Below are 129,501 nucleotides of genomic sequence, written 5' to 3'. Positions count from 1 at the left end.
AACCTGTAGTTATTAAAATGGTCTAAATCAACTGATCATACTAGTTCAACCAGGACCCGAACCCCTAACCGACCCAGGTGAGCTATTGGATCGAGGATGCATGAGAACCGGTTTGGCCCGGTACAAACTGATCAATCTTGACAGAACCCAATGACCCAACTGGTTGAAAACTCAGTCCAACATATGCATCTATTAAAAAATAATAATAATAACGTTGCTGTCAATTGTGAAATTGCATCATGATACGCACCAAACAACATCCTCTATGCAAACTCGTGCCCCCAGCAAGGAAAAGCAGTTGACAAAGTAGATTTGGTTCCTTTTGAAATATGTGTTTTGGATAAAAAATCTCATCTCCACTCCTTCGTGACCCTTTACCACTCTCACTTCTCTTCATATACGACTTCTCCTTTATTTGCAACCATCGAAGCTCTTCCATCGCTGCCATGGGTCGTCATTGGAGAATGAGAACAAAATGAAGGTTTTTGTTTGAAAGAAAAATGACAAATGACTGGACAATGAAAAAAAAAAAAGCTAGGTTTCTTTTGTGTTGTTGGATGAGAATATTGGGCCTACACTCTTGTTTTTGACCCAACTAACTTTTTTTTATTGTTATATATCTTTATTGTTTTTACTTTTTATAATTAATCATCGTACACTTATGTGTGGCTGATATACATACATGTACCAAAGTTTAGTGTTGGGTGATGATTAATTACAAATGGAGAGTTTTTTTTTACAACACAAATGGAAAGTTTTTTTTCCTGTTTTATAATTAATCATCGATCATACTAGTATTACGAAACTATAAAGGATGGTACAATATTTAAAAATATAGGAAAATACTAATTATATTTATTATATAATAGATAAATATAATAATAAATATAAAAAATCTTATTATTTTTTAATATACACCAAGTCAAACCGAGTTAATTACTGACACACCGATTTGACCACTAACCCACTTGATCAAGTTGACAATCGAGCCAATATTCACAACATTGGTCCAAACCATTGTCAAGATCTTCATGCTAATTTCCCAAAATACCATGATCTCTAGGCTTTTCATCTGATTGATTGGAATGGTAAAAACATTTATCATCAAGCATGTTTACAATACCATGATACCTTGGTAACTTCATAAAAAAATGAATTTCAATCCATGTATTTTTTGCAAAGAATCATTCATGAAAAATCATAAATATGACACCACAACGTTCCAACAAAAAAATGAAAACAAAAATACTTAATGGAGTCATGATTTTATTATATGTCTAGAATTTGACACATAACAGACTTATGATTCCATTGTGTCCAAACTCAGACAATAACAAAATCATGATTCTATTGGGTATTTTGAAAATTAAAAAAATCAGAATCATGATTCCATTGTGTAAAAAAAACACATACCTAAGTTTGATGGTTTGACGAGAGAGGAAAATATAGGAAAAGTGATGGAGAAGTGAAAAAAGGAAGAGAGAAGGGTTGAGGGTGTAAAGAAAAAAGAGAAAGGTAAAGTGGTCAAATTGCTATGGCTGGTAGTGCGAATAGCAAATTTGGTGGTGATAATAACAGTGTCCTACATTGCCCCATGGAAAATTAAAACCCATGACTCAAAGAAAAAACAATTAAATAGAACAAAAATATTCTCTTTTTTAACAACAAGGACATATTTTGATAAGTTATTGTAAAGTTACCCTATTAAAAATAAATCCAGGATAAATGACACGTTTAAACCTTTTTCTTTTATATAGACCACAAGTTTATTCCACTAGAGACAATTTTGTATGTCGGGTAGGATCATTATAGGAGATAAAGTTATCCTTCAAGTATTTAACGCAACTACGTACAAACTCAAACTCGAAATACATGATTAAGATAAAACAATTTCACACATATTGATCTACAGGTTCAATGATTGTCATGTTGAATTTAGTTACCAATTAGGGTTTATTTTTTATCAATAAAAAAATTATACATGTGTGGATGTGAATATTAAGTGTACTATATTACCAAGCACGTAAATCAACTAATGAGGGAGTGTTTCAACTTAATCAAAGGTTTAGAGTTCGAACCTCAATATGCAACTACATCAAATTAGAGTGAGACATTCATCACCCATAATGATCCTATTCAACCCAAACAAAATTATTTTCCATAAAAAAAGGTGTGTGCTATTATGCTACCTAGCTTCACATTCCTAATTGTGCATTTTTATAAATAATCCTCAAACTTAATTAGATTAATTTAATAAATAAAGACCTTATTGGTTGGAGTTATTCATGGATTAGTTTGGATAAGGTTTCATTAATCTCATTATTCAAACAAATCAAGATATTATTATGTTAAATACTCAGAAAATGAACTCAAGCATGATTACTTTCAATGAATGATACTTATGGTCTTTATAAAAAAAAATCATACTACCTAGTAGCAAAATTACTATAATCATATATTTTAAATAAAAAATAATTAAAAAAAACAATAAACACAAGATAACACTAGAAAATATCTCAATTTTAATTAATATTTTATAAAAACATAAATGTAATAAATATGTTTTAGTCTATAATATATATTATTGTTAAAAAAAATATGTCAACGGCATGAAATCTTGGAAGACCCGACCTTGATGTACAATTTTTTTGAGGAGCTTAGGCTATTTTATAAGCATGCTTTTGTGCCTATAAATTGATTTTTATGAATACTATGTAGAGATTATTAATTGAAAACATATATTAAATATTCGTTAAATAATTCAAGTACTTTCATATATTAAATACTCATTAAATAGCATTATATACATATATTAGAAACTGATTAAATACGATATAACATTAAAAAAAATGCATCAATTGTAAAAACATAAAAAGTAATGAATATATTTTACCATATAATACATGTTACTGTTAAGGAGAATGTCAACCTTGGATCCTTGGAAGACCCTAATGTATAATTTTTTTTAGGAATTAAAGTTATTTTACCTATAAATTGATTTTTATTTTTCTTGAAACATCACAATAAGAATTTCTCATCCATACATAATTTCGAGATAAATTGTAAAGACTTATAGAAAAATTATGACAAAAAATGGAATAAAAACTACTAAAGTTATTCTTATAATTATGTTGGATTTTGTACAAAATAATTACAATTCTTTATATGTAGAAATAGAGTCAAATCTCACATGTCGTTTGTGATGTGGCATAGATTATTTAGCATATAATCTTGTGTACTCATTATGTTTTGTTATTTGTGTTGCAAAATATCCTAAAAAATCCACCAATGCCTACTATTGTATTACTGGTTGTGGTGTGAACAAGTCGATTAACATCAACATTGGTATTTATTCTCTTACAATATTGGTCTATTTTTAATGTTTTATATTTATTGTTTATAATTGCTTTAATTATATTTTTACATTCTTTTTTATAATTGACTTTACCTAATAGATGCTGTGGTATTGTGATCAATGTGGTGGATTATTGTTTGCAAGAGTGTGAGAACAACAATTTGTTATAAGAATGTTCAAGAATAAGGTTATTAGAAGAAATAATACTCATGCATGATTGTAATAAAAATTCGAAAAAAGATGAAAAATAACAATTTTTGGATTGAATTTGTGCATAAGTTCCCATTAATTTTAGATTGGCTTCATCTGTTCTTTTTTTATTCTCACTAAATTTGAAAAGTGCTAATTGTTTTTACTTAATGGATAGGTTACCAAATTGATTCTCAATCGAACAGGTCAAATCGACTAGTCATTTAGTTTTTAAAGTAATATTTTCTATAGATCCAAACATTTTCTTTAGACATTGAAAGTTTAAATTTGTGACCTGATAGATGTGAAATTTTATCTTAATCCACTCTATCAATTCCTTTAAATTATCAATTGATGAATTGCTTTTAATTGATATAAATATGATTCTTATAAAATTCAACATTAAGATTAAAATAAAAAAATCCTCAAGGCAAATTTGTACTTAAATAAATATTTATTTTTAAAAAATTTTATGTTGATTCTTTAAAGAGGGAGTATTAAACAAAATTTTAGTTTATTAACTTTGTGCGATAATTGATAGACTGAAAATTTTTGTTTAATAGTCACTTTTTTATAGGATCAACATAAAAAAAAATTAAACTTAGAGAAACAAAATTAATTTTAGATTTTGGGGGATTAACATCAAAGAAAAATATTTTACAGTAACAAACTATTAGCCTATCACTCACTACACAGATGTAATTTAACTTAAAGGACCAAAAATAATAATTTTTGATTTTTGGGGGATTAACATCAAAGAAAAATATTTTACAGTAACAAACTAAAATTCATTCATTTTACGGGAACTATAATAAATAATTTTAAATTTTAAAAGGAAGATAACAAAAAAAAATATTTTATAAAAGTCAAAATCAAAATATGTCCATTTTATAGGACCAAAAACATGTTTAGGCCCAATTTTAAAACTTGTTAATATTTTTTATCACTTTATAAATACTTATTAAATATAAATGATATCCTATAAAAAAATATAAATAATATCTAATAAAGTTTGAAATAGTTATTAAAAATGTACTACTAAGAAATATTCTACGCATCATTCTCAATTATTTGTGTTTCATGTACATGTGGAATAAAAAATGATTATATATAACCCAAATGGATTGGGTACAATAACAAATAAAAATGTGCTCCTCTTAAAAAAAAACCAAAAAAATGTGTTTTTTTGGATTGAATTCCAATCCTTTGTTGGTAACATTATTGACAAGGTTAGACTTAGAGATGTATATCTAGAGTGATAAGATTTCCAATCTTATCAATGTTTTTCTTAATTGCTCGACTCTTATTTTCTTTTTCCTTTCTCCTACCTTATTAAGAATTAGACATATGAAAAAAAGTATCTTATTAAAGTGAAATGATTAAATTTGGATCATATAAGATCAAAATTCAATGTGATGTAAGATTTTAAATAATTAAATGATATTAAATCTTAACTTATTATATATGATTATACGGTTTAAATTTAATATTCTCATTCTCATATGATATGTCATTGTTAATTTCTAATTGTTGGCTACACCCATTGAGAGACTTCTTAATCTATCTATTATGCATTCCATGTATAACAGCTTGACCTATATGAGGGTCAGCTGCTTCAGGTAGATTTTGGGGGTGTTTCTAAGTTGTGTTGCCTATTTTCTCCAAAACAACTTTTAAATTCAAAATATATTATAAAAAAGAGTTATTATCTTCCATAACCACTTATATTTTAGGGAATGCCTATGACCCTATAACATTATTGCTCCTTTTTTCAATTTATGTCTTATGTGTTCACACAATTTAGGTCTTTTTAAACCATTGGATCATCAAACCAAACTAACTAATCATAATTCATTAGTCCCACTAATTTTAGGTTGACTATAAACTATTTACCATCAACTATCATGTTTGGCCCAATCAACTAACTTGATCGGTTGGTCCCAAATCGGTTATAAGCTAAAATGGTTGTCTCAATTTGCTATATTGATTAGATGATATCATCTTATCCGAATCAACCAAAAAAATATGCTTAGGCTTTTAATCCCACTACCAATAATAATAACCCAAGTCATAATATCATATAAATCGTGTGAATCCATATTAGAGTTTGTTTGATTCATACGTTTGACAAACCCAAGATGTGAAGATATATTAAAGCCAAAATAAGCTAACCTTATTAGTCATCCGACCCAAAATCCACAAGACCCAAATAATTTAGCACCAAAAATGCTTTGTTTTTGCCTTACTTAGTTGTTCTAATAGATACTTTGATAATTACTTTGAACAAGCACAATAAGATCATCTCAATGCTATATTCACTTAGCCTTTAGTCTATAGATCACTTATGGTGGTTGGCCTGTGGCTACCTAAACATTAGTTTTATTTTACATTTTTCCACATGCCCGGGTAGTATTTCTTTAAATACCTTGTGTCTACTCTATGCTTATGCTTTGCTCGTTTCCTTATATGTCAGTTAGCCGATATGCCTAGGGGTGGGTAAGCGGGCCGGCCCGCCCTGCATAAGGCCCGCCCGCATAAGCCTGCATTGACAGTGGACCGGGCCAGCCTGCCCCGCATTCTTATACGGACCTAATAAATTGGTCTGCCCCCGTCATGCGGACCCCGCGGGTCAAACGGGCCGGTCCGCGGGCCTAGTTTTAAAAGAATTTCAATTTCAATAAAAATGCAATACAATCAAATTAAGTTCAACACAAATGTAAATAAAATATCAACAATTAGTCAATTACATCAATAAAATAAATAATGTCTTAACAAAAGAAAATTCAAGCAATAAATCTAAAATATGAAACTTAAACATCTCCAATAACAAATGATTCCATATTTAAAGTAACTTGAGTCTTCTCCATTTCCACATCTTCATATTCTTTTCCTAAAACTCAAAACGATAATAAATATTAGAATCAACTCAAGTTAAGTGATTAAAAGACAACAATTATTACACATTATTTTCCTTGCTCATCAAATCCTAGTAACCAATTTTTAGTACATATCAAGGCTTACACATTATCACCAAGAAGTCTAGTTCGATATTTGTTAAGTACCCGTGAGCTAATACTAAATGTCGATTTGGAAGTCATAGTTGTAATTTAGATGCTCAAAATATCACAAACAAACAATGAAAGATCTGGATTAAACGTGATTCTTAAGGTGTTGTAGTTGGTGAAATTCTTAAACCATGGATTAAGTGGGCTTACGGGCAACCCGCGGACCCCATGGGCCAAACCCGCACAGTCTGCGGGTTAAGTAGCATAAACTATTTAAAAAAATCGGTCCGATATCCGCACGGACCGCAAGCCCCGTTGACCAGTTTATAGACTTGAACCCGTTTACCCACCCCTAGATATGCCTCACTAACCATGACTTGGTTGATAATAAAAGGTTCTTCTCAAGTAGGTGACCATTTGTCGAATTTCAGATCTTTATAACCTATGTGCAAAACTGTTTTTAAAAAGCCAAACTCCCTTTCCGTAAAGCCTAGCTTGCTAGACACATGCTCAATATTGTAGTGTCTAATTGCCTTATTCTTAAAGTGTGTAATATTTTTCGAAGCCAATAAGAAATCCTCGTAAATTGATTCCAACTCAAGGATTAAGACTCTTTGATAATCGTAAGCCAATAAAAGATTTTGCTTAGCAACCTATAATGACTTAACAGTTAACATTGATTTCCAACTATAGGACTGCATCTTGTCCAAAGGTAATTATACAAAGAATAGTAGACGTGACATTACTTAAAAAGTGGTTAAAATATCAGAAATATTGAAAAACACAAGTATATTAAAAAAAGTTTCACATGTTATAAAAATTGAGACGAAAGAAAATTTATAAATATTTTTTTTCTTTAACTCAGCAAGATGCCTTTTAAATAAGAATAAAATTATAATAGAAGCATTAAAATAGATAGTACTTCAAATGAGATAATTCTAACTATGCTGTGAGGATTTGAGGTCATAATATCTTAACTTTTTAGTAAGAATAAAACAGTCACAAACCATCAAAGTATTAAAACAAATAATACTTTAAATGAGGTGATGTAATTATTTATAAGAAATTGAACTCGGAACATCTTTTAAAAGAGCAAACAATGGGTACTTGATTTTTTATTTTTTATAATATTGATACATAAAACCCAGGAGTTAGGAAATGGAAAAGAAAGGTGAATGATAGATAGGTGTGACAGAGTGCTCTCGGGTCACGTGGGCATGAAGTGCAACATTGGTGTTGCAGAATTAATTAAAGAAAACTGTACGGACGGGACCACGAGAACGGAGCGTGGGTGGAAGGAACAGGAAGAAGGAGTGAAGGAGCACCTTACACGCTGTCCATTTTGATTTTGATTTTGCTTTTCATCTAAAAAAGTTTGATGCTAAGTTAAATCAGTCACGACTTACATATATAGTGCAACACTATGCATGAGACCAATGGTGTACACACTTGACAATTCACTTATCCGTTCCCATTCAAATAAGGGATAAGAAAAAAAAAATCATCTAACGCATGATAAATCAACTGATATATAATTATTTAAGCTTAATAAAATATTTCGAATTTGAATGATAATAAAAATGAAACTTCGTTGAATTACTTGAAACAAGAACTTTGACTCTATATAATAATAATAATAATAATAATAATAGTTTCATTTTGAACAAAATTACATGAATAAAAAATATTTGTAATCTTAACAAATGTGAGATAAGGAAAAATACTATTGATTCATTTCATCAACCCTTCTATTTTTTTGCCAACAATTGTTGTTCACAAATCACAACAGTAAGAATTTGGATAGACAACTGATAAAAAGTGAGTGTGACGGTGGTAGGTGTTAATGATCAAATTCAGCTAATCGACTCCATAATTTTAGCAATTGTCCATGAGTCTGATTTAACTAAAGATTTCATGCTGGTTTGATTTAATTAGATTCTTTTCGTTTCATATATCTCATAAGTCACAAGTGACTTGGAAAATATTGTATAAATGGATTAGTTGTTGACTAGATTGATATTATCAGTTTTTTTTTCCCAAACCAAACATATACGGAAAACAGATCATATGTTCAATCATATTTTGACATTATGTAGAGGTTGGCGCACTGGTGTTGCTTGTATGGGAATTAGAAAGATGAAGATTCAAATTTTAGTATGTGTCATTAATTTTTTGGTATGATATTTAATCCATGTAATTTAAACTTAAAATTCCTATTACACTAGTTAAGAAAAAGTATATGTTATCAATGAATTTGTATTTTTTTGGTAATTAGGAATTTAGTTTTTAAAGTAAACTATAGTTGTTAATTAAAAAATTAATGATTAATTAAGTTTTTAATCCCTCAATCTTTTCATAATATAATTTTTTGTCCTTCAAGATATTTTTAGCAATTTTTTATTTTTTTTATTAATTTTTTGTCATCATTTTTAGTCCCTCTAAATATGTTTGTCCATTTTTAATCCCTCAATATTTTTAATTTGTCCATTTTTAAAAATAAATAAGGGACTACAAGTTGACAAAACATGACTAATTTTTTAACAATAAAAATAAACAAAAGATTAAAAATAAGTAAAAGAATTTATAAGGACTAAATTTGCAGACAGAAAATTAATGAATAACTAAAAGTTATATAAAAAATTTTGAGGGACTAAAAATTGAAATCTAGAGAAGTTGAGGAATAAAAAATAATTGTAAATATGTTAAAAATACATACAAGTAAATTATAAATTATAAAATAATTAAAAAAAATAATTGTGAATTTTATTGAGAAACTTAACTATCTACTTTTACTGAAATTTTTTCTTTATTTTCATTCACAAAACTTGAAACCAATAGACTGTTCAAGGACCCGTTTAAGGTGATTGCAAGTTTTTTTTTTATTTATTTTAAATGTAATTTTCTAAACAAAATGCATTTGATAAAAATTAGAGTTGAAATGATTTTTTAACACAATTTCAAAATATTTTCTAATTCATTTTTTAAATCAAGAAGACATTGTTCATGATTAATTGGTTGCTAGTTTTTTTTTTTAAAAAAGCCACTCCTTACATTCAACAACAACCTGACAACCTCTCCAAAAAACAAAAAAAAATGACCAAGAACCATCATTAACACCGATACCACCACCACCATTTGTTGGTAAATTGAGAGAGGTAAACATTCAGGAGATGTACATCAATGGATCATAAACAACTATATAAGTGAACTTGACACTACATTTTAACTCCTAAACTTTAAGGTTCGGGTTATGGGTCTTATCATCACCCATTAGGAAGACTTTTGATATAAGGGATCTCTATGTGCATGGATCCACTACCGCCATTTACTTGTCTTAGTCAGTCACCAACACCAAGTTGAATCATCGACTTTGATATCAATTGTTGGGAAATCGAGGAGGATAAACACTAGGGAGATTTACACCAATGGACATAAGCAATCATAAAAGTATACTTGACACCACACTTTAACTCAAAACCTTAATACTAAGGTTTATGAGTCTTATCCTCATTTATACGATACTCAACCTTTTCATTCTTATCAGATGTGAAATTTGATCTCACACTTGTACTCCAGCAACCACCATTGACGATACCACTGCAGCCGTCACCACCACCAATACTGTTACCACTACTATTACTATCATTGGCACTATCACTAGCACCCTTATCAACCAGCATCGCCATCACATTTTTGTTAGTGTCATCACTATCATCACTACACAAATTCCAAAATTCCTTTACTTCTCTTGTTTTTCCTTTTCCCTCATTCTCTTCTACGCTACCAAAATGATCATAAATGAACTTCCATGCCTTAAAAAATAAGTGTCTAGTTTTAAACCAAGGATACCCTAAACATGAAAAATAAAATAGTTGAAAAGAACATTGAAAATGATCTTGTATTTGATTCATGGATGTGGGTGGCAAGTGGCAACAGGATGATGTGTGGTGTCATGTGAATACCAAATGCATTTGAAGGAAGAAACAGGAAAGACCCAACCTCGACACATATGGGACTTGACGGTGGCAGCTAATGCTATGGTAAGAATAGGATGGGTCATGGTGGGTTGCTAAGTTAGTGAACACTCATATCATTCAATCACCCTCTACACTACCTTTAGGGACCAAGATTTGTGTAATTCCACTTTTCTTGCTAATCATTTATTTAACATCTATATTTTAAAAGAGTAAAATATTTTTTTTTGTATTCATAAATATGTAAATATTTAAAATTTGTTCATGTAAAATTTCTAGTAAATTTTTTGTCCTCACAAAATTGAAATTCATTATTTTTTTGACCTATATCAAAGTTTGAACATTCAAATCTACGTGTATTAACTTTGTGCATGAGTTATATACATAATTAATGTAAAAAGTCATAATTATAATTAAGTTCGGATTCACCGGAACCTATGTTTAGGTAAAAAAATTACACATTTCAATTTTGCGAGAACAAAAAATATCATGAAAATTTTACAAAGACAAATTTTGAATATTTTCATAAAGAAGAAAAAATATATATTTTAACCATTTAAAAATTATAATCACCAATTGTTTTATATAATAGAGTTATATAAAATAATTTTTAAAATTGTTGACCGTTGATTATTTTGTTTATAAGTTTTTTTTGCAATAATTAAATTTGGCCTTTAATTTTATTTTTATTAATTAGTTTGGTCTTTAATGTGAGAAATGAAATATGAGTCGTTGGAAGGTTATTCCAATTTAATTAGTAATCTGGACTTCAACTCTTTACATATAACCTTCTTAAAAACTTAGAAAGAGAATTTTATTTTCAATAATAATCAAATTCAATTCAAGCATAATTAATTTTTTCTAAATTTATTGATAAGTGTTAGTTATTAATTTTGTTAATACACGAATTTAAACCTATAACCTCTTCTTTTAATGTTCTTTCTTCAACCACTAAATTAAGCTTATAATTCTGTAGATTGATGAGTAATTAAATTCAGTTACTAAGTTGATGAGTATTTAAATTAACATTATAAAGTTTAAGTTCTACGTTGATTAGTTTTGTAATATTAAATATTAAATTGGCTGCGATGCCGATTTCATGAATTAAATTGATTGATAATTATTGATCTAAAGGACTAGTTTTTTTATAATATTAAAAAATAAATTAACCAATGCTTATAATTTTAAAAACTAATTAATTTAATATGCTGCCTAAAAAATTACTGTCTTTTATTTATTTATTTTTCTTGTATTTTGTGCATGAATGGGTCTCACACAGTGTAGTGTATGCGTCTTTCTTCTGATCATTTCATTTTGTAGGAGATGGCTCTGTCACATAATATTTACAATCATTAATGTTTAGTCTAATTCTTTTTTTTTTTTGTTGAATATGTTTAGTCTACTTCTGGTTCGAGTCGTGGTTTTTTTTTTTTTGGCATAAAGGTCGAGGCATGGTTAAAAACATAAAAAAGGAAAAATAAATAAATAAATAACATAAGTTATTGATAACTTCATTTTTTTTATTAATTTGATAACTTCATTATTATTAGATAATAGTGTATAAATTTATTATCAACACAGAGCATTTTCCTTTCATCGTATTATAATCATATTACTAGTTCGACCATCAAATTATATACTTTATCAATTAATAATTTTTTTATCTTCAATTGATATAAAATATGTAATAATGTATAAAGTTATTTTTATAAATTAAATATCTAATTTAATCTTATAAAAACATACGTAACATTAAACAAGTAACAATAATAAAAACATACTTGAGCACTTCAACAATTTTATACTATTGTCCCGATTCAATTACATATCTTTTTAAATATGATTTTTAATATAATTATTATAATAAATAAATAAATTTATCTTATATAATAGTTTATGATTAAAAATAACGTTAAATTATTTTATATTATCAAATACATGATGTTGTTTTTTAACGTATCAATAATTCTGGTCAAAGTAAAATAGAGTATTATAATTGTAAGCTCTTATTATTTTCTTATAAGGTAAAGTAAAATTTTATTTGTTTCAAAGAAAGAAAATCAATAAAGATAGAAAATTTTAAAATTTTCATAAAAAAGAAAATGAAATAGAAATTTCAATTTTTTTATTATGAAAGTTATTTTTTATTTTTAACTAAATAAAAATATATCATCATTCATATTATCCTTTCTCTCTACTATTCTTTCTGTTGAAATATTTTTCTTAGAAATATCCTAAATTACATATTTAATCATTTGTCTTATTTTTTTTATTCAGTTTGATATTTTATCTTTTGAAAAAAATTAATTTTGTCCCTTATCTTATTTTTTTCAATTCAGTCTAGTCTTTTATCTTTTTACAAATTTTATTTGATCATTTATATTATTTTTTGGTTCAATTTGATCATTACTTTTTTTTTGGTCAGTTTAGTCCTTCAATCTATTTAAGATTGACTTCGTTAATCATTTAAAAATAAATTTTTTTAGTTCATTTTTCTCTCCTTTCCCTACACATCTTTTTTAACAAAAATAATCATTCTTAAATTATTAATAACGTCAATCTTAAATGGATCGGAGGTCTAAATTGAATAAGAAAAATGATAAATAATCAAAATAAATTTTTTAAAAGATAAAGAACTAAATTAAAACAAAAAGAAAATTAGATAAAGATAAAATTGAACTTTTTAAAAGATAAATGATCATAATTGAAAAAAAAAGATAAATAATCAAATAGGTCATTTGACCATCTTTCCTTATTAAACCAAATTCCAATTGAATAAAATAGAAGAATATCTCCCCTATAAGTTTTATAATATTACTTAGTTTAATAGGAATCAACCAAACTCATAGTGTTTTCAACTCACTAAAAAATAGGTTAGAAGTACTAGATTAGGGTTAAGTTGAATTTGTTTCTAGATTCGGCTGAAAATCTTAATCCAATCTTGATGTCTAATGGATTGGGTTAGATTAACTTATGAAATTATATATATATAATCAGTGACTCATAAGTTAACTTACCAAATAAATAAATAAAATTTAAGTTAGCTTACCTTTAGGTTTTATCTATTTTGACATCTCTAAATTTGGAGTATTCTTGATCGGAAGTTAAAAAATAATTTCTTAAAGTACTACAATATTTATTTAAGGATTTGAATCCTTTTCAATAAATATTTTTATACACATATATCTAAGATTCATCTAAGAAGCTTTGACTTCATGCTTAAGGAGCACCATGACGCGGTTTATTATTTTTACCTTTATAACGTATAGTCACACACAACTTGGAGAGTGAGTCACTCTCTCCACTTTTTCAACGACACATTCTCAATATATTTCTTTTCTTATACATTTTAAATATGCATTTCACATACTTCTTTGATAAATTGTTAAGGAAAAAAAATAAAAAAATCTCTCAACAATATCAAATTACATTCTTTTTTATTTTTATATGTATATCCAATCTTGATCTTGACTGCTTATCACTTTTAGACATAACGTGAACTCACAAATTATCATAACATATACCAGTCAAGTGAACTTCGCAATTTGCATTTTAGTTCCTAAACATTCAAAGAATTTGTATCTTAAATTTATAAGTTACAGTATTTTTGTCGAGATAATAATTTCATGCACCTTTAGAACTAGGGATCCTAAGAGATTTTTGTCGAGATAATAATTTCATGCACCATTGGAACTAGGGGGATCCTAAGAAAAACATCCTCAGAGCGAGACATCATTGAGTTCTCACCGGTTTCATGGCATGGTAGCCTACGTTGAAGATTTACCAAATTCGTCACAGTAGTAATTGTTATACATCTCATTTTTTTAAAACACATCAATGTCTCTCATTTCACTTTCCTTTTACTCATTATATCACTTATTAATTTTATGTTTTTCTCTTTTTTCTTTCTCTCATTAAGTGTTAAATAACATTTAGAGTTTCTCAAAATTATTTTTAAATTCATTATGTTATGTATGAGAAATTTCTCAAACATACACCTTAAATTAAACCACTTGCAATGGGCCAACGACATTATACTTGTAGGTGGTGTACGTCAAAATCAAAACTCGCCATCCTTGTTCCCACAGAATTGAACCCCTCGCCAAACCAAACAGATAATTTTTCAACTATTACAACGCGTAATATTATATTTCTGCAATAATTGTGATGCTTGAAATTTCCCGTGAGGCATTCGATTGTGACTTGTTCTATAGACAAACAGAAGGGAAATTATTATAAATCGTAGTGGTTAAAATTATCACATGCCAGAAGAAATCGTGTGTATGTTCAGTCTATATATCTCAATCCTTAAGCAAGGGTAACGATAACAATTTTTGACTCAGTTTAAAGACTTATGGAAGAAGAATATGAAATAAACAAAGGAAATAAAATTAATAAATTTGTAAAAATTATAAACAGTTAGAAAACCGAAAGAGATAAAATACGAGAGAAATTTACACCAACACCAACCAACAGAAACTATAACTCCATTGCTCTTGCCAAAACAAGTAACCATTGATAATGGAGAATCCTCTATAATTAACGAAATATTCTGCTAGGATTTGAGGGTTCCTCAAACTTTAGAACTTGACTCTTCTCTTACAATCACATTGTAATCCTCCATTTTTCCTCATGAAGCTTGTGGCACTTGCAAATGTCTATAGTACCAGTTATAATTAATGGGGCACTCCGCACTGAGTTTCTTTCCTTTGTGTTCACATAGGATAGCAATTACTTCAACTTTGGTTTGAAAAAGGATGATAAAATTAGGAAATTTTGCCCATTGAGATTGAAGTTATTGTTAAAATAATTTTGTTTTATTATTTCTGCACGTTAATTCTTCGTTGAATTGTTTCAGTTTAATTTATCCTTAATTTTAAGAGTTTGTTACCTTATGTAGAACATGGGTTTGTTATGGATTAGTGGCCTAAAGTTTACGAACGAATCTGTTATGTATAAGCCTATAAAAAGGCTTTTATCTTTAATGAATAAAATAGATTGTAGTCTTTTTCGGGACATTTGCTGATTTACGCTCTCCTCTTGTATATTTTTCTATTCTCTGCCATTTAACAGTGGTATCAGAGCAGGTTTCGACATTGTTAGTGAGACACGTGAGGTTTAAAAACCACATATTGCATCAAATAAATCTCTTCCCCATAACCATGGCTACAAATTCCAACTTTGAGCAAGTAACCATTCCACGATTTGATGGTCACTAGCTATGACCATTGGAGCATGCTAATGGAGAAATTTCTCCGACCAAAGGAGTATTGGCCAATCATTGAATCTGGAATTCAAGAGCCAGAAAAGGCACAAGTTTGACAGAACCTCAGAAAGCAGACTTGGAGGCTAGAAGGCTGAAGGATCTAAAGGCAAAAAATTATCTCTTCGAGGCCATCGATCGCCCCATCTTAGAAACTATTCTTTGCAAAGAAACTTTCAAGGACATTTGGGATTCTATGAAGAAAAAGTATCAAGGTTCTGCTAGAGTGAAGCGTGCACAGCTTCAAGCCTTAAGAAGAGATTTTGAGACATTAGCAATGAAGGATGGTGAATCTATTTCTAGCTATTTTGCAAGAACAATGGAGATAAGAAACATGATGTGATTCCATGGCGAGAAGATGAAAGATGTCACCATTGTAGAAAAGATTTTGCGATCCTTAACACCAACGTTTGATTATGTTGTTTGTGCAATTGAAGAGTCCAAAGATATAGATGCACCCTCCCTTGATGAATTGCAAAGTTCTTTGTTAGTACATGAGCAGAAGATGAACCGAAGTTCAAATTTGACAGCAGAAGAGCAAGCTTTGAAGGCTTCTACCAACACTCATTCCACAGGTAGAGGAAGGGGTAGAGGTAGAGGCAGAGGAAGGGGTCAAGGCCGAGGCAGAAGCAACTATAGAGGAAATCAGCAACAACAACAAGAAAAAGAAAGAGGAAGATGGAGCCATCAGACAAGTTTAACATTGAATGTTTTAGATGTGATCGGTTGGGCCATTACAAATCAGAGTGTAGGACCAATTTGTCCAAGGAGCATGGGGAAAAATCTAACTTTGTTGAAACAGAAGAAGAAAAAGAAGAAGTGTGCCTCCTAACCTCTTGTCAAGAAGAAAAAGAATCAAGTAAAAGTTTGTGGTACTTAGACACAGCTTGCAACAATCATATGAGTGGGGACAAGTCAATATTCATTAACTTGGATGTGACGTATCGTGATAAAGTAAAACTTGGTGACGAATCCAGAATTTTAATTATGGGAAAAGGAGAGGTAACAATCCTAAACAAAGATAACACTAAAGAGACTATCTTCAATGTTTTCTTTGTCCCAGATTTGAAAACGAATATTCTAAGTGTTGGTCAGCTACTGGAAAATGGATATGAGTTGTTCTTCAAAGATGGAGCATGCAAAATTCAAGATTCAAAGTCGATTCTAATTGCTGAAGCCACAAAGACAGGAAATCGAATGTTTCCTCTTTATCTTCATATCACTAACCACACATGTTTTTCAGTGAAATTGAAGGATGACGCCTGGCTATGGCATTTTCAATATGGGCATTTGAATTTTGGTGGATTAAGAACACTCCAACAGAAAAACATGGTCACAGATCTTCCTAAAATTACACCTCTCTCAGAAATTTGTGAAGAATGTGTTGTAGGCAAACAACATAGTAGTCAATTTCCAAAAGGGAAATCATGGAGAGCAAAGGATGTTTTAGAGCTGGTGTATTCAGATATATATGGTCAAGTAAAACCGCCTTCCAATGGAGGTAAAAACTATTTAATTACCTTTAATGATGATTTTTCTAGGAAAACTTGGGTTTATATCCTGCAGAACAAATCAGAAGCTTCCTCTACTTTCAAAAGCTTCAAAGCTTGTGTAGAAAATGAAGCAAGAAAGATCATTCAGACTCTTCGAACTGATCATGGTGGCGAATATTGCTCAAAAGAATTTGATGTGTATTGTGAACATCATGGCATTCGAAGAGAGCTTACAACAGCATATACACTACAACAAAATGGTGTATCGGAGAGGAAAAATAGAACTATCCTTAACATGGTGAGAAGTTTGTTAACAAGAGGAAAATTACCGACAACTTTTTGGCCAGAAGCAGTTAATTGGAGCATTCATGTCTCAATAGAAGCCCAACTTTTTCTATTCAAAACATGACACCGAAAGAGGCTTGGAGTGGGAGACAACCATCTGTGGATCATTTAAAAAATTTTGGGTGCATCGCCTATGCTCATATCCCGGATGAGAAGAGGAAAAAGCTTGATGACAAAGCTGAAAAATGTGTCTTTGTAGGTGTAAATGAAACATCAAAAGTATATAAGTTATTTAATCCACTAACAAAGAAGATTGTGACCAGTAGAGATGTTATTTTTTATGAAGACAACACATGGGACTGGAATGAGTAGCAACCCAATTCAATTATTGTCGATAATGAAGATGTAAAAGAATTGCAGCTACCCGTAAACACTGTCTTAACATCTCCAAATGCATCTCAAATAGCTCCTGAGATAGAGATTTCAACAACAACAAATGTTGGAACAATAGACGCAACAATTGTAGCTCAATCTAAATGTCTTCGAAGGAGGCCAGCATGGATGTCAGATTATAAGGTAACTGGGATTGACCAAATTGAAGATCCTAGCACTCACTTTGCCTTATTTTCAGATTGTGACCCTACAACATTTGAAAGCGCTGTCAAAGAAGGAAAATGGCGAAAAGCAATGATGATGAAATTGATGCCATTGAAAGAAATGATACTTGAGAGCTGATTGATCTTCCTAAAGGACACAAAACCATTGGCGTAAAGTGGGTCTTCAAAACAAAGCTTAAAGAAAATGGTGAAGTTGACAAGTATAAGGTGCACTTGGTGGACAAGGGATACAAGCAAGAATACGAGGTCGATTGTACATAAATTTTTTCTCCAGTAGCAAGACATGACACAATCAGATTAGTTATTGCATTGGCAGCTCAAAACTCTTGGCCTATTTTTCAGCTAGATGTCAAATCTGCATTCTTGCATGGATACTTGGAGGAACAAGTATTTGTTGAACAACCTTGGCTATATCAAGATTGGACATGAACATAAAGTGTACAGATTGAAAAAGGCACTTGATGGACTTAAACAAGCCCCAAGGGCTTGGTATACTCGCATTGAGGCTTATTTTATGAAAACTGGTTTTTTAAAATGTCCTTATGAGCACACATTATTTGTTAAGTTTGAAAATGGAGGGAAAATGCTTATTTGTTAATGCATATTTACTGGAAATTGTGAAATCATGTTTCAAGAATTCAAGAAATCTATGATGGATGAGTTTGAAATGTCCAGTGTTATGCATTACTTTCTTGGCATAGAGGTGGTGAATGCAAGTGATGGGATCTTTATTTCTCAAAAGAAGTACATTGGAGAAATTTTGGATAAGTTTCAGATGAAGGATTGCAACCCTACAAACACTCCAACTGAGTTTGTCTTGAAATTAAATAAAGATCATGAAGGGAAAAAGGTGGACAACACTCTCTACAAACAAATTGTAGGCAGTTTGATGTATCTAACTGCAACAAGACTAGACATAATGTACTTTGTAAGTTTAATAAGTAAATATATGGAGAATCCTTCGTTACTTGCAAGGAACAAGAGATTTTGGGATATTCTACAGGAAAGGTGGAAAATCAATTCTATTTGGATTTATTGACAATGATTATGCAGGAGATCAAGATGATAGAAAGAGTACTTCATGGTATGTCTTTATGTTTGGCACAGGTGCTATTTCATGGTCATCTAAAAATCAATCAATTGTGACTTTGTCAAGTACAAAAGCTGAATTTGTTGCTGCAACAACCTGTGCTTGTCAAGCTATTTGGCTAAGGAGAATACTTGAGGAGCTGAAATTAAAACAACGAGAAGCTACTACAATTGTTTGTGATAACAGCTCAATAATTAAGCTTTCCAAGAACCCAGTGCTACATGGAAGAAGCAAACACATTGATGTGAGGTTTTATTTTCTAAGAGATCTCACTAATGAAGGAGTAATTGACTTGAAGTTCTGCATAAGTGATGAGCAATTGGCTAATACGTTTACAAAATCTCTCAAGGTTTCAGTTTTTCAAAACTTAAGGAGGTTAATAGGAGTATGCACTTTGGGTGATCCAATTTGAAGAAGTCTATGTACAAGTAAATTGAATGCATCAGTTTAAGGGAGGGATTGTTAGGATAATTTTGTTTTATTATTTCTGCACGTTAATTTTTCGTTGAATTATTTTAGTTTAATTTATCCTTAATTTTAGGAGTTATTACCTTATGTAGAACATGGGTTTGTTATGGATTAGTGGTTTAGAATTTAGGAATGTTATGTATAAGCCTATAAAAAGACTTTATCTTTAATGAATAAAATAAATTGCAGCCTTTTTCTGGTTTATGCTCTCCTCTTGTATATTTTTCTGTTCTCTGCCATTTAACAGTTAACATAAACCATTGACAGTTAACATAAACGGGGTGTTTTTGATAAGGGAAAATGTTTTAATTTCTAGAGAAATTTAAAAGTTAGAAAATAATAATCTCCTATTTTGGTATACAATATTAACAAAACTTCCTAGTAAACATTGACTCATGTTTCCTACAAAATTGTTCCCTCACAAGAAGGTAGAAACTCAACATTTTTGAGTTTAGAAGAGAGATTTAATGAAGTAAAAGACCACAATACCCTTATTAGCTCACATAATACACTTAAATAAAGTTTTGAAATATTTTCTTACTAAATGAAATAAATAATTAAATTAAGAATAAAAATTCTAACAAATGTTCTCAAATAACTTGGTTTAAAATATATTAAATGTTATGCTTTTAATTACTTGGTTTAAAATAATCAAATAACTAATTAATGGATTATTTAATTATGAATATCATTGTCTCAACATTCAAGAAGTATTTTAGTAGAAAACGAAAAAAGAAATCGAAGGTAGAGTGAATGAAAAATTTAGTAATGTTAAAAATTAAGGAAAAAAATATTAATAACCACACCAACATTTTTTTTATAACTTATAATTTTAGAGACAACATTTTTAGAATGAATTTTATCCAAACCTAAGAATTGAATTAATTAATTTGTTAAGAATCTCTTATTTTATGTACAAAATTGTTATAATAAATTATTTAAAACATTATATAATATATATTTTATTTATTATCTATAGATAAATCATTTAGAGGAAATAGTAATAATGAAGTTTAAATAATTTACAAAAAAATAGTAAATAATTCACGTAAGTTCGCCCCTGCGTCTAAGGATATAATAACAGTTTCATTATTTAAATTTCAAACCATTAATACTGTAATTCATATACAATTATTTTTATCTCTTATTATTTTTATGGTTTTTTATATACATTCATATTAAAATATTCTTTAAAATTATTAAAGGACATAACTTTTCCTGTCTTGTCAGAGACCGAGAGTTGTACAAAAAAAGGCATTATTGTTTTTGTAATTAGATAAAATGAATTTTCAAGTTGGGCTAAAATAATATAATCTAGTGTCACATAATATAATTTAATAAAAAATATTTAGATAAATTTAATATATTTTACATAATATAATGATGTATAATTTTGTATATGAATTTGCATAAAAAAACATAGCATCAAAAAAATATTTTTGTATATGAATTCGCCTTCAAAAAAATGTTTGTGTATAATGATTTATTTAAAATATTATTATAAATCGTCAATCAACTTAATTTATTTTTCTTCTAAAAAATCTTAATTTTTTTAAAAAAATTTCATAGCTTAAATGTATGTAAAATATAAATTTTTATATATTCGAATACCAATTTAATTACTGTCTCAATTAAATAAATTATTAATTGAACCTGTACCAAAAAAATATATATAAATTGAGCTTTAATGAAACAATATTTCAGTTGAAAAATTTAGTTACATACCACATTTGGATGGTGTCTGTCTCATTAATTTTTTTTTGGTAGATACTACATGTATTTTCTACCGCGAAGATATTTCTACTTGAGTTGTGTAGAATAATTATAGAATAATATTGTATCAATTGGTTCATACATTTTTTTGGTGGTAATTAAATTCATTTATTTTAAAATGATAAAATTAATCTTGATATAACTAATTTTGGAATTGTTGAACATAATTAGAATATATATTTAAATTAATTTTAATAATAAATTTACATTTGAATACGTTTTGTTGTCGGAAAAATATGAAAATTAATTTTTAAACTTTAAATCTAAGGAAGGGATTTTACACAGTGTATTTAGCCATATCGGACTTAGTAAAAGAACCATATATAGAGAGCTATGTTCCACCAATTACCAATCACATAGCAATATTTCTCAACCAATAAAGTCACGAGTTGTGTCACTATATATAAGCACCCAACCTCCTCCTACTGTTACTACTTACCTTCTAACTCCAAAATCCAAATAGGTTCTCTCTCCTTCTTCCTCATTTTCCTATGCTTTTATCCTTATTGTTAGATCTCACGTTATTTTATTATTTTCCTTCTTATGCATATATTTTCTAGGTATCATATTTATATTTATATATAAATATTTGATTCTTCTCATACTTGAGCACTTCAGCAATCTTTGTATATACCTTTATTTCTTTAGAGCACTTTTCCTTTCCCTTTCCCTACTATGACTCTTTAGAGGGATTGTTGTCTAGATTTGATTCACAACTGCGTTTCCTTTTCTTCTCCTTCTTATTATGGATCGAGAAAGGCTTTTCATTCGCTGGAATTGAAAAGGATGTGTTTTAAATCACACATTTGTTTCAGTTTTCATCGATCTAGAGTTTCTAAAAGCACGATTTTTTGTTGACGTTCTTTCTGGTCAAGTTTTCTTTTCATAGGGATATTGGATTTCCTTGTCTCTTTTTTTCTTTTTATTATTTATATTTTTCTTCTTTTGGTTCTTGAGGAATGATTTCATCTGGGTAGGTTCCTTTACTAAAGTGGTCTCGTGTACCAAAACCACACATAAATTTGCACATAAAATCTCTATTTTCCTTCCACCTTCTTCTGTCTACTTCTCTCTTTGATTTTTTTTTACTCTCCCTTAATCAGTCTCTATGTTTCATGATATTCCCTTTTTTCTATTTTCCAGTTTCTCCTTGGAGTTAGATTTTCCTTTTCTCTGCGTATGGCTTATATTGAGCCATAATAAGTACCTTTTTTTTTATGAGAGTGAACAGTATGCTACATATAGCTTCTATATATATGTTACTTTGTTTTAGGAGCTATAGTTGCATGGACAGATAGATTAACAGTCGTTATTTGCGGATGTAGCATCATCAAGATTCACATGCAAGCGCAGGTGGTGGGTGGGACTTGATGCAATCTAAGTGCTGTGCCAGCCAAGCCATAGGTCTTTTGGAACTGAGAATCTTGATGATGCTGCATCAGCCATAAACGACTTCACTTTAAAAAGTTAGATAAGGACTATTCTAACCTCAACAAGTGGGCAAAAAAAAAAAACATAATGAAAAAACCAAAAACTGTTGTTGGGGGATACACACATGAGCATGGCACAGCCAAAACCTTGAGACATGATCTGATCTGTGCATTTAAACCAAGAGAGGTGGTGACCTTTCCCACTTTGCTTTTTGTTGGTGTCAGGTGGGTTTGTGTTTTTTTGCCCTTTGTTTTTCAATTTATGGTGTACTAATTTTTTATTTGTACTTTAATGGATATAGGTATGGCCTTGCAGTGTTTCTGTTCTGTCTTTTTTATTTATTTATCTATCATTGTTGTTACTATTTATTATTACAATGTTACTAGTTAGCTGTAACTACATTAATTAGCTCTTCAGTGTTTTGCAGAGACAATCCTAGGTTATCAAGTAAATATAGGCTATTTTGGAGGCCGAGAGGAGCGGCCGTTTTGGCCCTTTATGTGCTGACTACTTCACAGATCTATGATGAATATTCCTTTTCAACAGAGAGATGCTGGGATCTAAATGGTGTCTTTTCAGTTTCTATATATAGATGCAGATATATGACTTTATCCAAATCTGGAGAGAAGAATGTTAGAGAGACAAGCACAGAGAGAAAGTTAAAATTAGTAATATTTGTAATTTTAGGGTACTCATGAGAAACTAGCCAGTGTTTGGTGCTGATATTGTGACGGTAACTTTTACTTTTCATGAGCATTTGCCTTGCATCGGATCTAGCTATTTCATATCTAGAATGCTATATAGCTAACTTAAATAATTTTTTTATTTGCTGATCTTCAAAAACTTCGTCAAAGCATGCAGTTTCGTGCATATAGAGTGAGTGAAAATGAGATAGGAAGGATTTTAATTTGTTGATTATCACCCTTGTGATTTTGTTTCTACCAGCCAAATAGCTAGTTTTCTTTTGGGGTCCCATTCCCCCAAGATTTGGCCTTGTTAATTACTACATATTAGGAGGAGGGCGAGCCCTGATACAGCGGTAAAGTTGTGCCTTGGTGACTTGTTGGTCATGGGTTCGAATCCGGAAATAGCCTCTTTGCATATGCAAGGGTAAGGCTGCGTACAATATCCCTCCCCCATACCTTCGCATAGCGAAGAGCCTCCGGGCAATGGGGTACGAAATTTTAATTACTACATATTAGGAAATATACACAAGAATTAAGTGTGTGTGTGTGTGTTTGTATTTAGTAGTGGATATTGTTTCCGAGTTGGTTTGCATTTCAGAAACTGTGCAGATTATTGAGAATGGAAAGTGGCCTGGGAACATGGATATACATGAACACAGACATATAATGGACATGGTGAAGGCTTTGGCTTTAGTAGGACTAGTCACCCATAGCTCGGGTTAGTGGACCAAGGACCTCTTACAAGTTGGACCCTCCAAGGCACTCTATCTATGTGGGTGAGGTATTTCATTAATTCCATCTATTACTTGCCTCTTATCCCTTGTAATAATGCTCAAAGTTAAATAGTATTTTGAAAAAAAAAACATGTATTTTCTTATAGTATATATCTTCATTATTCATTATAGTGATCATTCAGTATATTCAAGATCTTATCACTTGGAAATGTGTGTGCCCCCATCGCTGTCCAACTCTTGGTTCACATATTCTCGCTGCTCCATCATTATGAATGTTGTGCTGTGTACACTTTTCTGTGCCCGAAATTAACCTCCCCACCCCAAAAAATATGGAAACAGCTTGCCCTATTTTTCTTTGTAGAGAAGGCTGTGTGGGGCATATATGCATTAGGCCCACTGATATTCTTGTTCTCTCTCTTCATTGGTAAAGCCACATTATTTTTGTGGGCTTTTACATTGGCAATTGATAAGGGTACGTAATGTGGATCTCAAGAGCTATAAATGTCTCCTATGTTGTATGGATAGCTATTTGTATGATGCTTCTAATTAATATGGTGTACAAGTTTCAAACTAGACTTCGGTTATTTTTCATATGAGAGAGAAAGACACAGATACAAGTTTAATACACCTAAATGATGGTAGATTCTCCTGAAATCACTCATGTACCTTTTCCTCTAATAATTTACTTAAAAAATAATTTAAGAAGATGAATGTGATCAATCTGTTTTTATTATTTAATCTTGGCCTATATTTCTATGGAAAGTGACAGACAGATAATGCACTTAGTACATGCTTAATTTCGGGATTACATGGATCTTTGTTTGCAGGTGATCATTAAATTAAAACAACAGTCTCTTGACTCTCTTCTAATTCAAGGGCCGAAGTTTTCCCACTAGCTTCTGGATCTTGTACATCGATCTTTTGTAAGTATCCATTATATATATATATATATATATATATATATATATATATATATATATATATATATATATATATATATATATATATACACTTTTTCCTCACTTGTACCATTATTCAGCAGTGGTTTCATTTCATTCCTATAAGCTGCATTAAGTAGTTTATGACTTCAGTTACATAAAAGATCTATTAATATTTTTAATTTTTTTTCTATTGTTTACTTCTTATCCTATCATAAATCCTATATTATTTATATTTTTCTCTTTCTTTTAGTGTCATATAATATAATGTGTGTCCTTGAAATATTTTTAATTGTTTAACTTTATAACTGATTGAGATTGTGTGATTGTTGTAATGAAAACAACAATAATAAAAAAGAAATAACAGATTCAAGCAATTTATATTAAGCATGATGCATTCATTTTAAATTTTTCTGGCCAATGTAGCTATATTTTAAAGAATATATTTTTGCCTTTCTTTTCTTCTTTAATTATCTTAATTTCATTTTTCAAAGGATACATTAGCGCTGTTATTTCTGTCAATAAAATAATTCATCTATAAGATTGAATTTTCTTATACGGCAGGTATGTTGTTGGTTAGAAAACAAAAATAAGTTTTTACTATAAAGAAAGATATTTATTATATAGAAAATACATAATTCATTTAATATTCCTTAACCTATGTATATGGTGCATAGGATAAATAAATTCATATATGGTCATGCTATTGTCTTACCGCTACCAATGTGCATCTGTATCAATATTTACATTGTCTGATCTTATTTTGCTTGGTAGTAGTAATAGTTTAAAGCATGTTTCGATTAAAGTTTGTAAATTGAGTTTGTAAAAATGATTTAAGTCTTTTAAGTATTCAGGTAAATTTTTAATGTACAAATGTATTCTTTTTGGTAATTAAACATGTCACAAAACTGAATTTACACAATCCAAAAGTACACTCAGCACTTATAAAGATTTTTTGAACGGTTAATCAAACATGTCCTTAACCATCCACAATGTATTTTGTTTATCATTTCACTATCCTTTTTTATCTTATCTCTACCTGGATGTATTTAATGAAATTTCTTGGTCCCTACCAATTATTCATACAATATTACAATATGTAAACACAAAATCAAATAAATTGTAAGCAAGCATATACTCATATCTAGTCATTAATTTCTTGGCCATCGTGATATTAGACAAACATAAAATTATTCGGTCAAGTATGAACTTTTGTTAACTATATATACGAACTCATCATGCTTAGCCTTACAGAAATTGTTGTGATGCTTGTGTTGAACTTCATATATGATGCTAGAACTTCTTAATACTCTTGTATGTTTTTCTTTTTAAAAATCAAAACGAAAGCTGAACTTAAGTATAAGAGCATATCTGCTCGTGGGAAACCCTAAGTATACAGAAAAGCTCTGTACCTTTCTTCTTACCGAAGGGTATATATGTATCATATATATTGGCTAGGCTCATAACAATACATATATACTAATTGCATAATTTTGTTCACGACCTAATATTTGTTAAATACACATTAATATAATGTTTCTCTACTTGGGCAGTTGGGCTTATCCTAAACAGCGTCATTGAGCAAAGAAATTCTGTACGAATAGGTTTAATTTTTAATTGATTATATGGCTTAATTTCTTTATATTGATTTCCCTGTACACTATTTGTAAATATTACAATTATATCATATGATTATGTTCTTATAATCTTGACAGCATCTTTCTTTGTCGATATATCCAATAACTATCAAATATATATTACTTTCTTTTTAATCCAAGATATTCTTCAATCAGGAGTTAAGGACTAGTTCCATAAAGTATTTGAGTCTTTTTAGTGTTAACTTTTGATTGATATTTTTTAAAATTTTGAAATTATATTCTTAAACCACGTATTTAAAAGACAAGGACGATGCCAATCTTGGTTATCAGATACTACTTTTAGAAATATGATGTGTTCAAAAACTATACTCTATGGTAATTTCTACGAGATTTATTAATGTCGTGACAATTACCCTATTCCAAATTTTCAGCCACAAGTTGCACATGTAGATAACTACTGCATTCTGCGTCAAAATGGACATAGTCACATGCCACTGCGTACTATATTCAGTGCTGGTTATATCTCCTTTGGCAAAGAGGAACAACACAAATCACAAACGGAATTCGTTCAGGTTGTCCAAAATCTAAATTAACCATCACCAAGAATCCATTTGTTTGAAGTATATAAGGTGCTCACACTGTTTTGTTTGACCCTAGCTACGTTTTATACTTTGATGTTTGGTACAAAATGTTCTGATGAGATTCCCATATCACGTCATGTTGGGATGTTGAGGTACACATTGATTACCATGCAAACATATATATCTGGAAAGGAAGAACTGATATGGTTCTTCTGCTTTTACTATTTTCCGCCTTCAAATCTTCAATAATACACTGTAACTCTGAGTATAGAGATATTTGAAGGCCACGTTTTGTTCTATTCTAACTTTTTGGTGGGTGAAGTGAATTCTCTTTTTGACAGCCACTAATATTGGGAAGCTTTCAGTGAAACTCGATTTAGACAGTCCCATTTTGCCCAAATGGAGTTCATATGCTGTTATTATTATTACTATTATTATTATTTCCCGTGTGTTGTTCGTAGTATGTAATGCATGCATTGTGATGCAGTATGTTTTTGTTTAAATAAATTTTCCTATGAGTATTTGTTGAAAAAAAGAGTAAAATCAAGTTATTTTTATAACCTAAAATTAACTTAACACCTTAGTGCTTTGAGAGAACTTAAACGAAAGAATTATTATAAAATTTATGTACATTTTAGTTTATATGGGAGATTTATAATAGCACTCCATATGTATTAATTATGAGTTCTAATTTTTTGATTTTCCTAAATATTAAATACTCTATCAACATCTTTAATTTTTCTTTATCTCTTTACCTATCATATTACATTATTTATCATATCAATAATTTTATCTTTATCTTTCTCAAGGTGTATATTAATTTTGGGTATCAAAATATTTTTTCCATTACTTAGAAATTTATAATAGTATTTACTAATAAATTTAATCAAGAATTATACACTACTAAAAAATAAACTTTTAAGATCAATTATTTAGGATTTTTAACTTTGATTATTAATCGACGTTGAAACTATTGACATTAAAAGTATTAATATTAACATTAATTTTTAAAAAAAATGGTGTTTTACCATAAAACAACATTAGTTTTTAAAAAACTAATGTTTTCTCTTCATCAATATCAATTTTTAGAAAAATCGATGTTATTTTTTATATTTTTTAATATCCTGTTTGTGTTTTTTTCATTACCAACTGTAATTATACATAATACAACTTATCATTTAAAGTTATAAAAATTCTAAAAATAAATAAACAAAATATACCACCAAGAGTTATAAACACGAATTTACACAAAATGTACCACCAAAATATACTACTAAGAGTTATATAAAAAATTTACATAAAATATACCACCAAATATACTACCATGAGTTATAAAAAAAAATATACCACCAATTATAAATAAAAATTTCCCACAAATACTTTAAGAATATTTTAAGCATCATTTCTCAAAATATACCAAAGAGATATAAACAAAAATGTATAGATATTAGTATAGTATAATGTACTTAAATTACAAACAAATTCAAAATAAAATAAAGTTACATACTGCATTTGGAAATTCAAATATAATTTGAGTTCCAACTTTCAAATTTTGTGATTGTGCAAATTTCCTCCATCCATAGTCAATTTTTACAGACTTCCTCCAATGATTATAAACAATCTTGCATTTCGTAATCCTTTCCAAATTTATATGGGTGAATTCTGCACTTTTCATAAATGAGTACATGGTACTAAGCACATCCTGAAATTAACATTAAATTCATCTTACATATTATATGATTTTAAAATTTGACAGACAGAGGTATTTTTATATTGATTATATATAGTGATGAGTTACTCACCAAACTATTACAAATCACTTTGTACTCAGCAGGACTTTAAAAGTCACTGAGATAGGAATTTGGTGGTACAACAAGTGCCATTTAGGATAAGCTTTTGGTTCAAATTTACTTTTGAAGATGGTCAAGAAGAAAACACTTTGTCCAAAATGGGTCATGGACACTTGATGATTTCTTATGAGTTCATAGAAATCTTTGGGTTCTGTCTATTCAGTCAGTATAGTTGGATTTATCATATCTTGGTTGTATGTAACAAAGTGCATATTACCATTATTTTCTAACAGATGTCAAGTATGTTTTAGTTGATCCTTCTATCTGACAGCAAAGGACCTACTCACTTCACCATAAGGCTACATTTCAAGTAAACTAATATAAGCAATGCTAATGTGTTATATCATGTTATGTTTATTTGAGAATAGTCTTGAAATTCCTAACTTGATCTTTTAATATGAACGGTGTTGAACATTTCATCTGGTTTTCTGTTAATATTCATCATTGTCTTAGCCATTTCATTCCAATTCTTTTGATCTCCATTCATCATTTATAAACTCTATTTATAATATAAAAGTTATTATTAATCCACAACATATGCTTTGCCTTAAATCTATTCAGTTAGCAATTATTAATCCAACTTGTATAGTCTCTAATATAAAATTACCCTTTGGCTTAAAAGCTAGAACTGCTTAAAAATAATATGCATGCCTACCCACGAGTAGTAAACCAAGAGATATTTAAGATTGCATCAAAATTGCAAGAGGTACTTCAAGTTTTCCTTCACATACACACATTTTTATTCATTATTTTTCTGTCTCTCTGATCATATCAACTATTGGAAAAAATTGGGGGCCTAAGGCTGTGACATAATTCTCACTCCAGTACAAAGTCCCATTATAAGAAAACAAACAACACATAATTTAAGATTAACTACAAATTTGACCGCTTTAGCATTTCTGGAAAACAAATAGAACATAGAATTCTCTCACCAGCACAAATCCCATATAAAATAGTATATTCAAAGTTTCAAACTGTTAGTATTTGTAGACATTAAAGCATAACAGAGCCAGAAAATAAAACTTGAGGTCCAACGAGGATTGTCTCTAAAGGTGCCAGTGAAGTGCTGAGAGTCTGAGATTGAGTGAGGAATAATGAGGTCTAGCGGCAGTGCAGTGGTGCGGAGGTCTCGCAGTGCGGCAGCGATGAGGAAGTCTGGCATCGCGACACGAGTGAGGAATGTTGTAGTGTGTTTGTGGTGCTGCAAGAGGTTGCAGTGCCAACGGTGAAGGAGTTTCAGTGTCACGAATGCGAAAGCAAGGGATTTCAAGTGAGTGAGAGTCAGAAAGGCAAAGTGAGGGAGCTGAGGGTTTTTGGCACCAGAAAATAATTATAAAAGATTTCACAACATTGATTTTTAAATAAAATCGATGTTAACTAAGTAACTCAACATTGATTTTTGAAAAAATCGATGTTGATTTTTCCCTACATGTTTTCAATAACATTAATTTTTCAGAAAATTGATATTAACACGAGTCCATTAACATCAATTTTTCAAAAATCAATATTAATGAACTCATGTTAACATTAGTTTTTAAATAACTGATATTAACAAATGCATATTAATATTGGTTTTTTAAAAAATTCATGTTAATAAATTTGTATTATTTATGAGTATCATCAATTTTATCAAAATAAAACTGATATTAATGTAGTGATATCAAAATCATTATTTGTAGTAGTAACATGTATGTTATACTTGTCCATGTAGGATTCAAATAGTGGTTAGCTATTTCGAGGATTAATTTCTTTCGCTAGATAATAATAGTTGGTTTATTTTATTTTCTTATGACTAACATTAACTGGCTCGTTATTGTTGGCATCTGCTGAGAAAATCAAACATAGTGTTGAAGCTATATATGTTTTAATATCTCTTCTAGACAGCTAGCGCATACATCCTAGCATATGACCACATTTTGAGACGAAAATCTAAAATTGTTGGATAGTACTGTTTGTAATGCTCGGTAATTCTAGATTTAATTATCTGAATATAGCAGAGTCTTGAAACTAAACAACTAAACATGTATGTACTTTTAAAATTTAGTGAATTAAAATAACAGTACTTTTTAAATTAAATACAGTACAGATATTCTGATTAATTTGAAGTTAGATACAAAGATAAAAAATTTAAACACAAAACTTAAGTATGAGATTTGGATAGTGTTATTATTTTCAGATTATGTGTTCTCATAAAATTAATTATTTATAATTCTATTATTTTATTTAGTAATATTATATTGATAAATGCTGTTATTATTTTATATTATCTTTATTACAAAAGAAGTTTTTAATAAGCTAGATTTTGGAAATTACGATTAAAAACTAGCATGCTATTTTTAAGTTAATTTTTACTTTTCATTAATTCCATCTCTAATACTTTTTTTAAGATATTCTATCTCTAATACTTAATTTAAATAGAAAAAAGATGACAAATGAATTAACGAAACTTGTGTAGTTAGACCATTCTTTCCATTTTACATTTTCGATCTAACGAAATTACCAAACCATAATTGTTTTAATCAAATTAATTAACGTGGAAAGATTTAGAAAAAGAAGAATGGTTGGAATAAGAGTGATGCTGAGTTCACAACAATTACAGCGTCTGACAGAAACTACACTCAGCCTCGGAGTTGTCGCTTGCTTGCAGGACAGTTGTGGCATGGAAGGATGGCTTTTTTGTACCACTGACCCTCACATTAATTACATTTTTTTCTTATCATCATGCATTATAGTACTTTTTTTAGTTTAAGGAAAAAATAAAAAAAAATGATTTCCAATAATTTTTTTATTCTTTTTGTACTAAATAAATTGAGGATAGAGAGTTATTTTAAAATTGAAAAAAAAAACTAGTTTCAATGAAATTAACTAAAAATGATTAGCCTATTTGAAATTATATTTAAATTAAATATAATAGGAAGAGCAGTATATTAAAATGTGCATTTTTATTAGTGTGAAAAATAAGTACTTTTTCAATAATAGAAATGATAAAAACAAGAGCTAGGTAGGTAGGCTTGCGTTGGTGGTACGATCTGACGCCTATCATACTCTGCAAGAAACAGACCAATCAGTATCCAAATTTTGGAAGCAGAGTGTTCTTTCTGAGCAGATTTGGCATTATCATCTTCGGATTTCTACTAGTCAATAATGCAAGCTGGGAAGTTAATTTTGGAACTTACTTTTACTTTTTTTGTTTTTAATTTTACTTTTCTGCTGACAACAACTGGACAGCAATGTTCTTTTTAGTAGAGATTAGTCGTTGCATTATGATCTAGAATCTTAATATTGTAATAATAGTCACATTGACAAAAACTTTACATTCTAAATATATTCCTAGGTCTAAAGCAGGTGTATTAAGATCTCACATTGGATTGGTATATATATATAGTCAAGTGCAGTATACTGTTAGTAAACTAACTTCTACAGACGCATTGGACTCAGTTTATTCTCAATTTTAATACGGTATTATGATCTAATCTTATTATTTGGTCACATGTAATTTCATTTTCCATTCATTCTTGGATGTAAGGGAGTGTCTCAAGATCTTACATTGACCAATGTATATATACGACTAAAGAAATTATTAGAAAACTTGAGTAAAACTTTGAAGATAGTTTGTGAAATTATTGCCTTGAACTAACTATAAGATCAATCCATCCTTAATTTAATTCTTATGAAATTCATTGGTTAAATAAAATAGAAGATATTAAATAGACTATAGTATTACTTAGAAACACAATTTTATCTCGTTTAATTTTTTTATTTTGTTTCTTAATAAGTACATTTAGAATACTTGGCCAAAAAAATTATTCGGTCATCTAATTATCAATTTACTTAAAAAGACTTCAATATTCATGGTAAGAAAAGAGAAAGGTGAATAGGTATATAGAGATGTAATTAAAATTGATATTAGACATCAAATTTGAACTTCAACTTCCGAATCAAGTATATTAACTTGGTGTGACATTTCTTAAAATTAGATAAAATACTGAATTAGGCTTTATAATTTTTTTAGAAAAATGTAGTCGATCATTCCTCTATTATTTTCTAAAGTTTCGTTTTCTCTGACTAACTGCAGAAAATGGTAATTTACATTGCAGCAAGTGATGGGCAATTCAGTAGGATAGTTGTTGGTCTGTGTTCTCTGAGTAAGAGTAATGATTATGATTACGTGTAATGTTTGTGGTCCCCGCTTGTCGTACATTGTGACCCACTCTATGCCGTTTTACTTTGCCAGACATGCAACTCCAGGACCGCTTAGGGCCCCATCAACTAGATCTCTTTGTACCTCAATATCTATCTTCTTTTTTTTAGTTAAAATTTCTACTATACTTTTTTCATCATATTTCAATTCTATATTACCATATAAATATATTTATTATTGTCATTAAACCAGAGTATACGGATAAATGTTCACTTCAAAATAGGGTGAATTGAAGTGGAAAAAAAAGAACATGAATAATAAGATAGAAAAAGAAAAAATATAGAAATGATGAGTGATTTTTTTTGTTTGTAAAAATAAACACGTGTAATAATAATTTATGAACACTGTTAAATTAATTGAGCTAAATTTTCTTAGTGGACATAATAAGTGATTTAAAAGAGAGAGAGAGAAAATGAGAATAAAGTAAAATGAAAATGAGATAAAAGAAAAAATATGTGTTTATTTAATATTTTTATTAAAATAAATTTATTATAATAATAAGAGGCTTTGGTATTAAACGAGGAATATGTAGAATTATGAAAATATAAAAATTAACTTACAACCTGAAGAATTATAATCATTTTTTTTACTTATTCTGAATCACAAATGAAAAAAACTAAAAATAAAAAATTTTCTCCCACTTTTGACTCATAAACATGATAATGTTATTTTATATTTATCATAATTATTATTATTTTTTAAAATTACTTATCGACTCTATTTCTTAATTTATTGTTCCTTCTTTAATTATATAACATAACTATTTTTATTTTACTAATTTAGCACTATCTAAGAGTTCATTTCATTTTTTATTCTTTATCACACGATAGCTACTTTTTTTATTATGTTAAGATGTACTATATTAAGCTAGAAAGTGACACTTTGATTTATCTTTTTTCATTATCAGGCTTAAGTCAATACTCATGCAACATGTCAGTTTAAATATAGCAAAGCACAAATTATAATGTTACTATGAAAAAGTTGTCTTAATTGCGAACACTTCTTAACCCGCCTTAGTTGTTATCTTTTTGGAGATTGTATGAAGTGTAACTTTGAGGGTGGTCGTTTAATTGTTTAGTTCCATGTCTATTAGAGATATGACCAAATTAGTAGGGTCTTATTAGCCAAAGCCCTAAGACATTAGTTAAGGAATTAAAATAAGAAAATATTTAATGTGAAAATCATAAGAGAACATAAAAAAAATATAAGTAACCTAATTTTGCATATCCCAATAAAAATCTTTATTTTTTTAGTTTCTTAACCAATCCCTTAAGATATTAATTAGTATTTGTCTTAAAGTTTATAAGGAAGGGACAACCTTCACTTTATAAATCAATTTTGTAAGATTGAATTAGGTCCATAACTCATATTTTAAGATGATATCAAAACTTATCCTAAATTTATTATTCGGCCACTTGCATTTGACATATTCTAGGCTAGAAGTCCTAAGCGTGACGGGCAGTATTGGAAAAGCCACCTTAATTGTGACTTCTTTGGAGGTTACCTCAAGTGCAACCTTGAGGGTGATGGTTTAATGGTTTACTCCCATATCAACTAGAGATATGACCAAAGTATATAAATGAGACAACCATTAATTTATAAGTCGATTTTGTAGGGTTAAATTAGACCTATAATTCATAATTTATGATTTTCCCTCACCAAAATTGCAATTCAAATCATGTAGATCCAAACAAACAATATCGTCAAAAACTAAAAAAAAAAACTATATCATTTTTAATGTAAATTTGATCCAAATGAAAAAATGGGGCTATAATAAGGCCCCAGAAACAATGAAAGGTCATTTAGCCCAAAAATGGCTCAAGCATGATTTAGTATATCTCTCTCTAACACCAAGAGTGAGATTATATCATTCATTATGAAAATGAGCCAAGTTGATTACCAACAACTTCAAAACCTAGTGTGACTTCATGAAAGACTTGCATTGCCTCATACATCTTTATTTTCAAGTCATCTAGAGACTCAATCAAATGGATTACCTCTTTCTTACCGATCCATTTACAGCAGCATTATTGTCACCTTTGCAGTCTGGTGATTTGGCGTAAGTTGATCATCCACAAGTGGACATAGATATTCACCCCACCTCATGCGTTGATTTTCTGGAGTAGCAAAAGCCAAAGTTGAGGCAAGTGTGCAAGACAATGCACCACCATGACACTAATTATCAGTAGGAGCTGAAGAAATTCCTAAACTATCAAAGGGCGATGGCATCATTGGACCCCTTATACCTTGGGGAACTATTGATGGATCCATGTCATTTATACCATTTCCCATGTATTTAAACCCTTGGTTGGAGTTAGGATGTAGCATCTGGTTCTGCTGCACCTATTGGACATTTTTAATTCTTTGAGCACCCATCCTTTGTCCAAAAGAACCTTGTCTCTGTAGGTGGTATGGCATAATGAAATTTGGAACAACACTAGGACGCATGTCTTGGAAGAGGTGCTGCTGGAAAACCATATCCTGCTGGCTGAGGTGGTACGAGACCAGGTGCCCCTTGACCAAAATACAACCAAGGAGGGGCAAGTCTTGGTGTCCCTGGATGATATCCAGGGATTCCAACAGGCAAAGGTGTAATTGTACCTGGGGCTTGCATTTGAGAAAACTAAGTTTGTAAGCAAACTTTCCTCTCTTCTTTGCGTGAGTCACAACTACACACACAGGCTTTCGTCCAATCATCTTTCCATTCATTTCATTCAAAACTTTACTTGCATCCTCAACAGGAGAAAAGGCAACAAAACCATAGCCCTTGCTATGCCCATTTGATTCAAGCACCACCTTGCAACATGTTATTGTTCCAAACTCAAAAATTAGCTCCTTCAATTTTTCATCATTGATTGACATTACCATCAAGGTTATTCAGGTACAAAAGTACCTTGTAATTTTTCATATTTTCTTATTCTTTCTAGCTCAAATATGGATTTCAACTTTGCCTCTCCTTATGCTTTTCTTTGAGCCCTCCCTATATATAAAACCTTATAATCATTGACTATGGTTTCGTTTAACCTTTCAGCAGATGCTGAATCTGGACTTTGATCGCAAAACCAAAACATCTACAATTCTCATCTCTGTCTTTTATTTACCACAACAGTAGTTATTATACCAGAGGTGCAAAGACTTGCTTAGGGTCTTCATTGGTATATGTTTCGGAAAATTTTTCAAATACACATTAGTGAATTTTGGGATGCATTTACTTGACCCCTTTTTTGACACCTAGCAAAGAGTCCAACGCAGATTTTTTTTATCATTTATCAAAATGCCATTCAACTTTTTGGTAGCATTTTGTGCAGACTCTTCATTGCCAAACTGCACAAATCCATACCCTTTTGATTGACCGTTGTAGTCAACGACTACCTTACTAGAGAGTACAAATCCAAAGGCAACAAAAGTTTCATTTAATGCCTTCTTGTCTATTGATATGTCAAGGTTCTTGATAAACATATTTGCATATCTACTTTTTCGAATGCTAGGATTTCAATGAGAAAACATAATACGAATAGATTTTCCATTCAGATGAGTGAAATTCAGATGTTCCATAGCATTTAGCAGCATCTTGGGTGCTGGCAAAATTGACATAACATCCAAGAGAGGATCGTCTAGTTTGATCCTTGCAAACCCTAATTGAAACCACTTGGCCAAACAGTTCAAGCAATTGTGCCTCGTTAACATTACCTTCAAGATCACCAATGTACGGATAGGCATTCTCGAATTGTGCATCGTTCAATGTTGTCGTTGGAATTGCTGCCAGAGCAGAAATCGTTGTCGCTACCATTTGTATTTTTTTTTTTGCAAAAATAAATCCTTTTCGGAACACTTAAAAAAAAAAAACCAAAAAAAGATTCGAAAAGGGATTGGGGGCTTTTTTATATTTTAGTAATTTTTTGGGTTGTTGTTCCCTTGCAAGGGAACATGGAGCACCGAAAGGTGGGGTTCTATGTTGGTGTGAGAGTGAGAAGTGAGGTTTATACACGGTGTTGAAAAATGTCATTTTATTAGTCTGTCTTGGGTTTCTATTAAATAACTGCGTTTTGGTCTCATACTAAGGAGTATAAGCAAAATGTTGCGGGCCCGTGACAAACGACAATGAAGCACATGACAATGTGACATGGTGGTTTTTTTGTTGTCATAATTCCCACTTTGTCACCCTTTATCCCAACTTAGTTGCGGTCTCTTTGGGGATTGCCTGACGTGTAAGCTCTAAGGATGGTGGTTTAGTTTCATATCAATTAGAGATATAGGAAAATTAAAGTATGTAAGTGGGGAACAATCTTTATTTTAGTCTTACAAATTGATTTTGTAGGATTGGATTAAGATCATAATTCACATTTTAAGATGTTAAAGTCCTGAACATGAAGAGGGTGTTAAATAAGCTATCTTACTTACAAACATCCCTTAATTCTCCTTACTAGCGACCTCTTTGGCGTTGTCTAAAGTGTAACCTTGAGGGTTGTGATTTAGTAGTTTAGTCTCACATAAATTAGAGATATGAAAAAATTAAAATATATAAGCGAGGAATAATTTTTATCTTATAAGTCAATTTTATAAGATTGAGTTAGATCCATATAAGACAAAGGCTTAGCAACAAAAATTATTTGTTATTAATTTTTTAAAGAAAAAAAAATCACACATAAATATGAGGTACTGGCCCGTGGATAAATAAGATTGGTGGTGACAATTATTTTTGCTAATAGCACAAGTCGAAGGAGAAAATACTATCTCCTAAATAGTGAATTGAGCAATACTCCAGTCCCAAGTGAAGCTCACTTGAGTAGGTGAGGTGGTTTCAATTGATCTTAACCACATGATTGCATCATAGAACCAAGATATATACCTTGTTTATACAAGCGTAACCTCAGTTATTAATGTATTCACATGTGCTCATGTATCCAAGTACGATTTGCCTTTTAGTTGATGTACCAACTCATGTGACCAAACTATAGTAGCGTTCAACTTCGAGTGTCCTAGTTAAAAGCTTGTTCAATACACATCAAGTTTAATTTCTTAATTCTATTAAAAGGACTCATCCTACACTCGGGCCAAGTAATATCAAATTAATTTTAATAATCCTACCCATTCAAATTTTGGAATTTCATTAAAATCTTTTCTCTAATTGATCGAGTCATTTTTCAATCAATTCATTTCACACTTTCCAACATTTTTTTTATTAAACCTTGCTATTATTGTTAAGGTCAAAGAGTGATATTACGTCAACACTTTGTCTGGGGAAGGTGATTTACAGAGAAGGGGCAAAGACAAACGTGCGAAGTTGTTTGGTGAGGTGATTGAATATGGAAATAAATTTGACAAACGTGGATTCTACACAGTTGTTTTTCTCTTCTGAGTATTGAGCTAAACACGTGACCATTTGTGAAGTGAGGTATTAATAACCCTTCTATCCTTGATTTCTTTTCTATTCTTTTATCAATTATTCAAGGTAGCTAATTGATTAACTTGTGTAAAGTTATATTGAAGTGCCTTATTGATTAAATATACAATTTTATCGATTATTTATTAATTTTAATGATTAAATTCGGTCAGATGACACACATATGCTAGAGGTATAGAAATATTTTAAATTCTCTTCCTCTAATCCATTCATTTAAACTAAACAACTTTACTGTTTTATTTTTATTCTATTTCTCTTTTCTTTAATTATCTCTTTTATTTAATCTACTGTACTTCTCTTCTCACAATCAAACTAATGTGAGGTAAAACTTAAGAACGGGATAATGGAATACTTGCTTTATTTCATCAAGTTGAAGAAAAGAAGTCAGGTTGAGTATGAACCAACAAGCAATAAAAAATATATTACTATCGTATCGAATAAATAATTGAAAAATAAAAAATATGCATAAATACACATGAATGTTTACTGATCTAAACTAGTAGTTTTTCAGAATAAAAAAAATTTAAAAACTGAAAGGTTAACAAAAAACAATTCAAATTATTTTTCTGTACTCATTTCATCTTATCTTATTAGCCATGTTTGACCAGTTTAATAAATTATTGAACTTTTTTTCTCTACCATTTTTAACTGGCCCAAATCAATCTGCTGACAGATTTGTCAACTGTAATTTTTGACAGATAGTTGTTTGCTTCGGCCTTTGGGTCGTCTGATGTAGACTAAAATAAAATTACTTTTTTATAAGAAAAAAATAGTTAAATCTCGATCAGTTATATGATTATTACTTTAATAAATAATACCTACATAAATTGAAACCTATGATTAAAAGCACTAAATTACACTAATAATTTTTTAGTTATTATTTAATTATAGATTATCAGACTTCTATATTATTTATATTTAAAATGTTTTCTAATTAATTAAAAATAAAAAATCTAGCCGTCTATCTTAAAATTGTGAAACCACCAAATGGTAAACTCACTTTTCTGGCATAGAAAGTAAAAAATGACACGTGGTAAAATTTACCTCTACAGAGCTGACCTGTAAAATTGGTTGGAGCATAGAAATTTTGCCATGGCGTTCAATGTATACACAAATCTTAGCCTGTAATAACAAGCCATTTTGCTCATCTATGTTTCCCATTTTAAGGAAAAGATTTATGAGAGAGTTTTCCTATTGTATAGTGTATATTCCCCAGTTATAAGAAAGTGTATAATTATTCTCTCTTAATATTTAAAAAGATGCTGTAATTTTTTTCATTACCCGTCATCTTTTCCCCAGTTATAAGAAAGTGTATAATTATTCTCTCTTAATATTTAAAAAGATGCTGTAATTTTTTTCATTACCCGTCATCTTTTCCTTATAAGAGTGTATAATTGTTCTATCCTATGTATTCAAATATAGTGTCCATTCTTATTTTTTCTCATAATTAATTTTAGTTGTGAGATATTATTGTTACTCTGCTCCCCAACAAAAATGTAAATCTAAAATAAGCAAAAATCATAATAAACTCAAAACCATGAACACTCGATTCATTGGAGAGTTTTCATGGATTCAAGAGATAAGGGCGATGTTGCATTCTTTATATACATCTTTAGAAAAATGTTTTTAAAAAATGTCAAAACATTGATTCATCCATATCAAGCAACGAAATAACTACAAGACGAGGAAGGTTTTGGACGCTCTACTATATACACATGGGACATCGTAAGCTATAGTAAATCAAAAAAACACCAAAAACAACTGATCATTACGAGTTTTGTTGAAGAGGGAAAGTAAGTAGTGCTACCTGTGAGGAGCACCAGAAAGGATGGGATCATTCACTGCTGAACGATGCTTTCCCAATGCAGGAATACTAAGAGAACGTGTTCTTAATTTGGCTTTCCTCTCATTCTTTTCCACGAGCAAAGAAGAATAAGAAAATAGTGGCTCTGCCAACTCGCTTCTACTTCTAAGGAAAAGATCCAGGTTTCGACGATACTTGTACCCCCCATGCATTTTACTTCCTAGTTCACCGGTAACACCATCAACCCTGATCCTATACTCTTCATCATCTGACCAATACCCATTTTCCAGCACGTCTTGCATCGCAAGATCATCGTACTCTTCATCGGATTTTGTCGATTCCTCGTCAACTGATCCTACCTGCAAAGCAATTGAAAACATTAGAAATGACCCAGGACTCGTGTTTACTACATACCACTAACACAATTGAGATTAGCATCAATTCATTTCCAAGTGATAACTCGCCATCACGGAAAAACAACATTGTGCGTGTTAAGTTCCATGAATTACTCAGAAGCACACTGAAATACCAATGAACGTAATTTTGGGTTAATGTCATGTTCGGCTTCACCTTTAAAAAAATTGGGTTCAAATTAATGTTGAATTGAAGTAACTTTGGATAGCTTTCACATTAGAACAAAGATTTTATATTGAATTTTACTTTTAACTAGCTTTTAGAATAAAAACATTCGGTCATAAATCAAATCATTTCAAAATCAATTTTATTAACACCAGTCCAAACACACTCATTGCAGATTCATTGCCGTTGCTAGCATGGGCAACACCAAACGCAACCCAAAAGACTTGAAATTCTTCTTTAGGGGGAATTTCATTACATATTCAGATAGGTAAATCAGTTATAAAACATGAAAACACAAGTCTACCTCTTCAAGGGCATGTTTGTCGCCATCATCACTGAAATCCTCATCACTGCCCACCTCCGGTTGATCGTCAATCTCTTCATCACTACCATGCACTGAGAAGTCTTCCTTGAGCTAAAATAATGCAAAAATGAAAAGTAAAATCAACAAATGACATAATAATTTGTCTTATCCAATATTTTCACCATTGACAATAACAAGCCATTAATTTTGATGCCGAACAGAGATAAATTTATGAAAAGTGTTCAAATTTACCTCCTTTGCGGCAACATCCGACATCCTTGGTGAGCTACAGCAAGAGGATACATATCTACTACCTGTATCAGTTCCATCGGCTCTAGACTCGTCAACACTTCCAGCACGACTAGTGCCACCATCACTTGGCCATGCACTGATCCCATAAAAACCAAACTGAAGATTTATAGGTTCTGCCTTGCCAATTCTTAAGGGACCATACATTGGATGTCCAACTCCATTCTCTGGTCCATGGCACCATACAGGCTTCCCATTACAGTCAACTAAATTAACAGGCCAGGCCTTTGCCACAGACCCATCAGTATTAACAAGAGCCATCAGATTCCTTGAAGAACCTTTTCTTTGGATCAGTTGAAACATTCCTTTTGAGCTCAAAGAATTGGCTGCACATTGATTTCTATATTCCTCATAAACAACTGTCACAGTATTTCTAACAGGATCATATAGTTGTTCCCCAACCTCACGCCTTCGAAGACAGCTGAAGACAGTTGCATGAATGGCTGCTACACTCTTGTCAACATTGGTATTGTTTATTTTGGGAACTAAATGCTTTTCAGCACGCTTGCAGAGATACTCCTGGATTGTTCTGATGTTTCTGATATACTTCACATACTTGTTTTTAGCTGGGTCTAGTGTCATATACTTCGCACGTACAGCAAATCTTTCCAAGTGCTTATCCTCATTTGTAATGTGTATCATGAATGGTATAATTGAAGGATGTTTCTTCATGAGCCCCATCTGCACGAGTATTCAAATTTTGATTGCTAGCTAATGAGAAAATAAATTGGAATCCATAGGAAAAGAAATAGTGAAAGACACAATAATGAAAATCAAACATACAACAAAGTTGAGGCTCAAGTGAACACCCTCCACAACAACAGACTCTTTTCGTTCTTCCCATGCAGTGATTAGCCTATCAAGACTGTCAATCACCATCTCACTCTGTGCCTTGAATCCTTCGATAGCCATTTGTTTTGGACTTAGCAGTTCAGTAGGACCAGAGCTCGTCTCCAACGTCCTAATATCAGATTTGCTAGAATTGTGACCCTCAGTTACGTCTTCCTTGGAAACTAAATGTGACACACCAGCCAGCTTTTTTGCTTTCCTTCTAGCCTTTGCTTCTGCAACAGCAACAGGGTCCAAACACTCCCCTGCATGGTATGTAGAAGCCCACAACAAGGGATTTTCTTTCTCATTAGCAAAACTTCTCATCATGTGCCGAATAGAATCGGTTGATACCACTGTCGTGATTCCTAACCTACTTCCCTGAAGTGAAGACATAAATGATGGTTATCAAACTGTAAGGTATTAATATTGCTCATTTTCAACTTTCTCACATGTATATCCTACCACCAAATAAGTAAAAACCTAGATTTTTTGCATTTGAAAAACAAACAACTGATTCTCTTTGTCAAGATACCAGCAATGCAGACAAAGTGGATTTGCCACAGCCACTAGTGCCACACAATAACACTGTCACAGACTCTTTCCTTTCCCGGATCCTGCAATCAAAGAAAATAATCGTAAATATAAGAGGGTAACTATCACCATATTTTGAAAAATAAACTCCTCATGATAAGTATAAATTTAAGTAAAATTTTTGGTGCTACAAATATCACATATCAACATGCTGTATGTTGTACTTCATATTAAAGCTTGGTAATTAACTTAGAATCCAAAACAACATTATGGGACAATTGAACGTTCAGTCCATAGATTTTTCTGATTTTCAGTATGGAAATAAAACCAGAAGTAGAAGAAGAAAATATTTAGAGAGTCAATTATTGGAAATGAAGACGGTTTTAATCTGGTAACTTGAAAACTCAGATCTACCATTCGCTGTTCTTCAGATTTCTGGGAAGGATACTCACATTCCTCATAAATCCAAACAGTTGTATTTCAAACGTAAATATGTCAAATTCTGAGAGTTCAAAAACAATTTTGAGAAGTGAGGTATAGGACAAAAAGATATATGATAAGGAAACCCCCTAACACAATTCACAAGACATATGATGAAAATCCATGAAAATCAGTAAATCACAATATTTTTATTAGTAGAGATATCTATTGACATTTTCAAAATTCGTATGATAGTATAACGCCCAAAGCAAAATGCCTAATCAAATGAATGTAATCCAGTTTCAATAAATACATCATACTAAGTAAGAACATGGTAACAACTACTATAACATCTTGATCAATAAAATGGAACCATGGCAAACCCTATCAAATCATACAACTTAATAGATTCCACTACAAGAGAGCATATGCCACAATTAAGGTTACAGTAGATCATAGCCCTCATAAAGGAATAAACATAAACAACGCAGTACCTGCAGGCTAATACCAAGTCTGCTCTCTGGTTAGGACCCACATACTTGTACTCTGCCAGAGCATCACAGGCAATATCTAGAAAAATTTCTCTCCGAACAAATGCAGATGTGCGCCTTTTGTACAACTCAAATGGTACACTTTTACCATCTCTCTTTACAAAATTCCTCTTGAAAACATCAAAATCTGATAGGGCCTCTACTTCCGGCTTCAAAACATCAGTAGAATTCTCTTTCCTTGTGAGTTCAAACACTCTTTGGCTGATCTGATAAGAGGAAAATGAAAAACACAGTCAGAATAATGTTGTGGAAAAATTCTGATGTTATATGTAGTCTCTGCACAAAACATAAGAATTAACCAGTACTAATAACCAAAAAACACATTGTATATCATATATCCATGTCTATCATATTGGTATTGAGCATATCCATGTAAAATACTCATCAAACATCAACAATATCTCTAGTCTGCATCTTACAATATTTTTTACTTTTTTTTTAAATACTTGTTCCAATACTGGCAGGGTACCATAACAATTGGTAGATAAATAATAGTACAGAAAAATGTGTTTTTAATCTCGATACTTTCAGTCAAACATGGTCAAGATCCATAGATTTTTATATTGATGAATTTGGTCTTCACACTTTAAAAAGCATAGTATTTCTATTTCCTTAAGTCTTCACACTTTAAAAAGCATAGTATTTCTATTTCCTTAAGATGTACGCAATAACTAATCTTATATCAATATATGTTGTAGTACTGACCAATTCTGTATCTTATAACTTTTAGAAGTAGTCAAATCTCAATATCCAAGTCATATCTATGTCTTATGTTGTATCCACATTCCACACTTCATATTAGGTTGATGGTTCTTAACAAGGAACAAAGACTTTCCAATCAATATAAATTTCCCTTTACAACTGAATAAAGATAACCCATTATGATCCATGAATTGGTATCCTTTCCTATTGTTAAGTAACAAAATTTGATCATGTTAGAGCAGTAAAGACAAGATTTTTTTTTTATCAAATAAGGACCTACAATGATTGGTTGAAGGATTAGATATTATATTTGATAAAAATTGCATCTTTTTTCTCTGATTCTCTCCAACTTGACCACATCTTGTTAAGATTCAAATCCCATTCCATTCAAATGAATAGAGGTAGAAAAAGAAAATTCAGAATTTGAGCCAGAGTAGCAACCTAATATTTAACTACAATAGTTCACTTTGAATGCATCATCTCTCACTAAAACATAATTAAATAAAGCGAATAAAAAAAGGTTGAATATTGATGCAAGAGCACACCGTGATAGATAAATCCCACGGGATCTTAACGATTATGAGTACAATCTTCCTAGAGTAGTATCCTCTAATGCACCTGCCTCTAAATCAGCATCCTCAGATACACCATATCCGTTATCATGACACCTTTCTTATTCACGTTTTCCCCATTCACACCAAGTTTTTCTCTCGGCCATCTCCACTCAAGATGATTCTAAAACCTTTTCTCAAGCACAAACAGATCCCAAATGGCATGAAGCCATGGATATGGAGCTCATGGCATTGCAAAACTATAATACTAGGTCCCTAATGTCACTCCCAGTTGGTAAGAAGCCTGTTGGTTCAAAATGGGTGTACAAAATTAAGCGTCGTGCAGATGGCAGTATCGAACGCTATAAAGCTCGCCTTGTTGCCAAGGGTTTATACACAAGTTGAAGGTGTTGATTTCACGAAGACATTAGCCCCAGTACTGTTAGATGCCTCTTAACTGTAGCTGCCGCAAAACAGTTGGACTGATCTCAGTTGGATGCAACAAATGCCCTTTTACATGAAGATTTGCATGAAGTTTATATGCTTCCACCACCAAGTATGCTTATGGCAGGTGACAAACGAGTTTACAAGTTAAATAAGTCAATCTATGGACTTAGACAAGCATCTAGTCAATGGTTTGTCAAGTTATCTACTGCATTGATGAAGTACGGGGTTTACCTTGTCAAAATAATACAAGAAACAGAGTTTCTTCATTTCTTACAAATTTCAAACACCCGTGTTGAATAAAAAAAAGGCCAGAACCAAATGCAACTCATTCAAAGTAAACACGAACCCAAAAGAAGACAAAAACTAATCACAATCGTGGACCAGAAAATGTGAAACGGGCAAAGCAAAAGAACAAACAGGTCAAACTACTTCCGGTCAACAAGGTAACAGAGACCCCTACCCCAATCAAAAAAACAAAAAAGTCCTCAAAATTTCCACTGGAGTCCCTCAAATCCAGAACCTGAATATAGATCACCAATCTAAAATACAAGAAATTATCATATGATCCGGAATAGCCATGTGTCCATCACCCTTACCAATATATACGTAACCATTAACAGAGTCTTTTAATCTCCGAGAAAAAGTTAATAAAACTCGGAGATCGGGTTAGAGCATTATGGATGAAAAAGACACGATTAAGAAAAGAGACCCTTAAAGGTGGTCAATCAGGTTGCTAACGAAGATTAGTGATCAACAAAACCAATGAATACTTTGAACCATTAAGCGGTGATAAAAGAAAAAACAAATAAAAGCAGGGAGATTGTACGAAACTATGGAATCAGAAATCATCATGAAAGAAGAATAATTTCGACGGCGAATTGGAAAAGAGAGAAGAGAAAAAGAAAAGGCACCTTGAAGGCGTGACGCGCTTTGCAACCCATGAGCTGGAGCGTGCTCTGCAGAACGGGACGCGAGTAGCGGAAGGACTCTTTCCTCTCGGAGTCATCGACCACCACTATGTAAAGTATCTTCCCCACCTCGCCCATCGCACGCAACCTGCAAAGGATTATTCATTCATCCATTCACAAACACAACATGCAATCAGAAGAAGAAGAAAACTAACTTCCACCGTAAGCAAACAAAAACAAAAACAAAAGTGTCCCCTCCCCGACATTCATGCGACCCGGCCCCACACAGAAAGGAACTTAACCGCAACAACGACGACAATGCTGCAAAGAAGATTATTGAAGAAGATCGAGAAAAGGAAGAAGAAGAAGAAGCCTAGGGCGAGGATGTTCCTCAGCCATTGTTTGAAGAATGGATTATTGAAGGGTGCGGCATTCCGCTTTGGTTTGGTTTGTCTAATTCACTCTCTCACCTCCCTTTTTATTTTTTTTCACGACACCATCTCTCTCTCTCTCTCTCTCTCTCGCTCTTTAGGAATCCAAAATTAAATAGCACTTCCTGCTTCCCCAAATGACGGATTTGACCTCGCGCGATCCGCGAATTTCCTCAGCCGCGTTTTTTATTTTTTATTTGGAATCACAGTGGGAAAGCCATGATGGGGTCCACCTTGCCCTCTTATTTCAATTACACTAGTATCAATACTATGATCCCGCGTTGATTTTATCAATCACCTATTATATAAACAACATAATAATTATTTTATTCTGTAAATCTTGAAAAAATATTTTATCCTGTCATTTAACAACATGATAAATCATTACCAAAACAAACAACATGATAAATCAACCTAATAATTCTTTTAAAATATATAAATTCTAGTTTATATTTAAAATCAATCATTTAAATTATAATACAAAATTATTTTTAACTGTTGATAATTTCAAATATATATAGTAAAATTTAAATCACAGATAAATAAAGATAAATCGAAAAATATGGATGATTATAAAATAAATAAATAAAACCACCTATAAATTATAATATACTTATATACACTTATTGAAAAAATTTGAAGAAAAAAAATTATCTTGTGATTAAAAAACATAATAATTCAACATATTTATTTTAAAATATATAAATATAAAATAATTTAAATTATAATGTAAAATTATTTAATTATTGGTCATTTAAAAAATGTATAACAAATTTTAAATTACAGATAAATAAAGATAAACTGAAAGAGATGGATGATTATAAAATTAAATGTATAATTATTATTTTTTTAAAGCAGTTGAAAATGATAATCCATCCTTTGTTTAAGGAATTAGAGGGTTAAGGAAGAGTTCATCTACTTACCCTTCCAAATTACTATGAGGGGAGAGGTTAATACTCACGGACTGGCATTCACACATTCGGTTAATTAGAACTATTAAATGAAAATTAAATAACTTAAATTTTATTTCGACAAATTTAACTTATAATATTATGAATACTGAAATATAAACTGTTTATAAAAAAAAAAACCATGGATGCGAGTTGTTTGTAAATATTTTGATAATTGAGTTCAATTTTTACGGATTAAAAAGTATAAAGTGTCTAATCTTCGTTTAATAAATCCAATTTATGAATGTGTAAATGCTTGAAATCCGTTTCCCTTTCACACACATTGATTGTGTATCGAATAAATAACGATTTGTCTAGAATAAGTTCCAAAATATTCAATTGAACGATTTTAATTTGATGACTCACAGCACTGATGCTTCTAATTTAAAAGTGCATATATGGTTTAAAGCCAAATTTTCTGTCGAATAAATTATTTTTAAAAATTTTAGATAAGTTGGATCTCAAATAATTTTTATATATTATGCAACAGATTTACAGGATATTCAATATATTTTTTAAGTAATTTTAATTGATTAGAGAAAAAATATGAAATTTTTTTTATTTTATTTTAAATGAACTAGAAATTTTTTATTAAAAATATAATTTTGTTTTTCAATAAACATACGTTTTTTTCTTTTGGTCAGCAATAAGTTTACATGATGGTTAAGAAAAAAAACAAACCATGCAAACATTAACATTCTAAAGTATAACTTGATTAACACTTTATAAGAAATAGTAAAAGTGAAAAGAAGTGATCAGCATATCGTTAGTCCGGATGATACATTACACGTAATCAAAATAACTAATTACTCAATTTTATCTAATTTAGATTAATACTTCTTTTTAATGATTTTTAAATTATTTATTATTTTCTTTTAAAATTAATAAATTCACTTTCGATCAAAATAATAAATATCTCACTCATTCATTAAATAGATTCATTTTCTATAATATTTTCCCTCAAAAAATAATTCCCCTTTCTGAAAAAAAAAATCAAAATAATATTTAAATACCATAATTATATTCATGAATTTTTTATTTCCTATAATATTCTCCCTCCAAAACAAATCATTTTTTCTGTTTCAAAAATAATTTTGGAATAGTAAAAATTATAGGAAATACCAAAAATAATTTTCATTTCCTAGGGTTTTTTTTCAGAAATAGGAAAATTATTATTTTTTGGAGCTAACATATTATAGGAAATAAAAATTCCATGAATATAATTCTGCTATTTAATTTTTTTTTCATAAAAGAGAGATATTATTTTTTTTATTGAAGAGCGTAAAAAAAAAAGATAAATGAAGAACAAATTTTAAAATTAGGTTTGGACTGTAGTATTTCACCTAAAATGAGTATTCAATCTATTTAATTAAGTAGTATTTATATGAGTGAAAATGTTTTAAAAAGAGTTTATATTTGATTTATTGTCTATAGAATTTTCACTAAATTACTATATTAACATATTATTAAAATATTTTTTATTTCTCAAATATTTATGTTAGAAATCATATTTAATTAATAATTTAATATATAATTCAACGAAAAGTATGTATAAAGAAATTTCAGACTCACAGTAAATAAAACTCAAGCACTCAAACATTCCTATACGAAAGAAAAAAAAAACGCTAATATGTATTATCGTAAAATCTAGAAGCATTGCTTTAATGTTCTTTCATTCTTTTTTTTTTTAAAGAAAATATTATCTATGTACATTTGAAGTAATGTTACCTTACCAACTCGAACAAGTTGACTTAGTAAACATAAGCAAAGAAAGAAATTAAAGAACGGTTCCTGTATGTCTGCGTAGCTTAATTAAACGAAGAATCAACATTAATTTCTTTCTAGGCTAGGGCTGCCAAAAAAAGCAATGCTTCCACCTATTGCCCTCGTATCTTCATACTTTTATAAAAAATAAATTATTAATACTATTTTAAAGTATCATGTTTATTATTATTTTCACTAATTACAGTGTAAATAACACACTTTCTCCACCTATCAACACTTATTAGTTTGGCTTATAAAAAGAGAAATACTTATTAGGTTTTATAACTCCACAGCATATTAACCAAATAGTTTTAGCAAAACTTAATTGATTATAAGAAAACCTACCATTTGAAATTCTTTCATTTTTCTTTACTTGTAGATTGTTGTGAGAACCATTTAGACATGAGATTTTATCTTGTTTTTGTTGTTTACTTGCATTGTCATCCGTCTTTGGGATGAGATAAAAAAAACAATTTTTTATATTTAATATATTTTTAAAAAAATAATATAAATTTTACAATGATATATTTTAATTTCATATAAAAAAAGTAATACTAAAGAAGTATTTTATTTACTAAAGAAAAAAAAAAAAAATATATATATATATATATATATATATATATTTAGTAACAGCTTGTCACTAAACTTTTTCATAGCTATAGATTTTATTTTATAAAAATTAAATTATTAGTACAATATTGTGAATTTATGCCAATAATATAATACATTATATCAAAATATAATTCTATAATATGATATATATATATATATATATATATATATATATGTATATACCATTATTACATCATAGTATTATTCTAATATGTTTTAGTTTTAATGTAAATTCACAATAATTATATTAATAGTTTATTTGTTATTAAAAAATGATATTAACATGGACTTATAAGAATAAATTGCAGCTAATGATTTTTTTCAGTGATTTTTGTTATGTGTCAAACTTCATCTTTCCCAATCTAGCGGTCACGGCATGCAACAACGACTTCAACGACCAACTAGTATTTAATAACTTACGTTAAGGGGAGTGGATGTCATTAATTAATTAATATGAGTTAGGCAAATTTTTATAATAATCAACATGCATTTACGGCTTCATTAGCTTAACTTCTAATACCTGTTGCATTTTATTTTATTATAAACTACATAAATCTTTTAACAGAGACGATTTTATTCAAACCAAATTAAAACATTGTAGACGATAACTTTTTCTATAATATTTAACGTAATTTCATTTTAATAACTTGAATAACCTAGTGCGTGTTAATACATGCATTTAGTGATACATATTGCATTCATTTTATAAACTTATATATCCAATCAAAACTAGAGTTATCTATTATATATATAAAAGTTTTTACCCGTGGAGCAATTTTTCTCTCCAAAATTTTCACCCCTTTTTCTCGTTTTTTTTTTTTTTGTTTTTTCATATTTTTCTACCAATATTTAATTAATTATGATTCTTCATTTTGATCGCAATTACCTATTCATATTCAACTATTTTGAATAATTATTTCGGACTCTTTAACTTCCTTTTTTAGCCTATAATTATTTTTCTATTATTTATGCTTATTAATGTCAATGCATTTATTTAATTAAATGAATATTCATAATCATTCAACTTTTTTAATGTTAGTCTTTTCTTGGTCTCATCTCATTTCACATATATAATTGAGTTACATTATGTATTAGACAACTTTGGATGCAATGAATATGTAATTCTAACACATCGCACAAATGCATATATATTGGTTGCGATACAAATATGGATGTAAAATGAGAAAAATATGTATTTGACATTTTGTATTTTGGGAGTCATTTTATGATGGAATTGGTAATAATAGTGGTTGGAAAATAGAAAATTTTGTCGAAACAAGTATGTATATGTGTAATTTTTTGTTTTTCTACCCTTTTGTAGAATATAATATCATGACTGTATTCATATTTGAATTTCACTTAATGATGTATTATATTACATATTTATTTGTTATTAAAAAAATATTTTAAAAAATTAACCCGTATATCACACAGAGTAACCTACCTAATTAGTATCTTATAAGGTTAGTTTGTACTAAAAAGAGTAAAATAAAATTCGTTGGTTCAAATTTTCATATTGAAAAATAAAATTAAGGACTAATATTTATGAACAGAAAAATACATATCCAATTAAAACTTGCTTGTGGAAAAACAATAAGTTATACATAAGTTAATTTATTAAAGGAGAGTTATCAAACTTTTCCAAAAAATAATATCTAACCTATTATAAATTAATTTTAATTTATCAGAAAAATTTAAATTATTTCATCTGTAATTTTCTACTCCAATGAATATTTATTATTATGATTTTGTTTCCAAATAGAGGTAAAGAATAATAAATCACATAAAATAACATGTAGAAGTAAAATAAAGAAAAGTGTCAGCTGTGGGATTGAGACCGCTGCCATGAGCGTGAGGTTGGGGTCTAGAAGTAATCCTCTTGGAAGACTTTGACTTCGTAAAAACCATGATTAGGGTTAGGAGACCTCTTGAAAGTGGAAACTATAACATCCACAGAGTCTGCTTTTCAGACACATTCAGTATCTGGAACAACCAGCTTTTGAATTACGTATCACTTATGAGCATATAGAATTTAATATTTTTTTATATACCTTTTGTTTTTCCAAGAGAAAACATGAGCATATAGAATTTTCCTTAAGTAAGTAAAAGGATACAATTTGTTTTTGAAATACGTTATCATATAACTTTTAATAATATTTTTTTTAATGTCTAATCCGTGCCTAATTAGCAAGATCTTTCTTATATGACCGTGAAAAAAAGTGAAATCTACGTAAAAGTGGCAAGAAATAATCAATTCACTTTAATTTTATCACTTATTTATCTTTAATGTATTGTGGGGCTTCCTCAATTGTTCTCATTTTGTCAATGATAAAAAAAAATACTGCCACTTATTAATTTTTCTATTTTATAAAACAAATGATTAGGGAATTCAACTTTTAATTTCCATTTACTTTTTTTTTACACTGTGACACCGTAGCCATAATATTTTGTTGCTTCAATTAATTATGGCAGAACCAAAGTTTAGTTAAATGTTTATTGACAAAGTATTTTTCATTATTTGACTATAAATTAGTATCTTAATAATATTTATATGCTAGTGTATTGATCATTATTATTTACGACATTAAATCAAGTATTGCAAAATTATTAAATTTACTACAATTGATTTATAAATTATATCTAGAATAATTTAAAATTTAATGCACTGTAAAGAAAATTATACTCTGTTTATTCTTATTAAATTGCAATTGTAAACATAAAACAATGTACATAAACATATTTATAAATCAAATTAATTTTATAAATTCTCCTGATTATAACAAATGCTTAAATGAAATGATATATGATTGTACATAAATGATAGTAACGTGTACCTTTTAAATAAATTATATAAGATTAGAATTCTACTTAATTGTTAAATATGAAATAAAAATTATGTTATAAGAGAAATATTAATTTTATAAGTATGCTAAATATTTACTATGCTTTTAGCAAAATAACTTCATAAAAAAAAATTAAATGAAACAGTGAGTGTGTCATAGTGTAATTAAAACCAAAAACAGTGGGCATACTATGAAACTCGGAAGCTTCTGATATTACGAAGACAGAATGTTGCTGCAACTACACCATCAGCATTGTGAGTGATACACGTGTGCGCTAACACTATGAAATGGCAACACGTGGGGTAAGTAATACAAGTTGGCCGTGACAGTCTCACAAGCACGCATTTTTATATGCCCTAAGTGTGAACGGCTTGATTAAAATTGAAAACTGTATTCGGTCTAATAGTCGTATAAGATAAGTTTGAAATTTGAATTCAATAAAAGGTCTAGGAGTATTTGTTTTTTTATGTTCATTGGAACATATTGAAATTTAAATTTATTAAAAACTAAAGCTAAATTTTATTTGTTTTCAATAAACCTTTTTCCTAGCAATACTTACTGGTTCAAAAAAATATTCTTTGCTTTAACTTGCAGGCAGGAATTCCATTGTAATGTTAATTCAACTGCTACTTTAAAAAAAGGGAAGCAAAAGAGAAAGAGAATAGGAAAAAGAATCGACGGCTAACGTATTTTTTTCAAATAAAAAACAACCCGTCTCTAATAAAATAATGAAATTTCTCTTTTCTTTTCTCTTTTTGTGTGGGAATGAAGAAACTTGCCTGCCTCTTAGATCAATGAGAAGTCACATAACCGATATATAATTTTGAATTAATGATGTTTTCAGTTATTGAATGTTTTGTTTGTTTGTTTTTTATTTTAAATTGTTTGAAAATATTTAAATTTATTTTCTTTAAGAGAAATACTTTTTTTCTTTTTATATCATATAAAGAATTAGGTATTTAAAAAATATAAGAGTTAAAACTAATGATCTCCACACCTACAAGTGTTGGACACAATTGATGTGGTGCACGGGATGTTTCTTCGTCTCAATAGTTTATGATGATGTTTTTACACAATTCAGTATGGGAAAACTGATGCTACGTGGATTTAGTGGAAGTGATTTTATGCATCATATGTGCACAGGAGTCTCTTTGTTGATAATATTGTGGTAACTATTTTGTCGGTTTTAACGTTTTGTAGGATTGAGTTATGTCGAGAAAGACTTGTGTTTTTTGGCGGTTGTTTCTCTTTGTAACTCGATCGATCATCTTTATTCTGTACTCCAGTTGGTACCGTTTAGCACGCATGAAGTCTGTAATATACATGCAATGCCACGTAAGAGTAGTAAAAGAGGTGGGATGACCACCGAGTTCGTGGTTCCAACTTATTTTTTTTAATCCAAATGTTAGATGTTAGTTTTTGTTAATGAAAATATTTTAATTTGAGTAAATTATATGTTTTTTTTAAAGAAAATTATACATGTTTTTTTTTTAACCTACTCATATTTTTTTTTAAGTTTAAAGAAATTACACATGTATTTATTCTGTTTGTAAAATCTACCCAAACTGCTTAAATATTATCCAAACATCTAGTAGAAATAAGTTACGTGTGTCTAAAATTTTGTTTAAAAAATATTAAAATATATTTTTCATCTTCGTAAATATGAAAAATGTTTAGAGTTTATTACTATAAAAAAAATTATCTATTCTTTGTATTTGTAAAATTTAAATTTTTTACATTTTGCTTGAAGTTAAGTTTAGATACATCTAAATCCACATGTATGTTGTTTTAGAAAGTACAAGGTTTTTTTAAACTTTTTTACATCATTTTTTTAGCTTTTTTTTAATCAAAATTATCAATGTATATGATTCCTTACTGTCAGATGTTGCTTGAATGATATTTAAAAGATTTGTGTATGTTTTAAAGACAAAAGAGATGCATGTATAATTTTCTTAAACCTCAGAGACGATATATGTAATTTCGTTAAATTTTAGGGGAGACGTATATATGTTTATCAAAATGAGTAGAGATGTGTAATTTCATTAAATCACATAAAAAATATGTGCAATTTACTCTTTTAATTTAACTTGAAATGTGAGTTTGAGTTCTAAATATGCAATTAAATTAAATATTTTGAAAAAACTTTTCCTCTAATTAATAGTAATTTTATCTCACTTAAACAACATTACTTTCATACATGATATATATCAGTATTATATAAAATGAAGGAGATAAGAGGTATGATGTGTCATTTATTGACTAGACCTCAATGTAGTATTGATCTAGTTAGATATTGGATTAAAACGTGACACATTTTACAAAATAGAAGATGGAAAATCGATGATTTAGAAATAAAGAACTATAAATAAACTTCTACATATTTGTAATAATGAAAAAGATGTTCAACCCTACTTAATTTTATATTGTCAACTTAAAAATTATACTAAAGCTGCCATACTTTCATCTTTTTTGTTCGCAATGGTCTTAAATCACTTTTATGATAATGTTGGTCCAAAAAAATATTTAAATAGTTTTTGTTATTGACTTTTGTATATCATTTGGGATGAATATCCAAAGAACACCGACTTTGACAGAAGGAAACGAGTCGTTCTTATGTGTCTATGCCACAAGGTCCCGTGTCTAAAGAGTAAAACACCATCTAGGGCATAACTCTAAATGGCTGACTCATCATGATATTACCAAGTAGAAGAAGTGACACCCGACTCCCACCATAGCCAAGAAGATGAAACCATGTAAGTACAGTATGAGGCAATGTCTGAGAGATGTGACGACAAGTTCAAGAACACACCGCAACCTGACATGTCAGACGCGCATAATCACATCTCCTATCATATACGAAAAGGACAATATTGAGGCATCATATTGGCATGGCAAAAATGAACCAATAAGATTAAGACACATGAACATTATTGTTGGAAGACACCATATACAAGAGGTGAACTACATGACTCATCTTAGGTTTATGGTTAGGCAAAACTAGGGGGAGACATTGATGTAGACTTTGAGCTAGAGTCATCTACCCTTTCTCCTTGGTTAGTGTTCTTCAACATGAACAACTTTAATTAATTTTTTTGTACTTTTTAAATGCTCTAATTTTAAACTTTTAAGTTAATTTTGTTAACTCAGTGAAGATGAAATGCATGTTAATCCTAAAAGCAAATTACAAAACTTATGAATAGTAGTTAAGCAATCCGGTTGCTCTTTTTTTATTTATTTATTTACACAAAGCAATCCAATTCCTCATCATACTTAGAAATGGTTTGAAGAATATCAAAAGTAGGAAGTTGGAGACCGTTGCGGAAAATGTAGTATAATATCATTTTATTAATGTGTTGAAATTAATTTAATTACACGTATAATTAAATTATCTCTATTTTAATTTTTAATAACTTAAATTTACATTATCGTCCCGTTTTTTGGTCAAGAAAAGGTCAAATGGCCACGATATATTATCATATCATAATACATCTAAAGTACTTAAAAAAATAATAAATTACTTGTTGAAGTTTGTTTTTTTAATTAATTAATAAATAAATCTAAGCTTGAAATTAGATTTGATTATTTAAATGAGTCTAAGTCTAAACTTTGAAAGTTCAACATTAAGGACTCATGAATAGTTCATATATATATATATATATATTACAAATAATATTTTAAGAAAATAAATTTGTCTCTTAAAAAATACAAAATTAATTATCTAATATATATTTTTATTATATTTTTTAATTTCACTTATCACATGTTAAGCTAATTTTGCTATCAATAGATAATTATTTAATATTAAAATAATTATTAAATATTATATTGATAAAGTTAAAAAGTTATTTATACAAAATTTCATAAAAGAAAAATAATTATGTTATAAATGAGATAAATAAGTTAAACTCAAATTTAATATTTCTTAACAAGTCAAATCTAAGATTGATAATAGACTCAATTAATTAAATAAATGAGTTAAACTTTACTTATTGATTTTTTTTCACAAGGTCAAACCCAAGTTTTGAGAGCTCCGCTTGACGGACTCCCTTTACACCCGTAACTGCAGCCCATTATGGAGGGTGGGAGTTGGGTTAGTGATAAATTTGTGATGTTTTGGGACCATATGATCTTAACTTTGGCAAGAAAACAAAACCCAAGGTACAAATTGAGAAAAAGTGTTTAAAAAGGCAAAAACTTGGTAACTAAAAGAGCTGGGGTGAAAATACATTTATTGTTTCTCACAGGCATTAATCCAAAATTTATAATGAGATTTGAGGTGAAATTTAGATGTTTGGCCCACCCTCAAATGTGGATGTTTCTCTAGCAAGATATTATTTTAGAGAAAAAATACTAACAACTCTTTCTATAATATTTTCTCTCAAAGATTTTCTCTGGTTAGAATTTTTTGAAATTATCAATTGGTGGATTTTGGTTTTCATTTAATATAAATTAGAAGAGAAAATCATTAAATAAAAAATAAAATCTATAAAAAAATTATGATTTCCAATAAATTATAATCAATAAAAAAAGAATTAAAAAAAGCATGAGAGAGTGTCAGTAACATTTCTCTTTACATATATTTATTAGTCCAAGGTGTAGTTGAAGGCTCAGTGGCTCACTAATTAGTCTTTTTTTTTTAGAGGTGTAGTCCAAGGCTCACTAATTAGTCTAAGGTGCATTGATTTGATATGAGATGTAATATGAAACGTAAAATTAGATTTGAAGCGAATCAAATATTCTAAAAGTCTTTAATAAATATAAGTTAGATTTGGTGATGCCGTTTCAAAAAGTTATATTCTTTTTTTTTTTTTTTTACAAAAAAAGAGTTATATTTTAGCATTTAAATATTACTTTTTAGTCAAATTCGAGCATTAGATGCATAGTTTTTTTTTTCTTAACCCTTTAATTTATTAGTTTATTAGAAAAAATAAATCTTGATTAATTAAAAGTAGAGTTGACGAAAAAATAAGTAAGATCTGATTAAAGATTATTGCCGTTAAGAATTAACATTTGGTGCATAGTTATTTGGTTGAAATTTCTTTCATATAATTAATCATTATTTTTAAAAATGGAATATAAAAAAGTAAACGTTTCTTTAAAATAAATTAAATTAAACGCACATAATTATACTTATTTTGGAGTTTTTTTTTAATAAAATAAGTAAACATATGCCTGTGAACTTTTAGATAAATGATGTATTGACACCACTCTTTATTAAAATTGACGACACGACCACCCTGAATAATTAATTCTGCATGTAGCCTCTCAATCTTTGCTTTTATAATACTACTATTATTCGCTGCATTTTTACTGTAGGTGAGGTGTATTTTAGAAGGTAAAATATAATTATGTTTATATATTTAACAATTTACGATATTCAACTTTCTATTCCGTGTATAAATGTGCTTTTAGGATCGTCCCGAAAGGGAAATTTGTTTTCTTAATATGGAGAATATACATTTATCAATATCATATGCTAAATCAAAAGTGCATCTGACGACCAAAAACGAAAATACAAAAAGAAAAAGGGTTCGAAAGTGCGTCTTGGTTTAATTATTATCCGCCATTGGTTGACACGGAATTTATTCTAAGCTGAATTAGTACCCTTTCCATATAGCAAATCCAATTTTGCATATTTAAGAATGTTTCCATTGCTAAACAAATAGACACTTTACACTCAGCTCCCACCTTGCATTAAAGCCCTTCATCGTTACAATTTCAACCCTAACTTGGTCATTTGAAACCTGGAGGTCGTACAACTTGAACCCTAAATCAAACCCTAACCCCTGATCTTTGTTCTTCCATTCAACCCAAAGACTTCGATGACTCTTCCCGGCTCGCAGTTAATTTCAATATGATTTGTAATTAGATGTAAAATTACATTGTTCCTATATATAAATTATATTATATGTTTTCTTTCTAAATTTAAGTGTACTTTTAAATTATAAATTCAAAACATTCACACGTAAATATAAATAAATAAACACGTAAGTTGTTTTAAATTTAAACAGGAAAAACAGATGTTCAAAACAACGACAGTCATTTGTGATTGCACTCATGAATTGAGGGAGAGAAGAAGCGGCGATGATGGATTGGTTTATGTTAAATAAGTTTTTTTTTCTTTTTTTTATGTAAAACTCTAAAAAAATACATTTTGAACCCGAGTAATCAAAGATTAAAGATCTCAATTTGAAATTAAAAAATATTTATGAGATTTAAAAACTAAAAATATAGTGAATTTTAATGATTTGGTGAGGCATGAATTTAAGGTTTTAAAGGAATTTTTGTTACCCTGGTACCTGAACTTATATAAAGTGTTAATATTCTTGAAGCTTCTTTTGTAAGCTTAAGTTTTGCATGCTCCTTTTTTGTTAGTTTGATTAATTTTTGTAAATTAATCAACTAGAGAGCTTCGGAATGAATGGCATGCACCATCAGGCTATTCAGTAAATGTAGCTACGGCAAACGCTACCCAGGTGTGATTTGGATGCTTTACAAAAACATTATTTTAAAAAATTATAGGCGATATTTTTTTAGTGGTTTTTTAATTGCAATGGGTTCCCTCGTCAATGTGGCTTATCTGAGTCTGTCACATTCCCCCTCCTACTTGTTTCGATGGAAATAATTTTGATGTACATTAGCTATCAGGGCAATGGAAATAGTGACATATGAAAAGCTCTTTATCATTAATTTTAATATGGCTTGAGCCCCTGTTTTGCTATTAGCTGCCAGAGTCATTTGGGTGAAATTATTGTGTTTAGAAAGCTATAAGATCATTGAAGTAGAATGTTATCCTGATAAGTAATAAATGCTACCTTGGGTTAATTCTTAAAGCTAAAAGGAGGAAGACAGTTGAAGGGATGCTGAATTAGTAATTGTAAATATTTGTCATTGGTTGTATGGAATTTTTTTGTATGCATGAAAGATGAATATCTCCTTTGAGTTTATGTTAGGTGTGAAGGCTCTAGTTTTTTAATGCCTGCTTCCAATTTTTAATTTACTTAGAAAATCATGTTCTTTGATTCTTCAAGGATTGTTTTTTGGTGTTCAGTGAGGCTATAAGCATGAAAGACAGATTTCCTGAAGGTACAGTAAATGTTAGTTAGGTGTGAAGGCTGTAGTTTTTTAATGCCTGCTTCCATCATTTCATTTACTTAAAGAATCATGTTCTTTGATTCTCCATGGATTGTTTTTGGTGTTCAGTGAAACTCCAATAATAAAATATTCTACATGAATAAGAATGTCTTTTATACCGATAAATTTGTTTCTTTTTTTTTGTTTTGATATTTTAATTCAGGTATTGTAATATTTATTTTGCCCTATGTTTTTAATAATATAAAACAATAATCCAATAACAGTGAAAGTTAAAGCTAAAAAAGGTTAATGACCCAGTGACAATGTATATTTTACTCATTTTAACTCCTTAAAAGTTGAAAGGATTTTCCATCACTGAAAGACTCCTCCAAAGGGTGGAGAACTCCAGATTCTGATATCTTAAAGCTACAGACTACAGTCTACAAAGTAATATAAGACTGTTCAGCCAAACATAATTTTGTTTAATTCGTCTAGAAATACTAGAATCAATTTTGACCAGAAGTATCAGTATTTTTTATGCTGGCCAAACAAATGTTGTGCTTGGCTTCAACTTCAAAACTTGGCCTTTGATATTTATTTCTGGATCTCCATCAGAGTAGTTTTGGTATGGTATCCAATCAAGCTCTACTAAAGTTACCATTTAAGAGAATTTGCTTCAATCTATTGCATTACTTTTACACTATGCACATATTGTTGGATTTTATTATGACAATACATATTGAGTTTGCAATTAAATTGATAATTATTGTTACACTTGGACACAGGTTTTGTTGGCCACAGGAGGAGGGCATTTGGTTTACCTTGAAATTGGAGATGGCATATTACAGGAAGTAAAGCATGCCCAGCTAGAGTATGAGATTTCATGCCTGGACATAAATCCCATTGGTGAAAACCCCAATCACAGTAATCTAGCAGCAGTTGGAATGTGGACAGACATAAGTGTTAGAATTTTTTCTCTTCCTGATCTGAGTCTCATCACAAAGGAACAATTAGGAGGGGAGATCATACCTCGTTCTGTTCTTCTTTGTGACTTTGAAGGGGTAGGTTTTCCTTGAGTCATTTTTTGTACTTGCTTTTATTTTTTTGATTCTGGCATTCTGCTTTCTTACTTTATTTCTTGTAAGTTCTATTTTTGAAGTAGAGATTTTGGATTTTTACATGTGCGACAGTTGTGAGGAATATACTAGACCAGCAACATTAATATCTTTTTACTCTTATGCTCATGTTAAATTGAGGCATTGCTTAACTTTCAATGTCACAAGTTTAATGGTAGTTTCCTTCTTAAAAACATCTTATTAAAGTGTGTTGCTTTTTTCATTTTATTCTCCAGATATCGTACTTGCTATGTGCCCTCGGTGATGGCCATCTCTTAAACTTTATGTTGAATACTAGTACCGGTGAATTAACAGATAGGAAAAAGGTATCTCTAGGGACACAACCTATAACACTGCGGACTTTCTCCTCCAAAAATACTACTCATGTATTTGCTGCATCTGATCGGCCAACTGTAATTTATAGTAGTAACAAAAAAATACTTTATAGTAATGTGAATCTGAAGGAAGTGAATCACATGTGTCCTTTCAATTCTGCTGCTTTTCCAGACAGGTATCTTGGTCTTTGTTAGTTTGACTTACTAGAGTTGTTTACATATCCCCTTGTGCTGTTCTTGGATCTTGTACAATTTATTGTAAAATCTTTTACTGGTGATGACACTCATCTACTGTTAATAACTGAAACAGTTTGGCAATTGCAAAAGAAGGTGAGCTTACTATTGGCACTATTGATAATATACAAAAACTTCATATTCGCTCTATTCCGCTGGGGGAGCACGCACGACGTATCTGCCACCAGGAGCAATCTAGGACTTTTGCTATTTGTAGTCTGAAATACAACCCAGCTAGTGGTGAAGACTCAGAAATGCACTTTGTCCGCTTGCTGGATGACCAGACTTTTGAGTTCATATCAATGAGTATGGTTGCTTCATAATTAGCTGCTCCTTCTCAGATGACAATAATGTGTATTACTGTGTTGGAACTGCATATGTACTGCCAGAGGAAAATGAACCAACCAAAGTAAGTTGAGAAATTTGTATTTTTTCAGCATTGTTCTAGTCAAAGCTTCTGATATCCTGCTTCCTTTGGCCTTTTTAAAACATGTAGGGAAGAATTCTTGTTTTTGCTGTTGAAGATGGAAAACTACAGCTAATTGCCGAGAAAGAGACAAAAGGAGCTGTTTATTGCTTGATGGCATTTAATGGTAAATTGCTTGCTGCTATTAATAAAAAAATTCATCTGTATAAGTGGGTGCTCCGGGATGATGGTACTCATGAATTGCAGTCTGAATGTGGACATCATGGACACATCCTAGCACTTTATGTGCAAACTAGAGGAGATTTTATTGTAGTTGGTGATCTGATGAAGTCAATTTCCTTGTTAATCTACAAGGTAAATTTTAAACTGTTGTGACACTAGTTTCTGTCTGGTTTTGTTAAATTTCAACTGTTCTTCTGCTTAGCGTTTTGGATGAATAACTGATTTTTGTATATATAATGAGTACATTCTTTTGGAATGATAAATTGTTCTTTATTGATAGCATGAAGAAGGTGCTATTGAGGAAAGAGCTCGTGACTACAATGCAAATTGGATGTCAGCCGTTGAAATCGTTGATGATGACATATACCTAGGTGCAGAAAACAGTTTTAATCTGTTCACTGTTCGGAAAAATAGTGAAGGTGCTACTGATGAAGAGCGAGGTCGTCTTGAAGCGAAAGAAAATATAAAAAGTTAGAAATTATTATTATCGGACAATTTTATTGAAACTGTCTTCTAATATTATTATTTTTCTATCATTTTATATTTTTAACAAATAATTTTATCGGACAATTTTAATTTAATAAGCTAACTTATCGACTTCTAGCTAATTTTTCAATTAATTTTACCCTTGCTAAGAAGACAGCATTGTTGACATATTTGGTTATTGACAGATCTTCACAAGAGGCAAAAGTGGGTGAAAAATAGTAATATGCAAACATCCCCCATCTAGGCCAGATTTCAAGATTGTCACTAAGCCAAACCACTTTAACATAATGGCTAAAGAGAAATATCACATTCACATATATCAGCAAGGGTTTTGTGGAGGGCCATCCGAATCATATTCAGAAAAACATGGAATCTGATTCATCCTCAGAACTAAACTGGTTAGTTTTTTTAGCAATGCAAACCTCCTTTCTCAAACCCTCCACCAAATTAGTGTGTCTGCTTTTTTTGTATACACCCTTACTCCTATCCAATAGCCCTTTCTTCAACAGGCTTGCAAATTCCTCTCTAATTTGTACAAGGGCATGATTCTGCACAGGTTCCTGACCATTATAGGCCTCCCTAAGAACAACTGTTTGGGTATCACTCCTCTTGGAAATATAAAAAATACCAGGATGACGCTCAAATACTTTAGTAAACTTCTGAGGTAAGGCCAAGGGTCTACGCAAGTTGCTAACGTTCTTGCGCTCGGTTTGCTTATGGAGTGTGAGATGAAGGAGCTCATGGAAGACTCCAACTATCCTTTTCTCAGATACATCAGTACGGGGATCCAAATGAGAGGCATTGATGTAAGGTGAAGTATAAGGGAGTTTCTGCCACTCTTTCAACCACTCCATGCATTTTCTTTTCAAACCAAAACCCCTGGTGAAACTAATTGGAAATTCTAAGGATCCATTTTTTATGTCTTCTGCCTTTTGTTGTAGAGAAGTATTCTTCTGTAACTCAGGGATGGCAAGCTTGTCATCCCAAAATAACAATTTCAGGCCAATACGATCATCAGGAAGGCGAACATATAAGAAACTTTCAGGATGATTTGGAACAAAAGAATGCTGGTAATCGTATGGTAAACCCAAGTCCCATTTTAACTGGTCAATGGTTTGTAGTGGAAGGATCCTATCACTTGTGAGCATAAGCAGTTTGCACAGCCTATCCCTGAGTTCCAACTGATTTTGCTGAAGGATGTTGACTTCCTCATGATGGAGCTCCAAGGCTTCAGGACTCAAACTGAAACACGGAACAGGAGAGCCTCCACTATCAAGAAAAGAGGACTCATTAAATATGTTGGGATATCTTCTTATAAAGGTGGAAAGTTTGAGGTCACTGGGAAGACCAAGTTGTCCACGGTGGCGAGAAAGATGATAAATTGGAAGGCAGCATTCAGAAGAAGAATAAATGATGGAGACAAGAATCCCAACTGCCTTAAGATCCCTCTGACCAGTAACAAGAGCATCCAATGTCCTATCTTTCACCCATTTCAACTTTATGTTCACAAGACTAAACTTCTGCTGGTAAATGTATCCTTGTTGATAACCACGAACAAAACCAAAATTTCTTGCAATACCAAAAAGCCAATGAAACATACTATAAACCGATTACAGATAGCATAACTAGCACAGAAAGATGCCCTTTGCACTTGTAGTTATCATAATCCAAACTTTGCTTCAATAAATGCTCTGCATATGTAAAAATTTCGATTTAAGACAATTTAAACGAAGTGAGAAATATTCTCCTACCACTAGGAAGGGCATTACTCGATACAAAATCAGATCTCAAACTACAGCTAGAAATCAAATACCCTAGGACTACAAATAAAGCAAAATTATAACAAAAATATAATCACATGCAGATATGTAAACACTCAAAAGTGAAACCTAAGAAAGAGGTGAATATCACAAAACCCGCACCAGAAGGTATGCAAAATAACCTGCAAGCCTTGGGGAGAAAGCAGGTGAATCTAGATGCGCGTGCATTTCCTGGAAGAAAAACGAAGTGAAAGGGTAAATAAGTGGAGACGAAAATGAAAGAGAAGAAAGGAACCCTAGGAAAAGGAAAGAGAATGAGTAGATACGCGATGATGAGATTGCCGACGCAGGAGTGGGTGACGTTGGTGGGTTTGTGAGCTGTGACGACGTAGTTCCATATAGTCATCGTTCTCTTCTCTGGTTCGAATGTTCTGCGATTACGAAATGAATAGGGGTCTTCCCCACAACGCAACAAGCACCTCACTCAGACCCTCGTCTGCTAAAGTGAAGTCAGTGAGTGAGCTTCTAAGAATAACTTTAGAAATTACCAACATCATTATCAGTAAAATAAATAATTAAAATATAATCTATAATTACTAATAAATGTTTTAATTATTTTTGTGATAAATTAAAAAACTAAAGAAATTAGTAGTGCATGTATGATAAATTTATTAATTTTAAAATAATTAATTTCAATATGATTTGTAATTAGATGTAAAATTACATTGTTCCTATATATAATTTATATTATATGTTTTCTTTCTAAATTTAAGTGTACTTTTAAATTATAAATTCAAAACATTCAAACGTAAATATAAATAAATAAAAATGTAAGTTGTTTTAAATTTAAACAATAAAAATAGATGTTCAAAATAACGATAGTCATTTACAATTGTACTCATGAATTGAGGGAGAGAAGAAGCGGCGATGATGGATTGGTTCACGTTCACATTCTGATATTGGGACCATCACCTATGAATGAATTAAGAGTATCAATCCCCTCTAATATATTTTTCATTCTATGACTGTTAAAAGAAATCGGTTATTTATTCTTGATAAAACTGTTTTTTTACATGAGGGTTCCCTTTATTTTTTATGTTTAAATGAGACCGAGTCAAATGCTCCTTTGTTATTTTATTGTCTCCAAATTTGGGTTTACATTTATGATTTGACTCATTTTCGCAGACGTTTCACTTTTTTGCAGTGCATTACTGACTCTTTAATTAGGGGCAGATTCACAGGTGTTCAAGAAAAATTTCGTTGTTGTCTCGCTATAACTGCATGTCTAGGAACAAACTGATTTTTGAAGATTATCAATTTTCTGTAATAGAGGCTATTAGCAAGATTAAGTTTTTTATATATAGACAAGCGCACCTCTTGCATTTATTTTAGCATCTTGATATAAGTCTTCTTGTATTAGGGAGACTTTTTATTTTCTCGAGCTGCGGGATATGTCCCGTTTATTGTTGTATCATTTTGAGTTTAATATAATTTACATTTCTCTTAAAAAAAATGTATTTTCATCTTTACTATTAATTATTAAAAAAGAGTTACACAATTTTTTCCTTCTGATTTTAAGATATATAAGTACTTGTTTGTAGAAGTAACACTTTTTTTAGTTAAATTGATTCACAATCTTTATATTTTTATCAAAATTTTAATTAAGTCTTTAATTTTTTAAGATTTAATTACTCATTTAGTCTCAATAATTTTTAAATTTATATCTTTTAATTTTTATAGTTAATAAGTAAATTTTTTTAATCTCTAAAATTTAATTTTAATTCTCAAAAGTTTTTGTCATTAAAATTATTTAATTAACAAAATTAAAAAAATTCAACAACAGAAAAATGTACACTTCAAAAACTAAAAATATTCACTAGGTCTAACAAATCACCGAACTTTTTTTAAAAGTAGATCCTCCATTTAATTGTTATTAAAAGGAAACTAACCAGATATAGCTAATTAGAAGTACAAACAATAAACAAATACTTTTAGAATATGTTATAAGTACAATGAACCAATTATAAAAGTTTTATGTGAAGTTTTAATCATTTATGATGTGAGAGACTTACACTTAGTTTTTAATCTAAGGATATAATTAAAAAAATATACTAAGAAAATGCTAAGATGCTAATTGTTTTGCTCTCAAATTTGTTTTTCAACTTCACAAGACATATTAAAAAAGGATATAACTCTTTGTTAAAGTGTAACAAAGACATCTGAAAAGTCCCCTTAAAAACCAATTCATAAAGGGATGGTCTATCTAGTTATATAAGCACTTATCATGTTAGTTAACCATCCGATGTGGGACTTTCAACACGTCCCCTCGAACCAGGGCTCGTCACCACAAAGCGAGGGATAGCGGCACTATCCACTATACCACTGGACATAACCTAGCTCTGATACCATGTTAAAGTGCAGAAAAAACATCCGAAAGGTCCCCTTAAAATCGGTTTATAAGGGAATGACCTACCCAACTATATAAACACTTATCATGTTTGTTAACCACCTAATTGTTTTGCTCACGTGACATATTAAAAAAGAATATAACTCATAAAAAAATGAAAAGATGTATACAGCAGGAAAATAAGACTGACTTAAATTAACGTATTAAATAAACATAGCTAGCTCCCTTTAAATCAATAATGGGCACATCTTCAATTTCTCATATTACACACATATCATCCATTTAGATGATGGGTTAAATATTCTTTCTAAGACTATCACTGATGAATCAGATTCTCTTGAAGCTGTTGGTCTCTATAATGAAATTGTATAGGGTTGCTATCAATCAAGAAAGATGCTACCTAAATAAAGAATCAGATTTTTTCGACTCTGCGTACACGAGAGAATTCTTTGGGGATCAGTTTGCAAAGTAACAAACCGAACAATAAACATAGAGAACATTAATTATGCATTGAGTTCATTGGTGTAAATCAGAATAAATTTTGGGGAGCCCCAACCTATTAAGTTCGGTCACTGTAGTGTACAACTTCTTTCGAAAAGGAAGACATCTTGCAGATATACTCCAAATGCAAATGAATCAACTTGAAACCAGCTGCATATACTTGGGTTTTCCTTGGTTTTCTCTTCTGCATTTTTTTTATCGTAAAAAAAAATTAAAATGATAAAATAAAAAATAGGTAAATTCAGTGGCAGGATTTGGGTTTAAGGGAAACGAGACCAAATCCTTCATTTTTTTTTTCTTTCTTCCTGGGGTGTCATACAATATTTTTATATAAATTTTTTAAAGGAAGTTAAAAATTAGGGATCAATAAATTTATTATAACACATGTATCTACAAAAATCATTAAGAAAAAAATATTAAATTATGTAAAAATTCTAATAAAATTAACTAGTAATAAAAATTATAGGTCTTTTGATTAAATTATGTAAAAATTCTAAAAATTTTAAGTCACGGGACGGGTCTGAGTTTGGGGTCAGGGCGAATGTACTAATCCCATACCTATACCCGACTTTTGGTTATCGAAAAAAATCTGAACCCGAATTCATATTTAGTCAACTCGGATATTACCCGTTAAAGTCAGGACGAATTTGGACGGATACCCATAATTACGAGTTTTCTTGTCATGTCTATTTTATACGTATAAATATTACTTATTAGTCCCTACCACCATTAACCATATTATACATTGTTAATTTGATTCTTATTGTGTAACATATTTTCAATTTGATCCGTAACATGCAGGGATTAAATTAAATGCGTTACATATAGGGACCAAACTAAGCATGAATTACACATAGGAAATAAGTCAAGAATGCAAATACATAGGAACCAAATTAAGAACGTGTATGTACGAGTTAACGATCAACATATAATAATAGGGACTAAATCGATAATGTTTATGTAAGATTCAATAATGGACCGATGAGAGTGATCCACAATAGAACACAAGACACAAGCAAAGGAGTATGAAAAAAAGACTTGGGTTATAAAGGCATAAGCGATTTTGGTGAATTTTTTTTCCATGAAAAACACTTTCGAACTTAGGATTAAAACAATGTCCAATAAAACACTCAAGCTTATTTCGATGAAGTTAAAAAAGAGAGAAGAAAAGCAACAACCTTTTTAAAATGCACAACTTGCAACAAGTCAGTGATGACTAGAAGATAATCCAGACATTTAAATTTTTTTTACAATGGCTATATTGAAATTTGAACTTATGATCCATGTATACCATCCCAAACTCCACTGCTAGGCCGACCGTAGTAGTGAGTTTGCATTTCAACTGCTAAAATAGAAGATAAAACAACTTCAACGAGTAAAATGAAAACTTGAGTACACATTTTTTTTTGTCAAATCTGAAGATGGAGCGAGGATTCTCATTGACTGCTTGCATGTAGATCGTTTGATTGATGTTGAAAATGACGGATGAATTCATGATGCTTGAATATTTAGTTTTGGTTTGGTGCATTACTTTCTTGGCACAGAAATGGACCAAATTATCTGTATATTTATCTCCCAAAAGAAATACGTGCAAGAAATTTCAGAAAGAATCCGTGCATATGAATAATTGTAAATACATTAGTTCACCAATAGAATTTGGAGTGAAATTGACGAAATATGTTGAAGGAAAAGAAAAAGGTTCCTAGAAGTGTTCTAATGTTCCAAGACAACAAAAGTTTAAAAGACTTATTTGGGGTCCATTGTTTATTTTTTGTAGAATGAGTTTGTTAAGTCACTTAACTATCAAATGAGTTTGTTATTCCAATCTTAAAGTTGAACCAAAATTAAGAGCCTAAAACTACTTATGCTTACAACATTAAAACTTGAAGAAAAATATCAAATGACTACCTTATTTTCAATCATTAAACATGCCATGACTAGAATCCAATATTATAATCTCTTTTCTCTCATCAAGCCCAACAAATCTAAAACTGTTTACAAATACATTTTTTTTTCCGATTGAACAGAATTCGAACACATACGCACTTTCAATTTTCTGCACAAAACTGTTCTTCGCCGTAGCCCTACAGCCTAAAAATCAAACGGTAAGGCCTTGTGGGGCACCAGCTACAGGTGCCTTGGGCTTAGGTTTCTCCACCACAATGGCCTGCGTGGTCAACACCATTCCAGCAACTGAAGCAGCATTCTGCAAAGCACACCTAGTTACCTTGGCAGGGTCGATAACTCCAGCCTCCACTAAATTCTCATACCTGTCTGCCATGGCATTGTAACCGACCTCCCATTCACCACTCTTTATTTTCTCCACAACAACTTCACCTTCTATTCCAGCATTTTGAGCAATCAATGCTGCAGGAGCTATCAGTGCCTGCATATATAAGGCAGAAGGATCAGCATTCATAATATATTTTACATTAATATCATGATATATTAAGATAAATATAAAATACATAGCCCCTAATTATGTATACAAGGAGCAAGGGCAAATGTCATCTTGATTGTGTATCACAGTACTTCAACTTTCAGTAACACTATCAAATTGGCCATCCTATCACAGTTTTGTCGGGAATTTAATAGGTATCTAAGCATATATTTTTATTGCAGATGTTCTTTCTTTAATGTAAATGTGTAAGTAGTGTGCAATTTCATACGGTAAGCATAATTGTGGAACATGTGTGCTGTGAAAGCAATAATTATACCATACTCATCAAAATATGTGCAAATCAATCAGTATTCTGACCTTTTGCACAATGTCAGCTCCTAGCCTCTCATCTGCATCCTCAAGCTTGTCCTTGATTGCTGGGACATGAGTGGAGAGATGAACCAGTGCAGTGCCACCCCCAGGTACAATACCTTCCTCAATGGCAGCAAAAGTTGCATTCTTGGCATCCTCTATTCGGAGCTTCCGATCCTCAAGCTCAGTCTCTGTAGCAGCACCAACCTTGATGACTGCAACTCCACCAGACAGTTTAGCTATCCTCTCAGCCAGTTTCTCAGTATCATATACTGAGTCTGTCTGAGACAGCTCCTTCTTTAACTGAGCAACCCTGGCTTGCAACTCATCCTTTGTCGCAGCATCAGCAATGACAGTGGTAGAATCCTTGGAGATGGTAATTTTCCTAGCCAAACCAAGCTGCTCCACTGAGGTGTTTTCAACAAGCAGACCCAGATCACTAGCTTGGAACTCAGCACCTATCAGTTAAATATACAAAGTTGTCAAGAAAGTGTCTCAAGAAAGAACTAAATAATATACTACAAAATGATACTTGCACAGCAAATTCGTGTTTCTTACATAGCAATGCACTATATTATAGCCATGGAAGATGTGGCATTTCATCATATCAATGGGTATGGGACAAAATTCAAGGGTAACTTGACAAATGACTACTACATAGCCTTACAATAAACTAGACTAAATTTTTACCAGGACTAAAATACTTTTAACATTACCAACATACACAAATCATTCACATCAGCAACAAAATAATGTAACATGTAGTGAATATCCAACTATAAACTTTAACAAATAGAAATTTCACATACCAGTCAATATAGCAATGTCTTGAAGCAGGGCCTTTCGCCGCTCACCAAAGCCAGGAGCTTTAATGGCAGCAACGTTAAGGATACCACGCAGCTTATTCACGACAAGGGTGGCCAAAGCCTCACCAGTGACATCCTCGGCAATGATAAGCAAAGGAGCTCTCAACTGAGTGGTTTTCTCCAACAGTGGTATAATGTCTTTTATTGCTGAAATCTTCTGATCTGTAATCAACACTCTCGCATTCTCAAATTCAACAATCAACTTCTCAGGGTTTGTAACAAATTGAGGCGAGATATACCCTCTGTCAATCTACAAGATAACAAAGCCATACAGTTAGACTCAGAAACTAGATAACTCTTTGGCCCTATTTAGATAAACTTCTTAATAAACACATCAGTTAAACTTACGCATGTCAACTTTTAGAGAAGCTAAATAAGAGAACTTCTATAGAAGTTAAAGTGTATAAGCTGATTTTATAACATAAAAAAAATCATTTAGCCTTTCTTTTTTTTCCATTTTCATAAGTACTTATTGAGAAGCTCATCCAAAAAAAAAACTTATATTTTTCACTATTATCAGAATTCTGCATAGAAGTATACCTCCATTCCTTCTTCCACTTCAACTGTGGTCTCAAACGATGATGAAGACTCAATGGACAAAACACCATCAGGTCCAACCTTATCAATTGCTTCCGCAATCATTTGCCCAATCAACTCATCATTTCCAGCAGAAATGGAAGCAACAGCTGTCACAACAACAACAAAACACAAAAAAAAAAAAACTCATCACCCCAACAAACAAACCATAATTCACAACAAAAATTCTTAGAGCAATATCAAACTAACAACAACAACAATAGCAGTAGTAGTAGTAGCAGTAGTATAATACCTTTGATATCATCTCCACCTTTGACAGGCCTAGCCTTCTTCTCCAACTCCTCCACCAAACCCTGCACAGTCTTATCAATCCCTCTCTTAAGAGACACAGGATTTGCCCCAGAAGTCACACTGAGAAGCCCCAGCTTAATTATCTCGCGAGCAAGAACCGAAGCCGTGGTAGTCCCATCACCCGCAGAGTCGTTAGTCTTGCTAGCAACCTTAATTAAACATTTGCAGAGTCATTAATTAGTCTTACTAGCAACCTTATTTAACATTTTTCCACACACAAGTTCAAAACACCATCAGTATGCAAAAAAAAAAAAAAAAAAACCAGTCACTATTACACAAACAACAAAACAACCATAACATTCACACCAACCTCTCTGATAAGAGCTGCACCAGCATTCTCCATAGGATCGGGAAGCTCGATTGCGCGAGCAATGGTGACACCATCGTTGACCACTTTAGGACTTCCAAACTCATCCAACACAACATTCCTCCCTAAAAAAAGGAAAACATTGCAAGTAATTGTTAATTGCTAAGTATTGTTTATTGTTTAATCTCAATGTTAAAAAAACAAAACAAATCTAGAAATGCAAAAAAGCCCACCTCTGGGCCCAAGAGTGAGCCCAACAGCGTCGGCGAGCTTGTCAATGCCGGCCTGCATAGCAGAGCGGGAATGCTGGTCAAAGGCAATCTCTTTGGCGGAGGCTTTCACGGAGAAACGGTTATTCGGTTTCCGGTAATTTACTCTTCCATTATGGTTCGCTCTTCGGGTCAGAGACTGTAAAAAAGAAAAAAGAAAAAAAAAAATCGAAACCAATCAAATAAAATCGGAAAATGAAATTGAAAATTGGAGGGGCTAGCGTAGCGTAGCGTTGCGTTGCGTTGGTACGTACCTGGCGGTTGGGAGAGCGTAGAATGGAGGCTGAAGAGAGAGCGTTGGTTGAGGCCATGGTGTGGTGTGGAAATGGATAAGGGAGTGATTCTTCCACTACACTGAAAACAACAACAGAGTGAAGAAGATTAGGGTTTGGGCTTTTATGGAGAGTGGTTGGGGTTCTAGAAAATTCCACCTATTCCAGAACCGTTGAGGGGCTTCGTGTAAGGTTGGGTTGCAAATTGCTATTTGGGTTTGTCGCTTACTATTGTAGTATCATCACTATACCCCTTTGTAATATTAAAAACAACAAAAGAATTTTATTTTTATCTAAACAAAATATTTTTCTACACATTTTTTAATATTTTTTATTCATTAAAATTTATTGAAAATTATAATATTTTATGAGCCATATTTAATATTTTTATAAATATTAACAAATAATGAATAATATATTGATAAATATATTAATACTATTTCTTTTTCCTATATGATGTATTCTCTATTAAGAATTTTACTAAAATTAAGATTTTATTATTTTCTTAATTTAGTATTTAAATTTTTAAATGTGAAATGTAATTTATAATAAATGATAATACAAAATGTAAAGCGATAATATAGTTGTAATATTAATATTATAAAAAAATATTTATCAATCAATGAATTTAATTCAGTTGATTTAAATATGATGTATTAATTGTTATAAATCTGATGACACTATTTTTTATTCTCACCTATTAAAAAAACATGCATCAATTTTTTTTATAAGAAAACATGTATATGTGCACAATAGATAATAAAGTTATTAGACTAAGTACATATTTTTGTTAACTGCTTCTGATTCCCAACATGTGTCTCGTGATATCTTTGGTAATCATATGTACAGTAATGTTTGTGTCATTTACATGGTTGACATGCGTATAAAAGTTGACTTTTAATTTAATTTTTTAACTTAACACTTTATTATCATTTTAATCCTTAAATTTAATAATTTATTAATATTTTAGCCTTTAAACTTAATTATGTATTGTCATTTTTTATCTTTGAAAATAATTTTAAATTTTTAATTAAATTTAATATTACATGTAAATTATTAGCATAATCATTACTTTATCCCTTTACTTTCATTTCATGTCCTCATATTTTTAACCTTTCCATACTTTGTAGTTTATCTTAATTTTCACATCCATCATTTGTATGCAAAGTTTGTCATTTATTCTTAAATTGAAACATCAATTTTTTAACACAAATTGAAACATCAATTCTAATAGGAAAATAAAACATAAATATCTTAACAAAATTATTTAATTTTTTTTCTTAAATATATTGTCTAACTTCTTTAAAAAGTTATATTTTATTCAATTATTTTTAAATAATTTCTTCAACACTCTAATCATAATATTTAAAATTCTTTGAAGTCTATATATACCTTATAGTAGTAATTCATCCATCGCGTGACAATCAATCACATGAATCATATGTCATCCCTCCCAAGCTCAAATTATGCATTTTTCTAATAAACTTTTGAGTGCAAAATACATGTGAACATCTTCCTTCATGTTGAATTGTATGTCTAAGAGAAGAAAAACATATTAAATATAATTCCTTAATTATTTGTTTTTAGTACTATATTTTAAAGACTTATGTTAAGTCTTAATACAAATATTCATAGAATCACCAAGTGTGTGGATTAACTGGCATAAGATTATTTCAGCTTAATTACAAATTTTGAATTCAAGATTTGGGTATGTAGTTGCATTAAATACTTGGATGAAATTTTTTATCATTCATAATAAATCTATTTGACTCAAATAATTTTTTTTCAATAAAAACTACATGTGTTTTACACAAAAAAAATAAAATACATTATTAAGGTGAAACCCAATTTTAATTAGGAATACAAAAAATACTTAAAGAATTAAATCTAAGTTTTGTCTTATCAAGCAATCCTCCAAAATAAAAGTCTATTATTAATAGGAAAAATTCTACATTTTCTTATTACTAATCCTTCTACTTGTTTTATACGTGGTAAGTACTGAATTGTTTTCTATGTTTCTGATACATTATATATATATATATATATATATATATATATATATATATATATATATATATATATATATATATATTAATTTAATACATTCTTTATATAAAAGCATAAAACATATTATATTACTCTATTAATAAACGTTTTTGCTGTTGCTGGTGTGGTATGATCACTATAAAGGTCTCACTCTCACTCCACGTCTTAACTTGTTCTTATTCAAGTTTTCTTTGGTTAATTAACTATGGAAAAGCCATGGCTTCTAAGACCCCTATCCCTCTTAAAGCCATCAACACAAAGCTACCATCTTTGAAAGCAAAGAAGGATCGCCACACTAAGGTGAATGGGAGAGAACGACGTGTTCTTTTGCCACCTTTGTGCGCCGCTCGCATCTTCCAACTCACTCGTGAGTTAGGCTGCAAGACTCATGGGGTGGCTTCTACGCCAGGCTGAACCCTCCATTATCGCCGCCACCAGCACCGGGGTATCACCTTCTTCCATGGTTGTATCTGCATCAACACCAACACCATCATTGTCTGAGGACCAAAACATTGTTGATATGCATGCAAATTCAATGGTTGCACCTACAAACATTGAGATTGAGTCAAAACAGGCATTTCTATCATTGGATTTTGATTTGTGGGCAAACTTTAATGTGGAGTATATGCTGCAATCGTTGATGACAAGGTTGGGCTGAGGGACAAGATAGCCAGTGATGAAAAAAAGAGAAAAAAATAGATATATTTCTGGTGTTTGTCTAAATTATTTTCTAATTACCGATTGCACACAAAATTAGTCCATGGTATTAGCATGTATAGCTTATTGTTGATTAATAGGTTGGCTTGTTCAATTTGGGGCTTTAATTATATTGTAGAAAATGCCTTTTTTTTTTTCTTGTGAGCAAATCTTTATCATTATTCATAAAAAAAATAGAGTAGCGTTATTACGTACAAAAATTTTACACATCAAAATCAAAGCATATGATTTAAGCGGGTACCTTTTTTCTTAGTTTATAAATAAATAAATAAATAAATGTTCAGATAGGTTGAGTTTCGAGAAATTATCCTAAGATTGGGACATATGTCAAGATGCAAGAGTGTTTAGAATTTTAGGTGTTTCTTAAAATGTTTAGTATGAGACTTTTCTTCAATTGGGATTTTTTTTTTCTTATTATGTTTATTTTGGGGGTTAGTTGCACTTGCACAAGCTTCAGACGGAAGAGAATAAAAAAATCAATAAAAAGTTTTGTTTTTTTATTTTAATTAATTCGGGCAATTTTTAAACCGTTAGTTAGGATTTGTAATTTAATTTTCTAAATGAATCGTGGTGATTTTTTGAGTTGATAAAAATCACATTTTAAAATTTTTAATTGACATCATATTGATCACAGAAATCCAAAATAAATTTTTTAATATATATCAAATATCCAACAAAAAAAATTATTAGGCATCTAAAATAAAATTTATAAAATTATTAGGACCTAAAACATATTTAAGTCAATATTTAAATTATAGTAATAAATATTTATATCTTTAAAATATTTTCCTCTAATTATATTACTTTCCAAATTATAATGATAAATAAATATAGGTATCATAAAAGTGATAAGAATATATGAATTTAAATAAAATAAATCAATGAATAAATATTTATAAATTTATTAATATTTAAACTATAAGTGTCAGAACTTAATTTTGTCTAAATCCTAAAAAAAGGAAAAAAAACAATAAAAAAGAAAGAAACGAACAAAATAAAAGAAAAAGAAGAGAAATAAAAGACAAAAAATGTAAAAAGATATATATATATATATACACACACACACACTGTGTGACCTATATGTCAAGAGAAAGTACAATCCATAAAAGAGGAAATAAACATCTACATTAAATGCACAAAGATGGGGGAGGACAAAAATCGTATATATTAGATTGTGTCATTTGGTCATGCCGTCAAAGAAGAGAGATGGGTCATCAAATCACCCATCCTTCTCTCACTTTCTCACGTTTCTCTCTCCTCCTTTCTCCTCCCTTTCTTATTTTCCCCCATTCTTTCTTCTTTCTTTCTTTTAACGATTTGTTGCTTCGTTGTTTCATGTTATCTTGTCGGTGGGCAACTTGGCTATTGCTGAAGTTCTCGTAGATTGAATTGCGATTTTCCCTTCGTTATTACATTTTATTTTGTTTTTTTTCACATTTTGCAATTACCTTCATTTCTCCTTTCTATTTTTGTTGGCACCACTCTAACTCCTCAACGATGTTGTTGCCCCGGTGGCGATTTTGCATCGTCGAGCCTTGCACTAGTGGTGCTAGGGGGAGTGTCACCCTCTCTGGTGATTCCCCCTTTTCCGCGTCATTTTGGGAGTTAGGCACCTAGAATTTTTCAACCTTGTTGTCTAATTGTGGGTTGGACCGGGTTGTGCTGACCCAGTTCCAACCCTAACAAAAAATAAAATACTATTGTTATTTACACCTTCCTTTTAATATATATACACCTTTTTTATTTTGGGGCCTAGCCCATTTTTTTAAGTCTGAAATAAAATAAAAACTACTATTTACACACCATTTTTTAACATATGCACATTCTTTTCTTTTTGGCCCAGTCCTTTTGTTTTTTTGTATAATCTGAAATAAAATAAATATTGATGATTACACTCTCTCTTTTATATATGCACCCCTACCACTTAGGTTAGTGGCTAAGCCCACCATGTTAGTGTTGACTAAGTCAAAGTCAACCCTTTGACTTGGACAAAAAAATTTACAAAAAAAAAGACAAGAAAAGGAAAATAAAAATAATTATAAATATTAGTGGATAGTTCTTTATTGTATTTTATTTTATGTATTGTCTCTATCGTTTATTGTATTTTTCAATGTGACTTTCTTTTCATCATTGCCTAGTTAGTTTATTGAATTAATAATGTATTATAAATATCTCATTATTCATCCTATTCCCATGTTTCAATCCTGCATCCTTAATTAATAAGTGTACACCCCATTTCTATTCTATCACTTTTTGTTCCCATTTTATTTATTTGATTTCCTAGCACTATGTCAACTATTTATTTATTTTTGCAAATCCGCATTAATATTCTTTAATACACGCTTGCGTTCTATGCACTCGATGCTGGGTCTCCGACTTGCTTGGTGGTGTTTCAATAAAGTGAGTAAATTTTGTGAATGCCATACTAGGTCTCCAACTTACTTGACTTTACAACATTTATCACAAAACCAAAATCTTTCAAAAAAATAATAATAAGAATAATAAAATAAAATAAGATAAAATCAACTCAACAGACAAGCTTTTTTTTCTACAAAGAACTTCTGATTTTCTCATTGCACATGAGGATACAAAGGGATGAGGACAAATCCCTTGTCGACCTAAAAAAACATAAAATTTCCTTTTTTTCCTTAAAAAAAATAAAAATTCACTTTTTTTTTAAATAAACAAAAAAAAATAAACATAATTCATGTTTTCAAGAGAAAATAATAATTGAAAGAGTCACTTTATTTTACAGCACACTCGATTAAAGATTATCGACTTTATGACAAGCATATAGGATGCTAACACCTTTCTCATAGACCATTTTGAATCCTTTTTTTCCTGAATCCTTTTTTTTTTCTTCACAAATCGTAGACCATTCTTTATTTTTTTTGTTTTTCCAACGTTTTCCTTAAATAAATATTGATGCCACCATGTAAGTTTTCCTTTTTTGCAAAACAATTTATTTAATTTTATTTTGCTGTCCCGTCGTGATCCACATTGTAATAATATGAATAAATATTTATAACTATATTAATATTTTTCCTTTGTAAATATATTTGCATCACAACAGATGAAATTTTTATTTATAAATATATTAATATTTAAATTATGGAAACATATATTTGCATTTACTTTTTTTATTGAAATATTTTTGCATTTACTGGAATTGAAACTTTATATTTAAATGTATTAGTTCATAAATCGGTAAATATTCACATTATATGCCAGCATAATTTTTTCATGAAATCGTATCAAATATCTGAATTATATATACATTTTCACGTCATGTTATAAAAATGTATTATAACAACGACATAAGTATTTGGTTTTACCTCTTAAAAAAAGTATTTGGTTTTACATTAGAATTATAATTAAAATGGTATTGATATTTAAATCACAAGAATACATATTTACAGAAATATTTGTGTGGCATGGAACTTAAAATTTTACATAAATTTATATTAATATGTAAGTTATAGTTTTTTTTTTAGTTTCAGACCTTTGGTTCATAAAAAAAAGTGATTCTCACTCATTGGGAGTTAGACTGAAAAATAAGTAGAAAATCATAAGATTTACGAAATTGAAACTTTACATATATTTAATGATATTAACATATAAAATTACGGCCTTGTCTATATGGTTCAAGTTTTTTAATTTTCTCCTCAATGTATGGTTGCTAAGTTAAGAGCTGATATGACTCAAGTCTTTTTTCCTAGAGGTTTTTAGTCCTCTAGTTGATGGACTCCACCAAAAAAAAATCATATATATAAAATTTTGAGATAAATATTTACATTCTATGCAAACAAAAACTAAAAAAAAAGCATACCACTAAATAATATACACAACCATATTTACATGGCGCACAACTAGAAGCTTTATAATGAGTAATAGACTTAAATATGTTTTTAATTGTTAAAATTTAGGTTAATGTTGTTTTTGGTTCCCTAAATTTATATTTGGTTTTTTAAGTCCATCAATTTCAAAAAATGCTATTTTTAGTTCTTCTTAATGGATTTTTGGTGGTTTGAATGAATAATTTGTGTCATTTTTTTTACTGCATGAGGGATTATAAAGAGCACCTTTTAAAATTGAGGACTAAAAAAATTTTAGAATTTATGAGAAAAAACAATATGAAATTAAATTTGAGAGATTAAAAATATATTTAGCCTTTATTAATATTTAATTTACAAAATTAATATTTATATTGATATTATTTGTGAGTTCCATTTAAATATACTTATTTATTATGAAATAATTATATAAAAATGAGGAGCAATCAAATTACTCCAAGAGTAATTTTTTAGAGTTAATTCTCATCCTTATTATTTATTTTCTCGAAATATAATAATTAAACTTAATTATTTATTATAATCATTAAATCTTTAAAAAATAATGATAAAGAAAAAAAGTTACTTTTAAGATAGTTACTCTAAGATAATTAGTCTCAGAATAGCTAGATCCATTCTGTAAAAAAAAAAAAAAAAAGTGTATATATAAGCGGTGCATGGTAGATGTCAACATGCTACGGGTAATGGTGCAAATTAAAATATGGTGTAACGCGAAGTTGCTTGTGTCATTTAGAGAAACCAACTTATGGGTGAGACACTTGCCTTAATTGCATCATAATTATAGTACTAATGCATATTTTTTATACATTCATTTCCATTCGTTGATTTATAGGCTACATAAAGGCATTCATTTTGATGCAAGCAAATGTTGTTTCCTTATACATCGCCAAGTCTTCCTCCTTGTTGCCATTTCTTCATAGGAAAATGCGAATACCCAAATCTTCCGCTTTCTTTCTCTCTCTCCATCCACTGTCTGGTTTCCAATCCTCCATTGTCATCTCATCTCATCTCTATCTTTTTTCTTCTTTGCTTGTCAACCCATTTTCATCATGAATCCAACCATTTGTACCTACAATTTTTTCCCTTTCTTTTGATATCAATAAATCTTCCACATTCTAAATAAATAGATATGATCATGAATCTTCCTAACCAAACAAGGAAGGTTCCTTTTGTTATAGTTGTTGTATTAATAAACTTCATTGTGGGACCCAGGCTAATTTTTTGTCAGAAGAGTAGTGGTGGTGGTGGCGGTGGCGGCCTTGAGATAATCGCTCAAGAAGTATACCGTAGCATGTCCAATTATACATCTGTGTTCAAGAGTGCAATAAAAAAAGAATTGGGTTATTGCATAGTTGATGTGTGAGTCCCATCATTAATGTTTTAATCCCAAACTATGTACAAATACCTTTATTCTTGTCTTATAGTGTTGATTCAAATATATCACATTATTGATGGGTGTCATTTTGCTTACCTTCAGGGATGCTGATTGGAATGGAGCATTCAATTTCACCAAAGATCTTACCTTTTTGACCATTTGTGCCCAACAATTGAAAGGTACTTAATTACTTTCATCATTAAAACAATGACTAGCATTTTAGATATTTGTATACTGGCAAATGATAATTGATAAATGTACAAACAAATTGCATGTACACAAAAGTGTAACACATAGAAAATATTTAATATCATCATATCAATATTGATGATCGTGTATGTACACCAGGGAAAAAATTGATTGTGCAAAATGTGTAGGGACTTTTTTTTTGGGATAGAACCATGTATCTTTGTTTCATTCTATAGTTTTTTCAGTAGTTTTTGGATAACTTGTGTTTGTTTTTTTTTTTTGTGACTTTTTAGGAGATATTACACAACGCATGTGCACAGAAGCAGAAATACAAGCTTATGGCCAAAGTTTTGCTAGTGGGAAGTCAGGAACCAGATCCAGCTTCTTGAAACCCAACATAAATTGTAATTTGAGCTCATGGGTTAATGGTTGTGAACCCGGATGGGGTTGCAAAGCTAATAAAAAAGTAGACATTGGTAGTAACAAAAAGGACATACCTATTAGATCCCTTGATTGTCAACCTTGTTGTGAAGGCTTCTTTTGCCCTCATGGTCTCACTTGCATGATACGTAAGTATTATTTATGCGCATACAACAAAAGTTACAAAACTAATTATTTTTATTTTTCTATGTAATTTTGCCATTGATTGACGTATGTTGTACCGAAGATATAAGGTTGGTTTAATGATAAAAAATAAAAGGAAGAAAGAATAAGTCGTGGGTTCTAATTTTTTCTAATAAAAACTAACAAACTAATAATTAATATTTATTGACAAAAAAAGGAGGCATGCCCTACTATTGCTCTTACCTACTATGATTGACTTTGATAACTTCAAACAAAAGAAAATTTCATATATGTGGTCATGTTAATGTGTTTGAATGTTCTAATTTCATTCATTTGTTGTGTTTTTGAAGCTTGCCCATTAGGCTCTTATTGTCCACGTGCACAGCTCAATAAAACTAGTGGAGTATGTGAACCGTAAGTCCTTCCCTTTTAAGTTATATTGTTCTACATTCTTGTTTTTGGCACACTTTAATATTTATCAACAGAATCAATATGCAGATATCGTTATCAGCTTCCTCCTGGAAAGCCTAACCATACTTGTGGTGGGGCAGATATTTGGGCAGATATTCAGAGTAGCGGTGAGGTGTTCTGTTCAGCAGGGTCATTTTGTCCCTCTACAATTGTAAAAAATCCTTGCAATAAAGGGTATTAATATCTATACTTAAACTTTCAGTTTTAGAACTTGACTTTAAATTTATATGTAGCCACTTGGTTTCTCACTGTCTATAACTATATGCTTTTAGTTATAGTACTGTTCTATAAATCTTGCACCTTGTTTTTGCTTATTGTTTGTTCTCTTGTCATTTATATACTACTCTAAATTCCTTTTATATGTGGATTGTAGGTATTATTGTAGAACAGGTTCTACTACTCAGGAACGTAAGTTTTCCAAGTCTATTAATTATTTGATTTCTTTTGTGAATTAAATTTGTTTGTAATCACATTTTTTATGGTTATTCTCATTCTCTATGTTCTTAAGTTTATGAAATTTATAAAATGTGAATGCAGGGGTGACAAAAAAAATTGTATTAGGGTTGTATTACCTCTTGTGACAAAAACAATTTAACATGTTACTCTTAAATTGTATTATGGTTGTATTATTCATTTGATAGTCATCATGCTAATTTTATATGCTATACAACTATATATTTGTTAGATACCATATGGGTGTATAAGCTGATCTGTGTGGCACGATATAATTCTAATAAACATTTCTCTTTTCTCTATTTTTATCTTCTCCAGGTTGTTTCAAGTTGGCATCTTGTGAGCCTAAGTCATCAAATCAAAATATTACTGCATATGGTGTCTTGGTTTTTGTAAGTAATATTTAAACATTTCATTTTAAGAAACATTTCTCATATATAAGTCATTGTGTAGTGTGAACCATGGTATTGTTTTTAGCTCTATTTCAAAATGACTTTTAAGTTGCGCTCTTTATTTTTGGGTTGTATGCTACACATCTTTTGCCAAATAGATTGCCTTTCATAAACATTTTAATGCTACACCTCTTTTGAGTCTGTTTGCTTTGCGAGTTGAGATGCCATGAAATCCAACGCACATTCACTGCAAAAGCAAAAAATGTGATGATTCTTGGAAACGGAGGTTGATGTAAACATATGTTGGGACCGACAAGCAAACTCTTTATTATTATCATTTGTCAATGACAATAATAGAATTTAACTATTCTTTTCTTTTTAATTATAAAATTAACTTTATGTCACTTTTGAGGCAATGGAAAAGTATTGCAGAATTTAACCTTTTTAGATGGAATTTGTAGCATGTTTAATTAAGACTCAAGTCCATTATGGTCCAATAGAACTAACTCTTAGCTTTGATTTCAATGCAGGCTGGCTTGTGTTTTTTGCTTATTATCATATACAATTGTTCTGACCAAGTTCTTGCAACTCGAGAAAAAAGACAAGCAAAATCAAGAGAAAGGGCTGCACAAAGTGTGCGAGAATCACAAGCACGTGAAAAATGGAAATCTGCAAAAGACGTGGCTAAAAAACATGCAGTAGGACTACAGTCACAATTGTCACGTACATTTTCTCGCAAAACTTCAAAGAAGCCAGATTTGAAAGGTGCTGCTTTACCACCTGTTGGTACATCAAAAGGAAAGAAAAAGGACAAAAATAATCTCTCAAAAATAATAAATGACATTGAGGAAAATCCTGATAGTTCAGAAGGGTTTAATGTTCAGATAGGAGATAAAAATGTCAAGAAACAAGCACCAAGGGGTAAGCAATTGCACACTCAAAGTCAAATTTTCAAGTATGCATATGGTCAGATTGAAAAAGAGAAGGCTTTAGCAGAACAAAACAAAAACTTAACCTTTTCTGGAGTAATTTCAATGGCTAATGACATTGAGATAAGGAAGAGACCTACCATTGAGGTTGCTTTCAAAGACTTAACCCTCACTTTGAAAGGGAAAAACAAACATTTATTGAGATGTGTGACTGGTAAATTACATCCTGGTAGAGTTTCAGCAGTCATGGGGCCATCTGGGGCTGGCAAGACAACATTTCTTTCAGCTTTAACTGGAAAAGCAACTGGGTGCCACACAACTGGGCAAGTTCTTGTAAATGGTAAAGAATCTTCTATCAGGTCATACAAGAAAATCATTGGGTTTGTGCCACAAGATGATATTGTGCATGGCAATTTGACAGTGGAGGAAAATCTATGGTTTAGTGCTAGATGCAGGTATACTATATGTTAAGCATTTTATTCTCTTACACGACTTTAGAATTGCGGTTGCGGTGAGCCAGATAACCTTTAGCGGGCAATTGCGAGAAAACGCAGTTGATGCGGCCGCAATTGCAGAGTGTCAAAATACTTTGATGTTGCAGCCGCAATGCCGTTGTGGACCACAATTTAAAACCATGCTACTTTTATTCATAAGTCTAGTAAATAAAATGTTTGTGAGTTTATTGAATACATTTTCTTACTATCAATTTTCTTTTTTCCCTTTTTTTTACTATATTTGTTTGTCATTGTAGACTCTCTGCTGATCTACCAAAAGAAGAGAAGGTGTTAGTGGTTGAAAGAGTCATTGAGTCATTAGGTCTACAAGCAATAAGAGATTCTTTAGTTGGGACAGTGGAGAAACGAGGAATCTCGGGAGGTCAAAGGAAAAGAGTAAATGTTGGATTGGAAATGGTTATGGAACCTTCCCTTTTAATTTTGGACGAACCCACTTCTGGATTGGATAGTTCATCTTCTCAATTACTACTTAGAGCACTTAGACGTGAAGCTCTTGAGGGAGTAAACATATGTATGGTCCTTCACCAACCAAGGTGATTTTCATAATTTTCTTACATATATCAATATGCTTCTTAAGTAAACCCCAAAGATTAGTCTCTGAAATTGTAAGACTTGGTTACTTTAATACTTGATTTTGCAAAATGTCATTTACTTTTGTACTTAATGCCAATAGAAAATAAGGTATAAAAAGATTAAAAGTAAATGACTTTTTTCAAAGTTAAGAGCCAAATAAAGGCTTAGAAGTTTTAGTGGCTAGTCTATTCTAGGTGTTTAATGAAATGTATCCTAACATCTACCGCACAATGATGTCACTTACCAAAAATAATACATTTTTCTTGTTTTTTTTTCTGTGATCTCTAGTTACACCTTGTTCAAGATGTTTGACGATTTTATACTACTTGCAAAGGGAGGTCTTACAGTGTATCATGGACCAGTGAACAAAGTAGAAGAGTATTTTTCAAGCATGGGCATTAATGTCCCTGACCGTGTTAACCCTCCAGATTACTTCATTGACATTTTAGAAGGAATAGTAAAATTAAGCCCGAGCTTAGGAGTGAACTATAAACAACTACCTGTTAGATGGATGCTTCATAATGGGTACCCTGTGCCCATGGATATGCTAGCAACTATGGAAGGAATGGCCGCGCCAAGTGGTGAAGGTTCATCACATGGAGCAGCAACTGCTACACAAAACAATGAGGCACCTTCTTTTGCTGGAGAACTTTGGCAGGATGTGAAGTGCAATGTTGAGATGAAAAAGGATATCCTTCACCTTAACTTCTTAAGCTCAAATGATTTGTCTAATCGAATAACACCAGGAGTGTTCAACCAATACAAATACTTTCTTGGAAGGTAGGTTATGAGATTTTAAGGAATATTTCAAATAATTGTCAATTTTTTATATTTGTTATTGGTTCCTTGCAGAGTTGGTAAGCAGCGACTAAGAGAAGCTAGAACACAGGCTGTGGATTTTTTGATTTTGCTATTAGCTGGCCTTTGCTTAGGAACACTTGCTAAAGTGAGTGATGAATCATTTGGAGCAACTGGTTACACATACACTGTAATAGCAGTATGTAAGTTTCATCTGAATTTGTTGTTGAGGAGTGTTAGTAATACATTCTCTAACACAACTTTTTTAATACTCACATCTTTTACTATTAGTTGAAAATTATTGAAAACCACAAGATTATAAGTGCTACTCATTAAATATAAAGTGAGTACGACATAATGATGTGATTTCTAATAAGTTCATCCAATAATAAAGGGCGTGCTGAAAGAGTGTATTGTTAGTTAGCATTTTTCTCATTATTGTTACCAAGTTACCTATGTTGTCATCTAATAATTCTTTATTATCAGCTCTCCTTTCTAAAATTGCGGCTTTAAGATCATTCTCATTGGATAAGTTGCACTACTGGCGAGAAAGTTCTTCAGGCATGAGTAGTTTGGCTTACTTTCTATCAAAGGATACCGTCGACCATTTTAGCACAATTATCAAGCCACTAGTTTACCTTTCAATGTTTTATTTCTTCAACAATCCAAGATCTTCAGTCACAGATAACTACATGGTTCTGTTGTGTTTAGTCTATTGTGTCACTGGCATAGCTTATGTGTTAGCAATCTTTCTTCAACCAGGTCCAGCCCAATTGGTGAGCATTTAAATCTAGTTCCATTTTAGTTGATGTTGCCATGTCTTACTTTTAGTTACAAGTCATTTGTTGTATTATGCAGTGGTCAGTGTTACTTCCAGTAGTTTTGACTTTGGTAGCAACCTATAGCAGTGAAAAAGATAGCAAATATATAAAATTTCTATCTGACTTGTGCTACACCAAGTGGGCTCTTGAAGCATTTGTAATATCAAATGCTAAAAGGTTTGACTTATGATATATGTTCATTGCTTCACATTGATTTTTATCTCTTGATTTTTTTTTCATATGCTGATTTTTAAGATGATTTTCTCCGATGTAGATACACTGGAGTTTGGTTATTAAGTCGATGTGGTGCACTCTATACTAATGGCTATGATCTTAAACATTGGTACCAATGTTTAGGCCTTCTTATCGTAACGGGAATCATTAGTCGCATGCTTGCATTTTTCTGTATGATAACCTTCCAGAAGAAATAGTTTCAACTGCTTAATCCCTTAGTTTCTTTTTGGACAAATTAAAGATGGTATCTCAAAAAGCTGTGACTGGTGCCCAAGAACTGTGTAAAGCAACATGACATTGGTGTATCTTGGTATGGACAAAGGCTTATTAGAGCAAGTTTAACATTTGATAGGTGTGGATAATGTAGCATTGTACTTCCTTGAAAGATACCCCTTCTCACTAATTGTCATTTTCAACACAATAACTAGTTTCAAATAAGCTTCAACAGTTTTGTGATTAACATTATCATTCACGACTCCATCATTTTGTTTAGTGTAATTTGTAGAGTTTTTAATTGTTCTATCCTTCAATATATGTTTCATGATTATTTTTTTGGGGTAAAAAGCTATTTGTGTTCAGTTGTGAACAGATTACAACCCATTTCGTTTAAAAAAATAATAGTGTACTAGCATCTTAAATTTTGAAGAATGTAACAAATTGTTGGTTTACTATCTCGCTGATTTAAAAAGTTAGAGAAGTTACTAACCTTCTTATAAATGTTCAACTAATGTCTTTTTGTTTTATTCATAATGTTCAGGTAATTTCTTTATAATGCGAGCCATATTTTTGAAATTTATAAATTCTCTGTAATGCTAGCTTTAACTAACTTTAAAAATCATTCCCTATGAATTGAAAGCGGAGACACCCGTTATCTTTTTATCCATGAAGGCGCTTACATAATATGAAGCTAATTAACAAGTTATGAATCATTGAGCATAATTTTGTTTTTGGGTTAACTATGGTTTGTCTTTTTTTCTCTTAAATTTTTTTCAAATTTTCACTTCTGCCATAAAATACAATTAAATAATAATAAAAGTATTGTCATATCATCACTTAACAATAATTTTTTACGGCAAAAATTAAAAAATATGAACAAAAAATCAGTAATTAAGACGGATCAATTTTTTCTTGGAAGATTAAAAATAAAAACTTAAAAAAGTTTAGTGACATAGTTAACTTTTTTTTAAAACGATGTGCTTGAGTTATATATATGTATATATTTATATTTTTAACTAAAGGATAAATATATATTTTACCCAATTAAAAATAGTCAATTTAAATAATTAAATATTTTAAGGAATATAAAATTTGTAAAGAGTTATTTTTTAACTTCCATAAATGATATTTAATTAAAAAAACATTTTTAAAAAATTTGCATGAAAATATAAATTTTAGTTAAAAAAATTCTTATTATCTACGTCCAAGATAAAAAAAAATAAAAAAAAATCGTGCATCACGCAATAAAAAGACTCGTAAGTCGTAACAACATAAGATCTTAAAGCAAAGCATTATAACCCTTGAATGTGTGTGTTAGGATTTAGGAATAAAAGCAAGCAAGCCTAATTGAACAACAACATACCGAGTTGTGAAAATTGGTCTGATCGATAGTTCGGCTGTTCCCATGAAATACAGGTCTGAAAACTATCAAACCTATTTTGGTTTAATATTTTATTCTCTTAAAAAATTTAATAAAATTAGATAAAATAAAGAGAGATTAATTTGATTGACATGAGCCAACAAGTCAAATTAAGCTAAACTGATAAAAGTAATATTTAAGAAATTGGATCGAACTGACTCAATTCACTTTCACACCTTGGTCATTGTGTTTGGTCAAACAATTCATTTTGAGAACTCCAACCATGTAAGATCTTAAAGCAAAACATGATAACATAAATGTGTGTGTTAACATAATTTTCTTTAAGCGGTACATGATCGAGGATAGCTTGATAAGATATAACACAATCAAAATAATATTTTTTTTTATCAGCAAACAAAATAATATAAAACAAATGCTTGAGTTATAATTTTTTTTTATCACGAACGTTATTTTGTCAACAACGAACACTACAAATAAAATAATGTGAAATTTCTTATAATACCCTTAATATTAATACAATTAATATTATTATTATATATTATAAAATGATATATAATACTATATACTTTATTATACATCATGAATTTTATATAATATATGTCATAAATATTATTTTTAAGGGGTAAATATTATGTTATATGTGTTGTAATATACATATTAATATAATATTATATTATACAATATACTAATAGAATATAATGTCTTTTTTATTTAACAAACATAAAAGTTGACGTTTTATATTAAGATGCAATTATTAAACAAGAGTAGCGAAGGGAGAAAAAGAGAGAGGTGGGAGAGACACAAAAGAGAAAAAAAACATAGTTATTTTAAATAAAAATTAATATTTTTATCTTTTAAATATTTTGTATTTAAAAACAAAAAATTATCTCATCCCGTAATAGAAAATTGAGCTTTCATCCTATCTATTTTCATTTGATTTGTCCCATGATTTTTTTTTTTAAAACAAAATGCACCAGTATAAATACATTTACACTGACTAGTACACGTTTCTTTCTCTTATCCCTCCAACAAAGGCCCGTGTATCATTACAGCGTCTTCACTAAGCATATATAGGTTCTTGATGATTCATTTTTTTAAAAAATAAAGTTAACTTAAAAAAGTAAATGAGTCTTCATAAGGCAGCAAAAAAGAGCATTTGTACTCATAAGTATTAACATTAATTTAGTTAGTGCATCAAAATTTGCCACGCAAAGGTTCTCCAAAATCATGTCAACATATAAAGACATTCATCATAAATCAAATACGTGAATTAATTAACGTAAAATTGTTTCAATTTAATTAAAAATCTCGAATTTAAGTTGTGAAATAGTCATCGAGATAATAGAACAAGGTTTATCAAATCACTCACTCATAGTGATTCATTTCAGTTTTAATTTTTCACAACAATCAAACGATAGAAAGAAATAAAGTATACAATTTTTAAAAGCAATTATAGCTAAAGATGTATTTATCACTTGATTATTGTGCTTGGACTCTTAATTGTTATTTTTTTCTTTATATAAAAAAAACAAGAAAAAGAGTCATCAATAAACTTAACAGATGAATATAAAATAATTTTGATTGAATAATAATTAATTTATACAAATATAAAAGGTAAAATTGTAAATTTGGTCTCTTTATTTATATGATCGGAATTCGATTTTGGTCCCCTTATAATTTAATTCACGAATTTAATCTTTCATTTTTTTTTCAATCTCGTTATTTCAGTTCCCGAATTTGAATGTTGACTATTAATCGTTTACCTTGTCTGACATGTGTCACACTTTTATTGGACGTTTACAATTACATGTCGCACTTTATTGGAGGTTGATATTAATGAGGTATACGATTTTCGTCCCCTTATAATTTAGTTCATGAATTTAGTCGCTTAATTTTTTGCAATCCCGTTATTTCAGTCTCTAATCTCGTCAAAATTGGACGTTGACGGTTAATTATTTGTCTTGATCGTCACATGTCACGTTTTTTTATTGGACGTTGATCGTCACATGTCATATTTTTATTAGACGTTAAGTTTATACACCTAATTAACATCAACCTCTAGTAAAGTGCGGCAACAGTCAATGTCTAATAAAAAAATGGCACATGTGAGACAAGGTAAACAATTAATAAGAGGATCAAATTTATAATTTATCAAAATAAAAAAATTGGCCATAAATATCATCGCCTTAGCCAGCTGTGCGGGTAGCATGAAACAATATAGAGCTAGAATGGTCCAAAATCAAAATGAGAGTAAACAGTATGTGACAGGAAAGCATGGGCACCAGGCTCTTATGCGTGGATTATTTTTCCGGTTCATCAACAAACCTAATAAAAAACTGGATCCCTTTGCCTCTCCAATTTTACTTTACTTTTATCTTCTTAATCCTTGATATATGGAACAACATTGTAGTAAAGACGAGTATTAATGATTATAGACATTTATTAAAGTAATAAATTAAATGGAAAAAATTGTGTGATTTTTATTAAATTTAATCATCATTATTTTGACAAAATTAACATTTAATTAAATTGAATTTAATTAACATTTTTCACCAAATTTTAATTACATTAAAAATATATTTAAAATAATATATTAGAAAGTTTCTAACTATCAAGTATCTATTATCATAGTCAATTTCTTTATAATTTCTTTACATATATTTAAGTTTTAAACTTACAAAAAACAAATAATAATACTTAAATTACCTAAGTGATCCAACATAAGTTATTAATATATTGAATTTAAAATTAAATCGTTCAAAATATTACTTCGAATTCGAATTAGTGTATGAGTTCAAACTACAAAGCCACCTTTACATCAGCCAACCAAACAAGAATATATGAAAATTAAAAAACCAAAAACGGAGGAGGAGGCTATCTTTACTTAAAGTCAATCATGAACTTAGAAAGGAACTTAGGATGGGAATGTACCAATAGCATTTCATAACCGGTAGCTAACTCTCAAAAATTAAACCAGGATTGCAAGCTACGCCAAGAGAGAACAAACCAAACACACCACCACCCTCTTCTCTTCTTTTTTTTTCCTTCTTTCTGTGCATGATGTCCCACTCCCACCAGCATCCACAGCCACAACAAAGACTCTTATTATCTCAATGCCTGAACCAACTTCATGAACACCCTGCTGAAAGCTCCTTCTCATCTTCTCAAACACATTACAAAACCAAAATCCCCTTATGTCTTATTCACTCCGAAACAACGTCAACCCCCACACACTCTTTCTTTGGCCCCAAGATTGTGTCATCATCCCCTCACCAACACTACTACTTCCATGAACCTCACAGCCCCTCTTCATTCCCTTGTTGTTTTAATGTCTCTTCAAGGCGTTGGAGTGCCTTCAAGCTTGGTTGCACCTCCATGGACCCTCAAGTAGAACTCTCATCATCACTTCACTCTCCCTCTGAGATCATTGTAAGTCTAATTTCATTTATTAGTATTATTATTTTTATCTGTAAGAATAAAAAACACAGGTACATGAAGTTTATAATAATTGGTGTACTCTGCTAAATTAACTGAGTTAGAATTAGTATCATTGATCATATATATAATGTTCGCTCTTCTTATATAATTAATGTTTGTGAGGAAATTGCACCATATGTATAAGGCATGCGTCACTAAAACTGTTGTTTTGCTATGTGTAAATGTCATGTACTATGTATAAGACGATTAATCCAATTAGTACATGCGTGGTATATATTGAGTGTTTAGAATAAAGACATAGGTGGTTGGTATGTTTTTATTTGCTTTTTTTTGGTTGGGGAGTAAAACTTCTTTAGTTTTTATTGTTACATGCTTCTATTTTGTTCTTGGATAAAGCAATGCACTTGTTTGCATTCAATTTCTCCATTCTGAATTCCATATAACAAAAAAAAATTGTGTTCACGATCTAAAACGCTTTCTCCCCTTCTTTTTCTTTGTTTGCAGAGGAAAAGGAAAATTACTGGGCGGCAAAAGAGAGAGGAACTTGAAAAAGAGGTATATATATTGATACGCACTGCACAATTTGATGGCAAATTCTAATTGAGATGTAGAATCAATGGACTCTTCACACACACACAGCATGAGAATAGCTCTTAAATATTTGCTTAATTTCTTCTAACGCATGTTTTAAACATCTAAAATTCAATTGCTGCATGCTCGTTTCACTCGTTTCAATGAGTCATGATTCAATTCATAGATGATATTTAACTATACATTGATAAGCAAAATTTGTTGTGATTGACATGGAAAATAGTTGAGTTTTTTTTTTCTCTCTTTTCTATGCGTCACTTCTAGTTACGACTGGCGCCAGAATTAGCGAACTCAATGAGTCATGATTCAATTCATTAACTTATTATGTGTTATTTAACGTCAGTCATACCAAAATTATGAAGTACAATATTCTTCTAATCATGGTAGAGCATGGCTCTCTATAGATTTTAGATATACCATTTCTAAGATGATTTATCTGAAACTGTAACGAATACTTTTATGAGCCAATCAAGAAGGGAGTGAAAAGTGTCGCTCTCCTTTTGAAAAAGCTACCACTTGTTCATGATTATGTCAAAATAAAGCAATACTTCGTACAAACTTTGGAACTATAGGTTTGCTATTTTTGCCAATGGAAAGTACGAGCAGTAAATGAGAACCATACCCCTCAAAGACACATCCTTAAGTGGGAAAATTTGTGCATATTCATATTATAGTTTAGATGTTCAACCGATTTGACAATTAAGTGTATGTATTTAATGAGGACAAATTTGAGAATTGCATATTCTTTTCACGGATGTGACATTTCCACAGATAGTGAGAAAATTACATGATTTATTTTAATGTAAATATTAAACAGGTCGCAATGCTTCAAAGGTTGTTGGACCAAGAAGAAAAGTTTCATGAGATTTTGGAGATGGTGCATAATAGACCAAATGGGTCATCGATATCAATTCCCAATTTTCTTCCACCCAAGGTAATATAATTCTCACGTCGATCACAAACCAACAAAAGTTGATTGTTAACTCTCCTCTTTGCTATAATGTCATTGCTTTTCTTTCTCTAGCTAGAGTGGTGGTAGACCTCTTTATTCAAAATTTCATTTTGGTAAGTACGTTGGGCTTATGTGTGTGTGCTTTGGAAGTATCGAGCTAGGGATATGGGCTCAATGTATAGAGCAAGTTAGTCCATTGCGTGCAGGAGGACTCTCATTAAAAAAAAAAAAATTTAAATATGTTTCCATATTGAGTAGGTTTATCATCTCTTCAGTAAAAAAAAAAGTCTATCATCTGTCAAACAAACAAAAAATTAAGTAGGTCCATCGAAGTCTATAACTTCACCAACTGAGTTCCTAAAATGTTACTTGTCTCCATTTTAATATTGTGCAGCTCATTTAAGGTGTATAGAAATTATCCATTAAACTTTTCTAAAATAAAGAAATGAGTAAAGTGAGAAAGTAAGGATGTATATATTGTTCACCTAGGAGTATTAACAACATTATCTCTAACACACATTTTATTATTATTTAAAATTTATTAAAAACTAAAAAATTTAGAAGAAACACTCATTAAATAAGAAGTCAGATTATTTTTTTTATTTTTAATAAATTTTAATTAGTAATAGAGTCTGTATCCAAAAAATGATGATATTAAAGAGTGCATTGTTAATATCTCTAATTGATTATTTGAATTAAAGTTCATAATACATCACCTCAATTTAGGAATCAAATCTAGAAGCTATAAACATAAAGTATATGGAATATATATACTTGGAGTAGCAGGTACTCTAGCATGTGGTTACATTGGAATTTTATAAAGTGGCAGTAGTGAATACTGAATAGTCTTTACAAACATAATACAAAAGGATGTCTGAAGCAACTTGCAATTTGTGCAGATGCGAGAACTCTTAGGAGAGCTAGTCATGATTGAGGGTGAGATAGCGAGACTTGAATCCCAAATAAGTCAACTCCAAGATGGTTTGAAACGTGAACAAGAAATCACCATGGAATCAAAGCCTAAAACGTGGAATCAAGGGAATTTGACCAATTCTAACAATCACTTATCAACTTCACCGGTTCCAAATCCTAGTCCTATTCGCAGAATTTTTCAAGAAAGGATGGCATTTGAAACCAAGGCGTTGCATTTCATAAGCAAAGCTATAAAGGGCGATTATAATCTCAATGACTTCAGTTATAATGACAAGGCAGGGTTTTTTAAAACTTCTGTCGAACAGAAAGAAAGTAAGTTCCAAGATGTGAAATTTCAAGAAAGACTTCCTAGAAAAAATGGGATAGTGAAGCCTCCTTCACCTATGCGTGACCCCCACCATCCATCACCCAAGGTATGCATGCCCATTTTCCCATTCATGTATGTAGCTTTATTTTCCTTGGCCAAAATATGTTTTGGCCACATTACCATAGTGTGGATAAATTTTGTATGGTTCGGGATCATCATGTCATCGGTCTATAATTTTGGTTTTAAGATTTTGAACGTGAAACATAATCAATTTTTTTAATTTATGAGTTAATTATGTGTCACATAAAAATTAATCAAGACCATAAATATGTAATAGTTCCTTAATCATATATTAATTTCTCCGGTGACACCAAAGTAAAAAGGGAAACAAATTTCTTGATGCTCCTCGCAAAGATCAACTTGTGGCTTTCAAAATAAAATCCATCTAAACAAAAAAAACAATAAAAATTTATTCCATTATGGTCGGCTCGGCTACTTGAATCAATAAACATCATTGGTTCAAACCTATGACTTCATGTATATTATCACAGCACCACCACTAGGCCGACCGTAGTGGGTCAAACATCATTTGAATTCTATGGTTACTTCATAAAGTAATATTAAAATTTAAAACTTGGAAGAGATATTGTTGACAACAGTGTGTGAATTTGCTAATTACTATTTTCAGTTGCGGGAGCGCAATCCAGAGATGATGTACTTGGATCTCCCAACCAGATCACTACTGGATCCACTTCTGTCAGAAGAGAATGATCTCAAGTGGCAGCCCAACAAGCTATCTGAGAGCATCATGAAGTGTTTGAATTTCATATATGTGAGACTACTGAGAACATCAAGAGCAATAGAGTTGGAAAAATCAGGGCCAATTTCAAGGTCTGTGCACTCTTCTTTAAGCTCAAGAAGCTTCAGGGTGGATACTGGGTCAAACCCAAAACAAAGCCTCTTGTTGCAAAAGGAATCGAGGCAGCAAGATCCATATGGTATTTTTAACACAGAAGAGTCCATTCCAAGGGACATTGGTCCTTATAAGAACTTGGTCATATTCACCTCCAGCTCTATGGATCCCAAGTTCATCTCAAGTCCATCCTCTATACCATTACTAAGGAAGTTAAGGTATGGCATGGATGATGTGTATATTTACGAGAAAAACCAACATTGACAACTTTGTAAGTTCTACTAGACAATGAAGTGGCACAAGGACTAGTGAAAATAATTCAAAGTAACATTTTTGTTTCTTGTGGTCTACAGGATCTTGATGAGCAATCTTCAAACAGTTGACTTGAAAAGCCTTACAAACCAACAGAAATTAGCATTCTGGATCAATGTGTACAACGCTTGTATCATGCATGTATAGTTGAAATTTCCCTTTTTTCTTTCTTAATTTTCTTTATTATCTTTGTAGTAACATCAGATTAAGTGTTGTTTAGGAATTTGATTCATGACCAATCTGATGAATGAGAATTCTAGGACATGGATCAGGACAATGATTAATGTATTGTTTGTTTCAGGGATTTATCCAATATGGAGTGCCATCGACCCCAGAAAAACTACTTGCATTGATGAACAAGGTACATTAAAAATCTTGATATGGATTTTACTTATCCTGTGTGTGGCCTCTTGGATTCTGCCCTGATTTGGTGACAAGTGCCATAATTAAAAAGAAAAGAAAATTATAATATGATTTTTTTAGAATTTATTTTTTCTAATTTATGAAAAGATAAATAAAACAATTTATTTTTGAGGTTCTTTGTGTTACAAAAAATATCTAATTATTATAGTTTTTTTAAACATTCAAACACATTTTACAAAAATAAGATAAAACATAAAATTCTTTGATGTTGAATTGACTTCCGAATTATAAGGTTGACATGTAGTCAAAAGAGAAAAGAGGAAAAGAAAAGTTGTGAGTTTGATTTTTTTATTAACGCGTTGAGTTTTTAATAAAATAATAATTTTATTTTTAGTGTCTAATATTTTTTAGTTCATGATAAATTAACAAATTTTATATTTGTTTTATTAGGGAACAAACTCAAAAATTAAATATTTATTAAAGATAAAAAATATATTTAAACTTAAAATAAAATTTTTCAAATTTGATTATGTGCAGGCAACCCTCAACGTAGGAGGGAACATAATAAACGCTCAAGCAATAGAGCATTTCATATTGAGGAAACGAGATATTTCTAATGTGAAAGAGGTAAATAATAAAACATGATCAGCTAGTTTTTTCTTGTTCTTTTAAATACAGAAATAACTAAGCTTTAATTTGGTTATTGTTGTTATATCTCCAAAACAATGTGTCTCGTGCTTTAGGTACAGCGAAAGGTTGAATGGGAGGAGAAAGAATCGTTTGTCCGTGAACTTTATGGACTTGAGTTTAATGATCCTAATGTAACATTTGCTCTGTGTTGTGGAACTCGTTCTTCTCCTGCTGTAAGTCCTTTTGAACAAGAACATATCCATGTATTCCTTCTTCCCCTCATAACATAAATTCAACAACTCCCCCATAACATAAATTCAACAACTCTTAGCCCACTTTCTATTATTATCAATTTGTTCTATTAAGTCGGTTTAATTGTCAACAGTACTAGGGAATATATATTAAGAAAGTCTGATACATTTGGTATATATAGCCTCAAACTTGTTAGACTAAAAGTCAATTACTATTTTTGTGTGTGAAAAAGATATTATGAAGATAGACAAATTCTCTTCTAGTGATTTATACTTTCAAAAGAATAGTTTCTAACTACAGTATAGGGCAAAAAATATCATTGATGGATATGAAGAAAGGTACTAAAAAGAATGTGGGGGTGACAGAATTTGCATCAGCATCTCAATTTCAATTCAAATACGGAACCATGTAATACCAAACACAAGATAGATCTTCCGTATAAAATATGAATACATTATATTAGGCTTTACAAAATATTATTTAACTTTCATTCAAAGTTTGCAAAAAAAAAAAAGGCTTAGAAGATTAAAAAAGGCTCGTTGAACACCCCACTGTTATGTCATAATAGATTCAGCAGATTTTTGTATATATTGTTATCTATATCAAAATGCACTTAAGTGAGATTGACACAGATTACTCGTAATCCATTTGTTATTGACAAGTTGATTGAAAATTATCAATCTGATAAAACAAAAAGTATTTTGTTTTTGAGGAAAAAATTTATACTTTCAATTTAAGGGAATGATGTGCACTTGATTCAGGTGAGGATATACACAGCAGATGGAGTTACAGCTGAATTGGAGAAATCAAAACTAGACTATCTTCAGGCTTCAATTCTGGCTACTAGCACCAAAAGAATAGGATTCCCGGAGCTCTTTCTCAGAAACATGCTTGATTTTGCTGTGGACACAGACTCACTGGTAGAGTGGGTATGCAGCCAGTTACCTACATCTGGGACTCTAAGGAAATCAATGGTGGATTGCTTTAGAAGCCACAGTAATGAGAAGCCTTCTACCATTGTTGAAAAGATACCCTATGACTATGAATTTCAGTATTTGTTGACAATATAAATGTACATTTCTTCTTCTTGTTTTTAATCCCCTATAAAACTTTTTTGAGTATACAAAAATATAGAAGAGTTAATTCTTGAACTATCTGGCACTATCCAATATTTCCTCTCTTCATTTATTTGCTAACTTTGGAGAGTCACCACAATCACAATCATGTAATTTTTAAAAAAGAAATACCTTGAAAAGAGTTTGACACTTCTTTTAGTATGTCATATATTGCCATGGTCTCATGGAGAGGTATAATTATTTTGTTACATATAATTTAAGGCCTTATAGTTATTATAGTTTATTATAACAATCTGACTTTTTATTTGAACAAAATTTCTATGCTATGAATATTGACTTATTGACCCACCTTTTTTATTTTGAGAATTTCTATTTCTAATATACCGTATACTGTTACTTTTAGACAATTTTGCTATAGTACATAATTTTAATTTAAATATTTTAATATAACTCGACTACATGTAAATTAAGTTATGCAACTGGGGCAGCGAAAAGTATTACCCTGATTAACCGAACCGGAAAAATACTGCCAATATATTCTTTTTAATACACTCGTTCATATTTCATTAGCCCAATCAACCGCAACTTTTGAACCCAACAAATAATAGATGACAACCCATGGAACGCAGAGAAAGAGGATTATTATGCTAAATACTTTATATATTATATGGTTAATCTATCAAACCTCATCCTTGGGCCAAGGTGAAGCCGCATTAACTGATATTAGGCATTTGAATCATGTACCTCCTATAATATATAATACACTTTTTATTTTATGTGTGTGAATAAAAATAGTTCTTTCATCATGAACTTCCTATTTTGGAATGGTGATTTTGAAGATAATTTTTACCTTTCTGAATGATCATTCTAAAATAGAAATAAGTATTCCAAAATTATTCCAAAAAAGTTATTTCAAGAAGATAAAAATTATCATCTTTTGGAATGATCATTTTAAAATAGGATGATACAAAATTATTTTGAAATGGTCATTTTGAAATTGTTGTTCCACAACAAATGTTCCTCCCCATACCAGAAATCCAACATGCAAAGGAAGGAGGAGGAAGGTGGTGGTGTGGCATCATGAGGAGGGTGTAGGGGTTGCACGGTGGAGGACGAGGTTGCTATCGTCGTGGGAGGGTGAAGGAGGTGGCGTGATGTGGAATACAAGGTCGCATGTGAAGGAGGAGCTGTTGCGACGCGAGTATACTTATGAGGTAAGTGTTGTGGCAGGTATTAGGGCTACAGTAGTTTGAGAGAGGTGTCATAAGAAATTTTAGTCTTTTCAAATATTTATGGGGTGCAGAATTCAAATGCCTATTAATGGCTGTGAGGAAGGCCCACTGTTTCATTCGGGTTGGGGCTATTAATGCATAGTGCGGTTCAGGCGGGGATTTCTCAACACTCAACAGCACCTCTGCCCCGATATTTATTTTTTTGTAAAAATTTAAATCTTATGAATTCTCAAAAAGTTTTTTTTGACAAAATAAATATCGTTTTAATGTCAACCTGATGAGAGCAAAGTGTGACAAGGAACTTATCGTTGTCCTTATAGGACATGACCATTTTAGTGAAAAATGAGTGCCTTCAGGCATGCTTTAGAAATTGGGCCAAATGTCTCTCCCACCGCGTGATTGCTAACCATTACATCTTATGCCTTTATGCTTCAAAATGCATTAGAGATCTCAGTAACTTGGGTGGTAAATTGTATTGGAGTTATATCATAGACAAGACTTATACTTAGTATTGTGTATTTGTCACTTCAATAACTCGTGCATGTATTGAAGGTTTTTTTCCTCTAGGAAAGAGGCTAAACCCCACCACAAGGTCATATTAAAGGATAATACATAATACTATTACAATGAAACTATAACTTTGATTACTCTATTTATTTTATTTATCATTTAAGGTTATGAAAAATAAGGAAAATAAATATTTTTTTTAAAATAATATAATTGAGAAAATATTACTTAATTTTTATTTTAAAATTTTAAAATAACAATTAAAATAAAAAAATTGTTATTCAAAAGTAAAAAATAACAAAAAAAATCATAAAAAAACAAAATTAATTAAATTTATAGATTTTAAAATAAGATTAGTTTTGAAAATTTTAATATATTTTTATTAATTTAAATCATCAACTGATTTCAACATTTTTTATTGAGGTAAATTGATTAAATATGATTTCTAAAAAATAAAGTTGTGGACAAATTTCCTAATTTTACACGAAGAAACACCTTATGTTTCACTTGCTATTGAATTATAAATAACCTTGTAAAAAAACTAATAAAATGTTTTAAATCATTTAATATCCAAATTTAATAGTTTACTTTTTTTCTCTTGGACTAAATTAGAATATATATACCATAAATTATTTTTAATTTAATTTTCCTAACTTAATAAGTATTTTAAATTTTAAATTAATATCCAAATTCTCTTTTAATTGAATTTCAATTTGTAGACCCTTTTCTTTGTTTTAATCCAATTGTTTTTTTAATAGATAAAACATAGATAAGGAAAATAAATGAAAAAGCCACACAGACATCAACACAATAAACCTCCTTTCTAGTAAAAGGGGCGTAAAACAATTTGTTGATGAGGGAAAAGATGAAAAAAAGCAAGAAGTAAGAAATTGTACATAACAAAAACAACGGAAAGTATTGTTGATGCAACGATTGATATCATTTTTTAAGATCTCCCTTGAATTGATTTCGAATAAAGTAAAGCAACACAACGCATGCTATGATGTTTCAACAACATGCCTATATTACATAATTCTCTTTGAAACCCGCTTTGGGTTATATTAGGTTCATGATTGTGATTCGCAACCCCTTTCATTCGTGATCTTAATTATGTGAATGCCCTTGAATTGAAGTGTGACTGTACCTTACAACTTGAAAAACAGAACATGTTCCATCTCGGAGAGAGACCCCACTTCTTTTTCTTTTATTTGCTTTCATGTCATTAAGCAAATGAATGGTCAATATGACTGATAAATCATCCAATGTACCTCCTTGTGAAATTTATTCATCTCTATATTCTCGCAACTTGGTGCATATATATGTGTAGACCGTATTCGCTAGCTGTACATCAGAATCTCATCCCTTCAGTTTTTTGCTTTCCAAATTATATCAACCATCCCCCCACCCTTTTTTTTTCTTTTTTGTTCACTACACCTGTGCATGAATACACTTCAATTTGTCACTTTCCTCTTAGCAAAGGCAAAATAATGTTAAAAATAGTAGAACACAATTAACCATTAATGAAACAATCCCTAGCTTTTACAAACTTATTACCCATGCCACTATACCCACTCACTTCTTTCCTCATTTTTTCACCTATATCAAACAATTTCATTTTTATCATCCTTTTTATTTCTGCTCTTTCCTCTCATTTTCTTCGCTATTTCTATGTTACCAAATATTTTAAGTTATCAAAACAGAAAATTTTATTAAACAAAAAAGAAATAAATCGTTTTATATAATAAATACTTGTTTTCAATAAAATAAATTCAATTTTTATGAGTAGGCAAATATCTTTTATAAGAGATAGATTTGTCTGACTCAAATAAAATTATTATGGATAATTTTTTTTTTCTTCCTAACTATTACAAACACAAATTTTAAATTTGAGACTATTAAATATATGTATGATTTATCGTTACAAACAAACCTTGATAACAAAATGATTTTTGTAAAAATATTTATACACATTTTTTTGTGTTTAATTTTTGTTGAAATTAAAATTTTATCTTAAAATTCATACACAATAAATCAAATATAGAGTAATTAATTCAATTAAAGTAATTTTGTATCAGTTAATTATTTTCTTAGTAAATGAAATCAATCTTGAGAATTGATGTTAGTCAACAAAAGAAAAAGATTATCTGAAAGAGTGGAGTGTGAGATTAGGATGATGAGTACAAAAATTAAAAGTAAATGGTTAGAGGATGATTAGTCAAACAAAGCATGATGAGAAAGATAACCAGAGATATACACGCATGGGTTTGCTTCATTTGCTAAGAACATCTTTTTGATTTCGGCTTGCCAAAATAAATGTAAGGACACAGCCTGCTTATGGAGTGTGGCATTTAGCAGAGCAAAAAGGTACGAAGTGCTTAAATGGTTGAGTGTTCACTCTTGGTGAAAGGACAGGCTATCACGTCGAGGGCAAAGAACACACAACAAGAGTGATGGCAGTGGGGTGAAAAGAGGAAAACCAAGGTGGCAAAAGAAAGAGAGAGAAAGAGAAGAGAATAAATGAAAGGTTGATAGTGACATGCACTGAGCACAAACCCTTACCCAATGCTGACCCACAAAGCGACCCAAGGCCTGGAACTGGGAATGGATTTATGGCGCTACACAGCTTTTCTTTCTCATTTGCTGGTTTTTCACACTGCTCCAGCCGATGCTACCTATCTTGTCAAGCTAGGGTTTCTGTAGTGACGTGATGGCATGACCTCACTCCTATTAATTAACTCCTTCCACTTGTTCAATTATCAATAAATGTTCCTTCTCTAGTGTTTTATACGTAAAAATATATTATCTATATAAATACTAATTTTTTTTTATAATAATTAATGTATTTTATTTAATTAATTAAGTTAAGTTTCCTTTTCTTAATGGTAATTTACACATTTTATTCCATCACTAACTGAATTAGGTTTTTTGTGTTATTTATGTAAATTGACTTACCATCTATATTCATGTTACATTTTTTTTCTGTGTTTGTCTTGATCATTTTTACTGTTTGTCTTGATATTCTTTAAATTAAACACCACATATAATTAATTTTGTTTTCTTATAAAAAATGAATATCATGTAAACAATCTTTCATAATGCGTTTCATCATCGAATAACTAAACTTATCCTAATTTCTGTAAAAAAAAAAAAAATTTCCTAGTTGCTTTCTTTTTTTATTTATCTTTGCACTTTCAACCAACTATTGCCACCACAAGTAATAAACAAATTTAAATTTAAAATACAAAGGTATATCATTTTAAATTAATGAATTTAAGTAAAACAAATGTACGTTAGAATGCCTTTTAATTAGTGACGAGGTTTCTTTTTCCTTACGTGTTTCCTCTTTGAAAGTACTAATTCTGTTTGAGGTTTTTTTAACTAAAAACTAATTTTGTAACAAAAGTCAGTTCGATACTTATAATATTTCTTTGTTATAACATAATTCATGTATATCATGTATGCGTAAAATTTTCATCATAAAATTTTATATTAATGTAGTCATAAACTCGAAGATTCGTCAAAATTTAAACAAAGCTCTAGAATTTGTTAGCACTTATCTTAGTCTTTTTTAAAATAAATAAACCAAAAAAATCTATGTCATCATATGAAGTTTTTGTGTAAATTAAACATACCGACACATGAATATTACATATACAAACACATGTCCGTATATATGCAGTATGCAGACAGACATTTTTATGTATGTCGTGCCCCTCCGGAGGCATCATGGACAATAGAGTCTCGTGACCAAAAAATTTGCTGACTTTATTCACAAGTATTGAAAAATAAATACAACAAAATTTGCTTTTATCGTCAATTATACAGTAATAAAAAATAAAAAATCAGTCAACTTTTTTCGAAAAACCAAAACGAATTTTACATTAAGAGTCAGTAAACTCTATTTTAGATTACAACTTTTGTGGAAAATAGACATTAATCTGTGAATGGTTAATTATTTATTATAATAGATAAAGGTTAGTGAAATGAGATTTTGTTACAAAATATATTACCTAGTCATTGTAAGGCCTTCTTTAGGGTAATTAAATTTACTCTTCCTTCGTATTCTTCCTCCTCAACTAGTACTAATTGGTCTGATCTGGTTTCATGTGTTATGGAATCTCTAATTAGACCTACATCCATTGAAGTGTATGTTTGGTTCACCGATAGACTTGTCATAGCACGAAATCCTAGATCGTTTCACCATGGAAGCACTGGTATTGTTGTTTCTCCAATCTTCGTTTCGAATTATCCATCAGTGATCCAAATACAAAAGAAAAGAGTGTGACAAACATTCTAATGTTGACCATTGATGATGGTTCACAAGAGAATATTACCAAGTTGGAAGAAGGTTTAGACTTACCTTTAGGAAGATTAGTTGGCCTGATATATTTATTAAGATTTAACATATCAAGACAATATTGTTTATTTGTTTTTATTTTTTTTATTTTCTTTTTTATTGTAATAATATTCATACAAATTTATTATTTATTATAATAATTAATGTGTTGATTACCGATGCGTTCATATCTCAATAATTCAAGACTTGAGAGTGTTTCATACTTTTTAAGGAGACAAAAATAAATTAGTGTATTTGGTTGGTGAGAGTTAGAAAAAAAATTAAAATTAATATCTATTTTCACTCTATTTCTTTATCTTTCTTTTCATTTTTTAATTTATTTTTATATTTTTCAACTATTTTTATTATTTTTTATTTTCATCTATCACATTTCATTATTCTCTATCAAATTTGGGACAAAGAAACTCACAATTAAATATCCATTACTTAAATATATATATTTATAATATTTAAGATTTAGAAATTTCAGAAATAACCTAAATATGATTTTTTAAAAACAATATTTATAATCTGCAGCATAAAATTTTCTTTTGATATTTTAAAATAATGAATTTTAATTCTGCCCGCATAAAATTGTTAATTTTTAAGGTTAGATGTTAATTTAAAAAATTAAATAATCGTAATTTTACAAAAAAAAAATTCAAGAAATAGAAAAAACATTGAAAAATGCACAGTACCTTGCATGGTGCAGTGCTGCAAATGTGCACATATATACATGTATGTAATTTACTATACAGCTTATTTTATTTACAGGTGTGAGATTCTGAGCATGAATTGAGAAAAGAAGAAAAAGTAAATACTAACACGTTCAGTTCAATTCACCATACGAGGCAGCAACTGAAGCTTACGTCAACTGTGGATTATACCCTGTCTGTCACAGTCATTATTTATTACAAAATTACTGCTATTATTTTTTTTATCTGACTAACTAGTACTCTTAGATATTGATTTAGCTTATAAAAAAAATATTTATTATGAAAATCATAAACATAAAAAATATTATAAATAACACAATTTTACCTATCTAAATAAAAAAAAAATTCACTAACTCTTTAATTAATGTTATTAAGAAACTGTTAGCATTTATCTTATTTTATTCTGTTTTGTTGTGGTTTTGGGGGTCGAACCATTCATCCTGTAGCTGTCTGCAGCAGATCTTTTGCTTAACGGCAGTGATCATATCTCCATTTACCGATAAATTGAAAAGCCGGTCACACCCTCTTCAGTGTTCAACTCTACTCCGTTGCCCTGGTTGCTTTGCGGTTACCGCAATGATTATTAGTCATTGGATTGAACATTATGTCAGCTATGTTTATGGATTTGTAAGCCTCAATCATGAAAATCACTCAGTTATTACTGTGATTAAAACCTTGGGATTTGTTACTGACACTGCGTTATTAATATTTTTCATTTTTCTTATAAAACTACTGTAAGATTAGTACTTTTATCCCGTTCTTGAATTCGTTCAATACTTTTTTTTTTTTTGTAATCTTAAATTGTAGAAAAAACGGTAGTAGTATTTTCTTTTTCGTGTTTTATTGTATTTTGTTTAATTGTTAACAGAGATATTAAATAAAAAAGTATAATTAATATTTAACATATAAAACGTATATATTAAAAAGATTTTACAAAAATTCTAAATTTGTTTAATAGGTATATCACCTTTTAACATTAGTCAAAATCATTTAAGAGTGTGACTTTTTTCAATTAATATTTTTTGTAGGCATATATTAAGAATCAAATTCTTAATCATATGTTAAAAGATAAAATTATTTATTAATTATATTAGATTATGTAAAAAAACATATTTAATATATCAGTAAGTTTATAAATTTTTTATAGTTTGTAAATAAAACTAAAAAAATTTATAATTGAATTTTTGATATTTTACAGTTTTTGTAATTAGATTTATAAAGTCAGTTTATGATGACTTGAAATAAAAATAATAATTTATGGCAATATTACTAATATTAAAGACCCAATTACATATTATTATTTTATTTTAAGGATTTAATTAAAAACCTCTGAAATTTTGGGAGACTTTGACTTACCGATATACTAAAAAAACCATATATCTCGAAATCATTTCATTATATATATAAGTAACTAACAACACATAATATATATATATATATATATATATATATATATATATATATATATATATATATATATATATATATTCTTCCACACACATTAAATTTTCTAGGAAGACAATATTTTATTTGACATAACAGAATTATTAAAACTATTTTGAGAAAATATGGATTTTTTGGTAGAACTAAGAAAATATAGATTAACTTATTTAAGATCCTAAATCATGTTTAGAAAAAATATAAAATATATCAATTATTTATTTTCATTTTCTTACATCTACAATTTTTTATCTCACAAGTTTGTTTGATAAGAAGGAAAAAATATGTGAGAAATATGATTAATGAAAATAGAAAAAATAGAAATAGATGAAAATAAAATTAAAATAAAAGTCTTTGATTTAAGATAAATTAAAAAATATAAAATCTTTTGTTTCTACTATCTTGGTATAACCATCTTTGGAAGATATTCTTTCTTGTGATATTTGACACTTTAAATGCACAAAGACAAGAAACAAGTATTAATAGTAGATTAAAATTTATTTTGTTACGTGGAACCTTGTAACCTTTTTTATAGTGGTAAAATTAAGTCCATAAGCTTAATTTTCCTAATTAGATATTGTAAGTGAGATAATATTTTTTTTTTATCTTATATGATAATTTTATCTCCATTTCATCTTAATCATTCTCTAGATAATTAGTAAAGATAATTTTTTTTTTCTTTTTCATCTTTATTTATCTGAGTTGAGATCTTTTTGATTGGTCCCAAAATTTATTGAATCCAAGCAATATATCATTATTAAGTTATTAATTCAAATTACCTTATAAATATAATAATTAGAAGACTTTATGGGTTAGATTAATTCAAATTTAGGTTAAATTAAAATTAGAAGAGATTATATTTAAGATGCTTAGTTTGCTTTAGAATTGGGAAACATTTGTAACCAATTTGATTTAAACCAATCCAATTATAATTGGATTAATTTGGTTTGAGTGATCAAGTTGTATTAAAAAATAAATCATTATATTTTAAAAATTCAACTTGATTCTTAAAATTAGTAAATAACGTGGAAACTTGTTCCGTTTTCTAAAAAGTTGGTATTTTGGTGGTGAAGCATGAGGAGGAAGAAAGAGCCGACGGTGACACAATCAGAAGACACTGACCGTACAAGAGGGATGACAACGTTTGTCTCTGTTTACAGAAAATGAATGTCCATGACATTGGAGAATATTTCTGAGTTAAAATTCCTTAGCACCAATAAAAAGAAAATTCATCTTTTTAGTCCTGCTAAATTGCTGATAAATTAATTTTTGAAAAAAATAAAGTTTGTAATTTATTTTTTGTGTAAAAAATATAATAATTTTATTTCAACACATAATTCGATGTTAAGTTATGGAATTTAAAAACTAATTTATTATTCACTTATATAATACAACATAATTGTTACCCTTTATACATATTCATAAAATATATATTTTTTTACAAACTGTATTATCATTTATTTATATATTTAAAAATCAAAGTGGTGATTTAAAAAAATTAATCACAAATCTTATAATCCAACTATCATCATTTTATAAATTTTACCATTTAAGTTTTTCTTATAAATTTTATCACTTAAATTTTAATTTTCATGCATTTTATCATTTAAGTTTATATTTTACAAATTTTATCACCTAAATTTTTAATTTTTACACATTCTACCATTATATTGATAACAAAACCATACCATTTTGAAAATAGAAAGGTTCTAACTAAAATAAAGCAAGCTTATGTGATAAAATTTATAAAATATTAAAAAATAGATGATAAAATTGTGCAATTAGGAAAAAAAATCTGATACTGTTTGTTAACTAATAATGATTAACCAGCACATTGTTGCTGTGTACTTATAGAACGTTTATGTACCTGTAATTATCTTATGGTATTTTTTAATTTAAAATTATAAATTTATCAGTATTTTTTTTTTTTGAAAAATCCACCGAGATTGAACTTACAAAGAAAAGAGTTTAAATAGTTTACGACAAGCTGAAAATTCAAATTTCATTATCATTATAATTATCCGCATATGCACGAGTAAATTGCACTAGCCAGTAAAGTTTAAACCATTCAATTATCACATAAAGATAGTTTGTACAAGTCATTATACTATCTAAAAACTTTCAATTAAAATTGGTAAGAAAATAGAAAAGGAATTATATATTGCAGTTTAAAATGTTTTAATCAGAACTTATGATGTAAGATAATTTTATTAGTTTTTATGATAATTATTTTAAAAATCAGATTAATAAGAAATTATGATTGAACAATATTAATGCATGACCTTAAATTTATTTATACAAACAAAATATACATCGAACATAAAAAATGTAAATAATTTTAAAGAACAAACTATTTTTCACTTTATATATTATCTTACAAAATTTAAAAAGATATTAAGATATTTTAACGTTATATTTTCTTTATGCATTTTTAACTAAATGAAAAAAAAGGATGTATTAATAGAGTAAGAGATACATATAATCTTAAATTTAGCCATATTTAATAGTAGTAACTTCCTAATCCTTATATTACTATTTGAATGGGTAATTTTTCCGAAACATGAGAATAAAATATAATTAAGCCGCGGCATAGGGAGATGAGTAATTGAGTAGCAGTAAGTATAGTACAAAGCTACAACAGAAGTACAAATCTTGAAGAAGCTGACTCCTGGAATAACCGTAGTGCTTGAAAGGTTAGTCTCACAATAATACACGTCTACAATATAGATACTTTTTGTTGAAGCTAAAAAGTACATGGTATAAGACATATTACTAATAATTTTATATTCTATCTTTATCATTACTTTCTTTTGTTTTTCCTTTTGATTTTTTTTTTTGTTGATTATCAAGATCTAAGGACCATTTTTTTTATTTTAGAAATCAAATATATGCCTATATTAATTTTCTATTTTGAAAAAATAAAAAACGATAAACTTGAACAATATGTGCTTGGGTGAGTATTTATGTATTTAATTTTAAATCATCTTAATTTTTATAAACTTACGCTTCACTTTTATCATGTTAAAAAATAGTTTTAACAAAATGAATATTGTTGGAATAGAAATAGAAATTTTCTACAAAAGTAACAATATTTCACTTCTACCCAAAAAGTTACGTTTGCACCCTGAATTAGAGTCGCAAAATGCCAAAATTTTTGCCAAATAAAATGCAATATTTTCAACTCCATATTTTGAGTCACAAATCCACAGTACCAACTTTTTTATCCAATGCGTACGAATTAGTTAACTTTTATAACTTGATTTAATTAACTTCATAAATACAAAGCTAATCGAAAATTATCAATATTGAATAATTTTATATATCTAAAAAATGTTTATTGTATAATTTTTTTATAACATCTCATATATATATATATATATATATAATATTTTATGATCTTGTTGAAGTCTCTCTATATGCATGTATATTGTGAAAACATATACTGGGCAGATGTACAGCACCTGTTAATATATGATTCGATTAATTCTATTTCTACAAATGGTCATTCATTTTCTTTACAACTTTTGAAAAAGTAAAGAATGATCTTTGAAAAAAATGACATTTTTTTCCTCTCCAAATTATAATGCATTTAAATATAGTCTCGATTGACTTTCTTATTTTGAAGCATGCGCATAGATTTTCCAGATTTTCTCTCTTGGTTTGAAAATGTTTGCCCCACGTTAGGTAGGAAGATAAAAGGTAAATTTTGACTGTTTAAGATTTTAGTTTTCATAAAGTTTTTCAATTTACACCTACGTGGTTAAAGTGTGGGTTGTGAAGAGTTTGGGACAAGACAAGGTTTGAATATCTGTTAGTTAGTCTACATTTGTATCTCCAGATCAAAGGAAATCGAGTGAACTCCTCTCTCCTTTTTAGGATTTTATTATTGCATAACTTACTTTTAACCCAAAAAGTGAGGTTAAAGTTTTGGATAATAATTACGAACCATTATTACATGATTGAAACAACGAACGAATTTATTTCCTAGATATCTACATACATGTTTCATATGTTGTTGCCAAAAAATTTCGGGTTTTAGGATTTAGGATGATGCAGCATAGACGGATCGAGGAGACAGTGATAGAATCGGAAATACGAAGAAATAAAAAGGGCAAAAGGAAGAAGCTGTGGAAAGAAGAAGGAGAGAAGAAGGGACCACAAATGTTGGAGTTTCACCCCACTCACGAGTCACTCACTAGTCACGGGACCAGCCTCGTCAAATATTATGATTTTTTCCCCCTAAATAACTAAATTTGTGTATGAAAATGTGACAGGTTCATAAATGGAAATTTAATTTCTAAATATAAAACGTACAATAAATTAATCCACCAGAAAATAATTTAATAATGCTTTAGTATTTAATTTTTTAATTTAATGTGAAATTAATTTTTAAAAAATTATTTTTAAATATTATAATTTAATAATAAAATAATCTCATAAATTTAACATATAATTAATTTATCATATTTTTTATATATTTAAAAAAAATTATACTTTTTCATCTGATCATTTTATTTCATTTTTGGGATGAATTTAATTATTTATTAAAGTTTTTTCATCATGAGCTGAACTCTCATAAAATTATAAAATTAAAAAATAAATAAAAATAATTTTATGTTGAATTTAGGCGTTAAAAGTAACAGCCGATAATCGCTTTTGCAATCATTGTAGCACTGCTTAGCTTCATTCACCCTTCTTCTCACTTCCCATTCCAAACCAACACCACCTTCTCAACCGGAATCTTCACACTCCCCACCAAATCTCATCAAAACCTCTTTTCGATCGCACCTAAGGTAATATAAACTACCCACTACGCTACCTCGTTCACCACCACACTTATACATAAACTTCTACTTCTTTATTCTTCCTCTTCTTCTTCTTCTATTATTATTTTATAAGTAGTTTTCTTTCCCTATAAATTCAACGTGTTTGTGTTTCTTGTTCCTTATTTAATTTTAGCGTATGCACCACTCTCAAGGTGTCTCCTTCTTAAGCTTTTGTTACTATTTTTTTAAGGAAGTTGTGAGTGGTTGGAACTTGGAAGCCTCTACTAGATCCGCTGGAGTTGGAGGGGTGGAGCAAAATCTAGGGTTTCACTTGCTGTTGTGCTTTTACGTATCCCGTGAGAGCTTTAAATTGTTTTTTGGGTACTTGCGTAGGTTTTACGGGTTGGGGTGAGTTATGTGAGTGGGTGCTTCATCTCCAATCTTACCGACACATAGATTGGGAGGGTGTTGCACTGTTCGGTTTTGGTGGTTGGAATAGTAAGAAACTTGCTATCTCTCGTGCTTTCTTTTGTTTTTGCACAAAAACAGCACAAGTAGCTTTATTATTAATTTCACCATATTATTGAATAATAAATTAATCAACTCTAGCTCTTCTCCTTGTACAACTAAACGAAAATGAAGCTCTATGTCAATCAGTTTCTTCATTAACACTTTTTTCTTCTTTCATATTTGAAGTTTGAACCTAATTTGCTGTTTCTCCTCTCTCCCCCCCGCGTGTCTGTAGTATAATTTCAGTTCAATTATAATTTGGCGTCGAAATTATGTTAATAAAAACTATTTATTTGTTATTGTTATTATTAAATTAGTTGTGACAAATAAGGTGATGATGATTGTGCTCGATGCAGGAGGTTTTTTTTTTTTTTTTTTAATTCATATATTTTTTGTTTCTAACTTGGTTGTTTTTTTCTCTCTCTTTCTCTCTAATGCGTGATGCAGATATTCATTCACTTGTGAAAGGGCTTCTTGGGTGATCGTTAAGGCTTTGTTTGGGAGTGGTGGCATTAAGAGGTTGGAATGAGCAGCTTAAGGCCCGAATTGCATGTTGCACAACAACTTCGGCGCGACAAATTGAGGATCCAAAACAGTTCCCAACAACACTTGCAAGAGTTCTCCAACAACAACCTTGAACACTTGTCGTTACACCCAGGGTTCAACTTGGATCTCCTTCAAGTAAGAAACGTTCGAAATGGCAACATGCTTGACGAAGCTGCAGCAGCACTTTATTCATCAGAAATGATCACTTTTTCGAACCCTTTATCTGCTCCTAGAAACCCTTTGGAGTGTCAAGAGCTTATGATGGCTCAGTATGGTTCAACTTCGTTTCCTCATTCATCATCCACAAAGGAGCAACAATGTGAACCACGCAACTTAGGTGCTAGTGGGATGGTGAATTATAACGGAAGCAACCCCAACAACAACAACAGCACCTTTTACTCTTCTGAACTCAATAACAATGTTTCTAGTGAAATGGGCAATAGCGAAATCCAAATTCAGAAGCAGTTTGGTGAAATACATTACCCTCCTTCGTCATCTTCTTCGCCACCACTTTACCATAATGCTTTGCAGGACATGGCTTATGGCGTTTGGGGAGGGAATAATAATAATCATGGTGAATCTGTGCTTCATTATGGAAACAACGAGTTACGCTTTGGTGGTGCTAGTTTATGGACACATAATAATAGTGCATTGGGTTTCAAGAAGATCAATAATGAACAGTTACATGACACGAATCATCCTCATCAGGGTCTATCATTGTCACTCTCATCAAACTCACAACAACAATCATCCAAGCCGTGTTTTGAAGAAAGGTCTGTTGTGAAACCACCGTCCTCCCCCATGAAGCTGAATGTGCTTTCAAACAACAACAACAACACTGTTTATCGAAATGTTGGTCCTCTCGGTCCTTTCACTGGTTATGCCACGATTTTGAAGAGTTCAAGGTTCTTGAGGCCGTGCCAACAACTGTTAGATGAGTGGTGCTGTCAATCGGGTTCAAAATTTGCAAAGAGAGGGGTTTGTGATGTTCCAGAGTGGGTCTCTCGAGATGTCAGTGCTGCTTCTACTTCTGCTACTGCTCTTAATGTTGATGAAAGTGCTGCTGCAAAAGGTGGTGGCAATTCGGGTGCTTCATCCTCTATGTTGTATAGTTCAATCGAAAACAATAATAATAATAATAGTAATAATAATAATAATAGCGCTGATGGCGGAGCCGCGAGTAGCTTTTGTCTTTCTTCTCGGCCAGAGTGCCAAAAGAACAAGGCAAAACTACTGTACATGCAAGAGGAGGTTGGTGTTTTTTTTTTCTTTCTTTCTTTCTTTCACACTGCTCATGATGTAGTATGCATAAGTAGTAACCCTTCTGGTTTGTTTGTGTTTTTTTACTTTTTTGTCTTGTGTGTTTTTGGTATATGGCTTAATGGCTGTCAGTGATTTTTACTGTTGTAGCATAAGGAAAAAAGGCCAAATGCTTTAAAACTTCTGCGGGCAACAAGAAGTCATTTTTGGTGTCGGTTAATGTGGATGCAAAGCTCTTGAAAAGTTAGGTTGCAAAGATGTATACAGCTAGGTTTCGCGTCCTGAGAATATGGGGAAAAAAATGAAATTGCATGTTTTGTTGAATTGGATAGTTTGTTAATTTCAACGTGTCTCTCTAATTTTATAGCTTGTTGATTTCTTTCACGTTTTCTTATTGGTTTGAATTGTTGGTATATGCAAAAGGTTATTTTCGACTTGTTGGTAATTATGCTATTGTTCTTTTGACATTTTGGTTTCCGCTAATGCTTGTGTTTTCCTTTCATCAAGAGGCTTCGTTTGGTAAAACTATGTTTTTTTTTCTCTTTCTAATTTTCTTGTTTTGTGGCTTGTTGTTGTTGCTCTTATATTCTATTGCTTTGTTTTTCAATTTTCATTGTTGGGGGTGTCATTTATTTACCACCAAAATAGTGGCTTGCCCCGCACCTTAAAAAGAAGAGTAAAAGCTAACTGATAAGGTCCAATACCCATTTGAATTGATTTTGGTATATGTTCATATAGTATTTGTGTTTTTGAGCTTCCTATTATTACTGTTTTTGCTGTCAAAGATTCCATTGCTTGGACTGTGGAGTAATATGTATGTCATTTGGAATATGTTATTCTTGCCTCGTTCAGGGATTAAGTGGCATTCTCATAATTGTTCTCTTCATATTATTATTTGTTAATAGAATATCTTGTCAAATTTAGGAGTCAAATTTTCTATTTGCTGGACTCAATCTATAATCATATTCATAAAAATATGAAGTCACAACATATGAAAATCTTGGTAAACATATTTTCCGATTAATAATGTATTAAGTTGATAAATAGTAGTTGCTTATTAATGACTTTTTAATAAATTAACTAGTTATGCTAAGTTGTTAATTTTTTAAATATTAGAAATTAGAAATAATTTTAAGTTTTTCTTTTGTGTGTCTATTTTTCTCATACAAATGAAGTTAATTTACCTCCCTAATTTGGAATTATTATGGAATTATATGCATTTTTGTAAAGGGATCTATTTATTCGTATGAACATGACTGGAGTACCTCTTGCATTGATATTTGTTGCTTTTCTTTCCTCCTTTGTATTTTAGAGAATATTATGGAGTGTTTAGTGTGACTGTTTTTTGTTTTTATTTTCAATGAAAATAGAAAATGTGTTTGGTTGGATTTTTGAAAACATTTTCAGTAAAAAATGAAAACAAGAAACAACCTGAAAACAATAAAATCTCGTTTTCAGAGTGTTTTCAGTTGAATACATGAATTTCATTTTGGATAAAATGAAAATGCGATGACAAGGAATAAATATAATTTTAAGTAAATCTAAAAATACAAAAAAGACAAGAAATCAATATATTATAAATTTTAAGTGTTTTTATTTCTTGAAAACAGAAAACAAGAAGTTAAATTAAACATGTTTTCAGAATTTTAATCTTTTAAAAATAAAAATAATTTTTAAAAAATGAAAACAGAAAATAAAAATGCAAACCAAACACACCATTAGAGAACATTCCATCCTCTGTTTCCTTGTTTGCTAATTATCCTTCCTTTCTCTACAAATTAATTGCGTTTCATACATAATAAATTATTGTTGCTTACTGAGGAGTTTTAAAATATATTTTTTTCATTCACGTGCATATACATATGTTCACCTGCACACGGCAGTGTACTCACTTAGATGCTGATGTACTCTAAATACAATTTTTTTAATTACTTTTTGAAATAAATATTCAGAAGAAAATGCTCTCAACTCAATTCTTAATGCACCAAGCAGGATAGATCTTACTGTTTTTTCTTGTACCTTATTTGATAGCATTTTGATTTAGCTGTTGAAAGAGGGTATATAGGTTACGTTAAATTGCTGTATTTACTGTTGCAAATTACTGTAGTTTTGAGGCATTGGAAGATAGTGCATGCTGTGTTCTAATAGTAGGAATAAACTTCGTTGCTCAAAATGGCTGGGATTCGCTTCTTGTCATCAGCTATTTATAAATCCATCAAGGAGTACTAAGTCTATGCAAAAATAGTACTTGTAGATAACCTTTCAACTGTGTGCATTCCACTTTCCAAAAGTACTTTGTTTGTTCCATAGTCTCTAGCTAAGAAAAGAGTTTGAGGGATTATCAGGCCAACTTGTTCAAATTGGGTGGGTTATTAGTGGTTAGTTTTTTGTCATCTACTTCTGCACACTTTTACTAATTTTTCCACTATAATTGTGGTTGTTAGAACAAGATGACAAATATCTTGTTATTATGTGTTGTACACCATTGCTTTACCAGCTTTGCTTCAACTCCTCAATAATTATGAATTTTTGTAGGGATGAGTTTCTCATTTTTTGGGTTTAGAATAATACAATTCTTGTGCTTAATTATACTATTGTTTGTTAAAATTTATGGAAATGCATTTAAATTTTGCTGTTGATTTTGTTGCACTGAGTCATGATAGGTTACTAGGAGATACAAGCAATACCATCAACAAATGCAGATGGTTGTTCAATCATTCGAGTCAGTGGTGGGTCTTAGTTCGGCTACCCCGTACGTCTCCTTGGCTCTCAAGTCAATATCAAAACACTTCAGGTGCCTAAAAAATGCAATCTCAGATCAACTGAAGCTTACATGTGAAGTCTTGGGAGAGGACTATTCAATACCAACCACAAGTACTGGTAGTAAATTTGACAACAATGTGGCCAGGCTAAGGTGCATGGACCAAAACTTTCAAAAAAACAAATCTGGCGGGGCTAACATAAACTTTCTTGAGCCCCAACAACACGTATGGAGGCCCCAGAGGGGCTTACCAGAACGCTCCGTGGCAATTCTTAAAGCTTGGTTATTTGAGCATTTTCTTCATCCGTATGTCCTCTCTCTCTTTAAGTGTGTGTGAAACTATGAATCTTCTGTTTGCCCAAAAGGAGATTAAATTATGGGTTTCTTTTGCTGTTCAATTTCATTTCAGTTACCCCACGGACACTGATAAACACATGTTGGCTACCCAAACGGGTCTATCACGAAACCAGGTGGGGGGTCTACTCCTTTTGACTTCATTATTATGTTTATAGTCCTTTATCTATTTGTTTGATTGAATTTGTGTATTTGACATGCTCTTTTGGTTGCTTCTAAGTGGGTCCGATCAGTGGGCCAAATATTTGCTAACTCATCAAAGTTCGAAGTTGTAATTTAACTAATGAGGAAACTTGTCCTTTTTTGTTTTTCATTCTCAAGCTTTTAGGCTGACATATGTTTTAATTAATGATTATAAATATGCATTGATTTTCATTTTATTTGCAAATTTTCTGTAGGAATTTGTGAAATAACATGTTTGTGTTTTCACCCGTTTCCTTCTCTAATCATTGTTCCTTGTAATTCGTAATAGAGGTATGCACATACTGTGAATTTGAAAATAAATTATGAAGCAAGGCAAACCCACCTTAAGGATTGTTGTTTTATTTTGTCGCTTATTGTTTTTTGCCATGTGAATTTAGCATATTTTTATGGTTGACATGGTCAAAACCAGCATTCTAGTTTTCCCATAGTCCATTTAAGAGATGTGACAAATCAATATGACTAATTTGGGAGAAATTATTGTATATGAACCATAGGGTCTACACCAAACTCCTTGTGACATGTTATTAGTTCTATTCTGTAAATTGAAAAATATATTTACGGGTCATGTGGAGATTGACCGGGATTAGATGGTGTTTGACAATGTAATAATTTCTCCTTATTTGGATGTAATTAGGTATCCTTTCCAAGCTAGCTGGAATATATATGGTTTTTTCTTTCTTTCACTGCTAGAAACCTGGAATAACAATGTAACTGATTAACATAGGTATCAAATTGGTTCATAAATGCTCGAGTCCGCGTGTGGAAGCCAATGGTTGAGGAAATACACATGCTTGAAACAAAAGGCGCAACAGAAGCCCACCAACACCAAACCTCTAGTAAAAATGACCAGTTAGCTTCTGCCTCTGAAGGCAGCAACAACCAGCTCAAATCTGATAACCAACCTGCTCACGAGTTTGGCGCGCATGCATTGCATTCACATGCAATCCCTGAAAAGCAATTCCAGTGTTTGGAAATGGGGTCATCTTCCTTGGCTGGCAACGAGGAACAACACATGGGAATGGAAGAAGACCAATGGAGTCAAGAGAAGAGGTCAAAACTGGAGTGCCAGATTGCTTCAACACCAAGCATGGATGGGACAGTGATGGGGTTTATGCCATATCGAAGAAGTGGACTTGAGGGTCTTGGATCAGTGTCACTCACTTTGGGTCTTAGGCATGGTGTTGAAGGTGTGCAACAACAGCATTTGCAACAAGAGGAGGAGCTTAGGCGTCAATTTGGAGGGCATATGATCCATGATTTTGTGGGCTAGTTAAGATATATTTTGTCATGTGGGAAGGAATAATAACGTGTCAGGGAAAAATATTTGGACCCTTTTGCAGCTGAATCACGTACTCTAGTGAATGTGGCAAAAAAAAAGTGTTGTTTACATTTGCTTGAGAAGGAAAAAGGGAGAGGTGGGGGAGACTGTGTAAGCTGTGTTTACCTTCCAATTTTGCTGTTGTGCCAGAGAAATTCTGAACTTAAATTGGGTGGGTATTGGGTAACCAACCTTGCAACATTGGCAGATAATTAACAATAGGGTATTTGGAAGGAGTGGCCGATGTGTTATAAAATTTGCAAAGATGGGGGGTTAAAGGCAAGGGCAACTTTTAAGGTTAAGTATCCTTGCATCCACATTTCTGTAATACTCAACTTAACGTGATTTTGGGCAAGTAAAAAAGAAAAGAACGGCAATATTTAATTATTTATACACTCGTAAATTCTACACCTATTTCTATTATTCTTGCCCCTCTTTCTCTTCCCTTCGTACATGTCCAATCGCAATTTTCATTCCCCTCCTTGGTGGATATACTAAGAGGGTATATAATAGTAATTATTTTAAAAAACAAAGTGGCGTGGAAGATACTTTCTCTTATGTGATGGGAACAATTTTTCCTCTTCCACCTTAAAAACAAAAGTAAAAAGGTGATTATGTGTGTAACATAAATATATAGCTAGGTTATGAGATGATGATGTGATTTGAGAGAAATTACTTAATGACTGTGGATCACAGTCAGATTCATGGCGTTGATGTCGTGACTTGATCTAGTTTTTCAGTTTATGACAAAAAGGAAAAAAAAAAAAAAACATAGTTTAGCTGCTTTTAGAATTATTTTTCTAGCCAGGATTAGTTCGCCAAAATTTTGATTGAACATCGGTGGCTTTAGACAATACAATATCTTCTCTTTATTTTGGTAAAGGTGTTTTTGAGTATTTCTTTTCATGGTTACTAAATATTTGAGTAAAGGGTACTCAAACCTAATACCAAAAAATAATCTAACGAATTCCAAGTCTTTGCAAAACAGAATCAATGTAGTAAAAACAGAATCTTATGTAAGTATTCTCTATTGTACTGGACATGATTTGAAACTCTAATTAATGATTTTAGAGTTCTACATGCATCCGTTGGCCATGGTAGAGACAAGATTGGAATTCAGCTTGTCTCAAAATTTAAGGTACATACAGCGAGACTTAGTTCGGGCTTTGTGTGCTTACTGAGATTGATCTTAATAGAAACCTATTGGTCAGGTGTGACATTCAAAAGTTAAACATCTATTATACTTAGTATGAAGATTATCTCCGAAATTCAAAATTTCCTCCGAAGTTACAGAATCAGATTTAGCTGTGAAGTGAAGACAGAAACATGCACTTTGAGATACACAATGCATTTTAGAATATATTATCGGCCCACTAAGTTTTGCCAAGTGATGCAGACACTGAGTTGTATATAGACTTATAAACCCACTTCGTGGGGTTAGTCCCTTAATCCTTCATAATAGTAGGCCAATTGTCAAATGCCTCTCCTTTTGACGTTATCTCCCTAGCGGTAAGGATATTAAAAAAAAATCAAACAATACTGAACTGAAGTCAACCATAAAATACTCAACTCCACCAATTTTATAAAAAAAAATTGAACTGAATCGTTCTTATAAAAATTGAATCGAACTGCTAGAGAACCTAATCAAACTACAAAAATCAAGCCATTTATAAAGGAGTAAAAATTCTCGTCAAATCTCTTGTGAATCCTCACAAAAAACATTTTAGTTTCGGTCAAAGTACAGTTCGGTTTAGCTTTCACACAATTTGGTGTAGTTTAACTTTTTTGAACACCCACCATACCAGGGATGCCTTTTACGCAACAATAACACTAGTAAGCAAAATGAAGATCTTTAGCCGAGGTCCGAGAAAATCATTATAGCTATCAAGTATATGCTTTGCTAAAAAAACTTTTGAATAATACAAATTTGCTAACAGATAATGGTAGATTACCTTAATAGGTGGTTCACTATGGATCATAAATAATGACCCTTAGATTGATCACATATTCATAATATTATAACGTATCCTCCATACCATACTGTAACTCTACCTCTTTTTAGCTATCCCTATTGCTGATCATTGTTCTTCATCATCATCAAAGACAATTTTTAATGACGACATTTCTTTTTATTTTTCTTTCCTCCCTTCATCCCCAAACAAAAAATCGTTCCCACGCAACCACCGCTCCCTACACCATGTCATAGGAGTCTAAACTAAAAAGTTTCTCTCGGCGAACAAACTGTTCCTGTTGGACACCATTGTTTAGAAATTTGTGACACACCCTACCAACACAGTCCTCAAAATTGGCCCCAACATTGGAAACCTCACCCTCAATCTTCTTGAAGCCATCCATCCACAAGGTTGTAGCCAATGAGATTGACTATCATCGGACACCATCGTTCTAAAATCCACAGTACACCATTAACACAATCTTTGAAAAACAAACTCAACTGTGGAAATTCCTATGCTCTAAGGAAGCTCGTTGAAGTAGATGACATCTTCCAACTAAAACTTGTGCACAAACGTGTCCATGCTCGTTGATGAAGGAGGCAAAATTATTGTAGTTGGAGCTAAGATTCACCCATGAAACTTGGTGTCGGGAAAAAAACCACAACTTGCACTTGAATGTGGTAGCCATCGAGATCGACTATTGTATGCCCAAGTTCTCGATAAGCGCATCCTCAAACGAGGCCTCCAAGATAAGATTAGGGTAAGTGTTAATTAACTCACCACACACCTGAATTGTTGGATGAAATCATGAAATCCCTAAGCAAAAAAAAAAAAAAAAAAGAATGAAAACATGATGCGTGGGTTTTGCTTTTTGCAAGTTATAGAAAGAGATGCAGTTGAAGCCTCATTCCCATGATTTGATCTTGCGGTGGCCAACATTCCTTACTAGATATTCTCATTTCTCGTGATTAAACAATTTTTTTTATCGATAAATGTTAGCCGAGTTAATATGTTATATCTGTGGAAGATTCAAAATCATATCTCCTTCTCCCACCAACCCTTATGTTCCTCCACCAATTACCAAACCACCTTATGACTCCCTCGTGATTAAACTGGTGTATAGGACAATGCCGTTTCAGAGTGCCATTTTTCTCCTTAGGACGTCACTAGCTAATCTTGGTAACTCTAGGTTTTGGGATAAAAGGAGGAAATAAGAAGATAAAAACCTAAACACTGCTGCCAAAAATAATCTCTGATGGACAAATGATGGTCAACAACACTGATTGTTGGAAAGAAGAGAAATAGTGTTATAATACGGAGGGTGCATCATAATATTAAGAATATGAGATTAATCTATAAAGATCATCATTATCTATGATCCATAGTGGATCATCTTATGGTGATTCATCCTAACCTTCATCCAATAACTAGCTTGAATAAAAAGGACATTTAAATTCCTTCACTGAAGAGTCTTTCTAATGTCATGAAAAAATGTACTCAATAAAAACTTCAATAATTCAGTCTGAACCGGAAATTGAATGATAATGTGTTTTTAGCAAATCAATTTTAAAAGTTTTCCCACATTATCCGACCTAACCTGATCATGACACATAGTAACGGAGCTATGACCTGATTAATTATAGTATAAAATGAGTGCTAAGTAATAGAATATTAACGGTTCAAATCTGAAACTAATAAATCAAAAACAGAGAGTGAATCGGAGAAGCTAAAGTGAACATAGCCAGGGCACTGGTCCACCAATTAACCATCCAAAAAGCATGTTTGGTTATGCATGTATTAATTAATAATGAATATGCTACTTAACTATAGAATGCGAAGCACAAGAATAATAAATATAGATGATTCTAGTGTCACTCTTGCGTGTATATATATATATATATATATATATATATATATATATATATATATATATATATATATATATATATATAAAAGTAAAGTAGAGGATATATCAATTAGTCTAATTCTGATAATTATTATATTATTTTTATAATTTAATATAAAATATGATTTATATTGATCTAATCATTTAATTATATTTACATATTATCAAGATTGTATGTATTAAATTTTGTCAAAATTAAACTATAATAATAAAAAAGTAATCAAATGATCAATATTTTAATATATTTTAATATATTTATATTAGGCCAATTTAATCAATATGAATAAGGTAATAAATGATTTTGTATTAATATGAAATTTTGCATGTGATGTATATGAAAATTTTTTTTAATCCAATTCTTAATCGAGAAGTTAGCTATAGCGATCATTCCTAATAATACTGATTGTTAATTTAAATTTAATGATTTATTTAGAGTATATGGTGTACCCTTACCCGTGTACATAATTAAATTAACAAAAATTAACATAATAACCAATTTTGACAGAATAATGAAGTAGAAGGGAATTTTCCTCATTTAGAGTTAAATTTAAATAAGAGCTAATGTTTTTACGATTAACTTGAATTGAAGTACATTATAATATTTATTATTAATTTTAAATTAACAACTTATATATTTTCACTTTCTCACTTTATGTATTTCCTCACTTTAGAGTATATATATATATATATATATATATATATATATATATATATATATATATATATATATATATATTTATTGCTAACAGTATTAGTTTGTTTTAATTCGATACACACTAAAAATTTAAAATTATATATGTATTTATTATATATAAGTATATAGTTAACATTATTTGAGTAAGAAAAATTTATTTATATTCCAAAATTTAAAATAATAATTGATAATAATGAGATATTAAAGTAATGTCGTAGAAGTGATCCATTTATTTTTTTGTAAAATTGGTTGAATCGTATCGATCCACCTGAATCTGATGGCTTAATCGGCTAGGTTTGACCAGATCATCCCAAATTAATTACGTATCGATCCAATAATAAAATCAACCTCAAGGCCACCAAGTTTCAGATAAATTGGGCCAAGCTAGGTTTCACAAATATCGATGAAATTATATATGCTGTGATCCTTAGTATTTTGCACTCAATTAACGGTGGTAATTTACAATCACAAATAATTAAGAACTTTTTAAAGAAATGGTTGGAAGACCGAAAAATATAGAATTGATCAAACCAACTCTTGTTTTTATTTACTATTAACTCAACTATCCGATTGTGTGATTGCGACACACACACACACATATGTAGAATCACAAACATAGCATTAGGGTACAACTCACACATTCTTACATACCAATATATGTGGACACGTACATCGTACGTGGTGAAACGTAGTTCCGGGACTTAAGTTGATAAATAATAGTCTCAGTAATTGCTTACATAGATAAATATCTTACCAACACACACTCAGCTAGCATTCATTACTCAATCACATCCAACACTGCAACACTTGTGCATATATACAGCTTTATGATGCATATATATATATCCTTAATACATTAGTACTAAATAAACATTTAATATTTAATTTCCACCCTGGCCAGGTGTGCCATAGTCCTTGCGAGGGATGTAATGGTGATTATACTCCTCACTCACTGTACGTTCGACAGATCCAGGTTTTCCATACTTCTTTCGAGGGATTTGGTGGTGATCATTATCATCAGATTCATTACCCAGTTCTGATCTCTCGTCCAATTTTGGCACCAATTTCATCCTATTTGTAGCCATAGAATAGCTTGCCAGCATCAACACTAGTAGTGCAATCACCACAAGCTTCATTCTCGATCTTCAACAGTAACTGGATTAATTTGCTTCACACACACAAAAAAAAGAAATAAAGAAAGTGAGCTCATACTATATATAAGAGGGGAATTAAGAATAAATTTGTTTTAGCCACACAAAAAAAAGTGAGCCAATGATGTAAAATTAAGCACTCATACTAAATATGGAGGACATGAGATATGTATATGATTTTAAACAACGAAGAAGAGAGGCCAGTGGAACTAAGAATATAAGATATATATATACACATAAATTGGACATATGATCATTCAAGAAACAAGCAGCACGTTTAGTTAAATTACCAGAGGATGCTATGAACCTTTTTTGTGTTATCTTACACTGAGAACAAAGGAGGAGGCTCAAGCAGCTTAAATAGGGGCTAGATAGGGGCATATATATGGAATGAAATTAAATGTGAGATAGTGAATTGGGAAGTAAGTTTCAAATAATATCATGGTGGGGTTGAAACCATTGACGCTGAGGCAAAGATATTTAAGTGCGATGCCCATTAAAGTTGTAAAATAAACAAATTTAATGATGATGTGCTTGTCTGTATTTCTATGTGGACTAAATAGGGAAATTCCACCTATAATGAAGAGGCATGGGTCATATAGGTAACCGTATCGTTGATTTCTTTTCTATATTTTAAATCAAATAATTCCACCTAAAATGTATGTGGTCTGTCCAACTTGATTGAATGTTGGGAAACACCAATAAGAAGAATAATCATTTCAAATCTACCTCATAAAAATGACCAGCAATAAGTACGCTTTTACTGCTAAGATTTTTTTAATAATTTGTTATAGTGATGTGTCTAACTAATGGATTGAGGTTACAAGAAATTTGTGATTTAATGTTGGTTATATTTAACTTATATTAAGTTTAAGAAAGAAGGTATTTTAGGGTCTGCATTTTCCGTTACTTATAAAATAGATGTTATACGTGGATTTTCTACTCCCGGAAACGCATTTCACTCATTTTGATTTGAATAAATATATTTGGACATTTAAATTCTTATTCTAAGTTGAGAGGGAAAAATACATAGATATGATAGATAATAAGGTGAAATATATTTAAGGTTAATGGTAAAATTTGAAAAATATTAATTTTATTTTTTTATTTTTTCATTAATTTCATTCATGTAAAAAGAAAACATAATTTTATTATTCTCAATGATTACTCTATTAAATAATAATTTGATGCGACTAACTAACCAACTTATACATATAATATGATTACAAATAAATTAAATAATGTGTTACAACTAAAATTCTTTAAAATGAATTAAATAATTCTCCCAAAAATCAGTTAAATGACAAGACTTTTTCCTTCTAAAATTTAATTTTTAATAAAATTAAGTATAAAGATAAAACAATAATAAATTTTGATATGGGTGGAATGTGTTTAGAAAGTTATAAAAAAATAATAATAATTACATCTATTAATCACATCATAAAATCAGTGTCGATTGAAGTTATCATTAACAATCAATAAAAATATGTTTTATTTTAAAAATAAAATTAATAAGAAAAATTATAAAAATAAAATTAATAATCTTTAAATTTTATAAGAACTGTAAACGCATGTACACACGTGCACACACATTTCATATATATATATATATATATATATATATATATATATATATATATTAATCAGCAAAATAAATTATATATTAATAATTAGGTAGCAGAGATAGCATATAGAGTTACAAAATCACGGAAACCACGCTCACAGAATCTGGTTGCCGAGTATTCCTGCCAACACAGTGCATGAATAAAGGATAACCAGCTCTAAATAGCAGTGGGAAAAACGAAATTAAAGCACCCCCACAGTTCCACTTCTATACAGCTAGTTACGAAACCTGCCCCAAGAAACATCAACAGAAAATACTCCTTTCAATTCTCACTAATCACGCAATCTTCGAACACCCAAACGAACCCAACACTTGCTCTCCTCACCAGATCACAAATTGTCCAAAGAGCTTCCAGCTATACATGCCGCTGTTTTGCTCGCCCATTGCTTCAAAGAGTAGTTGAAGTCTTTACAATTACTATGCAGCCATGACCAAGAGTGGAATTTGATATCCAATGTACCATTGTAAATGTTATTATTTCTAGCTTTCCAGATACAAAAAATAGATGCACACCAAACCTATTTTACCCCAAATAATATTATGTGATAGGAAGAGATTGAGAGAAGTAAGACATGTTAATCAGGTATTTAAAATTAAATGTTGTCCAAATAACATTATCCTTTTGATTTTACACAAAACATATCGTTAAATCGTTTCACTTCAAGCAAAACAACTTTGATTCCTTGTTTCAATCTTTCATCACTACAGAATAATATTTTGTCTCCCTCCGTTGCCTCAAAGCTTAGGAATTGGTGATTTTGCATGATTTTTTGAAATATCCTTCTTTTAATAACGCTAATGTTTTCTTAATAAAATTTAGTTGGGTGACTTTAGAATACACAATATTTTCTCCTTATTTTTGGAGAAATGATACTTATACAATAAAGTGTACAACAAAGTGTACAACCAAGCAATGGTAGAGTTTGATTAGTAATTTTGGAGGGCTTAAAATAAACAAACTTAATATCTATATATATATATATATATATATATATATATAAAGTTGATGTGATATTTTTTATAATATTATGTCTTATGGATAATTTTAAAATTATAACGATATTAATTATTTTCTTAATTTTATTAATAACACTCTTCATTTTCTTAACTTGCTAAATAGAAGAATAGAGAATTTGTATTTCAATTATTTGTGAAAATTTTGTAAGATAAATTAAGTTATTTTAAACTAAACAAAATTTGTACAAGAATTAATATGTAGAAAATATTAAAAATTTCAATAGGTTTTTTAATATATTTAGGGAAATAGTCTTTTTTTGCCAAAATCATAGGAAAATTTGAAGAAAAAGCTTGTAAGATCAAAATCACAAAATTTAAAGAAAAGAATTTCATAAAAACCTACAAGAAAAATTTGCAAGTTTAAGTTATATTGTATAAATATTTCTATACAAAATGAGAATATTAAAGTGATAAAAAAAAAAGTCTGAACACGAATGTTGCTATATGTTTATTCAACGACTTAAAAGCATTAATAGTTAGTAAATAAACAACTTATAACAGTAGTTTAAAAATAATATAGAAAATCCTATTGACAATAATGAAAATAAGTTTCATGTTTATCAATTAAGTTAAATGAACAATATGTTTTTCACAAGATTATTGATAGTCGACAACTTCATCTTGATTTTAGTTTTTCTCTCCCTATTTTTTGTTTAGTTTTTGTGCATGTATACATTAAGAATATTTCTTATTTTTGAGTTAGAAACTACTCCCTCCATTTCAGATTATAGATTATACGATATTTAAGGTTTTGAGAAAAATATTAAGAAATACAATTAATTTCATAAAAAATATTAAGTCATTTTTAATATACCCTTTATCTATCCAATTAATTACTCATTTATTGATTAAAGATACTGCTAAAAAATATTAACTAATGCAACAATAGTTTTTGTAAAACAATATCTATTTTAGAATAATTTTTTTCTCCAAAACGTTATATAATCTAAAACCAAAAAAGTAATTCTTTTGAAGGTTTAAAAATATTAACGAAGCAAATTTCATTTCTTTCGATTAATAACAAAGTTTTTTCCATACATGTTATAAGAATCAAACCCTGTGAATGATTAAGAAACTCGTCTATGTATTTCCTCGATCTGTTCTAGCTTATATAATATTTTAGAGGAAAAAAAATGATTCCAAAGTTTTCTCTGATGACACTATGCTGAGATCCTTAAATTTTTTCACTCAATTAATGGTCGTAACTTACAAATTACAATCACGGAAATAATAATGAATAAACTTTTGAAAGAAATGGTTGGAAGACTGACAAACATAGAATTGATAAAACCAAGTCTTGTTTTATTTACTATTAACTCAACTCCGATTGTGTAATTGCGACACCAGAACTAGCATTAAGCGACACATATATATGTACAATCACAAACATAGCTTTAGGGTACCAACTCATACATTCTTGCATACCAATATGGAAACGTACATGGAACCACTAGGGTTTGCATCGTACGCTGCCCCAGCATATATAAATTGATACACTGATCTCAGTAATTTAATTCCTTGCATATATACATATCTTACCAACACACTCATCTAGCATTCATTACTCATCAAACACTCCAAGACTTGGGCATATATACAGCATGTGATACATATATCCTTCATCAACTAATTAAGGTGTGCCTTAGTCCTTGATTGTGAGGATTGTGATGCCAGTAATGTTTACTAAATTCCTCACCGACTGTACGTTCGCCAGGTCCACCCATTCCAGGGATTGAATGGTGATATATATCATCAGATTCATTACTTAGTTCTCTCTCGTCCAATTTTCGCGTGAATTTCATCCTATTTGCAGCCATAGAAGAGCTTGCCAGCATCAACACTACACTAGTAGTGCAATCACCACAAGCTTTATTCTCTTCAACGGTAATTGGATTAATTTTCTTTAGCTAGCCACACACACACAAAAAAAAGCAAATAGATAAATAAATTATTGAGGGAATTAAGAGTATATGTTATATATATACACAAAAAATAGGATATATATACGATCATTCAAGAAACAAGCAGCACGTTTAGTTAACTTACCAGATGATGCTACGTGCCTTTTTGTGTGTGATCTTACACGGAACAAAGGAGGAGGTTCAAGCTACTTAAATAGGGGCTAGCTAGGGGCATATGGAATGGAATTAAATGTGAGATAGGGAATTGGGAAGTCAGTTTTAAATAATATCATGGCGGGGTTGAAACCATTGACGTTGAGGAAAAGATTAAGTGCGATGCCCATTAAAATTGTTAATGAAACAAATTTAATGATGATTTGCTTATCTGTATTTCTATGTGGACTAAATAGGGAACTTCCACTTAATGAGGAGGCATTGTTCATATAGGTAGAATTAATTGTATCGTTGATTTCTTTTGTTTCTTTCTTTTCTATTTTTTTTAATGTATGTGGTCTATCCAACTTGATTGAATGTTGGGAAACACCAATAAGTAGAATAATCATTTCAAATCTACCTAAAAAATGACCAGCAATAAGTATGCTTTTACTGTTAAGATTCTTTTTAATA

The 129,501-nt window shown here is 30.4% G+C and overlaps 6 protein-coding genes, 3 long non-coding RNA genes and 2 pseudogenes across 13 annotated transcripts; 5 read left to right on the top strand and 6 right to left on the bottom strand.

Annotated features, from left to right (window-relative positions):
* Positions 1–21,886: 21,886 nt before the first annotated feature.
* LOC114378427 lies at positions 21,887–27,891 on the top strand. 3 transcript variants are annotated; one of them, XR_003659332.1, is made up of 6 exons: positions 21,887–21,975; positions 22,838–23,167; positions 23,361–23,676; positions 24,228–24,410; positions 25,191–25,286; positions 27,331–27,891. It is a non-coding gene; the product is annotated as an uncharacterized LOC114378427 (long non-coding RNA). The 3 variants fall into 3 exon arrangements; XR_003659333.1 differs by lacking the exon at positions 21,887–21,975 and having other exon boundaries at positions 22,032–23,167; positions 23,371–23,676; XR_003659331.1 differs by lacking the exon at positions 21,887–21,975 and having other exon boundaries at positions 22,036–23,167.
* A 7,917-nt stretch (positions 27,892–35,808) lies between these two features.
* On the bottom strand, positions 35,809–37,321 carry LOC114380309 (annotated as a pseudogene).
* Positions 37,322–40,502: 3,181 nt separating this feature from the next.
* Positions 40,503–47,395, bottom strand: LOC114379852 (P-loop NTPase domain-containing protein LPA1 homolog 1-like). Its single transcript, XM_028338635.1, has 8 exons — positions 47,175–47,395; positions 46,876–47,020; positions 44,208–44,470; positions 43,295–43,376; positions 42,715–43,140; positions 41,875–42,612; positions 41,623–41,733; positions 40,503–41,098 (listed from the first exon to the last, which is right to left on the bottom strand). The coding sequence occupies exons 2-8, from the start codon at positions 47,008–47,010 to the stop codon at positions 40,739–40,741; spliced, it is 2,115 nt and encodes a 704-aa protein (XP_028194436.1). The 5' UTR covers positions 47,011–47,020; positions 47,175–47,395; the 3' UTR covers positions 40,503–40,738.
* Positions 47,396–59,867: 12,472 nt separating this feature from the next.
* LOC114380308 lies at positions 59,868–63,354 on the top strand (annotated as a pseudogene).
* Positions 63,355–63,507: 153 nt separating this feature from the next.
* LOC114380156 (protein WHAT'S THIS FACTOR 9, mitochondrial-like) lies at positions 63,508–65,651 on the bottom strand. 2 transcript variants are annotated; one of them, XM_028339102.1, is made up of 3 exons: positions 65,452–65,651; positions 65,288–65,356; positions 63,508–65,056 (listed from the first exon to the last, which is right to left on the bottom strand). In XM_028339102.1, exon 3 carries the CDS (start codon positions 64,961–64,963, stop codon positions 63,722–63,724), a length of 1,242 nt encoding a protein of 413 aa, XP_028194903.1. In that variant the 5' UTR covers positions 64,964–65,056; positions 65,288–65,356; positions 65,452–65,651; the 3' UTR covers positions 63,508–63,721. The 2 variants fall into 2 exon arrangements, with proteins under 2 accessions (XP_028194903.1, XP_028194904.1); XM_028339103.1 differs by having other exon boundaries at positions 65,308–65,356; positions 65,452–65,641.
* A 4,258-nt stretch (positions 65,652–69,909) lies between these two features.
* On the bottom strand, positions 69,910–73,567 carry LOC114379211 (ruBisCO large subunit-binding protein subunit alpha). Its single transcript, XM_028337817.1, has 8 exons — positions 73,370–73,567; positions 73,080–73,254; positions 72,850–72,971; positions 72,481–72,688; positions 72,192–72,337; positions 71,595–71,901; positions 70,792–71,243; positions 69,910–70,419 (listed from the first exon to the last, which is right to left on the bottom strand). The coding sequence occupies exons 1-8, from the start codon at positions 73,424–73,426 to the stop codon at positions 70,132–70,134; spliced, it is 1,755 nt and encodes a 584-aa protein (XP_028193618.1). The 5' UTR covers positions 73,427–73,567; the 3' UTR covers positions 69,910–70,131.
* Positions 73,568–83,969: 10,402 nt separating this feature from the next.
* On the top strand, positions 83,970–87,804 carry LOC114380307 (ABC transporter G family member 28-like). The gene is made up of 7 exons (XM_028339317.1): positions 83,970–84,829; positions 85,126–85,422; positions 85,751–86,242; positions 86,315–86,463; positions 86,747–87,036; positions 87,119–87,258; positions 87,356–87,804. Exons 1-7 carry the CDS (start codon positions 83,970–83,972, stop codon positions 87,510–87,512), a joined length of 2,385 nt encoding a protein of 794 aa, XP_028195118.1. The 3' UTR covers positions 87,513–87,804.
* A 4,182-nt stretch (positions 87,805–91,986) lies between these two features.
* Positions 91,987–98,757, top strand: LOC114379325. The gene is made up of 10 exons (XM_028337967.1): positions 91,987–92,341; positions 92,855–92,905; positions 93,759–93,875; positions 94,793–95,239; positions 95,822–96,264; positions 96,400–96,499; positions 96,660–96,719; positions 97,259–97,348; positions 97,465–97,584; positions 98,365–98,757. Exons 1-10 carry the CDS (start codon positions 92,288–92,290, stop codon positions 98,671–98,673), a joined length of 1,791 nt encoding a protein of 596 aa, XP_028193768.1. The 5' UTR covers positions 91,987–92,287; the 3' UTR covers positions 98,674–98,757.
* Positions 98,758–111,586: 12,829 nt separating this feature from the next.
* Positions 111,587–118,931, top strand: LOC114378600 (BEL1-like homeodomain protein 8). Of its 2 annotated transcripts, none has more exons than XM_028337245.1 (5): positions 111,587–111,703; positions 112,634–113,983; positions 116,656–117,059; positions 117,163–117,223; positions 118,036–118,931. In XM_028337245.1, exons 2-5 carry the CDS (start codon positions 112,712–112,714, stop codon positions 118,579–118,581), a joined length of 2,283 nt encoding a protein of 760 aa, XP_028193046.1. In that variant the 5' UTR covers positions 111,587–111,703; positions 112,634–112,711; the 3' UTR covers positions 118,582–118,931. The 2 variants fall into 2 exon arrangements, with proteins under 2 accessions (XP_028193046.1, XP_028193047.1); XM_028337246.1 differs by lacking the exon at positions 111,587–111,703 and adding an exon at positions 111,770–112,174.
* Positions 118,932–123,695: 4,764 nt separating this feature from the next.
* Positions 123,696–124,757, bottom strand: LOC114379365. Its single transcript, XR_003659472.1, has 2 exons — positions 124,623–124,757; positions 123,696–124,349 (listed from the first exon to the last, which is right to left on the bottom strand). It is a non-coding gene; the product is annotated as an uncharacterized LOC114379365 (long non-coding RNA).
* A 3,497-nt stretch (positions 124,758–128,254) lies between these two features.
* Positions 128,255–129,212, bottom strand: LOC114379572. Its single transcript, XR_003659525.1, has 2 exons — positions 129,020–129,212; positions 128,255–128,880 (listed from the first exon to the last, which is right to left on the bottom strand). It is a non-coding gene; the product is annotated as an uncharacterized LOC114379572 (long non-coding RNA).
* Between the last annotated feature and the right edge of the window lie 289 nt (positions 129,213–129,501).

Source organism: Glycine soja, chromosome 12 (genome assembly GCF_004193775.1).
Source record: "Glycine soja cultivar W05 chromosome 12, ASM419377v2, whole genome shotgun sequence".
Lineage (NCBI taxonomy): Eukaryota > Viridiplantae > Streptophyta > Magnoliopsida > Fabales > Fabaceae > Glycine > Glycine soja.
This window is presented reverse-complemented; position numbering and strand designations above follow the sequence as displayed.

What these genes read in the sequence shown, in the direction of transcription:
- LOC114379852 (XM_028338635.1), bottom strand. Translation starts at nt 47,010, where the DNA reads ATGGGCGAGGTGGGGAAGATACTTTACATAGTGGTGGTCGATGACTCC. An exon ending in AAGCGCGTCACGCCTTCAAG is followed by an intron (nt 44,471 to 46,875) that starts GTGCCTTTTCTT and finishes TCCTCTTATCAG; the next exon opens with ATCAGCCAAAGAGTGTTTGA. An exon ending in GACTTGGTATTAGCCTGCAG is followed by an intron (nt 43,377 to 44,207) that starts GTACTGCGTTGT and finishes CTTTGATTGCAG; the next exon opens with GATCCGGGAAAGGAAAGAGT.
- LOC114380156 (XM_028339102.1), bottom strand. Translation starts at nt 64,963, where the DNA reads ATGTTTCATTGGCTTTTTGGTATTGCAAGAAATTTTGGTTTTGTTCGT.
- LOC114379211 (XM_028337817.1), bottom strand. Translation starts at nt 73,426, where the DNA reads ATGGCCTCAACCAACGCTCTCTCTTCAGCCTCCATTCTACGCTCTCCC. An exon ending in GCTCACTCTTGGGCCCAGAG is followed by an intron (nt 72,972 to 73,079) that starts GTGGGCTTTTTT and finishes TCCTTTTTTTAG; the next exon opens with GGAGGAATGTTGTGTTGGAT. An exon ending in AGACATTGCTATATTGACTG is followed by an intron (nt 71,244 to 71,594) that starts GTATGTGAAATT and finishes TTTAACTGATAG; the next exon opens with GTGCTGAGTTCCAAGCTAGT.
- LOC114380307 (XM_028339317.1), top strand. Translation starts at nt 83,970, where the DNA reads ATGCAGGCTGGCTTGTGTTTTTTGCTTATTATCATATACAATTGTTCT. An exon ending in TGGTTTAGTGCTAGATGCAG is followed by an intron (nt 84,830 to 85,125) that starts GTATACTATATG and finishes TTGTCATTGTAG; the next exon opens with ACTCTCTGCTGATCTACCAA. An exon ending in ATACACTGTAATAGCAGTAT is followed by an intron (nt 86,464 to 86,746) that starts GTAAGTTTCATC and finishes CTTTATTATCAG; the next exon opens with CTCTCCTTTCTAAAATTGCG.
- LOC114379325 (XM_028337967.1), top strand. Translation starts at nt 92,288, where the DNA reads ATGGACCCTCAAGTAGAACTCTCATCATCACTTCACTCTCCCTCTGAG. An exon ending in GAGAGGAACTTGAAAAAGAG is followed by an intron (nt 92,906 to 93,758) that starts GTATATATATTG and finishes AATATTAAACAG; the next exon opens with GTCGCAATGCTTCAAAGGTT. An exon ending in CCAATTTTCTTCCACCCAAG is followed by an intron (nt 93,876 to 94,792) that starts GTAATATAATTC and finishes CAATTTGTGCAG; the next exon opens with ATGCGAGAACTCTTAGGAGA.
- LOC114378600 (XM_028337245.1), top strand. Translation starts at nt 112,712, where the DNA reads ATGAGCAGCTTAAGGCCCGAATTGCATGTTGCACAACAACTTCGGCGC. An exon ending in TTTGAGCATTTTCTTCATCC is followed by an intron (nt 117,060 to 117,162) that starts GTATGTCCTCTC and finishes ATTTCATTTCAG; the next exon opens with TTACCCCACGGACACTGATA. An exon ending in CGGGTCTATCACGAAACCAG is followed by an intron (nt 117,224 to 118,035) that starts GTGGGGGGTCTA and finishes TGATTAACATAG; the next exon opens with GTATCAAATTGGTTCATAAA.